Source organism: Chroicocephalus ridibundus, chromosome 4 (assembly GCF_963924245.1).
Source record: "Chroicocephalus ridibundus chromosome 4, bChrRid1.1, whole genome shotgun sequence".
Lineage (NCBI taxonomy): Eukaryota > Metazoa > Chordata > Aves > Charadriiformes > Laridae > Chroicocephalus > Chroicocephalus ridibundus.
In genome coordinates this window covers 61,841,701-61,977,081 of record NC_086287.1, presented here as the reverse complement: position 1 = coordinate 61,977,081, position 135,381 = coordinate 61,841,701, and the positions used below count along the sequence as shown (strand labels likewise).

Below are 135,381 nucleotides of genomic sequence, written 5' to 3'. Positions count from 1 at the left end.
CTCTTCAGGCTTACTTTTAGGTGATGGTCAATCTGGATAGTTTGTTTTATTTTAATTGTTGACTTGTACAGATTTCAATGAACTGGAAAACATCCACAGAAACTTGGTCATCACCATAACCACATCTTGGCTGAAGTCTTGCAGTTCTCAGAATCTCATCCAGACATGGATTTATAGTTTTCCATTTAAGACTCAAAAATGGTCTTCGAGAACTGAATATACAGTCACAAGTTCTCCGTGAATCTGGCCTGAATTTTGAAATTTAAGAAAGATTCCACAAATACTTATATTCCCTGTAACATTAAACAGCATTCAGCAAAGCAATTGCTAAACATACACAAAAGTTTAATAATTGCCCTTTATAAATATATTTCTATATCCTGCTTTGGGTGTCTCGGTTTTCCTGCATGATGGTATTGTTACTATGCAGTCTGCTGCTTCCTAGACTATCGCTTTTATTTTCTGAGAAGGCTGCTGGCCAGCTGAACTTGAGAAGCTGTAGAACAGTGTTGCATGTGGATTCTGTCTCAACCCTTTCTTCTTCCTGCTGTGTTTGCCAAGAATTACACAGGGGAAAATGTTACTCACCTTGTCAACAAGGACAATCCTGTTGCAGTTACAGAGGAGAAGAAAAGCTGCCTGCTTTTCTTTGCATGTCTTTGTCAGAATAGAAATATCAGAGAATGTTTCCGTTGTGGCCCAAGTATTCAGCACTATGATGCTATTGTTCACATCCAAAAAAAGATGCACAGGTTTGGCACAGCCATGTAGCATGCATGACTGAGAGAGGACGTGAGACCTTCCAATGTCCTATTGCCATCAAACCCACCCAAAGTGAGGGCAGTGGATTCAGATCCCAGAAAGGCTGACCTTGGCTTTCGAGAGCTAGGTACAAGGCTAATATCCCAGATACCACCCCAGCATCGTTGGATATTAAGTACATTTAGAGCCGTGATGCCACTGTAATACTAATATATTACTCATCGCCAACATCCAGACCCAGTTTTCAGGGTACAGCTGCAGCCTACTCTGTGCCATGATTCATGCTTCAGACTCAATGCCAGGTTTATCAAAATGCTCAAGTCAAGGATAATGCCATAGCCTCACTTCACAGAGACTCCTACTCCTGAGGAATGCCAGCAGGCCTATGCTGAGGCTTATACAGTCATCGTCCTCCAGCCTGGCAGGACAAATCAGTCACATATACGTGTATTTATGCAACCAAGCATAAGCTGTCTCTCTGGGGAGTCACATCCTGCATTTCAGAATGGAAACCCAAGAGTCCTGACAGCTTAATCTACCAGGTTTTAAAACTCCACTCAATTTAATGCCCGTATTTTGGACTGAAATCCTTTATCCGGGCCTCTTGAAAACTGATGATTGACATCCCCTTCATTACTCAGGATTCAGCTGGAAAAACGGTGCTGTGCATAATCCCGTCATCATGTGGTTCCTTGTTCTACCAGCCTGTGGCCCGTGATTGTCCAAAAGCCCCAGGAGCTTGCATTGACATGGGAATAAATTGCACAGTTCTCTCCCTGTAAACCTGAAATCATGCTTGGATGCCTGGCATCTGTCTGTTCATGACATCTAGAGGGACACAGCCCAGCTGGAGCAGAGCCTGGGCCTGCGGGATCCTGCTGTATGTGCAGCATTTCACATTGCTTCACAGGCCAGTGTTGCTGGCTCTGCAGAAACGTACTTACGGCCATTGAAACAAAACAAAACAAAAATCCAAGAACAGGAGGCAAGTCTAATAATACATCAAACCAAAGAAATATGCTGGGAGCAGCATTGTTTTCCATGGTGACCAGCTTGTCAATGAATCACAAAAAGCTCTCAGTGAGCAGTGCCATACTGAGATGCTCCAAAACTCCTACCCCAGCTGCTGTTCAGCTGGCGGCTCCCGGGGACGAATGGCACACAGTCGTGTGCTTTAATGGCCTGACCCCCGAACACAGGTGCCATTGCTGCTGGTCCTGCTACAAAGCTGAAACAGTGAGACTTGCTTAAAAAATGCATATAAATCAGGCAGAAGTTCTCCGAGCTGCAGACCGCAGCCCATTACAGTCTGGAAGGCAGGAGAAAGACATAAAATATGGCTTTGTTTACCCATATCAATTGCCTTTTTATCTCCTGTCTTCTAGGCACAAAGGCATTTGAAGTGAGGAGATGTCAGTTTTGTTTTGTATGTTCACGGTTTCATTGTAATAAATTATGTCTTTGACACATTTTTTGTAAAGAAGGAAAGAAATGAAAAAAAACCTGCCCAAACCCTTGTAGTCTCAGGTACAGAGAGATCATATGCGTTCTGGCGATGATTTTTGACATCCAGAGAAATAATGTAATTCAGGTGTCTTAAATGAGACATCAGAAGGCAGGCTTCAGACACCCCGTGCTTTGCCATGCTGGTTTGCTAGAAGTTGAAGCCCGCTGCCCAGTTCCGTCCTACCCACAACCCAAGGTCAAAGCCTTGGGAAGGTGGATGGAGAGACTGGAGGAACTTGTGTGTCCAGTTCAACCACACCACGGCTCTTGCCTTGGTCATGGTAGCAAAGAGGCGCTGTGGATCTCACTAAATGGGGAGAGAGAGTTGAAGTGGCCAGTGCCCACACAAGCTTGAAATCATTGTCTTTGCTGCCTGATACAAATTGCAAATGCCTGCGAAAACCCAGCAGAAAAGATGTGGAAGCAAGGGATGGCTGGAGTCCCATGCCCGCCCTACGCTCACCCATCATGCAGTTGAGAGAGACACTCGTACCTGCCGCCTCTCCCCGCTGCTCATGGCTATGCGTGCTGCTCTCTGTGGGGGATTAATTGAAGTTTGTAAAGCACTTTGGATATACTCGGATGAAATATCCAAGAGAAGCACAAGATATTTAATCCTTTCATAATATTTATTTGGCTGATGCATGCGCTAGAAGGGGAAGGAAAACCAGGGCACATGTCTGTTTAAAAACATCCTTTCTCATTAAAAAGGGCCAAGCTAAATTAAAAGGTTTGTGGAGTGTGTTTCCTTTCAAACCTTGGGCCTGGGGGGAAAAGCACTGGAGGAGGATTTGTGGCTGTAGTTTGGTGTTGTGGCTGTCTGAGCACAACTACAGGGCTTCCTATGACTTGTGAGACTGTGGGCTGACTTATTTCATTACCCTGTAATATTGCATGCTGTTAATACCTGCATTACTGTGTCATTCAGTTCAGCTACAGCAGGTATTAATTTCTTATCCAGATAAAACTAGTTTGTGCTTTCTTTGTCTATATTTTTAAAATTTACATAGAAGCTGGTGACTTTACATTCCTCTGCAAGACCCAGATGGAATCTTTCCTGAAGCCCCTGGTAAAAATTGGCATGTATTTTGTTTCACTATCTAAAAATCTTTAATCTTTCAAAACTGACATAAAATACATAGTTGCTCCTCTCACTTTATTGATTTTAATTTGTTGTGATCCTGTATTTGCTGTTTTAAGAATCCTCCCAATCTAACTTCAAGATTCAAAGCCAGACAAACAGCCTGTGGTGTAAACTTCACATCTGTATCGCGTTACACTTGGCAGGACAGATAGGTGCGCTCATTTACTGGAGCTCAGCGTGGGGTGAGAGTTCAGAGGTTATCATTCCTGATGGCTTAAATCTTTACAGATGTTTTCCCTTTATGAACAACAGAACCGCTTATCAGTCACAGCTCAAACCTAAAAAACAGACGCCTATACCTTCTTTTCATAATTATTTCCAGGTTTTGCAGAGTCCCTTTTTTTAGGGTTTGGTAGTGGGGAAATGATTAAAGATTAACAGTTGCAAGAGATTAGTTAACATTTTAAATGTGTGTGGAATATGACAAACTAAAATAATAGTGAAAAATATAACCATAGTCAAAACATATGTGAAACCTAATCTGCAACAATCTTGACTTAATATTAAAGCCTGTATCACATTTTTCCAGTCTTGCCACTGCGGGAATACTGAATGCACACATGTAATATACATTGCTATAGAATTGATAATCGAGGTGATGCATTGCAGTAAAACCTAAATTTGACTGGATCGGATTTAGGTACATGACTCATTAGAGTAGTGACCTTTAGTTTAGCCTTGGTTTGGTTTATCTACCCATTTACAAAAAAACTGAAGAACAGCACCTGGGTAAGAACAAATGACATTTGACAGGGGGAAACTCATAACCAGAGGTTAGGTGATTTACCCAAATCTCATGGGGACCCTATCAGACAATTAAGAAATGAATCTGTTTTTTTTTCTCTTGAGCAGTCCAGGTTAGCCCAATAATTTTTTCCCTTGCTTGCAGTGAAAAATATTTAAGTTTTGTGTTACAAATTCAGCCTCAATCTAAAAGGGGGTCCAATGATCACTTTTTCTGCAGTAACTTGCGTCCAACTTTGATAAGTTTGCCTTAAGCTTTTTGAACTTTTAAATATGTGAACTATGGTCACCGGGAAATTTGTAGCTGTTTCATTGTTTCAGATGACAATGAGCAGGTCACAAAAAAGCAAGGAATTTGAAGAGTTGCCCCTCTTTGACTAATCTTCAGTAACCAACTTTGTATGAACTCCTTGTCATCTGGAGCACAAGCCGTATCAGTGGTGTGAATTTTACACAAAGTGGATATTACTTTGCAGAGCAACAGACGTGGGAGTCACACAAGACAAGTTACCACACCTTAGCTAAGGAGAAATGTTAAATTGCTTCCATTAAATCACAAGCGCTTATCTGACCATTCCTTATTTAGAAATTTAATTTAGCTCTCCCATCCTTACAGTTTTATAGTCATCCTTTTTTTGGTAATATTAGAAAGAAATGTACTTTTTGTCTGCATATGGTTTTCAAATTCTAGCTGTGATTATATATGCATAGGTTCTTTATAATAAAGAGTACCTACAGTGACACAGACTTGAAATCTGCATTATGCGTCTGGAAAGACTGAGTGGGGATGGGTGACTTGTCACAGGCAATAAAAAATGTCAGTGGCGCATGTTTGTGTGTAGTCTGTGAATGCTGTTTGATGTACTTATCAGTTCCTTCCTACAATATGTTGTAGTTACCGAACAGCACAGCTTGGCTATTGATGGGTAAAAGAAGTAGAAGATAAGAGAATAGGCAGACAGTGATTTGGATTCTGCAGATGATATTTCGCAGGTTGGAAAGGACAAAGAAAATCTGCAAGCACCAGCAGCTGATACAGCCTCAATAGAAGATAATTCTGGGCTTGGAGACAGAGAAAAAAACATATGCACAGTAAATCATGTAAATGGCGGGGCATTTGACAATAAGGCAGAAAATGATGGAATTGGAGGTTGTTTCATTTTTTTTTAACATCAATTTTGTAATTATCTTATTGTTGGCCTGATAAGCTATCAACCTCTTGGGGCACAAAGGCCATGGTGGTAGAGCATACTGGGATAACAGCAAACTTGTATTGGTAAGAGGAAGGACTGAATAATGATCCTTCTAGATCTTCTTTACCGACTTCCTTAAGTCCTCTGAGAAAGTTACAAGTGGATAAGAAGCAGCCAGTTGGTGGGAGGCAGCGGGGGCAGTTTCCAGTATTTAAGGGTGACAGGTTCTTTTTTCCACTTTATTATTTCCAGTTAACTGCTCCTTCTGTGAATATTTAAATCTTAAAAAACACGAACAAATAAACAAACAAACAAACAAACAAAAAACCCGACACAAAAGCAGTGAGACTGTTTTATGCCTGCATCCCTCTGTAAAATCCCTGGAGCCCTTCCTCTTGGAGTAGATGCTGACCAGATGAAGAAAGCCAAATGGAACTACCAGCGATTTCTTTGTCACTGCAACATCTTGCAGGAGAGTGCGACACTTGGGGATAGAGATAACGACCAACTGTGGCACCATGCCATGGAACTGTCAAATTATCTTGAGAGAGGATGGTAATGAATGTGTATCGCTGCTACATATGATTTGCTTTTAAGCAGGTAGGTAGGGCTCTGACTGAACACAAGCCATTATATTATGAACAGAAGGAGAGCTATCCAATTTTCTGCCTTGCTAAGGAAATGAATAGTTTTAATGAAAGCTGAAGACTTTGAGTTTGCCCTTCCTTTTGTAATCTTCTTCAATTGTTTCCTTTAAGTACAGCAAATCTAATTCTCTAGTCCATACCATCAATGTTGTGCTGGTATAATTCCATAAATGTTTTTTGGAGAAGCTGGGTTTTGTTTTAGTGCAGTGGAAGGAAAAATGAAGCTCATTGTTCAAAAGCTCCTCTGGCAATGAGATGAGTGGAATACTTCGTATTACATCCCTTCCACTCCCTTACTGGAATGTCTTCTGCAAGAAGAACTTAGGTTAGAGGCCCCTTTCATAATCTGTGCTGCATCCAGACTTTCTTTCACACTTCCATGTAGAGGTTTCACTCAGGACTAATTTCATCAGTGCTTAGAGAAGCATATGAAAATGGTGCAAATAAAAGGACTGTAGGACAGGTTGCCATAAGAGCAAAACCCACACTCATCATCAGGATGTCCTGTCACTCACCAGCTGTGGGCATGTAGAACTGCAAAAACTTTTATTCGAATCCTATTGACAACACTGTTACTGACACGGATTGTGGTCACTATAAGATCACATCCTAGAAATGAATGTGCTGTGCTCGAATCCATACTCACTAAAGAGGCCTACAGTATAAATTTTAGAGTAGGGTCAACTTGTGCAGCTCAAATAGGAAGAAAAACTCTCTATAGTGAGTTCTATCTGCCTTGTATTTACAGTTTCTGCACTTCTGAGTCCTTTCTCTGTTTTGTTGAGATATAATTGAAATATTTACAGATATGAATTTCTTATAAAGATGGCATTCTGCTCTTGCAAACTGACCTCAAGCTCTGTACATTAAAGAGTAGAGTTGAAAAATGTGTGCATTAAGGATACTTTCAATACATAGTGCATGTCTTCTGAATACCTTTTATCTAGTTCTGATGAAAAGCATTTCACCACCAAGACAACTTGATGGGTTTATGACTTATTGACTGTCCCATTTCTATGTAAGATAGTTAATTGGCTCTCTCCTTGCTTTAATCTCTAATGTTTGATTCTGCTAAATCTTTAAAATATGTTTTTGACTACATCATCCTGTAAGTCTTTAAAATAAATGCTCCTCAAATGCTTTTTTTTTTCCAGTTTTAATAAGTTCTGTTTAACAAATAACTGCAAGAAGGAGTGGGAAGAAGGGAGAATGCATGAAATATTCATAAAGACCAATATGATACAGTCAATAGACAGGGCTTGTTAAGCTAAAAGCTTGTTTTACAAGGCATTCAAGTCTGGGTTCTCAGCTGGGACAGTCTGAAATAGCTCTGTGTAGATCACGCTCTCCTCTTCCTCTTTCCCTATACTGACAGGGCAGAGCCATCAAAAGGAGGGAAAATTTCTCCCCTTTTCATCTATTGGTTTTCTGCAATGGTCAGGAGAAGCAAGCCCCTTCTGGAGCTCCCGCATTCTGACCTTGGAGGCTAACACACCATTTGGAAGAGGCTCACAAAAAAATGTGGATAGAGCCAATGTAATTCCAAGTTAAGTGTTTGTTTCTGTGCATCTGTGCACATCTGTGCATGTCATCCATGATGCTCTGATGGGAGCTGGCTGTGGGAATGCCCATTGTGGAGGCCTGTAACTCTCTCGGGGGCAGCGCCATGTCCTCGGTGTCAAGTGGCAAAGACAATGGATTTGGATCCGGCCATGGATACAACAGAGATCATGGATATATAGAGAGGTGTGTGGCATGCGACAGCTACAAATAAGCCTCTTAAGTAAAAGGTTAACAGGATTGTGCGTGTTTAAGTTTGAAAAGGTAGTGAGAGCTGAGCAAGGACCTGGGCGTCCCTCTGACTGCTGCTCCAATGAGCATCTGGTTTAAGTAGGATGCAGGAAGATGGGCTCATGGGGTACCCTGCTTTGGTCAGGAGAGTTTGTGTAGCACATCTCGCTCCCTCTGAGACTGTCAAGGACAGCATGAACCTCGGCTCTTCACTGGGACAAAGGCATCTCCCTCTCCAGCCAGGGGCCAGGTGATTTAGCTTGTTTGCACAATGTCAGAAAACAGATGTCTTGAGTCCAGCTCCTCCATCAGCCCATACCCCTTAAAAACCCAACCTAAACAATTAGCCACGTACTTCTGGGGGTATCTGTTTCACAGACAGATCCTCCTCCGTAGCCCTGAGAGGCAGGGAATAATTTGGGCAGCCTGTAAGTGGTTTCTGCATTCAGGAGCTGGTGGTGGTGGGACTGAGTCCTACACATGGTCCAGAGCTGGGACTGGGCAGTGGTCGGCCTCACTGCTCCTGGCGGATGCTTCATACTAACCTTGCATAGAAAAAGCGACACGGGAGCTATGTCTTATTTTATCGGCTGGAGGCAGGGCTGAAATCCTGATGAGTGTAAAGGTGTGCTCTGAAGGCAATGGGAAATGATGAAGGATGTTAGAGGGATTTCCCTTTAGCTGTTTGTTTTTACACATTTGAGTTAAAAGGACATTATCTTGGGAGACTTTCCCTGTTCAACCAAGTAAGGGATTTATTGTCACCAATATATTTGTGGTGAGTTCTGGGAATTCCTTACAAAAAAAGGAACTCTTGGAGAAAATATTCTGTGGGGTTTGGTGTCTGCATGGTTTTGTGCTTTTTGAAGGCCTGCTTTTTCTGTAGGACAAAATGTCAGTTAAAGCCATTCCTGTAACATGTCGCTAGAGGGACATGAAAACGTGGAATAGATTAGCTCCTGGTGTTCTTAGTTATTGCTCTTTAATGTGGAAAAACACAACAGGGATGATTTAGAGCTTTCCCTTCTCTGACTGAATGAAAGAGCTTTAAAACATGATCTTTGAACTACTTGGTGCTTGTAAAAAAAAGAAAACACGTACTAGTGCTGAAGATATTGTAACAGTATAGTGGTACACCAGCAAGTCTTCAAACATAAGATACAAAGAAATAGCATCTTTTACAGTTCTTTGGAAATTAACTTCCTAATATCAGGTATTTATATTAAGCTTACCCCCACACATGCACATATTCCTTTTTATACTGTAGATACACAGCATTAGACCCACTTTCGGTCCAGAGTGTGGGCTCTAGCGGTTTCAGTGTCACCTCCGGGCTGTTTGGCAGCCCTGAGGGAAAAGGCGGCTTTCTCATGGGCTGCCACAGAGATGCTACGGAGCACAGCGGGCAGGCAGCAATGAAACTGCTTCTTAGCAGAGACTGCTGCTCTGCAAGCAGCTCTCCTCCACCCTTGTCCGGCATCAAACCAACGAGTCTGGCTTCAGTCCTCGCAGTGGATCAGAAAAGGGCCATCCTGGCGCTGGTCTGAGCCGGGATGTGGCAGCTGCAGTGGTTGTCCCCATGTGTTTGAAACCTGCTGCCTCCCAGCTGAGACCTGTGATGACTGCCTGCAGGATGCCTGGTGGGATGCCACCGGCGCCCTGGGCTGCCATCTGAGCTTCAGGTTTGCAAACGCACAACAAGAACATAGCCCCATGAATCCTGCTGGTTTAAGCTTAACGATACTGTTCTTCACATTTATCCTGAAATAAACCTGTGGGCACTCAAGGCCAGTGCAATCAAAAATTGGTAGTAACCAGGTTTTGGTTAAAAGTAATTTGCAGGGATGCAGATGTGCCACAACTCCCTAAAACCTCTTTTTGTGAAAGCCATTAAGAGAGTACAGCTGAGATATACCCTGTCTTGGCCATCCTGGCTTCCAAGCAGCTCCAAGCACATTTTGGCCCTATCTGGCTCAGTGACACGGGGCTTGCAGCCATTTTGCATCACGCCCTCTGCCTCTCCTCCAAGTCTCCACCGTGGCCTTTGCTGCCCAAAGCTGCTTCCAGCTCTCCCCTACACCAAAATAGCTGTCCATAAAGTGAAGAATTTTAGTGCCCAAATGGGATAAAAGCATTTCTGTTTCTGCATGGGGGACGGGAGGAGGGTGCTGGTGACACCCGTGTCCCCTGGCTCCGTGCCAGGTGGGGAATTTTACTTACACGTCGTTTGTCCACAGCAACTGCAAGGGTGCTCGGTATTGTTTTCTCTTCCAAACAACCCGTTGGGTGGCTTTTGTTTTGCATGAAGTAATTAAGCAGAGGAAGCTGAGCCCTTTCCCTTCATGCTTTTGTTTCGCCTGTGTATCGCATTACAGGTGCGGGGGTCACAGTGTGAATGTGTCAAAGATTGGTGGCAATAAATAGCTCCAGAAGAGGATTTCTGTTACTGATGCTTCAGTGGAAAAGCAGACAGATGCTGGCTTTTTCTTTTCTTCCCTTCCCTTCCCTTCCCTTCCCTTCCCTTCCCTTCCCTTCCCTTCCCTTCCCTTCCCTTCCCTTCCCTTCCCTTCCCTTCCCTTCCCTTCCCTTCCCTTCCCTTCCCTTCCCTGACTTGTTTTTATTTTATTTTTTAAAGAGCGTAAACACTCAGGAGAGCGTTTATGTTTAGTTTGTCCCTCATTAACTCTTGAATGGTTACGCATGCAGCATGATTAGTCACACGTTGTACCTGTGACTGCCTCTGCCCTTTGTTCAGAGTAGCTAAAATGTAGTAGTACCTCATTTCAGTAATAGAACTGACCTAGAGTAAAATGTGCAAATTCTTAAAGAAAGTGCAATAATTGCAATTGATTTACTCTTCTATGGGGAAATAATGTCTGTCTCAAACAATAACATCAGCTTTTTCTTAATTGCATTACATTAATATCATATTAATCTGCATTCGTATCCACATACAAAGCTGTGAAGCACGTTTGGGCTGTAGGCGTTTTTTCCCCTACCCTAATGACACATGGAACTCTCAAAATACATTACCAAGTCTGGGAAACCCCTTTTTGCCCATTCCATAGAGGAAAGACAACAGGGAATAAAAAAAATAAAATAAAACATGGGCCCATAATCAAGAAAGCTGTATCTCACCCACCGCAGCCCAAAGCTCCCATGTTTAGTTTTGTTGTTAATCCAGTGGCAGGGTCAATGCCATATTTATGATGTGTGGGAGCTACGGACTGTTTCTTATCCCAGCTCAGAGCATCTGCTTTCAACAAATGTCTTTTACGCACATATGTGACCTTTTGGCTACCTACACTTAAGTCCACCTGTCAAGATGGCATTGTGCCTGCTCCTGAACATTGTCCAACAGCTAGGGCACAGAGAAGACCAGCCTGTGTATCCCTGTAAATGCCATTTCTTTCAGAACACCTCCCTCTTCTCCCAGCCACGCGGTGGGAGAAGCCCACCGCGGCCACAAGTGGCTCACAGCTTTGGGGAGCAACCAGCCACCTGATTTCCAGATGATGCCAGTCCTGGACAGCTGGCTGGGAAGTCTGAGGGAACGTGGTGACAGATACAAGTTGGCACTGAGCGAGGGAGATGCCCTGGCATGGCAGCCGGCCGGGCCGCAGGGTCTCTGCAAATGCCAACTGCAGCAAGAGCTGGCTCCTTTGCAGCTGGAGGTTTGGTTAAAGCTGAGACTCAGCCTGTAAAACCAACACTTTCCAACAGGGCAGAGTCACAGATAAAATCCTGGTCACTATTCTCCTTCCCAAGATCAACCTATGCAACATGGAGCACCTTGTAGGAAAGCTTTTATCAGCATGGTTTCCTTCAAAATGGATATATTTTGAGCAAGTTGCTTGGTTTTTATTTGGAGTGGATGAAAGTTCAGTTCAGAGGCAAAAATCACAAAGTGTTTGATGTTGTCAAAACACCAAATTTCACAGTACAGTATTTGGCATAAAGGCTTTTCATTTCTTTTTTTTCTTCCTTTTTTTTTGTTTTTCACTGTCAGACGGCAGTTCGAAAGGCAGGTTTTGTTTTTCAACTTTTAGGCAATTGGACACATTTGCTTACTTGGAACGCAATGCGCTGAGCTCTCCCAAGTGACTGTGTTTATTTTTTTGCAAAAATGATACTTTTTCTGCTTCAAATTGGAAAAGACGTCAAAATGGCAGAATTTCCTATGAAGTGGTAAGTCTCATGCCTCTTCTGCTTTGGCTGGGTTCAAAACATCACAGGAGGAATTTTCCAATAAGGTTATAAATAACCTTTTGAATATGGCAATGTTTCAATGTTTTCAACCTACGGTGTGTGGAAACAAATAGAGAAACAAAACATTTCCATGGTTTTTGACAACTGAAACAACAAGTGCTAGACCCATGAATTATGGAAGAGGAACAGGGAACTAAACTACTTTTCATCATATAACACTCAAGGAGGCAGTCAGCGGAATGCCCAAAGAGCAGAGTGAGCACAAACATGAAGAACTTTTCACATCCTGCACTAATTTCATTGGGGAACTTTTTAATACAGGATGTTGTGAGGCTAAAAGTACAAATGAGTTCAAGTTTGGATCAACAAATTTGATGGAGGAGGTCTATCAGGGGCAACGATGATATTCCAGATGTTACCTCCAGCTCAGGAAGTCCCTGAGCTACAGGCTGCTGGAAAAATTCCTATAATTCCTCTGCTTCCTATAGTTTTTCCTTAGTTTTCTGCTGCTGATGGAGAAAGGATAACGGGTTAAAGGATCCGTCATCTAACTTTGTTCTTACGTCATTGGCTGGTCAGACAACATGGGCAGCAACCATGGCATGCCAATGCAGATGGAGAGTGTAACAAGAGACTCCAAATGAAGTGAGACAAAACAAAACAAAACAAATTTATTTGGTTTCCATTTCTTTGAAAAGTACTGTATTGTATACTGTTGAAAAGTGTATGTATTCCAGCCAGCCCTGTTTTCCAGCCTCGGTGGCATCTCAATAGTTGCAGGACACTGAGCAGGGACTCTTTACAGAGACCTTGTTAGGAAAGAGAAAACTGCACATCAGTAGCAGACAGAGAAGATGAGAAGAAAGAGTAAAAGAAAGATGAAGATTTTAAGATGGTGAGAACAGAGAGGGCCTCATTTGGCAGCTATTTAATGCTTATCTTAATATTGTATTTGGCACCCAGTTACCATAGTGATTGGCAGCTGATTGACAGGATTACGTAGTGAAGCTGTCTCTGTGGAGCATATTTCCAGGGGGAAAACATCACTTTCTTACTGGAGATGGGACCAATGCGCAGTATGCTTCGATCAAGGGAGGGGTTTGAAGAGAGTCTTCTGTTTAAGCAACCAAATATTAACAACTCCTTCCCAGTGAAATGTGAGTGAAAGACAAATAGCCATCAGGACTTCAAGGCTGTCTAGACATCTCATCATCCTCATGACCATCTGACAGACTCCGCGGCAGCTGCCAGGCTGGCAGCACAGAGCGCCTGTTGAACTAGTGAGGTGGCACCCCAGCCTCAGGGATCTGCCGTTTAAACGCAGGCCTAAAAATGTTGGTTTCAGAAATGTCTCAGAAGAAAAAGTTGTAAATAAGGGTAGCGGTAATAAGACATGATACAAGAAACCAGTGGATATCACAATAATTTTCTTCTTGGATATTTAAAATAGTCTGGTTTTATTAACTGGGTCACAGCGTGACCAGATAGGAAGATTTTTAGATAGGAAGCAAGGGGATGAGCTCCTTCAGGGGCTGAGCCCACAGATAACGTGGCTGGAGTGCTCCTAATCACCCTCTGTCCTGCAGGAGATGCTCCCTAACCCTCTTTCCTTACAGGGAGATATGATCCTGACCTGACTTTTGTCCCGTGTAATCAGGCCATAACGGGTGGCCACAGAGCAATGTGAGACTTCCCAGCCCTCCTGATTAAGAGTAGGACATCCAGGAGCTCACTCTTATGTGGAAAAGCTCAGAGCAACGCAATAATAGCCTTTATGTCTGCAGATGTAGGACCCTGGCTGGCTACACTGAGAGGAGAAGGTGTTAGAGAGTGGTCATGCCACCCAATTGCTGTTACCCCAGGGACCTTTTCAGCTGCCATCAGACAGCAGCAAAATTCACCTCCTACTCACAGCTGCTCTCCACAAAAGCCGTTTTCCACTGTGGCCCCAGGGACAGCCTCAATACTGGATTTCCTTGTGGCAGACCCAGCCTCCAGTGGGGCAGATGTCCTCTACCCCAGCTGCTGAACAAGCATGTGTTTTCCCTTTGCCAGACTGTATTTAACACACTCCTAATTATACACTAGATTAATGTTCAAGGTATTGCAAAGCTAGGGAAGGCTCCATTGCAGAGTACGGGGCAGTATAGAGAGCACATACGTGAATGCACATATGGATGCGTGTCCCTTGTGAAATGCAACACAGATGTGGTCCACATGTTGGTCAGAGGCGCTGTGAGTGATGGACGGGGCTTGGGTCCGCCCTGGCCACATGTGCAAGACTGAGCGCTAGCGCTGCAAAAGGCCTTCTTTCCCTGTAACAGCAACTTAAAAACGAGTTGCAAACTGCACGGTTGGTCTCTTGGAGGGTAAAAGAGCTGCTTTTGGCTACCCTCGGCACAGACACTGAGTAATTTGTGTGGCCAGCGGGGTCTTTCGCTGTGATGCACAGCATGGAGCTCTCGGGTCTGCGCATGGGGAGATGGCGTTTCCTGGGTTTCTGTCGACGCATCCCCCTGGATCAGGCAGGGTGGTGGGAGGGCTGGGGGAAGCTCACGCCTTTGCCAAACAGGCTGGAGGAGAGAGGCAGCTTGTGGGGCTGGAACATGGTTGCCCCAAAAAACCACTGAACATGGTGGGGCGGTGATGAGGATTTTATTTCCCTAGCTAGGACATTAAGTTTCTGTAACCTCTGACTGAGTTTTATACTATCAGCTGGAGATGATAAATCTAACTAGCTTCATATGACTTTAAAGCATCCCAGAAACAAACTGCAGTATTTACATCTGCCTTTATTCAGCACTGTTTCGCTCTTTTTCAGCGGGACCTGGAAAAAAGCCCGCTGAAGCCAAGGCAAAGACTTCCATTGACTTCAATGAGAGCTGGATCTGGCTCTTAACAGAACAGCTTTATAGGTCTCTGCTCAGAAAGCTGTTGTTAGAGAGCAGCAGTTCTCCAGGACTACATGCCAGAGAGCGTTTCTTTATAAAGATGCTTTCCTTTGGACTTCCAGCAACGACAACACCTATGCGCACACACACGGGCACGCACAAAAGCCACAGAGAAGTCATCCATCTTAGAAAACGTGTTATGCCTTCTAAGCGTTTCTAAATCAAAGACTGATAAATAAAACATGGGTTCAGTGTTAAAAGGAAAAAAAGAGCCCTTTTAACAGATTAAAGTGCTCACAGTGCCTGACACTGTGAAATAAGAGTGTTAGGCAGCAGGGCAGTTAAGAAAAAGGACTGGTTTTGCTGACAGGTACAAGCTGTTGTGTGTCTTGTAGCAGCCATGGGCAGAAAAAAAGCCCAAAAGCTACTTTCCCAGCAAAGCCTTCCCAGAAGGTAACAAACTGTAACCATCTATAACTAAAGTTGTGCATGTTCTCCAGCTGAGTGCTGTGAAACAAAGCTTATGTCTCTGAAGGAAGAGAAAGAAAAAAGGTTTTAAGCCCACCAAAATAAATAAGCAAACAAAGCCAGCATCCTTTCTATTGCTATAATGGTTTATTACAGCAGACTGGAAGCCCTGCTGTTTTTTGCAGCATTCTTTTGTCCTCAGTGTCCTGATTCTTCTTAAAGCCCAGTGCACCAGGATGGGTCCTTAACTATATTTCGAATTGCTCCTCAGCAGTTGCAAAAGAAGGGGTGGTGAAGCCCTGTGCACTTTCTCATTCCTCCAGGACTGTCAATAGAGAGGCCAGGACATCTAAAGGCTGTATTTGTACAGATGGGAACATTTCTCCATATGAAGTGGCATTAACTAATTATGTTTATTTGACTGATCAGAAAAAACAATCGTTAAGACTGATTTTTCTTTCATTCTTCCCTTCTGAGCCTGGGGTACCTTGATGGAGGGGAGTCTTACAGCAGAGGTCACTGAAAATCCTCCTGAATATTTTATCAGTTCTGCTTCTTACGGCTTAGCCTACAAAGACAAACCCTTATGTGTGAAGGGCATGGAGCTGAGAGCAGGGGGAGGAGGGATAAACCTGTGTCTGCCCTTGCTTTGCTATCTGACCAGAACACAGAGCACGTTAGCTGTGGAAGTGGAAAACAGAAAGAATTTGTGCTCCATTAGGATCACGCTTGATATGGAGTCTGTTCTCACCAGCAAAAATGTGCCCCGATCAATGTGAATGAGAGCCAGGTGATTTTGCTGTCAGGCTGGTAAGGAGCAGTTTTACGACACCAGCTGGCATCCCATAACGTTTTAGGACTAACTTGCCTACTGCTTACATGGATTTGAAATGTTGCAGCAAACAGCAAGCCGAGGTTAGACCACAGACAGGCAAATCTGCGACGCTCTTTCCCTAACCCAGCCGTACAATGCGGCCATGTAGTGCCCACTGTGGAAAAGCCATGTTGCAGCTTCTGGCATTTGAGAACCATTTCCACACCATCGTATAAGCCATCTCCAAAATGCCTCGGACAGCAAGACACACAGCCAAAGGCGGGTGGGGGGAACCTATAAAATTAAATTGCATTATTTATTGGCAACAGCTAAGTTCTATCTTGCCCTAGGATGTCATTATGCACCTCTATTGTATGCTGATAATAGTCATCTGCAATCTGATAGCGACATTAATATCTTTCTAAAATGATGAGAATTTAATACCTTTATGAAAGAAATCCCTTTATGACATACTGACACCCCTGACAGACCATGGTGTTTATGCAGGGACTGAATGGGACCGGAGCCTGGCAAACCACACTCCGTCAGCAAAGGGAATCACTGCGTTCCCTGGGATGCTGCTTATGTTGGGTTTAGGGCCATACTGGCACAGCAGCTGAAGCTTGATCAGGGGCAAAAGGGAGGCGAACACTCCACACCATAACCATATGGACTGTCGCAGATATTGTCCCCTTTCTCTGTTCAGCAGGAGAGAAGGAGGGAGTCTTGTGTCTGGCAGGCTAGCTCACCCCGTGTTCAGTGGTCCTTGCTTAATGGTATGCCCCAAGTGAGTTTTCTATTTGTCTTCCATTTATTTCATGTCACTCATCATAAGCACCCTTCCAGCCTTAGCGGGTCAGAGTTTCTTGTAGCATTTCCTTATATTTCAAAACTGATGGGAAGAAGAAATGGGAAAAAATACTTCTGCTCACAGGAAGCCATTCTGAGCTTGTTTTTTAAATAAGTTTCTTTAACAAAACCCTGGAAGAAGCTTCCACCTTGGTCAGAAAGACTTGAATTTTCCGTGGTACTGTTTCACTCACCAGCATCTCCAGCGCACTCATAAGGCAACAGCTTTGGTGAAACACTTCGGCCATTACAGGCCCATCTACAGCTCACACTTTCACTTTTAGTTTTTATCTTATTTATTTACTTATTTATTGTAGAATTGGCAGCTCGTGGACTGGTAGCTCAGGTTTGTCCACTCGGTGTCTGCTGCAAGGTGCAGACCATTTGCTGTTTATTTGCCCGTGTGCTTGAGCCCTGACACACAGTGAGCACCTCACAGCCTCTGCTGACACGGACAATTAACACCAATTACACCAGCAGTTTTGTAGGGTGAACATTTACCCACTGGGAGGCTGAAAGAGACCAACTCACTTCATATAGGCTACCGGATAGTCGTTAGATAATAATGATTTACTGACTGCAGCTGGGCTCTGGCAGATGACCTAGATTTCATCAGTCTCCACTGACACCTTCAGCCTACCAAACATGGGACCATTGAAGGAGTAAATGCCACCCACCATTGAGATTATTCCCTCCTTGATTTAAAAAAATGCTAGGATTTTTGGTTTTTAATCCCCCCTTTGCCCTACCATGGAAGATGAGCAGAATTGGGATGTCAGATCCATATGCCGTGGAAATGACTCTTCCTCCACTGCAGCTCCTAATCCTCTCCAGTTCCCTATAGCCAGGCCAGTGGCAGCAGGAGCTGTATGGCATGAAATAAAAGCACCAGCCGGAGAAATGAGTTCCCATGCACTGGGGGCAACTGTAGCACAGGCACAAGTTTTGCCAGTGAAAACCAGGCTCAGCAGAGTCCAAGTCCCTCGACGACAAGAGCCCTGACTATAGGCACACGCACAGCACCGGTGCAGGGGGGTACTCTCAGTGCTAGGGATGGTAGACACTAGTACCAATACATAAAAATAAAAGTGGTGTTCCTAAATTGTGGTGGAAACCTTACGAGGGTTTGCCTGACCGCTAAGGCAGTAGCACCTTACAGTGTGTGTCTGCCTTCTGGTACATCTCAGCTCTCCAGGAAGAAAGGAGAATCTTTTTGCAGGAGGTTGGTGGTGGGCTACAGAAATACCACCCCATGCAGACAATTCCTTCTGGGAAGAAGAAAGCACCAAAATGCCTCCTCCTTCTAGTTCTGGAAAAAGGGAGTCTTCTTTTTACTAATTAACTAATTTATTAAACTTCTCTCTGTGCACAGATAGTGTGAAAACACTAAGCCATTCCTAACCGTGCTGACAAGTCTCCTTTCCCTAACACACCGCTGTTTCTTTACATTTGCCGTACTCTTTCCCCAAGGTAACTTCTGCCAGGCTCGTGTGCCCATCAGAGGTACAGAAAGCTATTGTGGGGTGCCAGACATGCGTCCACCACATGGAGCTGGATGGGTCCTTACACACACAGTGTTTTCACTTACCAGGCAGTGGTGCTTTTACGACTTCTTTCCCCGAAGCAGTCACTGTTGGTTTTGGAGTTGATGTCTGAACAGATGGAGTTTTTGAGAGGGTAATAAAGAGGAGGGGACCCTGTGGGGAGTGAGTGGGGAAGCTGCTCCAGCAGAAATGAGGGAGAGTTGAAGGGCTGGTGTGAGCAGAAAGAGAAAGGGCCGTGGGAGGGAAAGCAGAGCCACTTCAAAGGGCTCAGACCTTGAAAGCCCGGGGGCTAACATCAGTGAAGACAGGTTTGGGCTTTGACGCCATCCTGGCTGGCTCTGTGTCACAAGAGATCCTGGGGATCTCCTCCAGTTGAGGAGAGTGATTTCTCCTTCAGATGGGTTCCTCCTACTCAGAAAATACTGAGACTTCATAAAGGAACAAACTGAAACAGATCTCCTACCCTCCAACAAGCTTGAGTCTAACAGAGTGGATGGAGAAAAATCTTAAGAGAGATCCTTTTGATTTCTCAAAATCAATTTGTTTTATGCTGCCATTGAAGTAATTTGTTGGAAGTTTTAAACCTAAGAGAGGAATGTTTGCCCTGCTGTTGAGCACTACACAGCCCAGCAAAGTAGACAATCTCCATTCTCTCATCTTGGATCTATTCCTGAAGTCCGCAGATTTCTTTTTGAAGTCCGCCTTGTAGCTGCCATCACAGTCCAGGCAGAAGAGGTAGATGAGGTAGAAAAAAAGGGTGAGAACTAGGAAGTCAATGAGAAAGAAACTCTCCTAATGAGAAACAATGCTAAAGCCAGCTAAAACAGCATATTCATTCCTCTCTGAATTTCTGTGTCTCACATAGCCATTTTCTCTGCACGTCTGCCATTCCTTTCCTCTTTTCACCCATAAATGCTGTTGTCTGTGCCATGCTATTAACTTTTTAAATATCCCATTCTAAAAATTAATGTATTTTTAATAAAATCTCCCAATCACTCATGCAGAGAAAATTACCGATTAAGGTGTACAGCATATACTGATACAAAAAATAACTTCCAACATTATCCAGCTTCCGCTACTGGGTAACAATTTGTATTTTAAAAATAGTGTTTCCTTTGTCAGCTGCATTCTCACTTACTGATGTTGAAATGATTTATAGCAGAAATACTTACAATGGTGACATTGTTATGTTTAACTGCCTATTTTAGGTCAAAGTCAGAAAGCTTTATATATTCTTATAGTAACAATATTGTTTGTCTTGCTTTTCCTTGGGTTGGCTCTTGTTTTGGGATGACTTCCTTTACCTCCCCTCGCTCTGTAATAAACATGTTTATTTTTACAGCTAACCACTTAAGTCACTGTATAATTTCTGCTGAATAGGAATACTGGAAGTTCCACAATTCCTACAGTTTCTCATTTTCATTCTGCAACTTAACAACCCACATTTGATATTCTGGTATTTTCTCTTTTTACTTTCTTTTGCACCTATTTACTAAAAAAAAAGCTCAAAAGGTGTTGATTTTTGTGGCAAGGCTGAGGCCCAGTACCCCAGCCTCCTCAAAAAGAATTGAGGCAAAGAAAACTTTGATCTCAGAGCTGTGATTCAAGCCAGTTTATAAATTTCTCCCCAATAAATGCCTTTCTTCTACCACTGCTATATCAGACAAGTGTCATAAGTTCCCCTCCTACCATAAAATACCCCAGTATCTCCATTGCAAAGGTAAGAAAAAGTGGGCAGATGAAAGAAAGTAGCACTGTGTTATATCAGAGGAGAATTTGTGCCTTGAAAATGAATTGTAGGCAATGACTCAGAAGATCCTCAGGGTCCCTCTGACCCACCTGAGGGGCACAAAGGCATTTCGATACCAGTTTCCTTCTGTGTTTTGTCCTTCTGCTTAAAATCTTACAATATAATTTGCATTATTTTGTAAAGGAGTTTATTTTTGTTCTTACCATTCAGAAAACTAATTTCTACTCCTCATCGATTTTTCCCTAGACTGAGCAAACTGAAATTCACTCCAAGTAACCAATTTCTAAAATTAAAAGAAGCCTCAGTTAAGCATTATTCCCAAATCTTCTTGGAAGAAAAAATTAAAAAAAAAAAAAGATTTTATCTTTGCTCTAAGAAAAATGGGTGATGCATGAAATTGAAACTAGCTTTGCTGGATGAGGTGGTGAGTAAAGACGAAGCATTCCTTTGTCTACTGAGGGGACTAGCAATCAGATCAGTAAGATTGACCCTTTGGCCTCCTGAGACTGCTAATAAGGATACCCTGCCAATATTGTATTTTTCTGCATGGAGCTTTCCATGTCTGAGACTGGATACACAATCCTGACCATGTCACTGGTAGGCAACAAAGTCTGGTTGGATTGACTGTGCAGACTAGGAGTTCTTGAGGCTGGAGTTCAATCAATCCCTGCTCTGGTTATTATCTCACCAGGTCACTTCTGTGCTATGTCAGCTTTTCGGGTTTTTGGAGAAAGCTCTTTGCCCTAGGGAATATCTCACACTATGTGATGATACCATGCTAGGAGGTATTAAACAGACTTCAGATGAGGGGCTCTTGAAAATACCAATAAAAGACTTATATCATCCTCCACCTATATCCCTAAATATTAATATCTTCTGTCTGGATTGGCATCTGTTGCATAATGATGTTGCCCTGCAGAATTAGATGCTGCTCTGGAGAGCCCTACCTAGCCAACCAAGCTAAACCCTTGTAGGGGTCATTCTTGTGTCATTCTTTGGAGCTTGTTTGGTGTTGCCATTGGCAGAATTTCTCAAAACAGCACAAGCAAAATCACAGATCTTGCAATTTCCTGCCAAAGACGCTTTCAGAAGCTCATGAAAAAAGGCTATCAAAAAGCCGGTCTGGAATCTGCTAGCAAAATCTAGAAATGGCCTTTAAATACGGTCCCATGTTACATTGAAGACTAATAAAACCTCACAAACTGATAGGCACTTTCTGAATTCTACAGATTTTTCTTTTGGGCCAAAAATAATTTATTTCAGCAAGAAAGAATGGAAGAAATCAACTGAAACCAACACCACTATTGGTCCCTTCTACTGTTGTGTTCCCAAATATATAACCAATGTTGTTGAAACTCCACCCCTTTCCTTTTCAAATTCATAGTTTCCTCTGAGAAGATTTACACCTAAAATGTTGAAAAATCTCTACTCTAATGTGCCTGTGCTAGCAGCACACCGTCACAGAAGCACCCCCAAACTTTGTGAATGGCACAGAAGGAAGCCACGTCAGGCTCCCTCCTTGCGGAGCCACACAGGCAATGTGCCCAGCTGTGGAGGGTGACAAATTATTCCCATTGCCCCAACGCGGGAGGGGGAGCCTTAGCTAGGGAATCAGTGCAACCAGAGCCCACCCCACCAGCTCTTCAGCAAATGCTCCCCACCTCTGGGGCAGCTGAGCAGCCAGCACCCTATGCCCGGGTTCTCCAAAAAGCTGATGCAAACTCACTCAGAGATGCAGCTGTTGTTCAAACACACCGTTTATTGACAACTTTGTACAAAATAAAGCTTCCAGAAGGAAGGGATGCTCTCGAAGAGGTGCGGGCAGTCTAGGGGACACAAACAGAGCTCTGTCTGTGAAGACCTTTCAGACGCCAAAGACCTGCAGTCTTGTGAGCCGATCTTGCAGTTCCTCAAACTCACGCCATGCCTTGGCATGGGCAGCTGGGTCCTGCACCAGGCACTGGAAGAGGTTGATCGGCTCAGCTGCTTGGAAGGCTGCGGGCAAGATGATGTCCTCAGGCATGTTCTCATTCCCGAAGAAGAAGTGGTCCAGGCGTTTCTCCTCCAAGCAGCCATGCAGGTAGCACATAATATCCTGCAGCCGCATCATGAAGTCCCACCTGCCCCAGCTTGACGGGGGTATGGTGTTGAGGAGGTGCATGACAACCGTCTTCCAAGTATAGGAGGAAAAGCCTGCGCTCACAAGCATACTGGCACAGAGCTGCAGGCAGTTGAGGTAGAGGGTGTCACGCGGGGCCTGCCTGGCCATGCACCTGAAGAACTTTGCCTCTGCCACAGCGTAGGTCTCTGCCCAAGTTGTGCTTGGGGTGAAGATGGCCTCTGTAGTCTGGCTGCTGAGGAAAATGTCCGAGTTGCCTTGCTGCACCCCAAACACCATCTCAACCAAGAGGGATCTCCCAGAGGCATTTGTCAGCTGCAGCTTGCAGGAGCGGCTGGAAGGCAGCATCTCCATACTGTAGTGACGCGACTGAGTCATCTCCCCCCAGGCTGAGATCACCAAGTTCTGAAACCAGCGGGCAATTTTCTGCGCATCGAGGTAGAAGCCGGTGCAGAAGGTGCTTAGGAGGGTGGAATCCAGATTTCTCTGCAGCGCTTCCTCAGGGTGGTGGAGGAAGCACAGCATGTCCTCCACACATTGGTCCCTCGTGCAGGTGCACTCCAGCTCCACACGGACGCAGTTCTTTGCCGGCATCTGCCCTGCGGTGCCCAGCTCCAAGTGGAAGGCATGGCCATGGGGAGGCTTCAGGGGCACGAGCAGGCGGTAGACAGCATCATGCCCAGCGGGACTCCAACCTGCAAAGGTGCTGCCCACCCCGATGGCTGGCTGCAGCACCGGGAAGAAACTATTTGACAGGCGTTCTTGCAAGACAACCAGGACGTCGCCCACCAGCTCTTCCACCACCTGTCTCCCGTAGGCCATGCTCTCCACTGAACACCAGATGCGCTTTGCAAAAATCCTTGTCATCAGAGGATGCCCCTCATCATCAGAATCTTCTCCACTTCCTTCCTCCTCCAGCTCTGTGCTGCTGCTGCTGGAGCTCTTCTCTTCATCACTGCTGTCTGGCCGTTGGCTCCTTTTCCAGAGCCAGCAGCAGAGCCCGAAGAACAGGTCAGCAATCGCCCAGCACTGCAACTGCTGCAAGGCAGCAAAGGCCAGGGCTCCCCAGTCCAAGCTGCTCCACTCATGCTCCTGCAGCAGCTGAGTCGTCTCCACATGCCGCTGCACGCACTCATGCTTGCTGTCATCCCGCTCATTGCCAAACAGGAAAACTTCCAGCAGGAGCTGGAAGATGCTTTGCACAAGCCAGGCGAGGACCATTTTTGCAGCCATAGCCTGTAGGAGTAGAGAGAGAAGGGGTTCAGTGGGGCTGGGAGGGAGGGAGCTGGCGGCGGGGGAAATGGGGATGGGAGCCGGAGGAAGATGGGGGCAGGCAGGGGAGGGGACGAGGCAGCGGGGAGGCAGCAAGGCCTATGCCCAGCCCAGGGGCCAGTGGCTGGGCCCTCGATGCTGGGTGAGAACCCACCCCGCGGGGGCCGGCGTTTCTGCCCCGGCCCTGGTCCAGCCCAGCCTCCCCCCGCCAGCCCACTCACCGCTAGCCCAGGCCGTACTGGGGCAGCGCTGCTGCTGGCGCCTTTTATAGCTGCCCCCCATTGTGACGCGTCCCCTGTGGTGTCCCATGCCACAGAGCGCATCACAGGCCGGCAGCCAGCCCCGCCCTTGGGCACCCCCCCGGCTCAGTGACAGCTTTTTGTAGTAAATGTGAGTGTGTTTTAAGAGGATTGGATGGTGAGGTGCAATCGGTCATTTACTGCATGGAGGGCAGGGTCAGTCAGAACTGTGAGGGAGAGCCTCCCGTTGAGTCAGGAGGTTCAGAGAGGACCCTCTTGCTTTCCAGACTCCTTCTCAGAGAGGAGTCCAGGGGCAGCTGGATCCAGTGCTAGTCCCAGGCTTGCTCAAGGGTTTATGTCTACAGGATGATACCTGCGCAATCAGTCCTTTCCATGACTTAGCTACGATCTCAAAGTTTAGCATGCTATTAGTCACTTACCCAGGATCTGTTGTGGCAAGGAATCTGCATCTTGAGAAGTAATCTTGAGAGGCGTCCCTACTCAAGGTAGCCTGCTGCCATGCAGGAGAGCTCCAAGGGCTCCTGGGCTGTTGACTAGTTACAGGGGTAAGATGCTTGCGCTCTAGTCCTATTTGCACATTGGCCACAGTACCGGCATTGCTCAAGTTTGCCCTTGGCTATTGTGTTGTTATCGGACTCCCCAAAACCACCTTTGAGCCCTGGATGCCGCCATCACGACCAGGTGCACCCACTGTGACCACCACGGCTGGTTATCTCTTGGGCAGGGACATAGAATCATAGAATCATAGAATTGTTGAGGTTGGAAGGGACCTTTAAGATCATCGAGTCCAACCTTTAGCCTACCCTGACAAGAGCCACTTCTAAACCATGTCCCTCAGTGCCCCATCTACCCTTTTTTTAAACACCTCCAGAGATGGTGAATCCACTACCTCCCTGGGCAGCCTATTCCAATCTTTAATAACCCTTTCAGTGAAAAAATGTCTCCTAATATCCAATCTAAACCTCCCCTGACGTAACTTGAACCCGTTTCCCCTCGTCCTATCACTTGTCACCAGGGAGAAGAGGTCAGCCCCCATCTCTCTACAACCTCCTTTCAGGTAGTTGTAGAGGGTGATAAGGTCTCCCCTCAGCCTCCTCTTCTCCAGGCTAAACAACCCCAGCTCCCTCAGTCGTTCTTCATAAGGTTTGTCCTCCAGACCCCTCACCAGCTTTGTAGCCCTTCTCTGGACACGCTCCAACACCTCAATGTCCCTCTTGTAGCGAGGGGCCCAAAACTGAACGCAGTACTCGAGGTGGGGCCTCACCAGTGCCGAGTACAGGGGGATGATCACTTCCCTAGTCCGGCTCACCACACTATTCCTGATACAGGCTAGGATGCTGTTGGCCTTCTTGGCCACCTGGGCACACTGCTGGCTCATATTCAGCCGGCTGTCAACCAACACTCCCAAGTCCTTTTCTGTCGAGCTGCTTTCAAGCCATTCTGCCCCAATCCTGTAGCACTGCATGGGGTTGTTGTGACCCAAGTGCAGGACCCGGCACTTGGCCTTGTTGAACCTCATACCATTGGTCACAGCCCATTGGTCCAGCCTGTCCAGATCCCTCTGCAGAGCTAACCTACCCTCAAGCAGATCAACACGCCCGCCCAGTTTAGTGTCATCTGCGAACTTACTGAGGGTGCATTCAATCCCTTCATCCAGATCATTGATAAAGATATTAAAGAGAACCGGCCCCAGCACCGAGCCCTGGGGGACACCACTTGTGACCGGACACCAACTGGATTTAACTCCATTTACCACCACTCTCTGGGCACGGCCATCCAGCCAGTTTTTTACCCAGCGAAGAGTACACCTGTCCAGGCCATGAGCAGCCAGTTTCTCCAGGAGAATGCTGTGGGAAACAGTGTCAAAAGCTTTGCAAAAATCCAAGTAGATAACATCCACAGCTTTTCCCTCATCCACTAAGTGGGTCACCTTATCATAGAAGGATATTAGGTTTGATAGGCATGACCTGCCCTTCACAAACCCATGCTGACTGGGCCTGATCACCCTGTTCTCCTGCATGTGCCGTGTAATGGCACTGAGGAGGATCTGTTCCATGACCTTCCCAGGCACCGAGGTCAGACTGACTGGCCTGTAGTTCCCCGGATCCTCCTTCCGGCCCTTCTTGTGGATGGGTGTCACATTTGCTAACCTCCAGTCAGCTGGGACCTCCCTGGTTGTCCAGGACTGCTCATAAATGATACCAAGTGGCCCGGCGAGCACCTCCGCCAGCTCTTTCAATACCCTTGGGTGGATCCCATCCGGCCCCATAGATTTGTTCACCTCCAGGTGCTGAAGCAGGTCCCTCACCATTTCCCTTTGGATTAGAGGGGCTTCATTCTGCTCCCCATCCCTGTCTTCTAGTTCAGGGGTCTGGGTGCTCAGGGAACAACTGGTCCTACTGCTGAAGACTGAGGCAAAGACTTCATTAAGTACCTCAGCCTTTTCCTCATCCTTGGTCACTATGTTGCCGGCCCCATCTACTAGAGGACAGAGATAATCCTTAGTCCTCTTCCTATTGCTGATATATTTATAGAAGCTTTTTTTGTTGTCCTTGACAACAGAAGCCAGGTTTAGCTCCAGCTGGGCTTTAGCCCTCCTGATTTTTTCCCTACATAGCTTAACTACCTCTTTGTAGTCGTCTTGAGTGGCCTGCCCTTCCTTCCAGAGGCCATAGATCCTCTTTTTTTCCCGAAGTTGTAACACTAGCTCCCTGTTTAGCCAGGCCGGCCTTTTTCCCCGACGGCTTGTCTTCTGGCACATGGGGACAGCCTGCTCCTGCGCCTTTAAGACTTCCTTCTTGAAAATCATCCAGGCTTCCTGGGCTCCTTTGCCCTGGAGGACTGCCTCCCAGGGGACTTTGTCAACCAGGCTCCTGAAAAGCCCAAAGTCCGCCCTCCGGAAGTCCAAGGTAGCAGTTCTGCTGACCCCTCTCCTTGCTTCTCGCAGAATTGAAAACTCTATCATTTCATGGTCACTGTTCCCAAGACAGCCTCCAACCTTCACATCGCCCACAAGACCTTCCCTATTTACAAACAACAGATCCAGCAGGGCACCTTCCCTAGTTGGCTCTCTCACTAGCTGTGTCAGGAAGTTATCCCCAGCACATTCCAGGAACCTTCTAGACTGTTCCCTCCCTGCTGTATTGTATTCCCAGCAGATGTCCGGCAAATTGAAGTCCCCCACGAGGACAAGAGCTCGCGATCTTGAGACTTCTCCCAGCCGTTTATAGAATATTTCATCTGCCTCCTCATCCTGATTGGGCGGTCTATAACAGACTCCTACTACAATATCCGCCTTGTTAGCCCTGCCCCTGATTCTTACCCATAAACACTCAACCCCATTATCACCATCATTAAGTTCAAAGCATTCGTAACACTCCTTAACATACAGGGCCACACCCCCGCCTCTCCTTGCTTGCCTATCCTTCCTGAAGAGCCTATAGGCATCCATGGCAGCACTATAGCTATGTGAGTCATCCCACCACGTTTCTGTGATGGCGACTACATCATAGCTTCCCTGCTGCACGATGGCCTCCAGCTCGTCCTGCTTATTCCCCATGCTGCGTGCATTAGTGTAGATGCACTTCAGTTGGGTTAATTGTCCTGCCACTTTCTTGGGGGGACAGGCCCTGATTTGCACCTGGTCATTCTCGGACACTACCGTAGTTACCAAATTATCACTACTCCTTGCGTCTATGCTGCCACACAATTCACTATCCCCCACCATCGCTGAGGCAGGCTGCAAGACCTTGCTGTCACTTATACCCATGAGCACTGCTATGTTGCTCCCAGGCACCACTTTTGTGATCCTGGTTTCGTCCCCATCCCCCATCAAACCTAGTTTAAAGCCTTATGGATAAGCCCTGCTAATTCTTGTCCCAGTCTCTTTCTTCCCCTTCGGGTTAGGCTTCCCCCGCCTGATGCCAGCATGCCTGGTTTCCTGTAGATCAGCCCATGTTCAAAAAAGCCAAAGTCCTGCCGGACGCACCAGTCGCGGAGCCAGGAGTTAATTTGCTGGCTCCTCCTATTTATCCCCTCGTCTACCCCTGCAAATGATGGGATAGAGGAGAACACTATTTGTGCTCCCGATCCCTTAACCAGCCGTCCCAGGGCCCTAAAGTCATTCTTCATTGCCCTCAGACTTCTGGTACCTACTTCGTCACTGCCTACCTGAAATATCAGTAGCGGATAGTAATCTGATGACTGGACCAGGGAAGGGAGTTTCCTCCGTATGTCCTTAATTCTGGCCCCAGGGAGGCAGCTGACTTCCCTGTGGGATGGGTCCGGTCTACAGATAGGACCCTCTGTTCCTCTCAGAAGGGAGTCACCTACTACAATAACCCTTCTTTCTTTCTTTGTTGAGGACGTCCTGAGGCGTGGGGGTGAGTGACGAGCACTGTGCATTTCACTGGATGGATCAGCTCCTCCATCCTCAATCGCCTGGTCCTCAATTTCCAGAGCCTCATACCTATTACGTAAGGGCAGTTGGGATGGTGACGGGGGCCGTGAGAGGTTTCGCTTACCTCTCCGAGGAGGGATCTGACACCACTCCCCCTTATCCCTTGAGTCCTCTCCTTCTGCCTGGTGACAGGAGGGAAGTGGGTCATCCACTTCTGATAGAGCCTCTTCCTGCTGCCTTTGCCTCAGGGTATGGCTCCACCAATCTATTTCGTTTTCATAGTTCCTAATACTTCTTAACCTTTCTACCTCTTCCTTCAGTTCAACCACCTTCTTGAGCAGATCATTTACTTGATCGCACCGTATGCACACAGTGTCCCTGGAACCCTGTGGGAGCAGTGCCAGACTCAGGCATTCATTACAGCCCGAGACCTGCACAGCCACATGCTTGCAGAGGAGCTCAGTCTGAGTTCCCATGTTTTTCCTCGCAGAAGCTTTTGACTGTTTTGCGGCCATGTTCTTTTCTCGTACCGGGAGATGGAGGATCTCTGCTGTTTGCTTCCCTCGCGCCCTGAGCCGGTGCCCTTGCACGCCGATGTTCCTCTGCTTGTGGTTGCCCAGCTTCTGCTTACCTTGTTCGTTCGCTCGCACTGCGGTGCCGCCCTGGGTGACCCACGCAGGCTACCTGCGTGCTGGGTGCGCAGCAGCAGGCCGCTGCGCTCCGGGACCGCCCGTTTAGAGCTGCCACGTGTGACGCTGACTCTGCCCCTGCCGCGTCAGCAGCCCGCCCCCGAGCTGCCGGTTTCGGCACGAGCTAGCCGCCTTTCCTGGCTACAAGAGCCCTCGAAAGAGCCCTCGAAAGAGCCCTCAAAAGAGCCCTTTGCCGGCCTTATCTGCCGCGATCCCCTTCCCCAGTGAGGCCTTACCTGCACTGAAGCTGGTCTCCACGGCGACTGACCGTTGGCGTGTTTACAGCTCGTTTAGAGCTGCCGCGTGTGACGCTGACTCCGCCCCTGCCGCGTCAGCAGCCCGCCCCCGAGCTGCCGGTTTCGGCACGAGCTAGCCGCCTTTCCTGGCTACAAGAGCCCTCGAAAGAGCCCTCAAAAGAGCCCTTTGCCGGCCTTATCCGCCGCGATCCCCTTCCCCAGTGAGGCCTTACCTGCACTGAAGCTGGTCTCCACGGCGACATGGGAGATAAAGGTCCGGTTGGCACCTGGCGGGGAGCACACCATCACAGAAGCACCCCCAAACCCTTAGCAAACATAGAATGGGGCATTGTGGCCCGTGGATGCTTTGCTTGCTCCTTGAGATCCCGTCCCATCCCCTGCCCTGGATTCTCCAGTCCCGGACTTTCATGTCTGCCTCCTAGCCCCTCTACCACCTCTGTGAAACTCTCCCCTTGTCTGGCATCAGAGAGAAGGAGCTGTAGCCAGACCTGCCCCAGGGTGGTTCAGATCAAGACAGAAGGAGATGGATGGTGATGGCCACAGAATTAGAGCTGCTTTGTAAATTGTAGTATGCGTGTGTTGAGCAGGGATTCGTCAAACCATGTTGTAGCTCACCACCAGAGAAAGGCAGAAGAACCTTGTGTATAACCGCATTCAGGGTGCGCCAATTTGAATGGGAGACCTCATACGCATGAATCAAGAATTACTCTTGAAAGTCTATACTTTGCATCCCAGCCTCTCTTCTGGCTTGGCACGGGCCAGTTGTGGAGGTTTCTGAACACTTCCCAGGGTTGCAAGTTGCCACGGGGACAGCCGGCACCAGCCGAGCCGACCTGCCAGTCCCTCCCACGCACAGCCCAAGGGTGTCAGGAGCACAGAAACGCCCTCAAACACGCCAAGGCTATCTCGCAAGCCTGAGATCTCCCGGCAGCGGAGGGAACTGTGTGTGTTGTGCAGAGACCCTTGCGAAGCAGTATCTTCCACGCTGTGGCCGGCTTTCAGTGGCTGAACCCCGTCTGCGGGACGAGTTGCCCCCAACGCGACTGAGTTCCAGCACGGAGCTTCATGGCGACAGCACAGACTGCCGGTTCGGGTGGCTCGTTGATCCAAGCCAGTGGTGAAGGTGGCCGCTGCCCTAGAAGGCACATCAGCAGTGTACCACGGGCAGCGATGGCTTGGGCAGACACTCGGTGACTCGCTGCACCTCTGGCTACACCCTGGGGCGGTGCTTCTGAGAGGAGCTGGCATTTTGCTCTCAGATTGGGCTCGGAGGAGAAGCTCAGAGCCCGGGGCCAGGAGAGACAGACAGCAGAGCTGGCCCCAACTAGGTCTGCTGTGATAAAAGGCAAGAGTTGGTTTTAAAACAGCACGGCCCTCGCAGAGCCCGGAAAAGCCGCGTCCCTTGGGCTCATGGGCACCGGGCATCCGTTGGGCCTCTTTAGCCTTCTTTCAACGTAGGCAGTTCTTTTGATGTGGCAATTACTGAAGGTCTAGCAAATCTTCACCCACAGACCATCCTTGGATTTCCACTAGAGGTGTCCCAAAGGCAGGGATGAGTGCAGCTCTCCTGCCACACAGCTGCCCCCAGGCCACTGCTTCTCAAAACCGTGGCACGGACTTCGCCAGTGCATGCCTGGAATTGGAGGCATCTCAAAAGCTTTCTTTAACCTTGCTGCATGTGTTAAGTCTCCTGTGTTCAAGTGGTGGGAACCTGAGCATGAGGTGACGAGAGGGTGTGGAGCATGAGTCTCATGCTGGTACAGGAGCCAGAGCCGCCAGGGCCCCGCTCTGCCGTCGTGGCACTTGTCCCCCGTGCAAAGGGCTCCCCACTCGGCCCGCGTCATTCCCACCTCGCTGGGGTCACCCGAGGGCAATGCTATGGCGCTCCCAGGGCTTGCTTTGTGTATGGCTCCCAAGGAAGCCACGTCAGGCTCCCTCCTTGCGGAGCCACACAGGCAATGTGCCCAGCTGTGGAGGGTGACAAATTATTCCCATTGCCCCAACGCGGGAGGGGGAGCCTTAGCTAGGGAATCAGTGCAACCAGAGCCCACCCCACCAGCTCTTCAGCAAATGCTCCCCACCTCTGGGGCAGCTGAGCAGCCAGCACCCTATGCCCGGGTTCTCCAAAAAGCTGATGCAAACTCACTCAGAGATGCAGCTGTTGTTCAAACACACCGTTTATTGACAACTTTGTACAAAATAAAGCTTCCAGAAGGAAGGGATGCTCTCGAAGAGGTGCGGGCAGTCTAGGGGACACAAACAGAGCTCTGTCTGTGAAGACCTTTCAGACGCCAAAGACCTGCAGTCTTGTGAGCCGATCTTGCAGTTCCTCAAACTCACGCCATGCCTTGGCATGGGCAGCTGGGTCCTGCACCAGGCACTGGAAGAGGTTGATCGGCTCAGCTGCTTGGAAGGCTGCGGGCAAGATGATGTCCTCAGGCATGTTCTCATTCCCGAAGAAGAAGTGGTCCAGGCGTTTCTCCTCCAAGCAGCCATGCAGGTAGCACATAATATCCTGCAGCCGCATCATGAAGTCCCACCTGCCCCAGCTTGACGGGGGTATGGTGTTGAGGAGGTGCATGACAACCGTCTTCCAAGTATAGGAGGAAAAGCCTGCGCTCACAAGCATACTGGCACAGAGCTGCAGGCAGTTGAGGTGGAGGGTGTCACGCGGGGCCTGCCTGGCCATGCACCTGAAGAACTTTGCCTCTGCCACAGCGTAGGTCTCTGCCCAAGTTGTGCTTGGGGTGAAGATGGCCTCTGTAGTCTGGCTGCTGAGGAAAATGTCCGAGTTGCCTTGCTGCACCCCAAACACCATCTCAACCAAGAGGGATCTCCCAGAGGCATTTGTCAGCTGCAGCTTGCAGGAGCGGCTGGAAGGCAGCATCTCCATACTGTAGTGACGCGACTGAGTCATCTCCCCCCAGGCTGAGATCACCAAGTTCTGAAACCAGCGGGCAATTTTCTGCGCATCGAGGTAGAAGCCGGTGCAGAAGGTGCTTAGGAGGGTGGAATCCAGATTTCTCTGCAGCGCTTCCTCAGGGTGGTGGAGGAAGCACAGCATGTCCTCCACACATTGGTCCCTCGTGCAGGTGCACTCCAGCTCCACACGGACGCAGTTCTTTGCCGGCATCTGCCCTGCGGTGCCCAGCTCCAAGTGGAAGGCATGGCCATGGGGAGGCTTCAGGGGCACGAGCAGGCGGTAGACAGCATCATGCCCAGCAGGACTCCAACCTGCAAAGGTGCTGCCCACCCCGATGGCTGGCTGCAGCACCGGGAAGAAACTATTTGACAGGCGTTCTTGCAAGACAACCAGGACGTCGCCCACCAGCTCTTCCACCACCTGTCTCCCGTAGGCCATGCTCTCCACTGAACACCAGATGCGCTTTGCAAAAATCCTTGTCATCAGAGGATGCCCCTCATCATCAGAATCTTCTCCACTTCCTTCCTCCTCCAGCTCTGTGCTGCTGCTGCTGGAGCTCTTCTCTTCATCACTGCTGTCTGGCCGTTGGCTCCTTTTCCAGAGCCAGCAGCAGAGCCCGAAGAACAGGTCAGCAATCACCCAGCACTGCAACTGCTGCAAGGCAGCAAAGGCCAGGGCTCCCCAGTCCAAGCTGCTCCACTCATGCTCCTGCAGCAGCTGAGTCGTCTCCACATGCCGCTGCACGCACTCATGCTTGCTGTCATCCCGCTCATTGCCAAACAGGAAAACTTCCAGCAGGAGCTGGAAGATGCTTTGCACAAGCCAGGCGAGGACCATTTTTGCAGCCATAGCCTGTAGGAGTAGAGAGAGAAGGGGTTCAGTGGGGCTGGGAGGGAGGGAGCTGGCGGCGGGGGAAATGGGGATGGGAGCCGGAGGAAGATGGGGGCAGGCAGGGGAGGGGACGAGGCAGCGGGGAGGCAGCAAGGCCTGTGCCCAGCCCAGGGGCCAGTGGCTGGGCCCTCGATACTGGGTGAGAACCCACCCCGCGGGGGCCGGCGTTTCTGCCCCGGCCCTGGTCCAGCCCAGCCTCCCCCCGCCAGCCCACTCACCGCTAGCCCAGGCCGTACTGGGGCAGCGCTGCTGCTGGCGCCTTTTATAGCTGCCCCCCATTGTGACGCATCCCCTGTGGTGTCCCATGCCACAGAGCGCATCACAGGCCGGCAGCCAGCCCCGCCCTTGGGCACCCCCCACCCCGGCTCAGTGACAGCTTTTTGTAGTAAATGTGAGTGTGTTTTAAGAGGATTGGATGGTGAGGTGCAATCGGTCATTTACTGCATGGAGGGCAGGGTCAGTCAGAACTGTGAGGGAGAGCCTCCCGTTGAGTCAGGAGGTTCAGAGAGGACCCTCTTGCTTTCCAGACTCCTTCTCAGAGAGGAGTCCAGGGGCAGCTGGATCCAGTGCTAGTCCCAGGCTTGCTCAAGGGTTTATGTCTACAGGATGATACCTGCGCAATCAGTCCTTTCCGTGACTTAGCTACGATCTCAAAGTTTAGCATGCTATTAGTCACTTACCCAGGATCTGTTGTGGCAAGGAATCTGCATCTTGAGAAGTAATCTTGAGAGGCGTCCCTACTCAAGGTAGCCTGCTGCCATGCAGGAGAGCTCCAAGGGCTCCTGGGCTGTTGACTAGTTACAGGGGTAAGATGCTTGCGCTCTAGTCCTATTTGCACATTGGCCACAGTACCGGCATTGCTCAAGTTTGCCCTTGGCTATTGTGTTGTTATCGGACTCCCCAAAACCACCTTTGAGCCCTGGATGCCGCCATCACGACCAGGTGCACCCACTGTGACCACCACAGCTGGTTATCTCTTGGGCAGGGACATGGGAGATAAAGGTCCGGTTGGCACCTGGCGGGGAGCACACCATCACAGAAGCACCCCCAAACCCTTAGGAAACATAAAATGGGGCATTGTGGCCCGTGGATGCTTTGCTTGCTCCTTGAGATCCCGTCCCATCCCCTGCCCTGGATTCTCCAGTCCCGGACTTTCATGTCTGCCTCCTAGCCCCTCTACCACCTCTGTGAAACTCTCCCCTTGTCTGGCATCAGAGAGAAGGAGCTGTAGCCAGACCTGCCCCAGGGTGGTTCAGATCAAGACAGAAGGAGATGGATGGTGATGGCCACAGAATTAGAGCTGCTTTGTAAATTGTAGTATGCGTGTGTTGAGCAGGGATTCGTCAAACCATGTTGTAGCTCACCACCAGAGAAAGGCAGAAGAACCTTGTGTATAACCGCATTCAGGGTGCGCCAATTTGAATGGGAGACCTCATACGCATGAATCAAGAATTACTCTTGAAAGTCTATACTTTGCATCCCAGCCTCTCTTCTGGCTTGGCACGGGCCAGTTGTGGAGGTTTCTGAACACTTCCCAGGGTTGCAAGTTGCCACGGGGACAGCCGGCACCAGCCGAGCCGACCTGCCAGTCCCTCCCACGCACAGCCCAAGGGTGTCAGGAGCACAGAAACGCCCTCAAACACGCCAAGGCTATCTCGCAAGCCTGAGATCTCCCGGCAGCGGAGGGAACTGTGTGTGTTGTGCAGAGACCCTTGCGAAGCAGTATCTCCCACGCTGTGGCCGGCTTTCAGTGGCTGAACCCCGTCTGCGGGACGAGTTGCCCCCAACGCGACTGAGTTCCAGCACGGAGCTTCATGGCGACAGCACAGACTGCCGGTTCGGGTGGCTCGTTGATCCAAGCCAGTGGTGAAGGTGGCCGCTGCCCTAGAAGGCACATCAGCAGTGTACCACGGGCAGCGATGGCTTGGGCAGACACTCAGTGACTCGCTGCACCTCTGGCTACACCCTGGGGCGGTGCTTCTGAGAGGAGCTGGCATTTTGCTCTCAGATTGGGCTCGGAGGAGAAGCTCAGAGCCCGGGGCCAGGAGAGACAGACAGCAGAGCTGGCCCCAACTAGGTCTGCTGTGATAAAAGGCAAGAGTTGGTTTTAAAACAGCACGGCCCTCGCAGAGCCCGGAAAAGCCGCGTCCCTTGGGCTCATGGGCACCGGGCATCCGTTGGGCCTCTTTAGCCTTCTTTCAACGTAGGCAGTTCTTTTGATGTGGCAATTACTGAAGGTCTAGCAAATCTTCACCCACAGACCATCCTTGGATTTCCACTAGAGGTGTCCCAAAGGCAGGGATGAGTGCAGCTCTCCTGCCACACAGCTGCCCCCAGGCCACTGCTTCTCAAAACCGTGGCACGGACTTCGCCAGTGCATGCCTGGAATTGGAGGCATCTCAAAAGCTTTCTTTAACCTTGCTGCATGTGTTAAGTCTCCTGTGTTCAAGTGGTGGGAACCTGAGCATGAGGTGACGAGAGGGTGTGGAGCATGAGTCTCATGCTGGTACAGGAGCCAGAGCCGCCAGGGCCCCGCTCTGCCGTCGTGGCACTTGTCCCCCGTGCAAAGGGCTCCCCACTCGGCCCGCGTCATTCCCACCTCGCTGGGGTCACCCGAGGGCAATGCTATGGCGCTCCCAGGGCTTGCTTTGTGTATGGCTCCCAAGGAAGCCACGTCAGGCTCCCTCCTTGCGGAGCCACACAGGCAATGTGCCCAGCTGTGGAGGGTGACAAATTATTCCCATTGCCCCAACGCGGGAGGGGGAGCCTTAGCTAGGGAATCAGTGCAACCAGAGCCCACCCCACCAGCTCTTCAGCAAATGCTCCCCACCTCTGGGGCAGCTGAGCAGCCAGCACCCTATGCCCGGGTTCTCCAAAAAGCTGATGCAAACTCACTCAGAGATGCAGCTGTTGTTCAAACACACCGTTTATTGACAACTTTGTACAAAATAAAGCTTCCAGAAGGAAGGGATGCTCTCGAAGAGGTGCGGGCAGTCTAGGGGACACAAACAGAGCTCTGTCTGTGAAGACCTTTCAGACGCCAAAGACCTGCAGTCTTGTGAGCCGATCTTGCAGTTCCTCAAACTCACGCCATGCCTTGGCATGGGCAGCTGGGTCCTGCACCAGGCACTGGAAGAGGTTGATCGGCTCAGCTGCTTGGAAGGCTGCGGGCAAGATGATGTCCTCAGGCATGTTCTCATTCCCGAAGAAGAAGTGGTCCAGGCGTTTCTCCTCCAAGCAGCCATGCAGGTAGCACATAATATCCTGCAGCCGCATCATGAAGTCCCACCTGCCCCAGCTTGACGGGGGTATGGTGTTGAGGAGGTGCATGACAACCGTCTTCCAAGTATAGGAGGAAAAGCCTGCGCTCACAAGCATACTGGCACAGAGCTGCAGGCAGTTGAGGTAGAGGGTGTCACGCGGGGCCTGCCTGGCCATGCACCTGAAGAACTTTGCCTCTGCCACAGCGTAGGTCTCTGCCCAAGTTGTGCTTGGGGTGAAGATGGCCTCTGTAGTCTGGCTGCTGAGGAAAATGTCCGAGTTGCCTTGCTGCACCCCAAACACCATCTCAACCAAGAGGGATCTCCCAGAGGCATTTGTCAGCTGCAGCTTGCAGGAGCGGCTGGAAGGCAGCATCTCCATACTGTAGTGACGCGACTGAGTCATCTCCCCCCAGGCTGAGATCACCAAGTTCTGAAACCAGCGGGCAATTTTCTGCGCATCGAGGTAGAAGCCGGTGCAGAAGGTGCTTAGGAGGGTGGAATCCAGATTTCTCTGCAGCGCTTCCTCAGGGTGGTGGAGGAAGCACAGCATGTCCTCCACACATTGGTCCCTCGTGCAGGTGCACTCCAGCTCCACACGGACGCAGTTCTTTGCCGGCATCTGCCCTGCGGTGCCCAGCTCCAAGTGGAAGGCATGGCCATGGGGAGGCTTCAGGGGCACGAGCAGGCGGTAGACAGCATCATGCCCAGCAGGACTCCAACCTGCAAAGGTGCTGCCCACCCCGATGGCTGGCTGCAGCACCGGGAAGAAACTATTTGACAGGCGTTCTTGCAAGACAACCAGGACGTCGCCCACCAGCTCTTCCACCACCTGTCTCCCGTAGGCCATGCTCTCCACTGAACACCAGATGCGCTTTGCAAAAATCCTTGTCATCAGAGGATGCCCCTCATCATCAGAATCTTCTCCACTTCCTTCCTCCTCCAGCTCTGTGCTGCTGCTGCTGGAGCTCTTCTCTTCATCACTGCTGTCTGGCCGTTGGCTCCTTTTCCAGAGCCAGCAGCAGAGCCCGAAGAACAGGTCAGCAATCACCCAGCACTGCAACTGCTGCAAGGCAGCAAAGGCCAGGGCTCCCCAGTCCAAGCTGCTCCACTCATGCTCCTGCAGCAGCTGAGTCGTCTCCACATGCCGCTGCACGCACTCATGCTTGCTGTCATCCCGCTCATTGCCAAACAGGAAAACTTCCAGCAGGAGCTGGAAGATGCTTTGCACAAGCCAGGCGAGGACCATTTTTGCAGCCATAGCCTGTAGGAGTAGAGAGAGAAGGGGTTCAGTGGGGCTGGGAGGGAGGGAGCTGGCGGCGGGGGAAATGGGGATGGGAGCCGGAGGAAGATGGGGGCAGGCAGGGGAGGGGACGAGGCAGCGGGGAGGCAGCAAGGCCTATGCCCAGCCCAGGGGCCAGTGGCTGGGCCCTCGATGCTGGGTGAGAACCCACCCCGCGGGGGCCGGCGTTTCTGCCCCGGCCCTGGTCCAGCCCAGCCTCCCCCCGCCAGCCCACTCACCGCTAGCCCAGGCCGTACTGGGGCAGCGCTGCTGCTGGCGCCTTTTATAGCTGCCCCCCATTGTGACGCGTCCCCTGTGGTGTCCCATGCCACAGAGCGCATCACAGGCCGGCAGCCAGCCTCGCCCTTGGGCACCCCCCACCCCGGCTCAGTGACAGCTTTTTGTAGTAAATGTGAGTGTGTTTTAAGAGGATTGGATGGTGAGGTGCAATCGGTCATTTACTGCATGGAGGGCAGGGTCAGTCAGAACTGTGAGGGAGAGCCTCCCGTTGAGTCAGGAGGTTCAGAGAGGACCCTCTTGCTTTCCAGACTCCTTCTCAGAGAGGAGTCCAGGGGCAGCTGGATCCAGTGCTAGTCCCAGGCTTGCTCAAGGGTTTATGTCTACAGGATGATACCTGCGCAATCAGTCCTTTCCGTGACTTAGCTACGATCTCAAAGTTTAGCATGCTATTAGTCACTTACCCAGGATCTGTTGTGGCAAGGAATCTGCATCTTGAGAAGTAATCTTGAGAGGCGTCCCTACTCAAGGTAGCCTGCTGCCATGCAGGAGAGCTCCAAGGGCTCCTGGGCTGTTGACTAGTTACAGGGGTAAGATGCTTGCGCTCTAGTCCTATTTGCACATTGGCCACAGTACCGGCATTGCTCAAGTTTGCCCTTGGCTATTGTGTTGTTATCGGACTCCCCAAAACCACCTTTGAGCCCTGGATGCCGCCATCACGACCAGGTGCACCCACTGTGACCACCACAGCTGGTTATCTCTTGGGCAGGGACATGGGAGATAAAGGTCCGGTTGGCACCTGGCGGGGAGCACACCATCACAGAAGCACCCCCAAACCCTTAGCAAACATAGAATGGGGCATTGTGGCCCGTGGATGCTTTGCTTGCTCCTTGAGATCCCGTCCCATCCCCTGCCCTGGATTCTCCAGTCCCGGACTTTCATGTCTGCCTCCTAGCCCCTCTACCACCTCTGTGAAACTCTCCCCTTGTCTGGCATCAGAGAGAAGGAGCTGTAGCCAGACCTGCCCCAGGGTGGTTCAGATCAAGACAGAAGGAGATGGATGGTGATGGCCACAGAATTAGAGCTGCTTTGTAAATTGTAGTATGCGTGTGTTGAGCAGGGATTCGTCAAACCATGTTGTAGCTCACCACCAGAGAAAGGCAGAAGAACCTTGTGTATAACCGCATTCAGGGTGCGCCAATTTGAATGGGAGACCTCATACGCATGAATCAAGAATTACTCTTGAAAGTCTATACTTTGCATCCCAGCCTCTCTTCTGGCTTGGCACGGGCCAGTTGTGGAGGTTTCTGAACACTTCCCAGGGTTGCAAGTTGCCACGGGGACAGCCGGCACCAGCCGAGCCGACCTGCCAGTCCCTCCCACGCACAGCCCAAGGGTGTCAGGAGCACAGAAACGCCCTCAAACACGCCAAGGCTATCTCGCAAGCCTGAGATCTCCCGGCAGCGGAGGGAACTGTGTGTGTTGTGCAGAGACCCTTGCGAAGCAGTATCTTCCACGCTGTGGCCGGCTTTCAGTGGCTGAACCCCGTCTGCGGGACGAGTTGCCCCCAACGCGACTGAGTTCCAGCACGGAGCTTCATGGCGACAGCACAGACTGCCGGTTCGGGTGGCTCGTTGATCCAAGCCAGTGGTGAAGGTGGCCGCTGCCCTAGAAGGCACATCAGCAGTGTACCACGGGCAGCGATGGCTTGGGCAGACACTCGGTGACTCGCTGCACCTCTGGCTACACCCTGGGGCGGTGCTTCTGAGAGGAGCTGGCATTTTGCTCTCAGATTGGGCTCGGAGGAGAAGCTCAGAGCCCGGGGCCAGGAGAGACAGACAGCAGAGCTGGCCCCAACTAGGTCTGCTGTGATAAAAGGCAAGAGTTGGTTTTAAAACAGCACGGCCCTCGCAGAGCCCGGAAAAGCCGCGTCCCTTGGGCTCATGGGCACCGGGCATCCGTTGGGCCTCTTTAGCCTTCTTTCAACGTAGGCAGTTCTTTTGATGTGGCAATTACTGAAGGTCTAGCAAATCTTCACCCACAGACCATCCTTGGATTTCCACTAGAGGTGTCCCAAAGGCAGGGATGAGTGCAGCTCTCCTGCCACACAGCTGCCCCCAGGCCACTGCTTCTCAAAACCGTGGCACGGACTTCGCCAGTGCATGCCTGGAATTGGAGGCATCTCAAAAGCTTTCTTTAACCTTGCTGCATGTGTTAAGTCTCCTGTGTTCAAGTGGTGGGAACCTGAGCATGAGGTGACGAGAGGGTGTGGAGCATGAGTCTCATGCTGGTACAGGAGCCAGAGCCGCCAGGGCCCCGCTCTGCCGTCGTGGCACTTGTCCCCCGTGCAAAGGGCTCCCCACTCGGCCCGCGTCATTCCCACCTCGCTGGGGTCACCCGAGGGCAATGCTATGGCGCTCCCAGGGCTTGCTTTGTGTATGGCTCCCAAGGAAGCCACGTCAGGCTCCCTCCTTGCGGAGCCACACAGGCAATGTGCCCAGCTGTGGAGGGTGACAAATTATTCCCATTGCCCCAACGCGGGAGGGGGAGCCTTAGCTAGGGAATCAGTGCAACCAGAGCCCACCCCACCAGCTCTTCAGCAAATGCTCCCCACCTCTGGGGCAGCTGAGCAGCCAGCACCCTATGCCCGGGTTCTCCAAAAAGCTGATGCAAACTCACTCAGAGATGCAGCTGTTGTTCAAACACACCATTTATTGACAACTTTGTACAAAATAAAGCTTCCAGAAGGAAGGGATGCTCTCGAAGAGGTGCGGGCAGTCTAGGGGACACAAACAGAGCTCTGTCTGTGAAGACCTTTCAGACGCCAAAGACCTGCAGTCTTGTGAGCCGATCTTGCAGTTCCTCAAACTCACGCCATGCCTTGGCATGGGCAGCTGGGTCCTGCACCAGGCACTGGAAGAGGTTGATCGGCTCAGCTGCTTGGAAGGCTGCGGGCAAGATGATGTCCTCAGGCATGTTCTCATTCCCGAAGAAGAAGTGGTCCAGGCGTTTCTCCTCCAAGCAGCCATGCAGGTAGCACATAATATCCTGCAGCCGCATCATGAAGTCCCACCTGCCCCAGCTTGACGGGGGTATGGTGTTGAGGAGGTGCATGACAACCGTCTTCCAAGTATAGGAGGAAAAGCCTGCGCTCACAAGCATACTGGCACAGAGCTGCAGGCAGTTGAGGTAGAGGGTGTCACGCGGGGCCTGCCTGGCCATGCACCTGAAGAACTTTGCCTCTGCCACAGCGTAGGTCTCTGCCCAAGTTGTGCTTGGGGTGAAGATGGCCTCTGTAGTCTGGCTGCTGAGGAAAATGTCCGAGTTGCCTTGCTGCACCCCAAACACCATCTCAACCAAGAGGGATCTCCCAGAGGCATTTGTCAGCTGCAGCTTGCAGGAGCGGCTGGAAGGCAGCATCTCCATACTGTAGTGACGCGACTGAGTCATCTCCCCCCAGGCTGAGATCACCAAGTTCTGAAACCAGCGGGCAATTTTCTGCGCATCGAGGTAGAAGCCGGTGCAGAAGGTGCTTAGGAGGGTGGAATCCAGATTTCTCTGCAGCGCTTCCTCAGGGTGGTGGAGGAAGCACAGCATGTCCTCCACACATTGGTCCCTCGTGCAGGTGCACTCCAGCTCCACACGGACGCAGTTCTTTGCCGGCATCTGCCCTGCGGTGCCCAGCTCCAAGTGGAAGGCATGGCCATGGGGAGGCTTCAGGGGCACGAGCAGGCGGTAGACAGCATCATGCCCAGCAGGACTCCAACCTGCAAAGGTGCTGCCCACCCCGATGGCTGGCTGCAGCACCGGGAAGAAACTATTTGACAGGCGTTCTTGCAAGACAACCAGGACGTCGCCCACCAGCTCTTCCACCACCTGTCTCCCGTAGGCCATGCTCTCCACTGAACACCAGATGCGCTTTGCAAAAATCCTTGTCATCAGAGGATGCCCCTCATCATCAGAATCTTCTCCACTTCCTTCCTCCTCCAGCTCTGTGCTGCTGCTGCTGGAGCTCTTCTCTTCATCACTGCTGTCTGGCCGTTGGCTCCTTTTCCAGAGCCAGCAGCAGAGCCCGAAGAACAGGTCAGCAATCGCCCAGCACTGCAACTGCTGCAAGGCAGCAAAGGCCAGGGCTCCCCAGTCCAAGCTGCTCCACTCATGCTCCTGCAGCAGCTGAGTCGTCTCCACATGCCGCTGCACGCACTCATGCTTGCTGTCATCCCGCTCATTGCCAAACAGGAAAACTTCCAGCAGGAGCTGGAAGATGCTTTGCACAAGCCAGGCGAGGACCATTTTTGCAGCCATAGCCTGTAGGAGTAGAGAGAGAAGGGGTTCAGTGGGGCTGGGAGGGAGGGAGCTGGCGGCGGGGGAAATGGGGATGGGAGCCGGAGGGAGCTGGGGGCAGGCAGGGGAGGGGACGAGGCAGCGGGGAGGCAGCAAGGCCTGTGCCCAGCCCAGGGGCCAGTGGCTGGGCCCTCGATGCTGGGTGAGAACCCACCCCGCGGGGGCCGGCGTTTCTGCCCCAGCCCTGGTCCAGCCCAGCCTCCCCCCGCCAGCCCACTCACCGCTAGCCCAGGCCGTACTGGGGCAGCGCTGCTGCTGGCGCCTTTTATAGCTGCCCCCCATTGTGACGCGTCCCCTGTGGTGTCCCATGCCACAGAGCGCATCACAGGCCGGCAGCCAGCCCCGCCCTTGGCACCCCCCACCCCGGCTCAGTGACAGCTTTTTGTAGTAAATGTGAGTGTGTTTTAAGAGGATTGGATGGTGAGGTGCAATCGGTCATTTACTGCATGGAGGGCAGGGTCAGTCAGAACTGTGAGGGAGAGCCTCCCGTTGAGTCAGGAGGTTCAGAGAGGACCCTCTTGCTTTCCAGACTCCTTCTCAGAGAGGAGTCCAGGGGCAGCTGGATCCAGTGCTAGTCCCAGGCTTGCTCAAGGGTTTATGTCTACAGGATGATACCTGCGCAATCAGTCCTTTCCGTGACTTAGCTACGATCTCAAAGTTTAGCATGCTATTAGTCACTTACCCAGGATCTGTTGTGGCAAGGAATCTGCATCTTGAGAAGTAATCTTGAGAGGCGTCCCTACTCAAGGTAGCCTGCTGCCATGCAGGAGAGCTCCAAGGGCTCCTGGGCTGTTGACTAGTTACAGGGGTAAGATGCTTGCGCTCTAGTCCTATTTGCACATTGGCCACAGTACCGGCATTGCTCAAGTTTGCCCTTGGCTATTGTGTTGTTATCGGACTCCCCAAAACCACCTTTGAGCCCTGGATGCCGCCATCACGACCAGGTGCACCCACTGTGACCACCACAGCTGGTTATCTCTTGGGCAGGGACATGGGAGATAAAGGTCCGGTTGGCACCTGGCGGGGAGCACACCATCACAGAAGCACCCCCAAACCCTTAGCAAACATAAAATGGGGCATTGTGGCCCGTGGATGCTTTGCTTGCTCCTTGAGATCCCGTCCCATCCCCTGCCCTGGATTCTCCAGTCCCGGACTTTCATGTCTGCCTCCTAGCCCCTCTACCACCTCTGTGAAACTCTCCCCTTGTCTGGCATCAGAGAGAAGGAGCTGTAGCCAGACCTGCCCCAGGGTGGTTCAGATCAAGACAGAAGGAGATGGATGGTGATGGCCACAGAATTAGAGCTGCTTTGTAAATTGTAGTATGCGTGTGTTGAGCAGGGATTCGTCAAACCATGTTGTAGCTCACCACCAGAGAAAGGCAGAAGAACCTTGTGTATAACCGCATTCAGGGTGCGCCAATTTGAATGGGAGACCTCATACGCATGAATCAAGAATTACTCTTGAAAGTCTATACTTTGCATCCCAGCCTCTCTTCTGGCTTGGCACGGGCCAGTTGTGGAGGTTTCTGAACACTTCCCAGGGTTGCAAGTTGCCACGGGGACAGCCGGCACCAGCCGAGCCGACCTGCCAGTCCCTCCCACGCACAGCCCAAGGGTGTCAGGAGCACAGAAACGCCCTCAAACACGCCAAGGCTATCTCGCAAGCCTGAGATCTCCCGGCAGCGGAGGGAACTGTGTGTGTTGTGCAGAGACCCTTGCGAAGCAGTATCTTCCACGCTGTGGCCGGCTTTCAGTGGCTGAACCCCGTCTGCGGGACGAGTTGCCCCCAACGCGACTGAGTTCCAGCACGGAGCTTCATGGCGACAGCACAGACTGCCGGTTCGGGTGGCTCGTTGATCCAAGCCAGTGGTGAAGGTGGCCGCTGCCCTAGAAGGCACATCAGCAGTGTACCACGGGCAGCGATGGCTTGGGCAGACACTCAGTGACTCGCTGCACCTCTGGCTACACCCTGGGGCGGTGCTTCTGAGAGGAGCTGGCATTTTGCTCTCAGATTGGGCTCGGAGGAGAAGCTCAGAGCCCGGGGCCAGGAGAGACAGACAGCAGAGCTGGCCCCAACTAGGTCTGCTGTGATAAAAGGCAAGAGTTGGTTTTAAAACAGCACGGCCCTCGCAGAGCCCGGAAAAGCCGCGTCCCTTGGGCTCATGGGCACCGGGCATCCGTTGGGCCTCTTTAGCCTTCTTTCAACGTAGGCAGTTCTTTTGATGTGGCAATTACTGAAGGTCTAGCAAATCTTCACCCACAGACCATCCTTGGATTTCCACTAGAGGTGTCCCAAAGGCAGGGATGAGTGCAGCTCTCCTGCCACACAGCTGCCCCCAGGCCACTGCTTCTCAAAACCGTGGCACGGACTTCGCCAGTGCATGCCTGGAATTGGAGGCATCTCAAAAGCTTTCTTTAACCTTGCTGCATGTGTTAAGTCTCCTGTGTTCAAGTGGTGGGAACCTGAGCATGAGGTGACGAGAGGGTGTAGAGCATGAGTCTCATGCTGGTACAGGAGCCAGAGCCGCCAGGGCCCCGCTCTGCCGTCGTGGCACTTGTCCCCCGTGCAAAGGGCTCCCCACTCGGCCCGCGTCATTCCCACCTCGCTGGGGTCACCCGAGGGCAATGCTATGGCGCTCCCAGGGCTTGCTTTGTGTATGGCTCCCAAGGAAGCCACGTCAGGCTCCCTCCTTGCGGAGCCACACAGGCAATGTGCCCAGCTGTGGAGGGTGACAAATTATTCCCATTGCCCCAACGCGGGAGGGGGAGCCTTAGCTAGGGAATCAGTGCAACCAGAGCCCACCCCACCAGCTCTTCAGCAAATGCTCCCCACCTCTGGGGCAGCTGAGCAGCCAGCACCCTATGCCCGGGTTCTCCAAAAAGCTGATGCAAACTCACTCAGAGATGCAGCTGTTGTTCAAACACACCGTTTATTGACAACTTTGTACAAAATAAAGCTTCCAGAAGGAAGGGATGCTCTCGAAGAGGTGCGGGCAGTCTAGGGGACACAAACAGAGCTCTGTCTGTGAAGACCTTTCAGACGCCAAAGACCTGCAGTCTTGTGAGCCGATCTTGCAGTTCCTCAAACTCACGCCATGCCTTGGCATGGGCAGCTGGGTCCTGCACCAGGCACTGGAAGAGGTTGATCGGCTCAGCTGCTTGGAAGGCTGCGGGCAAGATGATGTCCTCAGGCATGTTCTCATTCCCGAAGAAGAAGTGGTCCAGGCGTTTCTCCTCCAAGCAGCCATGCAGGTAGCACATAATATCCTGCAGCCGCATCATGAAGTCCCACCTGCCCCAGCTTGACGGGGGTATGGTGTTGAGGAGGTGCATGACAACCGTCTTCCAAGTATAGGAGGAAAAGCCTGCGCTCACAAGCATACTGGCACAGAGCTGCAGGCAGTTGAGGTAGAGGGTGTCACGCGGGGCCTGCCTGGCCATGCACCTGAAGAACTTTGCCTCTGCCACAGCGTAGGTCTCTGCCCAAGTTGTGCTTGGGGTGAAGATGGCCTCTGTAGTCTGGCTGCTGAGGAAAATGTCCGAGTTGCCTTGCTGCACCCCAAACACCATCTCAACCAAGAGGGATCTCCCAGAGGCATTTGTCAGCTGCAGCTTGCAGGAGCGGCTGGAAGGCAGCATCTCCATACTGTAGTGACGCGACTGAGTCATCTCCCCCCAGGCTGAGATCACCAAGTTCTGAAACCAGCGGGCAATTTTCTGCGCATCGAGGTAGAAGCCGGTGCAGAAGGTGCTTAGGAGGGTGGAATCCAGATTTCTCTGCAGCGCTTCCTCAGGGTGGTGGAGGAAGCACAGCATGTCCTCCACACATTGGTCCCTCGTGCAGGTGCACTCCAGCTCCACACGGACGCAGTTCTTTGCCGGCATCTGCCCTGCGGTGCCCAGCTCCAAGTGGAAGGCATGGCCATGGGGAGGCTTCAGGGGCACGAGCAGGCGGTAGACAGCATCATGCCCAGCGGGACTCCAACCTGCAAAGGTGCTGCCCACCCCGATGGCTGGCTGCAGCACCGGGAAGAAACTATTTGACAGGCGTTCTTGCAAGACAACCAGGACGTCGCCCACCAGCTCTTCCACCACCTGTCTCCCGTAGGCCATGCTCTCCACTGAACACCAGATGCGCTTTGCAAAAATCCTTGTCATCAGAGGATGCCCCTCATCATCAGAATCTTCTCCACTTCCTTCCTCCTCCAGCTCTGTGCTGCTGCTGCTGGAGCTCTTCTCTTCATCACTGCTGTCTGGCCGTTGGCTCCTTTTCCAGAGCCAGCAGCAGAGCCCGAAGAACAGGTCAGCAATCACCCAGCACTGCAACTGCTGCAAGGCAGCAAAGGCCAGGGCTCCCCAGTCCAAGCTGCTCCACTCATGCTCCTGCAGCAGCTGAGTCGTCTCCACATGCCGCTGCACGCACTCATGCTTGCTGTCATCCCGCTCATTGCCAAACAGGAAAACTTCCAGCAGGAGCTGGAAGATGCTTTGCACAAGCCAGGCGAGGACCATTTTTGCAGCCATAGCCTGTAGGAGTAGAGAGAGAAGGGGTTCAGTGGGGCTGGGAGGGAGGGAGCTGGCGGCGGGGGAAATGGGGATGGGAGCCGGAGGAAGATGGGGGCAGGCAGGGGAGGGGACGAGGCAGCGGGGAGGCAGCAAGGCCTATGCCCAGCCCAGGGGCCAGTGGCTGGGCCCTCGATGCTGGGTGAGAACCCACCCCGCGGGGGCCGGCGTTTCTGCCCCGGCCCTGGTCCAGCCCAGCCTCCCCCCGCCAGCCCACTCACCGCTAGCCCAGGCCGTACTGGGGCAGCGCTGCTGCTGGCGCCTTTTATAGCTGCCCCCCATTGTGACGCGTCCCCTGTGGTGTCCCATGCCACAGAGCGCATCACAGGCCGGCAGCCAGCCCCGCCCTTGGGCACCCCCCCGGCTCAGTGACAGCTTTTTGTAGTAAATGTGAGTGTGTTTTAAGAGGATTGGATGGTGAGGTGCAATCGGTCATTTACTGCATGGAGGGCAGGGTCAGTCAGAACTGTGAGGGAGAGCCTCCCGTTGAGTCAGGAGGTTCAGAGAGGACCCTCTTGCTTTCCAGACTCCTTCTCAGAGAGGAGTCCAGGGGCAGCTGGATCCAGTGCTAGTCCCAGGCTTGCTCAAGGGTTTATGTCTACAGGATGATACCTGCGCAATCAGTCCTTTCCATGACTTAGCTACGATCTCAAAGTTTAGCATGCTATTAGTCACTTACCCAGGATCTGTTGTGGCAAGGAATCTGCATCTTGAGAAGTAATCTTGAGAGGCGTCCCTACTCAAGGTAGCCTGCTGCCATGCAGGAGAGCTCCAAGGGCTCCTGGGCTGTTGACTAGTTACAGGGGTAAGATGCTTGCGCTCTAGTCCTATTTGCACATTGGCCACAGTACCGGCATTGCTCAAGTTTGCCCTTGGCTATTGTGTTGTTATCGGACTCCCCAAAACCACCTTTGAGCCCTGGATGCCGCCATCACGACCAGGTGCACCCACTGTGACCACCACAGCTGGTTATCTCTTGGGCAGGGACATGGGAGATAAAGGTCCGGTTGGCACCTGGCGGGGAGCACACCATCACAGAAGCACCCCCAAACCCTTAGCAAACATAGAATGGGGCATTGTGGCCCGTGGATGCTTTGCTTGCTCCTTGAGATCCCGTCCCATCCCCTGCCCTGGATTCTCCAGTCCCGGACTTTCATGTCTGCCTCCTAGCCCCTCTACCACCTCTGTGAAACTCTCCCCTTGTCTGGCATCAGAGAGAAGGAGCTGTAGCCAGACCTGCCCCAGGGTGGTTCAGATCAAGACAGAAGGAGATGGATGGTGATGGCCACAGAATTAGAGCTGCTTTGTAAATTGTAGTATGCGTGTGTTGAGCAGGGATTCGTCAAACCATGTTGTAGCTCACCACCAGAGAAAGGCAGAAGAACCTTGTGTATAACCGCATTCAGGGTGCGCCAATTTGAATGGGAGACCTCATACGCATGAATCAAGAATTACTCTTGAAAGTCTATACTTTGCATCCCAGCCTCTCTCCTGGCTTGGCACGGGCCAGTTGTGGAGGTTTCTGAACACTTCCCAGGGTTGCAAGTTGCCACGGGGACAGCCGGCACCAGCCAAGCCGACCTGCCAGTCCCTCCCACGCACAGCCCAAGGGTGTCAGGAGCACAGAAACGCCCTCAAACACGCCAAGGCTATCTCGCAAGCCTGAGATCTCCCGGCAGCGGAGGGAACTGTGTGTGTTGTGCAGAGACCCTTGCGAAGCAGTATCTCCCACGCTGTGGCCGGCTTTCAGTGGCTGAACCCCGTCTGCGGGACGAGTTGCCCTCAACGCGACTGAGTTCCAGCACGGAGCTTCATGGCGACAGCACAGACTGCCGGTTCGGGTGGCTCGTTGATCCAAGCCAGTGGTGAAGGTGGCCGCTGCCCTAGAAGGCACATCAGCAGTGTACCACGGGCAGCGATGGCTTGGGCAGACACTCAGTGACTCGCTGCACCTCTGGCTACACCCTGGGGCGGTGCTTCTGAGAGGAGCTGGCATTTTGCTCTCAGATTGGGCTCGGAGGAGAAGCTCAGAGCCCGGGGCCAGGAGAGACAGACAGCAGAGCTGGCCCCAACTAGGTCTGCTGTGATAAAAGGCAAGAGTTGGTTTTAAAACAGCACGGCCCTCGCAGAGCCCGGAAAAGCCGCGTCCCTTGGGCTCATGGGCACCGGGCATCCGTTGGGCCTCTTTAGCCTTCTTTCAACGTAGGCAGTTCTTTTGATGTGGCAATTACTGAAGGTCTAGCAAATCTTCACCCACAGACCATCCTTGGATTTCCACTAGAGGTGTCCCAAAGGCAGGGATGAGTGCAGCTCTCCTGCCACACAGCTGCCCCCAGGCCACTGCTTCTCAAAACCGTGGCACGGACTTCGCCAGTGCATGCCTGGAATTGGAGGCATCTCAAAAGCTTTCTTTAACCTTGCTGCATGTGTTAAGTCTCCTGTGTTCAAGTGGTGGGAACCTGAGCATGAGGTGACGAGAGGGTGTGGAGCATGAGTCTCATGCTGGTACAGGAGCCAGAGCCGCCAGGGCCCCGCTCTGCCGTCGTGGCACTTGTCCCCCGTGCAAAGGGCTCCCCACTCGGCCCGCGTCATTCCCACCTCGCTGGGGTCACCCGAGGGCAATGCTATGGCGCTCCCAGGGCTTGCTTTGTGTATGGCTCCCAAGGAAGCCACGTCAGGCTCCCTCCTTGCGGAGCCACACAGGCAATGTGCCCAGCTGTGGAGGGTGACAAATTATTCCCATTGCCCCAACGCGGGAGGGGGAGCCTTAGCTAGGGAATCAGTGCAACCAGAGCCCACCCCACCAGCTCTTCAGCAAATGCTCCCCACCTCTGGGGCAGCTGAGCAGCCAGCACCCTATGCCCGGGTTCTCCAAAAAGCTGATGCAAACTCACTCAGAGATGCAGCTGTTGTTCAAACACACCATTTATTGACAACTTTGTACAAAATAAAGCTTCCAGAAGGAAGGGATGCTCTCGAAGAGGTGCGGGCAGTCTAGGGGACACAAACAGAGCTCTGTCTGTGAAGACCTTTCAGACGCCAAAGACCTGCAGTCTTGTGAGCCGATCTTGCAGTTCCTCAAACTCACGCCATGCCTTGGCATGGGCAGCTGGGTCCTGCACCAGGCACTGGAAGAGGTTGATCGGCTCAGCTGCTTGGAAGGCTGCGGGCAAGATGATGTCCTCAGGCATGTTCTCATTCCCGAAGAAGAAGTGGTCCAGGCGTTTCTCCTCCAAGCAGCCATGCAGGTAGCACATAATATCCTGCAGCCGCATCATGAAGTCCCACCTGCCCCAGCTTGACGGGGGTATGGTGTTGAGGAGGTGCATGACAACCGTCTTCCAAGTATAGGAGGAAAAGCCTGCGCTCACAAGCATACTGGCACAGAGCTGCAGGCAGTTGAGGTAGAGGGTGTCACGCGGGGCCTGCCTGGCCATGCACCTGAAGAACTTTGCCTCTGCCACAGCGTAGGTCTCTGCCCAAGTTGTGCTTGGGGTGAAGATGGCCTCTGTAGTCTGGCTGCTGAGGAAAATGTCCGAGTTGCCTTGCTGCACCCCAAACACCATCTCAACCAAGAGGGATCTCCCAGAGGCATTTGTCAGCTGCAGCTTGCAGGAGCGGCTGGAAGGCAGCATCTCCATACTGTAGTGACGCGACTGAGTCATCTCCCCCCAGGCTGAGATCACCAAGTTCTGAAACCAGCGGGCAATTTTCTGCGCATCGAGGTAGAAGCCGGTGCAGAAGGTGCTTAGGAGGGTGGAATCCAGATTTCTCTGCAGCGCTTCCTCAGGGTGGTGGAGGAAGCACAGCATGTCCTCCACACATTGGTCCCTCGTGCAGGTGCACTCCAGCTCCACACGGACGCAGTTCTTTGCCGGCATCTGCCCTGCGGTGCCCAGCTCCAAGTGGAAGGCATGGCCATGGGGAGGCTTCAGGGGCACGAGCAGGCGGTAGACAGCATCATGCCCAGCAGGACTCCAACCTGCAAAGGTGCTGCCCACCCCGATGGCTGGCTGCAGCACCGGGAAGAAACTATTTGACAGGCGTTCTTGCAAGACAACCAGGACGTCGCCCACCAGCTCTTCCACCACCTGTCTCCCGTAGGCCATGCTCTCCACTGAACACCAGATGCGCTTTGCAAAAATCCTTGTCATCAGAGGATGCCCCTCATCATCAGAATCTTCTCCACTTCCTTCCTCCTCCAGCTCTGTGCTGCTGCTGCTGGAGCTCTTCTCTTCATCACTGCTGTCTGGCCGTTGGCTCCTTTTCCAGAGCCAGCAGCAGAGCCCGAAGAACAGGTCAGCAATCACCCAGCACTGCAACTGCTGCAAGGCAGCAAAGGCCAGGGCTCCCCAGTCCAAGCTGCTCCACTCATGCTCCTGCAGCAGCTGAGTCGTCTCCACATGCCGCTGCACGCACTCATGCTTGCTGTCATCCCGCTCATTGCCAAACAGGAAAACTTCCAGCAGGAGCTGGAAGATGCTTTGCACAAGCCAGGCGAGGACCATTTTTGCAGCCATAGCCTGTAGGAGTAGAGAGAGAAGGGGTTCAGTGGGGCTGGGAGGGAGGGAGCTGGCGGCGGGGGAAATGGGGATGGGAGCCGGAGGAAGATGGGGGCAGGCAGGGGAGGGGACGAGGCAGCGGGGAGGCAGCAAGGCCTATGCCCAGCCCAGGGGCCAGTGGCTGGGCCCTCGATGCTGGGTGAGAACCCACCCCGCGGGGGCCGGCGTTTCTGCCCCGGCCCTGGTCCAGCCCAGCCTCCCCCCGCCAGCCCACTCACCGCTAGCCCAGGCCGTACTGGGGCAGCGCTGCTGCTGGCGCCTTTTATAGCTGCCCCCCATTGTGACGCGTCCCCTGTGGTGTCCCATGCCACAGAGCGCATCACAGGCCGGCAGCCAGCCCCGCCCTTGGGCACCCCCCCGGCTCAGTGACAGCTTTTTGTAGTAAATGTGAGTGTGTTTTAAGAGGATTGGATGGTGAGGTGCAATCGGTCATTTACTGCATGGAGGGCAGGGTCAGTCAGAACTGTGAGGGAGAGCCTCCCGTTGAGTCAGGAGGTTCAGAGAGGACCCTCTTGCTTTCCAGACTCCTTCTCAGAGAGGAGTCCAGGGGCAGCTGGATCCAGTGCTAGTCCCAGGCTTGCTCAAGGGTTTATGTCTACAGGATGATACCTGCGCAATCAGTCCTTTCCATGACTTAGCTACGATCTCAAAGTTTAGCATGCTATTAGTCACTTACCCAGGATCTGTTGTGGCAAGGAATCTGCATCTTGAGAAGTAATCTTGAGAGGCGTCCCTACTCAAGGTAGCCTGCTGCCATGCAGGAGAGCTCCAAGGGCTCCTGGGCTGTTGACTAGTTACAGGGGTAAGATGCTTGCGCTCTAGTCCTATTTGCACATTGGCCACAGTACCGGCATTGCTCAAGTTTGCCCTTGGCTATTGTGTTGTTATCGGACTCCCCAAAACCACCTTTGAGCCCTGGATGCCGCCATCACGACCAGGTGCACCCACTGTGACCACCACAGCTGGTTATCTCTTGGGCAGGGACATGGGAGATAAAGGTCCGGTTGGCACCTGGCGGGGAGCACACCATCACAGAAGCACCCCCAAACCCTTAGCAAACATAAAATGGGGCATTTTGGCCCGTGGATGCTTTGCTTGCTCCTTGAGATCCCGTCCCATCCCCTGCCCTGGATTCTCCAGTCCCGGACTTTCATGTCTGCCTCCTAGCCCCTCTACCACCTCTGTGAAACTCTCCCCTTGTCTGGCATCAGAGAGAAGGAGCTGTAGCCAGACCTGCCCCAGGGTGGTTCAGATCAAGACAGAAGGAGATGGATGGTGATGGCCACAGAATTAGAGCTGCTTTGTAAATTGTAGTATGCGTGTGTTGAGCAGGGATTCGTCAAACCATGTTGTAGCTCACCACCAGAGAAAGGCAGAAGAACCTTGTGTATAACCGCATTCAGGGTGCGCCAATTTGAATGGGAGACCTCATACGCATGAATCAAGAATTACTCTTGAAAGTCTATACTTTGCATCCCAGCCTCTCTTCTGGCTTGGCACGGGCCAGTTGTGGAGGTTTCTGAACACTTCCCAGGGTTGCAAGTTGCCACGGGGACAGCCGGCACCAGCCGAGCCGACCTGCCAGTCCCTCCCACGCACAGCCCAAGGGTGTCAGGAGCACAGAAACGCCCTCAAACACGCCAAGGCTATCTCGCAAGCCTGAGATCTCCCGGCAGCGGAGGGAACTGTGTGTGTTGTGCAGAGACCCTTGCGAAGCAGTATCTTCCACGCTGTGGCCGGCTTTCAGTGGCTGAACCCCGTCTGCGGGACGAGTTGCCCCCAACGCGACTGAGTTCCAGCACGGAGCTTCATGGCGACAGCACAGACTGCCGGTTCGGGTGGCTCGTTGATCCAAGCCAGTGGTGAAGGTGGCCGCTGCCCTAGAAGGCACATCAGCAGTGTACCACGGGCAGCGATGGCTTGGGCAGACACTCAGTGACTCGCTGCACCTCTGGCTACACCCTGGGGCGGTGCTTCTGAGAGGAGCTGGCATTTTGCTCTCAGATTGGGCTCGGAGGAGAAGCTCAGAGCCCGGGGCCAGGAGAGACAGACAGCAGAGCTGGCCCCAACTAGGTCTGCTGTGATAAAAGGCAAGAGTTGGTTTTAAAACAGCACGGCCCTCGCAGAGCCCGGAAAAGCCGCGTCCCTTGGGCTCATGGGCACCGGGCATCCGTTGGGCCTCTTTAGCCTTCTTTCAACGTAGGCAGTTCTTTTGATGTGGCAATTACTGAAGGTCTAGCAAATCTTCACCCACAGACCATCCTTGGATTTCCACTAGAGGTGTCCCAAAGGCAGGGATGAGTGCAGCTCTCCTGCCACACAGCTGCCCCCAGGCCACTGCTTCTCAAAACCGTGGCACGGACTTCGCCAGTGCATGCCTGGAATTGGAGGCATCTCAAAAGCTTTCTTTAACCTTGCTGCATGTGTTAAGTCTCCTGTGTTCAAGTGGTGGGAACCTGAGCATGAGGTGACGAGAGGGTGTGGAGCATGAGTCTCATGCTGGTACAGGAGCCAGAGCCGCCAGGGCCCCGCTCTGCCGTCGTGGCACTTGTCCCCCGTGCAAAGGGCTCCCCACTCGGCCCGCGTCATTCCCACCTCGCTGGGGTCACCCGAGGGCAATGCTATGGCGCTCCCAGGGCTTGCTTTGTGTATGGCTCCCAAGGAAGCCACGTCAGGCTCCCTCCTTGCGGAGCCACACAGGCAATGTGCCCAGCTGTGGAGGGTGACAAATTATTCCCATTGCCCCAACGCGGGAGGGGGAGCCTTAGCTAGGGAATCAGTGCAACCAGAGCCCACCCCACCAGCTCTTCAGCAAATGCTCCCCACCTCTGGGGCAGCTGAGCAGCCAGCACCCTATGCCCGGGTTCTCCAAAAAGCTGATGCAAACTCACTCAGAGATGCAGCTGTTGTTCAAACACACCGTTTATTGACAACTTTGTACAAAATAAAGCTTCCAGAAGGAAGGGATGCTCTCGAAGAGGTGCGGGCAGTCTAGGGGACACAAACAGAGCTCTGTCTGTGAAGACCTTTCAGACGCCAAAGACCTGCAGTCTTGTGAGCCGATCTTGCAGTTCCTCAAACTCACGCCATGCCTTGGCATGGGCAGCTGGGTCCTGCACCAGGCACTGGAAGAGGTTGATCGGCTCAGCTGCTTGGAAGGCTGCGGGCAAGATGATGTCCTCAGGCATGTTCTCATTCCCGAAGAAGAAGTGGTCCAGGCGTTTCTCCTCCAAGCAGCCATGCAGGTAGCACATAATATCCTGCAGCCGCATCATGAAGTCCCACCTGCCCCAGCTTGACGGGGGTATGGTGTTGAGGAGGTGCATGACAACCGTCTTCCAAGTATAGGAGGAAAAGCCTGCGCTCACAAGCATACTGGCACAGAGCTGCAGGCAGTTGAGGTAGAGGGTGTCACGCGGGGCCTGCCTGGCCATGCACCTGAAGAACTTTGCCTCTGCCACAGCGTAGGTCTCTGCCCAAGTTGTGCTTGGGGTGAAGATGGCCTCTGTAGTCTGGCTGCTGAGGAAAATGTCCGAGTTGCCTTGCTGCACCCCAAACACCATCTCAACCAAGAGGGATCTCCCAGAGGCATTTGTCAGCTGCAGCTTGCAGGAGCGGCTGGAAGGCAGCATCTCCATACTGTAGTGACGCGACTGAGTCATCTCCCCCCAGGCTGAGATCACCAAGTTCTGAAACCAGCGGGCAATTTTCTGCGCATCGAGGTAGAAGCCGGTGCAGAAGGTGCTTAGGAGGGTGGAATCCAGATTTCTCTGCAGCGCTTCCTCAGGGTGGTGGAGGAAGCACAGCATGTCCTCCACACATTGGTCCCTCGTGCAGGTGCACTCCAGCTCCACACGGACGCAGTTCTTTGCCGGCATCTGCCCTGCGGTGCCCAGCTCCAAGTGGAAGGCATGGCCATGGGGAGGCTTCAGGGGCACGAGCAGGCGGTAGACAGCATCATGCCCAGCAGGACTCCAACCTGCAAAGGTGCTGCCCACCCCGATGGCTGGCTGCAGCACCGGGAAGAAACTATTTGACAGGCGTTCTTGCAAGACAACCAGGACGTCGCCCACCAGCTCTTCCACCACCTGTCTCCCGTAGGCCATGCTCTCCACTGAACACCAGATGCGCTTTGCAAAAATCCTTGTCATCAGAGGATGCCCCTCATCATCAGAATCTTCTCCACTTCCTTCCTCCTCCAGCTCTGTGCTGCTGCTGCTGGAGCTCTTCTCTTCATCACTGCTGTCTGGCCGTTGGCTCCTTTTCCAGAGCCAGCAGCAGAGCCCGAAGAACAGGTCAGCAATCACCCAGCACTGCAACTGCTGCAAGGCAGCAAAGGCCAGGGCTCCCCAGTCCAAGCTGCTCCACTCATGCTCCTGCAGCAGCTGAGTCGTCTCCACATGCCGCTGCACGCACTCATGCTTGCTGTCATCCCGCTCATTGCCAAACAGGAAAACTTCCAGCAGGAGCTGGAAGATGCTTTGCACAAGCCAGGCGAGGACCATTTTTGCAGCCATAGCCTGTAGGAGTAGAGAGAGAAGGGGTTCAGTGGGGCTGGGAGGGAGGGAGCTGGCGGCGGGGGAAATGGGGATGGGAGCCGGAGGGAGCTGGGGGCAGGCAGGGGAGGGGACGAGGCAGCGGGGAGGCAGCAAGGCCTGTGCCCAGCCCAGGGGCCAGTGGCTGGGCCCTCGATGCTGGGTGAGAACCCACCCCGCGGGGGCCGGCGTTTCTGCCCCAGCCCTGGTCCAGCCCAGCCTCCCCCCGCCAGCCCACTCACCGCTAGCCCAGGCCGTACTGGGGCAGCGCTGCTGCTGGCGCCTTTTATAGCTGCCCCCCATTGTGACGCGTCCCCTGTGGTGTCCCATGCCACAGAGCGCATCACAGGCCGGCAGCCAGCCCCGCCCTTGGCACCCCCCACCCCGGCTCAGTGACAGCTTTTTGTAGTAAATGTGAGTGTGTTTTAAGAGGATTGGATGGTGAGGTGCAATCGGTCATTTACTGCATGGAGGGCAGGGTCAGTCAGAACTGTGAGGGAGAGCCTCCCGTTGAGTCAGGAGGTTCAGAGAGGACCCTCTTGCTTTCCAGACTCCTTCTCAGAGAGGAGTCCAGGGGCAGCTGGATCCAGTGCTAGTCCCAGGCTTGCTCAAGGGTTTATGTCTACAGGATGATACCTGCGCAATCAGTCCTTTCCGTGACTTAGCTACGATCTCAAAGTTTAGCATGCTATTAGTCACTTACCCAGGATCTGTTGTGGCAAGGAATCTGCATCTTGAGAAGTAATCTTGAGAGGCGTCCCTACTCAAGGTAGCCTGCTGCCATGCAGGAGAGCTCCAAGGGCTCCTGGGCTGTTGACTAGTTACAGGGGTAAGATGCTTGCGCTCTAGTCCTATTTGCACATTGGCCACAGTACCGGCATTGCTCAAGTTTGCCCTTGGCTATTGTGTTGTTATCGGACTCCCCAAAACCACCTTTGAGCCCTGGATGCCGCCATCACGACCAGGTGCACCCACTGTGACCACCACAGCTGGTTATCTCTTGGGCAGGGACATGGGAGATAAAGGTCCGGTTGGCACCTGGCGGGGAGCACACCATCACAGAAGCACCCCCAAACCCTTAGCAAACATAAAATGGGGCATTGTGGCCCGTGGATGCTTTGCTTGCTCCTTGAGATCCCGTCCCATCCCCTGCCCTGGATTCTCCAGTCCCGGACTTTCATGTCTGCCTCCTAGCCCCTCTACCACCTCTGTGAAACTCTCCCCTTGTCTGGCATCAGAGAGAAGGAGCTGTAGCCAGACCTGCCCCAGGGTGGTTCAGATCAAGACAGAAGGAGATGGATGGTGATGGCCACAGAATTAGAGCTGCTTTGTAAATTGTAGTATGCGTGTGTTGAGCAGGGATTCGTCAAACCATGTTGTAGCTCACCACCAGAGAAAGGCAGAAGAACCTTGTGTATAACCGCATTCAGGGTGCGCCAATTTGAATGGGAGACCTCATACGCATGAATCAAGAATTACTCTTGAAAGTCTATACTTTGCATCCCAGCCTCTCTTCTGGCTTGGCACGGGCCAGTTGTGGAGGTTTCTGAACACTTCCCAGGGTTGCAAGTTGCCACGGGGACAGCCGGCACCAGCCGAGCCGACCTGCCAGTCCCTCCCACGCACAGCCCAAGGGTGTCAGGAGCACAGAAACGCCCTCAAACACGCCAAGGCTATCTCGCAAGCCTGAGATCTCCCGGCAGCGGAGGGAACTGTGTGTGTTGTGCAGAGACCCTTGCGAAGCAGTATCTTCCACGCTGTGGCCGGCTTTCAGTGGCTGAACCCCGTCTGCGGGACGAGTTGCCCCCAACGCGACTGAGTTCCAGCACGGAGCTTCATGGCGACAGCACAGACTGCCGGTTCGGGTGGCTCGTTGATCCAAGCCAGTGGTGAAGGTGGCCGCTGCCCTAGAAGGCACATCAGCAGTGTACCACGGGCAGCGATGGCTTGGGCAGACACTCAGTGACTCGCTGCACCTCTGGCTACACCCTGGGGCGGTGCTTCTGAGAGGAGCTGGCATTTTGCTCTCAGATTGGGCTCGGAGGAGAAGCTCAGAGCCCGGGGCCAGGAGAGACAGACAGCAGAGCTGGCCCCAACTAGGTCTGCTGTGATAAAAGGCAAGAGTTGGTTTTAAAACAGCACGGCCCTCGCAGAGCCCGGAAAAGCCGCGTCCCTTGGGCTCATGGGCACCGGGCATCCGTTGGGCCTCTTTAGCCTTCTTTCAACGTAGGCAGTTCTTTTGATGTGGCAATTACTGAAGGTCTAGCAAATCTTCACCCACAGACCATCCTTGGATTTCCACTAGAGGTGTCCCAAAGGCAGGGATGAGTGCAGCTCTCCTGCCACACAGCTGCCCCCAGGCCACTGCTTCTCAAAACCGTGGCACGGACTTCGCCAGTGCATGCCTGGAATTGGAGGCATCTCAAAAGCTTTCTTTAACCTTGCTGCATGTGTTAAGTCTCCTGTGTTCAAGTGGTGGGAACCTGAGCATGAGGTGACGAGAGGGTGTGGAGCATGAGTCTCATGCTGGTACAGGAGCCAGAGCCGCCAGGGCCCCGCTCTGCCGTCGTGGCACTTGTCCCCCGTGCAAAGGGCTCCCCACTCGGCCCGCGTCATTCCCACCTCGCTGGGGTCACCCGAGGGCAATGCTATGGCGCTCCCAGGGCTTGCTTTGTGTATGGCTCCCAAGGAAGCCACGTCAGGCTCCCTCCTTGCGGAGCCACACAGGCAATGTGCCCAGCTGTGGAGGGTGACAAATTATTCCCATTGCCCCAACGCGGGAGGGGGAGCCTTAGCTAGGGAATCAGTGCAACCAGAGCCCACCCCACCAGCTCTTCAGCAAATGCTCCCCACCTCTGGGGCAGCTGAGCAGCCAGCACCCTATGCCCGGGTTCTCCAAAAAGCTGATGCAAACTCACTCAGAGATGCAGCTGTTGTTCAAACACACCGTTTATTGACAACTTTGTACAAAATAAAGCTTCCAGAAGGAAGGGATGCTCTCGAAGAGGTGCGGGCAGTCTAGGGGACACAAACAGAGCTCTGTCTGTGAAGACCTTTCAGACGCCAAAGACCTGCAGTCTTGTGAGCCGATCTTGCAGTTCCTCAAACTCACGCCATGCCTTGGCATGGGCAGCTGGGTCCTGCACCAGGCACTGGAAGAGGTTGATCGGCTCAGCTGCTTGGAAGGCTGCGGGCAAGATGATGTCCTCAGGCATGTTCTCATTCCCGAAGAAGAAGTGGTCCAGGCGTTTCTCCTCCAAGCAGCCATGCAGGTAGCACATAATATCCTGCAGCCGCATCATGAAGTCCCACCTGCCCCAGCTTGACGGGGGTATGGTGTTGAGGAGGTGCATGACAACCGTCTTCCAAGTATAGGAGGAAAAGCCTGCGCTCACAAGCATACTGGCACAGAGCTGCAGGCAGTTGAGGTAGAGGGTGTCACGCGGGGCCTGCCTGGCCATGCACCTGAAGAACTTTGCCTCTGCCACAGCGTAGGTCTCTGCCCAAGTTGTGCTTGGGGTGAAGATGGCCTCTGTAGTCTGGCTGCTGAGGAAAATGTCCGAGTTGCCTTGCTGCACCCCAAACACCATCTCAACCAAGAGGGATCTCCCAGAGGCATTTGTCAGCTGCAGCTTGCAGGAGCGGCTGGAAGGCAGCATCTCCATACTGTAGTGACGCGACTGAGTCATCTCCCCCCAGGCTGAGATCACCAAGTTCTGAAACCAGCGGGCAATTTTCTGCGCATCGAGGTAGAAGCCGGTGCAGAAGGTGCTTAGGAGGGTGGAATCCAGATTTCTCTGCAGCGCTTCCTCAGGGTGGTGGAGGAAGCACAGCATGTCCTCCACACATTGGTCCCTCGTGCAGGTGCACTCCAGCTCCACACGGACGCAGTTCTTTGCCGGCATCTGCCCTGCGGTGCCCAGCTCCAAGTGGAAGGCATGGCCATGGGGAGGCTTCAGGGGCACGAGCAGGCGGTAGACAGCATCATGCCCAGCAGGACTCCAACCTGCAAAGGTGCTGCCCACCCCGATGGCTGGCTGCAGCACCGGGAAGAAACTATTTGACAGGCGTTCTTGCAAGACAACCAGGACGTCGCCCACCAGCTCTTCCACCACCTGTCTCCCGTAGGCCATGCTCTCCACTGAACACCAGATGCGCTTTGCAAAAATCCTTGTCATCAGAGGATGCCCCTCATCATCAGAATCTTCTCCACTTCCTTCCTCCTCCAGCTCTGTGCTGCTGCTGCTGGAGCTCTTCTCTTCATCACTGCTGTCTGGCCGTTGGCTCCTTTTCCAGAGCCAGCAGCAGAGCCCGAAGAACAGGTCAGCAATCACCCAGCACTGCAACTGCTGCAAGGCAGCAAAGGCCAGGGCTCCCCAGTCCAAGCTGCTCCACTCATGCTCCTGCAGCAGCTGAGTCGTCTCCACATGCCGCTGCACGCACTCATGCTTGCTGTCATCCCGCTCATTGCCAAACAGGAAAACTTCCAGCAGGAGCTGGAAGATGCTTTGCACAAGCCAGGCGAGGACCATTTTTGCAGCCATAGCCTGTAGGAGTAGAGAGAGAAGGGGTTCAGTGGGGCTGGGAGGGAGGGAGCTGGCGGCGGGGGAAATGGGGATGGGAGCCGGAGGGAGCTGGGGGCAGGCAGGGGAGGGGACGAGGCAGCGGGGAGGCAGCAAGGCCTGTGCCCAGCCCAGGGGCCAGTGGCTGGGCCCTCGATGCTGGGTGAGAACCCACCCCGCGGGGGCCGGCGTTTCTGCCCCAGCCCTGGTCCAGCCCAGCCTCCCCCCGCCAGCCCACTCACCGCTAGCCCAGGCCGTACTGGGGCAGCGCTGCTGCTGGCGCCTTTTATAGCTGCCCCCCATTGTGACGCGTCCCCTGTGGTGTCCCATGCCACAGAGCGCATCACAGGCCGGCAGCCAGCCCCGCCCTTGGCACCCCCCACCCCGGCTCAGTGACAGCTTTTTGTAGTAAATGTGAGTGTGTTTTAAGAGGATTGGATGGTGAGGTGCAATCGGTCATTTACTGCATGGAGGGCAGGGTCAGTCAGAACTGTGAGGGAGAGCCTCCCGTTGAGTCAGGAGGTTCAGAGAGGACCCTCTTGCTTTCCAGACTCCTTCTCAGAGAGGAGTCCAGGGGCAGCTGGATCCAGTGCTAGTCCCAGGCTTGCTCAAGGGTTTATGTCTACAGGATGATACCTGCGCAATCAGTCCTTTCCGTGACTTAGCTACGATCTCAAAGTTTAGCATGCTATTAGTCACTTACCCAGGATCTGTTGTGGCAAGGAATCTGCATCTTGAGAAGTAATCTTGAGAGGCGTCCCTACTCAAGGTAGCCTGCTGCCATGCAGGAGAGCTCCAAGGGCTCCTGGGCTGTTGACTAGTTACAGGGGTAAGATGCTTGCGCTCTAGTCCTATTTGCACATTGGCCACAGTACCGGCATTGCTCAAGTTTGCCCTTGGCTATTGTGTTGTTATCGGACTCCCCAAAACCACCTTTGAGCCCTGGATGCCGCCATCACGACCAGGTGCACCCACTGTGACCACCACAGCTGGTTATCTCTTGGGCAGGGACATGGGAGATAAAGGTCCGGTTGGCACCTGGCGGGGAGCACACCATCACAGAAGCACCCCCAAACCCTTAGCAAACATAAAATGGGGCATTGTGGCCCGTGGATGCTTTGCTTGCTCCTTGAGATCCCGTCCCATCCCCTGCCCTGGATTCTCCAGTCCCGGACTTTCATGTCTGCCTCCTAGCCCCTCTACCACCTCTGTGAAACTCTCCCCTTGTCTGGCATCAGAGAGAAGGAGCTGTAGCCAGACCTGCCCCAGGGTGGTTCAGATCAAGACAGAAGGAGATGGATGGTGATGGCCACAGAATTAGAGCTGCTTTGTAAATTGTAGTATGCGTGTGTTGAGCAGGGATTCGTCAAACCATGTTGTAGCTCACCACCAGAGAAAGGCAGAAGAACCTTGTGTATAACCGCATTCAGGGTGCGCCAATTTGAATGGGAGACCTCATACGCATGAATCAAGAATTACTCTTGAAAGTCTATACTTTGCATCCCAGCCTCTCTTCTGGCTTGGCACGGGCCAGTTGTGGAGGTTTCTGAACACTTCCCAGGGTTGCAAGTTGCCACGGGGACAGCCGGCACCAGCCGAGCCGACCTGCCAGTCCCTCCCACGCACAGCCCAAGGGTGTCAGGAGCACAGAAACGCCCTCAAACACGCCAAGGCTATCTCGCAAGCCTGAGATCTCCCGGCAGCGGAGGGAACTGTGTGTGTTGTGCAGAGACCCTTGCGAAGCAGTATCTTCCACGCTGTGGCCGGCTTTCAGTGGCTGAACCCCGTCTGCGGGACGAGTTGCCCCCAACGCGACTGAGTTCCAGCACGGAGCTTCATGGCGACAGCACAGACTGCCGGTTCGGGTGGCTCGTTGATCCAAGCCAGTGGTGAAGGTGGCCGCTGCCCTAGAAGGCACATCAGCAGTGTACCACGGGCAGCGATGGCTTGGGCAGACACTCAGTGACTCGCTGCACCTCTGGCTACACCCTGGGGCGGTGCTTCTGAGAGGAGCTGGCATTTTGCTCTCAGATTGGGCTCGGAGGAGAAGCTCAGAGCCCGGGGCCAGGAGAGACAGACAGCAGAGCTGGCCCCAACTAGGTCTGCTGTGATAAAAGGCAAGAGTTGGTTTTAAAACAGCACGGCCCTCGCAGAGCCCGGAAAAGCCGCGTCCCTTGGGCTCATGGGCACCGGGCATCCGTTGGGCCTCTTTAGCCTTCTTTCAACGTAGGCAGTTCTTTTGATGTGGCAATTACTGAAGGTCTAGCAAATCTTCACCCACAGACCATCCTTGGATTTCCACTAGAGGTGTCCCAAAGGCAGGGATGAGTGCAGCTCTCCTGCCACACAGCTGCCCCCAGGCCACTGCTTCTCAAAACCGTGGCACGGACTTCGCCAGTGCATGCCTGGAATTGGAGGCATCTCAAAAGCTTTCTTTAACCTTGCTGCATGTGTTAAGTCTCCTGTGTTCAAGTGGTGGGAACCTGAGCATGAGGTGACGAGAGGGTGTGGAGCATGAGTCTCATGCTGGTACAGGAGCCAGAGCCGCCAGGGCCCCGCTCTGCCGTCGTGGCACTTGTCCCCCGTGCAAAGGGCTCCCCACTCGGCCCGCGTCATTCCCACCTCGCTGGGGTCACCCGAGGGCAATGCTATGGCGCTCCCAGGGCTTGCTTTGTGTATGGCTCCCAAGGAAGCCACGTCAGGCTCCCTCCTTGCGGAGCCACACAGGCAATGTGCCCAGCTGTGGAGGGTGACAAATTATTCCCATTGCCCCAACGCGGGAGGGGGAGCCTTAGCTAGGGAATCAGTGCAACCAGAGCCCACCCCACCAGCTCTTCAGCAAATGCTCCCCACCTCTGGGGCAGCTGAGCAGCCAGCACCCTATGCCCGGGTTCTCCAAAAAGCTGATGCAAACTCACTCAGAGATGCAGCTGTTGTTCAAACACACCGTTTATTGACAACTTTGTACAAAATAAAGCTTCCAGAAGGAAGGGATGCTCTCGAAGAGGTGCGGGCAGTCTAGGGGACACAAACAGAGCTCTGTCTGTGAAGACCTTTCAGACGCCAAAGACCTGCAGTCTTGTGAGCCGATCTTGCAGTTCCTCAAACTCACGCCATGCCTTGGCATGGGCAGCTGGGTCCTGCACCAGGCACTGGAAGAGGTTGATCGGCTCAGCTGCTTGGAAGGCTGCGGGCAAGATGATGTCCTCAGGCATGTTCTCATTCCCGAAGAAGAAGTGGTCCAGGCGTTTCTCCTCCAAGCAGCCATGCAGGTAGCACATAATATCCTGCAGCCGCATCATGAAGTCCCACCTGCCCCAGCTTGACGGGGGTATGGTGTTGAGGAGGTGCATGACAACCGTCTTCCAAGTATAGGAGGAAAAGCCTGCGCTCACAAGCATACTGGCACAGAGCTGCAGGCAGTTGAGGTAGAGGGTGTCACGCGGGGCCTGCCTGGCCATGCACCTGAAGAACTTTGCCTCTGCCACAGCGTAGGTCTCTGCCCAAGTTGTGCTTGGGGTGAAGATGGCCTCTGTAGTCTGGCTGCTGAGGAAAATGTCCGAGTTGCCTTGCTGCACCCCAAACACCATCTCAACCAAGAGGGATCTCCCAGAGGCATTTGTCAGCTGCAGCTTGCAGGAGCGGCTGGAAGGCAGCATCTCCATACTGTAGTGACGCGACTGAGTCATCTCCCCCCAGGCTGAGATCACCAAGTTCTGAAACCAGCGGGCAATTTTCTGCGCATCGAGGTAGAAGCCGGTGCAGAAGGTGCTTAGGAGGGTGGAATCCAGATTTCTCTGCAGCGCTTCCTCAGGGTGGTGGAGGAAGCACAGCATGTCCTCCACACATTGGTCCCTCGTGCAGGTGCACTCCAGCTCCACACGGACGCAGTTCTTTGCCGGCATCTGCCCTGTGGTGCCCAGCTCCAAGTGGAAGGCATGGCCATGGGGAGGCTTCAGGGGCACGAGCAGGCGGTAGACAGCATCATGCCCAGCAGGACTCCAACCTGCAAAGGTGCTGCCCACCCCGATGGCTGGCTGCAGCACCGGGAAGAAACTATTTGACAGGCGTTCTTGCAAGACAACCAGGACGTCGCCCACCAGCTCTTCCACCACCTGTCTCCCGTAGGCCATGCTCTCCACTGAACACCAGATGCGCTTTGCAAAAATCCTTGTCATCAGAGGATGCCCCTCATCATCAGAATCTTCTCCACTTCCTTCCTCCTCCAGCTCTGTGCTGCTGCTGCTGGAGCTCTTCTCTTCATCACTGCTGTCTGGCCGTTGGCTCCTTTTCCAGAGCCAGCAGCAGAGCCCGAAGAACAGGTCAGCAATCACCCAGCACTGCAACTGCTGCAAGGCAGCAAAGGCCAGGGCTCCCCAGTCCAAGCTGCTCCACTCATGCTCCTGCAGCAGCTGAGTCGTCTCCACATGCCGCTGCACGCACTCATGCTTGCTGTCATCCCGCTCATTGCCAAACAGGAAAACTTCCAGCAGGAGCTGGAAGATGCTTTGCACAAGCCAGGCGAGGACCATTTTTGCAGCCATAGCCTGTAGGAGTAGAGAGAGAAGGGGTTCAGTGGGGCTGGGAGGGAGGGAGCTGGCGGCGGGGGAAATGGGGATGGGAGCCGGAGGGAGCTGGGGGCAGGCAGGGGAGGGGACGAGGCAGCGGGGAGGCAGCAAGGCCTGTGCCCAGCCCAGGGGCCAGTGGCTGGGCCCTCGATGCTGGGTGAGAACCCACCCCGCGGGGGCCGGCGTTTCTGCCCCAGCCCTGGTCCAGCCCAGCCTCCCCCCGCCAGCCCACTCACCGCTAGCCCAGGCCGTACTGGGGCAGCGCTGCTGCTGGCGCCTTTTATAGCTGCCCCCCATTGTGACGCGTCCCCTGTGGTGTCCCATGCCACAGAGCGCATCACAGGCCGGCAGCCAGCCCCGCCCTTGGCACCCCCCACCCCGGCTCAGTGACAGCTTTTTGTAGTAAATGTGAGTGTGTTTTAAGAGGATTGGATGGTGAGGTGCAATCGGTCATTTACTGCATGGAGGGCAGGGTCAGTCAGAACTGTGAGGGAGAGCCTCCCGTTGAGTCAGGAGGTTCAGAGAGGACCCTCTTGCTTTCCAGACTCCTTCTCAGAGAGGAGTCCAGGGGCAGCTGGATCCAGTGCTAGTCCCAGGCTTGCTCAAGGGTTTATGTCTACAGGATGATACCTGCGCAATCAGTCCTTTCCGTGACTTAGCTACGATCTCAAAGTTTAGCATGCTATTAGTCACTTACCCAGGATCTGTTGTGGCAAGGAATCTGCATCTTGAGAAGTAATCTTGAGAGGCGTCCCTACTCAAGGTAGCCTGCTGCCATGCAGGAGAGCTCCAAGGGCTCCTGGGCTGTTGACTAGTTACAGGGGTAAGATGCTTGCGCTCTAGTCCTATTTGCACATTGGCCACAGTACCGGCATTGCTCAAGTTTGCCCTTGGCTATTGTGTTGTTATCGGACTCCCCAAAACCACCTTTGAGCCCTGGATGCCGCCATCACGACCAGGTGCACCCACTGTGACCACCACAGCTGGTTATCTCTTGGGCAGGGACATGGGAGATAAAGGTCCGGTTGGCACCTGGCGGGGAGCACACCATCACAGAAGCACCCCCAAACCCTTAGCAAACATAAAATGGGGCATTGTGGCCCGTGGATGCTTTGCTTGCTCCTTGAGATCCCGTCCCATCCCCTGCCCTGGATTCTCCAGTCCCGGACTTTCATGTCTGCCTCCTAGCCCCTCTACCACCTCTGTGAAACTCTCCCCTTGTCTGGCATCAGAGAGAAGGAGCTGTAGCCAGACCTGCCCCAGGGTGGTTCAGATCAAGACAGAAGGAGATGGATGGTGATGGCCACAGAATTAGAGCTGCTTTGTAAATTGTAGTATGCGTGTGTTGAGCAGGGATTCGTCAAACCATGTTGTAGCTCACCACCAGAGAAAGGCAGAAGAACCTTGTGTATAACCGCATTCAGGGTGCGCCAATTTGAATGGGAGACCTCATACGCATGAATCAAGAATTACTCTTGAAAGTCTATACTTTGCATCCCAGCCTCTCTTCTGGCTTGGCACGGGCCAGTTGTGGAGGTTTCTGAACACTTCCCAGGGTTGCAAGTTGCCACGGGGACAGCCGGCACCAGCCGAGCCGACCTGCCAGTCCCTCCCACGCACAGCCCAAGGGTGTCAGGAGCACAGAAACGCCCTCAAACACGCCAAGGCTATCTCGCAAGCCTGAGATCTCCCGGCAGCGGAGGGAACTGTGTGTGTTGTGCAGAGACCCTTGCGAAGCAGTATCTTCCACGCTGTGGCCGGCTTTCAGTGGCTGAACCCCGTCTGCGGGACGAGTTGCCCCCAACGCGACTGAGTTCCAGCACGGAGCTTCATGGCGACAGCACAGACTGCCGGTTCGGGTGGCTCGTTGATCCAAGCCAGTGGTGAAGGTGGCCGCTGCCCTAGAAGGCACATCAGCAGTGTACCACGGGCAGCGATGGCTTGGGCAGACACTCAGTGACTCGCTGCACCTCTGGCTACACCCTGGGGCGGTGCTTCTGAGAGGAGCTGGCATTTTGCTCTCAGATTGGGCTCGGAGGAGAAGCTCAGAGCCCGGGGCCAGGAGAGACAGACAGCAGAGCTGGCCCCAACTAGGTCTGCTGTGATAAAAGGCAAGAGTTGGTTTTAAAACAGCACGGCCCTCGCAGAGCCCGGAAAAGCCGCGTCCCTTGGGCTCATGGGCACCGGGCATCCGTTGGGCCTCTTTAGCCTTCTTTCAACGTAGGCAGTTCTTTTGATGTGGCAATTACTGAAGGTCTAGCAAATCTTCACCCACAGACCATCCTTGGATTTCCACTAGAGGTGTCCCAAAGGCAGGGATGAGTGCAGCTCTCCTGCCACACAGCTGCCCCCAGGCCACTGCTTCTCAAAACCGTGGCACGGACTTCGCCAGTGCATGCCTGGAATTGGAGGCATCTCAAAAGCTTTCTTTAACCTTGCTGCATGTGTTAAGTCTCCTGTGTTCAAGTGGTGGGAACCTGAGCATGAGGTGACGAGAGGGTGTGGAGCATGAGTCTCATGCTGGTACAGGAGCCAGAGCCGCCAGGGCCCCGCTCTGCCGTCGTGGCACTTGTCCCCCGTGCAAAGGGCTCCCCACTCGGCCCGCGTCATTCCCACCTCGCTGGGGTCACCCGAGGGCAATGCTATGGCGCTCCCAGGGCTTGCTTTGTGTATGGCTCCCAAGGAAGCCACGTCAGGCTCCCTCCTTGCGGAGCCACACAGGCAATGTGCCCAGCTGTGGAGGGTGACAAATTATTCCCATTGCCCCAACGCGGGAGGGGGAGCCTTAGCTAGGGAATCAGTGCAACCAGAGCCCACCCCACCAGCTCTTCAGCAAATGCTCCCCACCTCTGGGGCAGCTGAGCAGCCAGCACCCTATGCCCGGGTTCTCCAAAAAGCTGATGCAAACTCACTCAGAGATGCAGCTGTTGTTCAAACACACCATTTATTGACAACTTTGTACAAAATAAAGCTTCCAGAAGGAAGGGATGCTCTCGAAGAGGTGCGGGCAGTCTAGGGGACACAAACAGAGCTCTGTCTGTGAAGACCTTTCAGACGCCAAAGACCTGCAGTCTTGTGAGCCGATCTTGCAGTTCCTCAAACTCACGCCATGCCTTGGCATGGGCAGCTGGGTCCTGCACCAGGCACTGGAAGAGGTTGATCGGCTCAGCTGCTTGGAAGGCTGCGGGCAAGATGATGTCCTCAGGCATGTTCTCATTCCCGAAGAAGAAGTGGTCCAGGCGTTTCTCCTCCAAGCAGCCATGCAGGTAGCACATAATATCCTGCAGCCGCATCATGAAGTCCCACCTGCCCCAGCTTGACGGGGGTATGGTGTTGAGGAGGTGCATGACAACCGTCTTCCAAGTATAGGAGGAAAAGCCTGCGCTCACAAGCATACTGGCACAGAGCTGCAGGCAGTTGAGGTGGAGGGTGTCACGCGGGGCCTGCCTGGCCATGCACCTGAAGAACTTTGCCTCTGCCACAGCGTAGGTCTCTGCCCAAGTTGTGCTTGGGGTGAAGATGGCCTCTGTAGTCTGGCTGCTGAGGAAAATGTCCGAGTTGCCTTGCTGCACCCCAAACACCATCTCAACCAAGAGGGATCTCCCAGAGGCATTTGTCAGCTGCAGCTTGCAGGAGCGGCTGGAAGGCAGCATCTCCATACTGTAGTGACGCGACTGAGTCATCTCCCCCCAGGCTGAGATCACCAAGTTCTGAAACCAGCGGGCAATTTTCTGCGCATCGAGGTAGAAGCCGGTGCAGAAGGTGCTTAGGAGGGTGGAATCCAGATTTCTCTGCAGCGCTTCCTCAGGGTGGTGGAGGAAGCACAGCATGTCCTCCACACATTGGTCCCTCGTGCAGGTGCACTCCAGCTCCACACGGACGCAGTTCTTTGCCGGCATCTGCCCTGCGGTGCCCAGCTCCAAGTGGAAGGCATGGCCATGGGGAGGCTTCAGGGGCACGAGCAGGCGGTAGACAGCATCATGCCCAGCGGGACTCCAACCTGCAAAGGTGCTGCCCACCCCGATGGCTGGCTGCAGCACCGGGAAGAAACTATTTGACAGGCGTTCTTGCAAGACAACCAGGACGTCGCCCACCAGCTCTTCCACCACCTGTCTCCCGTAGGCCATGCTCTCCACTGAACACCAGATGCGCTTTGCAAAAATCCTTGTCATCAGAGGATGCCCCTCATCATCAGAATCTTCTCCACTTCCTTCCTCCTCCAGCTCTGTGCTGCTGCTGCTGGAGCTCTTCTCTTCATCACTGCTGTCTGGCCGTTGGCTCCTTTTCCAGAGCCAGCAGCAGAGCCCGAAGAACAGGTCAGCAATCACCCAGCACTGCAACTGCTGCAAGGCAGCAAAGGCCAGGGCTCCCCAGTCCAAGCTGCTCCACTCATGCTCCTGCAGCAGCTGAGTCGTCTCCACATGCCGCTGCACGCACTCATGCTTGCTGTCATCCCGCTCATTGCCAAACAGGAAAACTTCCAGCAGGAGCTGGAAGATGCTTTGCACAAGCCAGGCGAGGACCATTTTTGCAGCCATAGCCTGTAGGAGTAGAGAGAGAAGGGGTTCAGTGGGGCTGGGAGGGAGGGAGCTGGCGGCGGGGGAAATGGGGATGGGAGCCGGAGGGAGCTGGGGGCAGGCAGGGGAGGGGACGAGGCAGCGGGGAGGCAGCAAGGCCTGTGCCCAGCCCAGGGGCCAGTGGCTGGGCCCTCGATGCTGGGTGAGAACCCACCCCGCGGGGGCCGGCGTTTCTGCCCCAGCCCTGGTCCAGCCCAGCCTCCCCCCGCCAGCCCACTCACCGCTAGCCCAGGCCGTACTGGGGCAGCGCTGCTGCTGGCGCCTTTTATAGCTGCCCCCCATTGTGACGCGTCCCCTGTGGTGTCCCATGCCACAGAGCGCATCACAGGCCGGCAGCCAGCCCCGCCCTTGGGCACCCCCGACCCCGGCTCAGTGACAGCTTTTTGTAGTAAATGTGAGTGTGTTTTAAGAGGATTGGATGGTGAGGTGCAATCGGTCATTTACTGCATGGAGGGCAGGGTCAGTCAGAACTGTGAGGGAGAGCCTCCCGTTGAGTCAGGAGGTTCAGAGAGGACCCTCTTGCTTTCCAGACTCCTTCTCAGAGAGGAGTCCAGGGGCAGCTGGATCCAGTGCTAGTCCCAGGCTTGCTCAAGGGTTTATGTCTACAGGATGATACCTGCGCAATCAGTCCTTTCCGTGACTTAGCTACGATCTCAAAGTTTAGCATGCTATTAGTCACTTACCCAGGATCTGTTGTGGCAAGGAATCTGCATCTTGAGAAGTAATCTTGAGAGGCGTCCCTACTCAAGGTAGCCTGCTGCCATGCAGGAGAGCTCCAAGGGCTCCTGGGCTGTTGACTAGTTACAGGGGTAAGATGCTTGCGCTCTAGTCCTATTTGCACATTGGCCACAGTACCGGCATTGCTCAAGTTTGCCCTTGGCTATTGTGTTGTTATCGGACTCCCCAAAACCACCTTTGAGCCCTGGATGCCGCCATCACGACCAGGTGCACCCACTGTGACCACCACAGCTGCTTATCTCTTGGGCAGGGACATGGGAGATAAAGGTCCGGTTGGCACCTGGCGGGGAGCACACCATCACAGAAGCACCCCCAAACCCTTAGCAAACATAAAATGGGGCATTGTGGCCCGTGGATGCTTTGCTTGCTCCTTGAGATCCCGTCCCATCCCCTGCCCTGGATTCTCCAGTCCCGGACTTTCATGTCTGCCTCCTAGCCCCTCTACCACCTCTGTGAAACTCTCCCCTTGTCTGGCATCAGAGAGAAGGAGCTGTAGCCAGACCTGCCCCAGGGTGGTTCAGATCAAGACAGAAGGAGATGGATGGTGATGGCCACAGAATTAGAGCTGCTTTGTAAATTGTAGTATGCGTGTGTTGAGCAGGGATTCGTCAAACCATGTTGTAGCTCACCACCAGAGAAAGGCAGAAGAACCTTGTGTATAACCGCATTCAGGGTGCGCCAATTTGAATGGGAGACCTCATACGCATGAATCAAGAATTACTCTTGAAAGTCTATACTTTGCATCCCAGCCTCTCTTCTGGCTTGGCACGGGCCAGTTGTGGAGGTTTCTGAACACTTCCCAGGGTTGCAAGTTGCCACGGGGACAGCCGGCACCAGCCGAGCCGACCTGCCAGTCCCTCCCACGCACAGCCCAAGGGTGTCAGGAGCACAGAAACGCCCTCAAACACGCCAAGGCTATCTCGCAAGCCTGAGATCTCCCGGCAGCGGAGGGAACTGTGTGTGTTGTGCAGAGACCCTTGCGAAGCAGTATCTCCCACGCTGTGGCCGGCTTTCAGTGGCTGAACCCCGTCTGCGGGACGAGTTGCCCCCAACGCGACTGAGTTCCAGCACGGAGCTTCATGGCGACAGCACAGACTGCCGGTTCGGGTGGCTCGTTGATCCAAGCCAGTGGTGAAGGTGGCCGCTGCCCTAGAAGGCACATCAGCAGTGTACCACAGGCAGCGATGGCTTGGGCAGACACTCAGTGACTCGCTGCACCTCTGGCTACACCCTGGGGCGGTGCTTCTGAGAGGAGCTGGCATTTTGCTCTCAGATTGGGCTCGGAGGAGAAGCTCAGAGCCCGGGGCCAGGAGAGACAGACAGCAGAGCTGGCCCCAACTAGGTCTGCTGTGATAAAAGGCAAGAGTTGGTTTTAAAACAGCACGGCCCTCGCAGAGCCCGGAAAAGCCGCGTCCCTTGGGCTCATGGGCACCGGGCATCCGTTGGGCCTCTTTAGCCTTCTTTCAACGTAGGCAGTTCTTTTGATGTGGCAATTACTGAAGGTCTAGCAAATCTTCACCCACAGACCATCCTTGGATTTCCACTAGAGGTGTCCCAAAGGCAGGGATGAGTGCAGCTCTCCTGCCACACAGCTGCCCCCAGGCCACTGCTTCTCAAAACCGTGGCACGGACTTCGCCAGTGCATGCCTGGAATTGGAGGCATCTCAAAAGCTTTCTTTAACCTTGCTGCATGTGTTAAGTCTCCTGTGTTCAAGTGGTGGGAACCTGAGCATGAGGTGACGAGAGGGTGTGGAGCATGAGTCTCATGCTGGTACAGGAGCCAGAGCCGCCAGGGCCCCGCTCTGCCGTCGTGGCACTTGTCCCCTGTGCAAAGGGCTCCCCACTCGGCCCGCGTCATTCCCACCTCGCTGGGGTCACCCGAGGGCAATGCTATGGCGCTCCCAGGGCTTGCTTTGTGTATGGCTCCCAAGGAAGCCACGTCAGGCTCCCTCCTTGCGGAGCCACACAGGCAATGTGCCCAGCTGTGGAGGGTGACAAATTATTCCCATTGCCCCAACGCGGGAGGGGGAGCCTTAGCTAGGGAATCAGTGCAACCAGAGCCCACCCCACCAGCTCTTCAGCAAATGCTCCCCACCTCTGGGGCAGCTGAGCAGCCAGCACCCTATGCCCGGGTTCTCCAAAAAGCTGATGCAAACTCACTCAGAGATGCAGCTGTTGTTCAAACACACCATTTATTGACAACTTTGTACAAAATAAAGCTTCCAGAAGGAAGGGATGCTCTCGAAGAGGTGCGGGCAGTCTAGGGGACACAAACAGAGCTCTGTCTGTGAAGACCTTTCAGACGCCAAAGACCTGCAGTCTTGTGAGCCGATCTTGCAGTTCCTCAAACTCACGCCATGCCTTGGCATGGGCAGCTGGGTCCTGCACCAGGCACTGGAAGAGGTTGATCGGCTCAGCTGCTTGGAAGGCTGCGGGCAAGATGATGTCCTCAGGCATGTTCTCATTCCCGAAGAAGAAGTGGTCCAGGCGTTTCTCCTCCAAGCAGCCATGCAGGTAGCACATAATATCCTGCAGCCGCATCATGAAGTCCCACCTGCCCCAGCTTGACGGGGGTATGGTGTTGAGGAGGTGCATGACAACCGTCTTCCAAGTATAGGAGGAAAAGCCTGCGCTCACAAGCATACTGGCACAGAGCTGCAGGCAGTTGAGGTAGAGGGTGTCACGCGGGGCCTGCCTGGCCATGCACCTGAAGAACTTTGCCTCTGCCACAGCGTAGGTCTCTGCCCAAGTTGTGCTTGGGGTGAAGATGGCCTCTGTAGTCTGGCTGCTGAGGAAAATGTCCGAGTTGCCTTGCTGCACCCCAAACACCATCTCAACCAAGAGGGATCTCCCAGAGGCATTTGTCAGCTGCAGCTTGCAGGAGCGGCTGGAAGGCAGCATCTCCATACTGTAGTGACGCGACTGAGTCATCTCCCCCCAGGCTGAGATCACCAAGTTCTGAAACCAGCGGGCAATTTTCTGCGCATCGAGGTAGAAGCCGGTGCAGAAGGTGCTTAGGAGGGTGGAATCCAGATTTCTCTGCAGCGCTTCCTCAGGGTGGTGGAGGAAGCACAGCATGTCCTCCACACATTGGTCCCTCGTGCAGGTGCACTCCAGCTCCACACGGACGCAGTTCTTTGCCGGCATCTGCCCTGCGGTGCCCAGCTCCAAGTGGAAGGCATGGCCATGGGGAGGCTTCAGGGGCACGAGCAGGCGGTAGACAGCATCATGCCCAGCAGGACTCCAACCTGCAAAGGTGCTGCCCACCCCGATGGCTGGCTGCAGCACCGGGAAGAAACTATTTGACAGGCGTTCTTGCAAGACAACCAGGACGTCGCCCACCAGCTCTTCCACCACCTGTCTCCCGTAGGCCATGCTCTCCACTGAACACCAGATGCGCTTTGCAAAAATCCTTGTCATCAGAGGATGCCCCTCATCATCAGAATCTTCTCCACTTCCTTCCTCCTCCAGCTCTGTGCTGCTGCTGCTGGAGCTCTTCTCTTCATCACTGCTGTCTGGCCGTTGGCTCCTTTTCCAGAGCCAGCAGCAGAGCCCGAAGAACAGGTCAGCAATCGCCCAGCACTGCAACTGCTGCAAGGCAGCAAAGGCCAGGGCTCCCCAGTCCAAGCTGCTCCACTCATGCTCCTGCAGCAGCTGAGTCGTCTCCACATGCCGCTGCACGCACTCATGCTTGCTGTCATCCCGCTCATTGCCAAACAGGAAAACTTCCAGCAGGAGCTGGAAGATGCTTTGCACAAGCCAGGCGAGGACCATTTTTGCAGCCATAGCCTGTAGGAGTAGAGAGAGAAGGGGTTCAGTGGGGCTGGGAGGGAGGGAGCTGGCGGCGGGGGAAATGGGGATGGGAGCCGGAGGGAGCTGGGGGCAGGCAGGGGAGGGGACGAGGCAGCGGGGAGGCAGCAAGGCCTGTGCCCAGCCCAGGGGCCAGTGGCTGGGCCCTCGATGCTGGGTGAGAACCCACCCCGCGGGGGCCGGCGTTTCTGCCCCAGCCCTGGTCCAGCCCAGCCTCCCCCCGCCAGCCCACTCACCGCTAGCCCAGGCCGTACTGGGGCAGCGCTGCTGCTGGCGCCTTTTATAGCTGCCCCCCATTGTGACGCGTCCCCTGTGGTGTCCCATGCCACAGAGCGCATCACAGGCCGGCAGCCAGCCCCGCCCTTGGCACCCCCCACCCCGGCTCAGTGACAGCTTTTTGTAGTAAATGTGAGTGTGTTTTAAGAGGATTGGATGGTGAGGTGCAATCGGTCATTTACTGCATGGAGGGCAGGGTCAGTCAGAACTGTGAGGGAGAGCCTCCCGTTGAGTCAGGAGGTTCAGAGAGGACCCTCTTGCTTTCCAGACTCCTTCTCAGAGAGGAGTCCAGGGGCAGCTGGATCCAGTGCTAGTCCCAGGCTTGCTCAAGGGTTTATGTCTACAGGATGATACCTGCGCAATCAGTCCTTTCCGTGACTTAGCTACGATCTCAAAGTTTAGCATGCTATTAGTCACTTACCCAGGATCTGTTGTGGCAAGGAATCTGCATCTTGAGAAGTAATCTTGAGAGGCGTCCCTACTCAAGGTAGCCTGCTGCCATGCAGGAGAGCTCCAAGGGCTCCTGGGCTGTTGACTAGTTACAGGGGTAAGATGCTTGCGCTCTAGTCCTATTTGCACATTGGCCACAGTACCGGCATTGCTCAAGTTTGCCCTTGGCTATTGTGTTGTTATCGGACTCCCCAAAACCACCTTTGAGCCCTGGATGCCGCCATCACGACCAGGTGCACCCACTGTGACCACCACAGCTGGTTATCTCTTGGGCAGGGACATGGGAGATAAAGGTCCGGTTGGCACCTGGCGGGGAGCACACCATCACAGAAGCACCCCCAAACCCTTAGCAAACATAAAATGGGGCATTGTGGCCCGTGGATGCTTTGCTTGCTCCTTGAGATCCCGTCCCATCCCCTGCCCTGGATTCTCCAGTCCCGGACTTTCATGTCTGCCTCCTAGCCCCTCTACCACCTCTGTGAAACTCTCCCCTTGTCTGGCATCAGAGAGAAGGAGCTGTAGCCAGACCTGCCCCAGGGTGGTTCAGATCAAGACAGAAGGAGATGGATGGTGATGGCCACAGAATTAGAGCTGCTTTGTAAATTGTAGTATGCGTGTGTTGAGCAGGGATTCGTCAAACCATGTTGTAGCTCACCACCAGAGAAAGGCAGAAGAACCTTGTGTATAACCGCATTCAGGGTGCGCCAATTTGAATGGGAGACCTCATACGCATGAATCAAGAATTACTCTTGAAAGTCTATACTTTGCATCCCAGCCTCTCTTCTGGCTTGGCACGGGCCAGTTGTGGAGGTTTCTGAACACTTCCCAGGGTTGCAAGTTGCCACGGGGACAGCCGGCACCAGCCGAGCCGACCTGCCAGTCCCTCCCACGCACAGCCCAAGGGTGTCAGGAGCACAGAAACGCCCTCAAACACGCCAAGGCTATCTCGCAAGCCTGAGATCTCCCGGCAGCGGAGGGAACTGTGTGTGTTGTGCAGAGACCCTTGCGAAGCAGTATCTTCCACGCTGTGGCCGGCTTTCAGTGGCTGAACCCCGTCTGCGGGACGAGTTGCCCCCAACGCGACTGAGTTCCAGCACGGAGCTTCATGGCGACAGCACAGACTGCCGGTTCGGGTGGCTCGTTGATCCAAGCCAGTGGTGAAGGTGGCCGCTGCCCTAGAAGGCACATCAGCAGTGTACCACGGGCAGCGATGGCTTGGGCAGACACTCAGTGACTCGCTGCACCTCTGGCTACACCCTGGGGCGGTGCTTCTGAGAGGAGCTGGCATTTTGCTCTCAGATTGGGCTCGGAGGAGAAGCTCAGAGCCCGGGGCCAGGAGAGACAGACAGCAGAGCTGGCCCCAACTAGGTCTGCTGTGATAAAAGGCAAGAGTTGGTTTTAAAACAGCACGGCCCTCGCAGAGCCCGGAAAAGCCGCGTCCCTTGGGCTCATGGGCACCGGGCATCCGTTGGGCCTCTTTAGCCTTCTTTCAACGTAGGCAGTTCTTTTGATGTGGCAATTACTGAAGGTCTAGCAAATCTTCACCCACAGACCATCCTTGGATTTCCACTAGAGGTGTCCCAAAGGCAGGGATGAGTGCAGCTCTCCTGCCACACAGCTGCCCCCAGGCCACTGCTTCTCAAAACCGTGGCACGGACTTCGCCAGTGCATGCCTGGAATTGGAGGCATCTCAAAAGCTTTCTTTAACCTTGCTGCATGTGTTAAGTCTCCTGTGTTCAAGTGGTGGGAACCTGAGCATGAGGTGACGAGAGGGTGTGGAGCATGAGTCTCATGCTGGTACAGGAGCCAGAGCCGCCAGGGCCCCGCTCTGCCGTCGTGGCACTTGTCCCCCGTGCAAAGGGCTCCCCACTCGGCCCGCGTCATTCCCACCTCGCTGGGGTCACCCGAGGGCAATGCTATGGCGCTCCCAGGGCTTGCTTTGTGTATGGCTCCCAAGGAAGCCACGTCAGGCTCCCTCCTTGCGGAGCCACACAGGCAATGTGCCCAGCTGTGGAGGGTGACAAATTATTCCCATTGCCCCAACGCGGGAGGGGGAGCCTTAGCTAGGGAATCAGTGCAACCAGAGCCCACCCCACCAGCTCTTCAGCAAATGCTCCCCACCTCTGGGGCAGCTGAGCAGCCAGCACCCTATGCCCGGGTTCTCCAAAAAGCTGATGCAAACTCACTCAGAGATGCAGCTGTTGTTCAAACACACCATTTATTGACAACTTTGTACAAAATAAAGCTTCCAGAAGGAAGGGATGCTCTCGAAGAGGTGCGGGCAGTCTAGGGGACACAAACAGAGCTCTGTCTGTGAAGACCTTTCAGACGCCAAAGACCTGCAGTCTTGTGAGCCGATCTTGCAGTTCCTCAAACTCACGCCATGCCTTGGCATGGGCAGCTGGGTCCTGCACCAGGCACTGGAAGAGGTTGATCGGCTCAGCTGCTTGGAAGGCTGCGGGCAAGATGATGTCCTCAGGCATGTTCTCATTCCCGAAGAAGAAGTGGTCCAGGCGTTTCTCCTCCAAGCAGCCATGCAGGTAGCACATAATATCCTGCAGCCGCATCATGAAGTCCCACCTGCCCCAGCTTGACGGGGGTATGGTGTTGAGGAGGTGCATGACAACCGTCTTCCAAGTATAGGAGGAAAAGCCTGCGCTCACAAGCATACTGGCACAGAGCTGCAGGCAGTTGAGGTGGAGGGTGTCACGCGGGGCCTGCCTGGCCATGCACCTGAAGAACTTTGCCTCTGCCACAGCGTAGGTCTCTGCCCAAGTTGTGCTTGGGGTGAAGATGGCCTCTGTAGTCTGGCTGCTGAGGAAAATGTCCGAGTTGCCTTGCTGCACCCCAAACACCATCTCAACCAAGAGGGATCTCCCAGAGGCATTTGTCAGCTGCAGCTTGCAGGAGCGGCTGGAAGGCAGCATCTCCATACTGTAGTGACGCGACTGAGTCATCTCCCCCCAGGCTGAGATCACCAAGTTCTGAAACCAGCGGGCAATTTTCTGCGCATCGAGGTAGAAGCCGGTGCAGAAGGTGCTTAGGAGGGTGGAATCCAGATTTCTCTGCAGCGCTTCCTCAGGGTGGTGGAGGAAGCACAGCATGTCCTCCACACATTGGTCCCTCGTGCAGGTGCACTCCAGCTCCACACGGACGCAGTTCTTTGCCGGCATCTGCCCTGCGGTGCCCAGCTCCAAGTGGAAGGCATGGCCATGGGGAGGCTTCAGGGGCACGAGCAGGCGGTAGACAGCATCATGCCCAGCGGGACTCCAACCTGCAAAGGTGCTGCCCACCCCGATGGCTGGCTGCAGCACCGGGAAGAAACTATTTGACAGGCGTTCTTGCAAGACAACCAGGACGTCGCCCACCAGCTCTTCCACCACCTGTCTCCCGTAGGCCATGCTCTCCACTGAACACCAGATGCGCTTTGCAAAAATCCTTGTCATCAGAGGATGCCCCTCATCATCAGAATCTTCTCCACTTCCTTCCTCCTCCAGCTCTGTGCTGCTGCTGCTGGAGCTCTTCTCTTCATCACTGCTGTCTGGCCGTTGGCTCCTTTTCCAGAGCCAGCAGCAGAGCCCGAAGAACAGGTCAGCAATCACCCAGCACTGCAACTGCTGCAAGGCAGCAAAGGCCAGGGCTCCCCAGTCCAAGCTGCTCCACTCATGCTCCTGCAGCAGCTGAGTCGTCTCCACATGCCGCTGCACGCACTCATGCTTGCTGTCATCCCGCTCATTGCCAAACAGGAAAACTTCCAGCAGGAGCTGGAAGATGCTTTGCACAAGCCAGGCGAGGACCATTTTTGCAGCCATAGCCTGTAGGAGTAGAGAGAGAAGGGGTTCAGTGGGGCTGGGAGGGAGGGAGCTGGCGGCGGGGGAAATGGGGATGGGAGCCGGAGGGAGCTGGGGGCAGGCAGGGGAGGGGACGAGGCAGCGGGGAGGCAGCAAGGCCTGTGCCCAGCCCAGGGGCCAGTGGCTGGGCCCTCGATGCTGGGTGAGAACCCACCCCGCGGGGGCCGGCGTTTCTGCCCCAGCCCTGGTCCAGCCCAGCCTCCCCCCGCCAGCCCACTCACCGCTAGCCCAGGCCGTACTGGGGCAGCGCTGCTGCTGGCGCCTTTTATAGCTGCCCCCCATTGTGACGCGTCCCCTGTGGTGTCCCATGCCACAGAGCGCATCACAGGCCGGCAGCCAGCCCCGCCCTTGGGCACCCCCGACCCCGGCTCAGTGACAGCTTTTTGTAGTAAATGTGAGTGTGTTTTAAGAGGATTGGATGGTGAGGTGCAATCGGTCATTTACTGCATGGAGGGCAGGGTCAGTCAGAACTGTGAGGGAGAGCCTCCCGTTGAGTCAGGAGGTTCAGAGAGGACCCTCTTGCTTTCCAGACTCCTTCTCAGAGAGGAGTCCAGGGGCAGCTGGATCCAGTGCTAGTCCCAGGCTTGCTCAAGGGTTTATGTCTACAGGATGATACCTGCGCAATCAGTCCTTTCCGTGACTTAGCTACGATCTCAAAGTTTAGCATGCTATTAGTCACTTACCCAGGATCTGTTGTGGCAAGGAATCTGCATCTTGAGAAGTAATCTTGAGAGGCGTCCCTACTCAAGGTAGCCTGCTGCCATGCAGGAGAGCTCCAAGGGCTCCTGGGCTGTTGACTAGTTACAGGGGTAAGATGCTTGCGCTCTAGTCCTATTTGCACATTGGCCACAGTACCGGCATTGCTCAAGTTTGCCCTTGGCTATTGTGTTGTTATCGGACTCCCCAAAACCACCTTTGAGCCCTGGATGCCGCCATCACGACCAGGTGCACCCACTGTGACCACCACAGCTGGTTATCTCTTGGGCAGGGACATGGGAGATAAAGGTCCGGTTGGCACCTGGCGGGGAGCACACCATCACAGAAGCACCCCCAAACCCTTAGCAAACATAAAATGGGGCATTGTGGCCCGTGGATGCTTTGCTTGCTCCTTGAGATCCCGTCCCATCCCCTGCCCTGGATTCTCCAGTCCCGGACTTTCATGTCTGCCTCCTAGCCCCTCTACCACCTCTGTGAAACTCTCCCCTTGTCTGGCATCAGAGAGAAGGAGCTGTAGCCAGACCTGCCCCAGGGTGGTTCAGATCAAGACAGAAGGAGATGGATGGTGATGGCCACAGAATTAGAGCTGCTTTGTAAATTGTAGTATGCGTGTGTTGAGCAGGGATTCGTCAAACCATGTTGTAGCTCACCACCAGAGAAAGGCAGAAGAACCTTGTGTATAACCGCATTCAGGGTGCGCCAATTTGAATGGGAGACCTCATACGCATGAATCAAGAATTACTCTTGAAAGTCTATACTTTGCATCCCAGCCTCTCTTCTGGCTTGGCACGGGCCAGTTGTGGAGGTTTCTGAACACTTCCCAGGGTTGCAAGTTGCCACGGGGACAGCCGGCACCAGCCGAGCCGACCTGCCAGTCCCTCCCACGCACAGCCCAAGGGTGTCAGGAGCACAGAAACGCCCTCAAACACGCCAAGGCTATCTCGCAAGCCTGAGATCTCCCGGCAGCGGAGGGAACTGTGTGTGTTGTGCAGAGACCCTTGCGAAGCAGTATCTCCCACGCTGTGGCCGGCTTTCAGTGGCTGAACCCCGTCTGCGGGACGAGTTGCCCCCAACGCGACTGAGTTCCAGCACGGAGCTTCATGGCGACAGCACAGACTGCCGGTTCGGGTGGCTCGTTGATCCAAGCCAGTGGTGAAGGTGGCCGCTGCCCTAGAAGGCACATCAGCAGTGTACCACAGGCAGCGATGGCTTGGGCAGACACTCAGTGACTCGCTGCACCTCTGGCTACACCCTGGGGCGGTGCTTCTGAGAGGAGCTGGCATTTTGCTCTCAGATTGGGCTCGGAGGAGAAGCTCAGAGCCCGGGGCCAGGAGAGACAGACAGCAGAGCTGGCCCCAACTAGGTCTGCTGTGATAAAAGGCAAGAGTTGGTTTTAAAACAGCACGGCCCTCGCAGAGCCCGGAAAAGCCGCGTCCCTTGGGCTCATGGGCACCGGGCATCCGTTGGGCCTCTTTAGCCTTCTTTCAACGTAGGCAGTTCTTTTGATGTGGCAATTACTGAAGGTCTAGCAAATCTTCACCCACAGACCATCCTTGGATTTCCACTAGAGGTGTCCCAAAGGCAGGGATGAGTGCAGCTCTCCTGCCACACAGCTGCCCCCAGGCCACTGCTTCTCAAAACCGTGGCACGGACTTCGCCAGTGCATGCCTGGAATTGGAGGCATCTCAAAAGCTTTCTTTAACCTTGCTGCATGTGTTAAGTCTCCTGTGTTCAAGTGGTGGGAACCTGAGCATGAGGTGACGAGAGGGTGTGGAGCATGAGTCTCATGCTGGTACAGGAGCCAGAGCCGCCAGGGCCCCGCTCTGCCGTCGTGGCACTTGTCCCCTGTGCAAAGGGCTCCCCACTCGGCCCGCGTCATTCCCACCTCGCTGGGGTCACCCGAGGGCAATGCTATGGCGCTCCCAGGGCTTGCTTTGTGTATGGCTCCCAAGGAAGCCACGTCAGGCTCCCTCCTTGCGGAGCCACACAGGCAATGTGCCCAGCTGTGGAGGGTGACAAATTATTCCCATTGCCCCAACGCGGGAGGGGGAGCCTTAGCTAGGGAATCAGTGCAACCAGAGCCCACCCCACCAGCTCTTCAGCAAATGCTCCCCACCTCTGGGGCAGCTGAGCAGCCAGCACCCTATGCCCGGGTTCTCCAAAAAGCTGATGCAAACTCACTCAGAGATGCAGCTGTTGTTCAAACACACCATTTATTGACAACTTTGTACAAAATAAAGCTTCCAGAAGGAAGGGATGCTCTCGAAGAGGTGCGGGCAGTCTAGGGGACACAAACAGAGCTCTGTCTGTGAAGACCTTTCAGACGCCAAAGACCTGCAGTCTTGTGAGCCGATCTTGCAGTTCCTCAAACTCACGCCATGCCTTGGCATGGGCAGCTGGGTCCTGCACCAGGCACTGGAAGAGGTTGATCGGCTCAGCTGCTTGGAAGGCTGCGGGCAAGATGATGTCCTCAGGCATGTTCTCATTCCCGAAGAAGAAGTGGTCCAGGCGTTTCTCCTCCAAGCAGCCATGCAGGTAGCACATAATATCCTGCAGCCGCATCATGAAGTCCCACCTGCCCCAGCTTGACGGGGGTATGGTGTTGAGGAGGTGCATGACAACCGTCTTCCAAGTATAGGAGGAAAAGCCTGCGCTCACAAGCATACTGGCACAGAGCTGCAGGCAGTTGAGGTAGAGGGTGTCACGCGGGGCCTGCCTGGCCATGCACCTGAAGAACTTTGCCTCTGCCACAGCGTAGGTCTCTGCCCAAGTTGTGCTTGGGGTGAAGATGGCCTCTGTAGTCTGGCTGCTGAGGAAAATGTCCGAGTTGCCTTGCTGCACCCCAAACACCATCTCAACCAAGAGGGATCTCCCAGAGGCATTTGTCAGCTGCAGCTTGCAGGAGCGGCTGGAAGGCAGCATCTCCATACTGTAGTGACGCGACTGAGTCATCTCCCCCCAGGCTGAGATCACCAAGTTCTGAAACCAGCGGGCAATTTTCTGCGCATCGAGGTAGAAGCCGGTGCAGAAGGTGCTTAGGAGGGTGGAATCCAGATTTCTCTGCAGCGCTTCCTCAGGGTGGTGGAGGAAGCACAGCATGTCCTCCACACATTGGTCCCTCGTGCAGGTGCACTCCAGCTCCACACGGACGCAGTTCTTTGCCGGCATCTGCCCTGCGGTGCCCAGCTCCAAGTGGAAGGCATGGCCATGGGGAGGCTTCAGGGGCACGAGCAGGCGGTAGACAGCATCATGCCCAGCAGGACTCCAACCTGCAAAGGTGCTGCCCACCCCGATGGCTGGCTGCAGCACCGGGAAGAAACTATTTGACAGGCGTTCTTGCAAGACAACCAGGACGTCGCCCACCAGCTCTTCCACCACCTGTCTCCCGTAGGCCATGCTCTCCACTGAACACCAGATGCGCTTTGCAAAAATCCTTGTCATCAGAGGATGCCCCTCATCATCAGAATCTTCTCCACTTCCTTCCTCCTCCAGCTCTGTGCTGCTGCTGCTGGAGCTCTTCTCTTCATCACTGCTGTCTGGCCGTTGGCTCCTTTTCCAGAGCCAGCAGCAGAGCCCGAAGAACAGGTCAGCAATCACCCAGCACTGCAACTGCTGCAAGGCAGCAAAGGCCAGGGCTCCCCAGTCCAAGCTGCTCCACTCATGCTCCTGCAGCAGCTGAGTCGTCTCCACATGCCGCTGCACGCACTCATGCTTGCTGTCATCCCGCTCATTGCCAAACAGGAAAACTTCCAGCAGGAGCTGGAAGATGCTTTGCACAAGCCAGGCGAGGACCATTTTTGCAGCCATAGCCTGTAGGAGTAGAGAGAGAAGGGGTTCAGTGGGGCTGGGAGGGAGGGAGCTGGCGGCGGGGGAAATGGGGATGGGAGCCGGAGGAAGATGGGGGCAGGCAGGGGAGGGGACGAGGCAGCGGGGAGGCAGCAAGGCCTATGCCCAGCCCAGGGGCCAGTGGCTGGGCCCTCGATGCTGGGTGAGAACCCACCCCGCGGGGGCCGGCGTTTCTGCCCCGGCCCTGGTCCAGCCCAGCCTCCCCCCGCCAGCCCACTCACCGCTAGCCCAGGCCGTACTGGGGCAGCGCTGCTGCTGGCGCCTTTTATAGCTGCCCCCCATTGTGACGCGTCCCCTGTGGTGTCCCATGCCACAGAGCGCATCACAGGCCGGCAGCCAGCCTCGCCCTTGGGCACCCCCCACCCCGGCTCAGTGACAGCTTTTTGTAGTAAATGTGAGTGTGTTTTAAGAGGATTGGATGGTGAGGTGCAATCGGTCATTTACTGCATGGAGGGCAGGGTCAGTCAGAACTGTGAGGGAGAGCCTCCCGTTGAGTCAGGAGGTTCAGAGAGGACCCTCTTGCTTTCCAGACTCCTTCTCAGAGAGGAGTCCAGGGGCAGCTGGATCCAGTGCTAGTCCCAGGCTTGCTCAAGGGTTTATGTCTACAGGATGATACCTGCGCAATCAGTCCTTTCCGTGACTTAGCTACGATCTCAAAGTTTAGCATGCTATTAGTCACTTACCCAGGATCTGTTGTGGCAAGGAATCTGCATCTTGAGAAGTAATCTTGAGAGGCGTCCCTACTCAAGGTAGCCTGCTGCCATGCAGGAGAGCTCCAAGGGCTCCTGGGCTGTTGACTAGTTACAGGGGTAAGATGCTTGCGCTCTAGTCCTATTTGCACATTGGCCACAGTACCGGCATTGCTCAAGTTTGCCCTTGGCTATTGTGTTGTTATCGGACTCCCCAAAACCACCTTTGAGCCCTGGATGCCGCCATCACGACCAGGTGCACCCACTGTGACCACCACAGCTGGTTATCTCTTGGGCAGGGACATGGGAGATAAAGGTCCGGTTGGCACCTGGCGGGGAGCACACCATCACAGAAGCACCCCCAAACCCTTAGGAAACATAAAATGGGGCATTGTGGCCCGTGGATGCTTTGCTTGCTCCTTGAGATCCCGTCCCATCCCCTGCCCTGGATTCTCCAGTCCCGGACTTTCATGTCTGCCTCCTAGCCCCTCTACCACCTCTGTGAAACTCTCCCCTTGTCTGGCATCAGAGAGAAGGAGCTGTAGCCAGACCTGCCCCAGGGTGGTTCAGATCAAGACAGAAGGAGATGGATGGTGATGGCCACAGAATTAGAGCTGCTTTGTAAATTGTAGTATGCGTGTGTTGAGCAGGGATTCGTCAAACCATGTTGTAGCTCACCACCAGAGAAAGGCAGAAGAACCTTGTGTATAACCGCATTCAGGGTGCGCCAATTTGAATGGGAGACCTCATACGCATGAATCAAGAATTACTCTTGAAAGTCTATACTTTGCATCCCAGCCTCTCTCCTGGCTTGGCACGGGCCAGTTGTGGAGGTTTCTGAACACTTCCCAGGGTTGCAAGTTGCCACGGGGACAGCCGGCACCAGCCGAGCCGACCTGCCAGTCCCTCCCACGCACAGCCCAAGGGTGTCAGGAGCACAGAAACGCCCTCAAACACGCCAAGGCTATCTCGCAAGCCTGAGATCTCCCGGCAGCGGAGGGAACTGTGTGTGTTGTGCAGAGACCCTTGCGAAGCAGTATCTCCCACGCTGTGGCCGGCTTTCAGTGGCTGAACCCCGTCTGCGGGACGAGTTGCCCCCAACGCGACTGAGTTCCAGCACGGAGCTTCATGGCGACAGCACAGACTGCCGGTTCGGGTGGCTCGTTGATCCAAGCCAGTGGTGAAGGTGGCCGCTGCCCTAGAAGGCACATCAGCAGTGTACCACGGGCAGCGATGGCTTGGGCAGACACTCAGTGACTCGCTGCACCTCTCGCTACACCCTGGGGCGGTGCTTCTGAGAGGAGCTGGCATTTTGCTCTCAGATTGGGCTCGGAGGAGAAGCTCAGAGCCCGGGGCCAGGAGAGACAGACAGCAGAGCTGGCCCCAACTAGGTCTGCTGTGATAAAAGGCAAGAGTTGGTTTTAAAACAGCACGGCCCTCGCAGAGCCCGGAAAAGCCGCGTCCCTTGGGCTCATGGGCACCGGGCATCCGTTGGGCCTCTTTAGCCTTCTTTCAACGTAGGCAGTTCTTTTGATGTGGCAATTACTGAAGGTCTAGCAAATCTTCACCCACAGACCATCCTTGGATTTCCACTAGAGGTGTCCCAAAGGCAGGGATGAGTGCAGCTCTCCTGCCACACAGCTGCCCCCAGGCCACTGCTTCTCAAAACCGTGGCACGGACTTCGCCAGTGCATGCCTGGAATTGGAGGCATCTCAAAAGCTTTCTTTAACCTTGCTGCATGTGTTAAGTCTCCTGTGTTCAAGTGGTGGGAACCTGAGCATGAGGTGACGAGAGGGTGTGGAGCATGAGTCTCATGCTGGTACAGGAGCCAGAGCCGCCAGGGCCCCGCTCTGCCGTCGTGGCACTTGTCCCCCGTGCAAAGGGCTCCCCACTCGGCCCGCGTCATTCCCACCTCGCTGGGGTCACCCGAGGGCAATGCTATGGCGCTCCCAGGGCTTGCTTTGTGTATGGCTCCCAAGGAAGCCACGTCAGGCTCCCTCCTTGCGGAGCCACACAGGCAATGTGCCCAGCTGTGGAGGGTGACAAATTATTCCCATTGCCCCAACGCGGGAGGGGGAGCCTTAGCTAGGGAATCAGTGCAACCAGAGCCCACCCCACCAGCTCTTCAGCAAATGCTCCCCACCTCTGGGGCAGCTGAGCAGCCAGCACCCTATGCCCGGGTTCTCCAAAAAGCTGATGCAAACTCACTCAGAGATGCAGCTGTTGTTCAAACACACCGTTTATTGACAACTTTGTACAAAATAAAGCTTCCAGAAGGAAGGGATGCTCTCGAAGAGGTGCGGGCAGTCTAGGGGACACAAACAGAGCTCTGTCTGTGAAGACCTTTCAGACGCCAAAGACCTGCAGTCTTGTGAGCCGATCTTGCAGTTCCTCAAACTCACGCCATGCCTTGGCATGGGCAGCTGGGTCCTGCACCAGGCACTGGAAGAGGTTGATCGGCTCAGCTGCTTGGAAGGCTGCGGGCAAGATGATGTCCTCAGGCATGTTCTCATTCCCGAAGAAGAAGTGGTCCAGGCGTTTCTCCTCCAAGCAGCCATGCAGGTAGCACATAATATCCTGCAGCCGCATCATGAAGTCCCACCTGCCCCAGCTTGACGGGGGTATGGTGTTGAGGAGGTGCATGACAACCGTCTTCCAAGTATAGGAGGAAAAGCCTGCGCTCACAAGCATACTGGCACAGAGCTGCAGGCAGTTGAGGTAGAGGGTGTCACGCGGGGCCTGCCTGGCCATGCACCTGAAGAACTTTGCCTCTGCCACAGCGTAGGTCTCTGCCCAAGTTGTGCTTGGGGTGAAGATGGCCTCTGTAGTCTGGCTGCTGAGGAAAATGTCCGAGTTGCCTTGCTGCACCCCAAACACCATCTCAACCAAGAGGGATCTCCCAGAGGCATTTGTCAGCTGCAGCTTGCAGGAGCGGCTGGAAGGCAGCATCTCCATACTGTAGTGACGCGACTGAGTCATCTCCCCCCAGGCTGAGATCACCAAGTTCTGAAACCAGCGGGCAATTTTCTGCGCATCGAGGTAGAAGCCGGTGCAGAAGGTGCTTAGGAGGGTGGAATCCAGATTTCTCTGCAGCGCTTCCTCAGGGTGGTGGAGGAAGCACAGCATGTCCTCCACACATTGGTCCCTCGTGCAGGTGCACTCCAGCTCCACACGGACGCAGTTCTTTGCCGGCATCTGCCCTGCGGTGCCCAGCTCCAAGTGGAAGGCATGGCCATGGGGAGGCTTCAGGGGCACGAGCAGGCGGTAGACAGCATCATGCCCAGCAGGACTCCAACCTGCAAAGGTGCTGCCCACCCCGATGGCTGGCTGCAGCACCGGGAAGAAACTATTTGACAGGCGTTCTTGCAAGACAACCAGGACGTCGCCCACCAGCTCTTCCACCACCTGTCTCCCGTAGGCCATGCTCTCCACTGAACACCAGATGCGCTTTGCAAAAATCCTTGTCATCAGAGGATGCCCCTCATCATCAGAATCTTCTCCACTTCCTTCCTCCTCCAGCTCTGTGCTGCTGCTGCTGGAGCTCTTCTCTTCATCACTGCTGTCTGGCCGTTGGCTCCTTTTCCAGAGCCAGCAGCAGAGCCCGAAGAACAGGTCAGCAATCGCCCAGCACTGCAACTGCTGCAAGGCAGCAAAGGCCAGGGCTCCCCAGTCCAAGCTGCTCCACTCATGCTCCTGCAGCAGCTGAGTCGTCTCCACATGCCGCTGCACGCACTCATGCTTGCTGTCATCCCGCTCATTGCCAAACAGGAAAACTTCCAGCAGGAGCTGGAAGATGCTTTGCACAAGCCAGGCGAGGACCATTTTTGCAGCCATAGCCTGTAGGAGTAGAGAGAGAAGGGGTTCAGTGGGGCTGGGAGGGAGGGAGCTGGCGGCGGGGGAAATGGGGATGGGAGCCGGAGGAAGATGGGGGCAGGCAGGGGAGGGGACGAGGCAGCGGGGAGGCAGCAAGGCCTATGCCCAGCCCAGGGGCCAGTGGCTGGGCCCTCGATGCTGGGTGAGAACCCACCCCGCGGGGGCCGGCGTTTCTGCCCCGGCCCTGGTCCAGCCCAGCCTCCCCCCGCCAGCCCACTCACCGCTAGCCCAGGCCGTACTGGGGCAGCGCTGCTGCTGGCGCCTTTTATAGCTGCCCCCCATTGTGACGCGTCCCCTGTGGTGTCCCATGCCACAGAGCGCATCACAGGCCGGCAGCCAGCCCCGCCCTTGGGCACCCCCCCGGCTCAGTGACAGCTTTTTGTAGTAAATGTGAGTGTGTTTTAAGAGGATTGGATGGTGAGGTGCAATCGGTCATTTACTGCATGGAGGGCAGGGTCAGTCAGAACTGTGAGGGAGAGCCTCCCGTTGAGTCAGGAGGTTCAGAGAGGACCCTCTTGCTTTCCAGACTCCTTCTCAGAGAGGAGTCCAGGGGCAGCTGGATCCAGTGCTAGTCCCAGGCTTGCTCAAGGGTTTATGTCTACAGGATGATACCTGCGCAATCAGTCCTTTCCATGACTTAGCTACGATCTCAAAGTTTAGCATGCTATTAGTCACTTACCCAGGATCTGTTGTGGCAAGGAATCTGCATCTTGAGAAGTAATCTTGAGAGGCGTCCCTACTCAAGGTAGCCTGCTGCCATGCAGGAGAGCTCCAAGGGCTCCTGGGCTGTTGACTAGTTACAGGGGTAAGATGCTTGCGCTCTAGTCCTATTTGCACATTGGCCACAGTACCGGCATTGCTCAAGTTTGCCCTTGGCTATTGTGTTGTTATCGGACTCCCCAAAACCACCTTTGAGCCCTGGATGCCGCCATCACGACCAGGTGCACCCACTGTGACCACCACGGCTGGTTATCTCTTGGGCAGGGACATAGAATCATAGAATCATAGAATTGTTGAGGTTGGAAGGGACCTTTAAGATCATCGAGTCCAACCTTTAGCCTACCCTGACAAGAGCCACTTCTAAACCATGTCCCTCAGTGCCCCATCTACCCTTTTTTTAAACACCTCCAGAGATGGTGAATCCACTACCTCCCTGGGCAGCCTATTCCAATCTTTAATAACCCTTTCAGTGAAAAAATGTCTCCTAATATCCAATCTAAACCTCCCCTGACGTAACTTGAACCCGTTTCCCCTCGTCCTATCACTTGTCACCAGGGAGAAGAGGTCAGCCCCCATCTCTCTACAACCTCCTTTCAGGTAGTTGTAGAGGGTGATAAGGTCTCCCCTCAGCCTCCTCTTCTCCAGGCTAAACAACCCCAGCTCCCTCAGTCGTTCTTCATAAGGTTTGTCCTCCAGACCCCTCACCAGCTTTGTAGCCCTTCTCTGGACACGCTCCAACACCTCAATGTCCCTCTTGTAGCGAGGGGCCCAAAACTGAACGCAGTACTCGAGGTGGGGCCTCACCAGTGCCGAGTACAGGGGGATGATCACTTCCCTAGTCCGGCTCACCACACTATTCCTGATACAGGCTAGGATGCTGTTGGCCTTCTTGGCCACCTGGGCACACTGCTGGCTCATATTCAGCCGGCTGTCAACCAACACTCCCAAGTCCTTTTCTGTCGAGCTGCTTTCAAGCCATTCTGCCCCAATCCTGTAGCACTGCATGGGGTTGTTGTGACCCAAGTGCAGGACCCGGCACTTGGCCTTGTTGAACCTCATACCATTGGTCACAGCCCATTGGTCCAGCCTGTCCAGATCCCTCTGCAGAGCTAACCTACCCTCAAGCAGATCAACACGCCCGCCCAGTTTAGTGTCATCTGCGAACTTACTGAGGGTGCATTCAATCCCTTCATCCAGATCATTGATAAAGATATTAAAGAGAACCGGCCCCAGCACCGAGCCCTGGGGGACACCACTTGTGACCGGACACCAACTGGATTTAACTCCATTTACCACCACTCTCTGGGCACGGCCATCCAGCCAGTTTTTTACCCAGCGAAGAGTACACCTGTCCAGGCCATGAGCAGCCAGTTTCTCCAGGAGAATGCTGTGGGAAACAGTGTCAAAAGCTTTGCAAAAATCCAAGTAGATAACATCCACAGCTTTTCCCTCATCCACTAAGTGGGTCACCTTATCATAGAAGGATATTAGGTTTGATAGGCATGACCTGCCCTTCACAAACCCATGCTGACTGGGCCTGATCACCCTGTTCTCCTGCATGTGCCGTGTAATGGCACTGAGGAGGATCTGTTCCATGACCTTCCCAGGCACCGAGGTCAGACTGACTGGCCTGTAGTTCCCCGGATCCTCCTTCCGGCCCTTCTTGTGGATGGGTGTCACATTTGCTAACCTCCAGTCAGCTGGGACCTCCCCGGTTGTCCAGGACTGCTCATAAATGATACCAAGTGGCCCGGCGAGCACCTCCGCCAGCTCTTTCAATACCCTTGGGTGGATCCCATCCGGCCCCATAGATTTGTTCACCTCCAGGTGCTGAAGCAGGTCCCTCACCATTTTCCTTTGGATTAGAGGGGCTTCATTCTGCTCCCCATCCCTGTCTTCTAGTTCAGGGGTCTGGGTGCTCAGGGAACAACTGGTCCTACTGCTGAAGACTGAGGCAAAGACTTCATTAAGTACCTCAGCCTTTTCCTCATCCTTGGTCACTATGTTGCCGGCCCCATCTACTAGAGGACAGAGATAATCCTTAGTCCTCTTCCTATTGCTGATATATTTATAGAAGCTTTTTTTGTTGTCCTTGACAACAGAAGCCAGGTTTAGCTCCAGCTGGGCTTTAGCCCTCCTGATTTTTTCCCTACATAGCTTAACTACCTCTTTGTAGTCGTCTTGAGTGGCCTGCCCTTCCTTCCAGAGGCCATAGATCCTCTTTTTTTCCCGAAGTTGTAACACTAGCTCCCTGTTTAGCCAGGCCGGCCTTTTTCCCCGACGGCTTGTCTTCTGGCACATGGGGACAGCCTGCTCCTGCGCCTTTAAGACTTCCTTCTTGAAAATCATCCAGGCTTCCTGGGCTCCTTTGCCCTGGAGGACTGCCTCCCAGGGGACTTTGTCAACCAGGCTCCTGAAAAGCCCAAAGTCCGCCCTCCGGAAGTCCAAGGTAGCAGTTCTGCTGACCCCTCTCCTTGCTTCTCGCAGAATTGAAAACTCTATCATTTCATGGTCACTGTTCCCAAGACAGCCTCCAACCTTCACATCGCCCACAAGACCTTCCCTATTTACAAACAACAGATCCAGCAGGGCACCTTCCCTAGTTGGCTCTCTCACTAGCTGTGTCAGGAAGTTATCCCCAGCACATTCCAGGAACCTTCTAGACTGTTCCCTCCCTGCTGTATTGTATTCCCAGCAGATGTCCGGCAAATTGAAGTCCCCCACGAGGACAAGAGCTCGCGATCTTGAGACTTCTCCCAGCCGTTTATAGAATATTTCATCTGCCTCCTCATCCTGATTGGGCGGTCTATAACAGACTCCTACTACAATATCCGCCTTGTTAGCCCTGCCCCTGATTCTTACCCATAAACACTCAACCCCATTATCACCATCATTAAGTTCAAAGCATTCGTAACACTCCTTAACATACAGGGCCACACCCCCGCCTCTCCTTGCTTGCCTATCCTTCCTGAAGAGCCTATAGGCATCCATGGCAGCACTATAGCTATGTGAGTCATCCCACCACGTTTCTGTGATGGCGACTACATCATAGCTTCCCTGCTGCACGATGGCCTCCAGCTCGTCCTGCTTATTCCCCATGCTGCGTGCATTAGTGTAGATGCACTTCAGTTGGGTTAATTGTCCTGCCACTTTCTTGGGGGGACAGGCCCTGATTTGCACCTGGTCATTCTCGGACACTACCGTAGTTACCAAATTATCACTACTCCTTGCGTCTATGCTGCCACACAATTCACTATCCCCCACCATCGCTGAGGCAGGCTGCAAGACCTTGCTGTCACTTATACCCATGAGCACTGCTATGTTGCTCCCAGGCACCACTTTTGTGATCCTGGTTTCGTCCCCATCCCCCATCAAACCTAGTTTAAAGCCTTATGGATAAGCCCTGCTAATTCTTGTCCCAGTCTCTTTCTTCCCCTTCGGGTTAGGCTTCCCCCGCCTGATGCCAGCATGCCTGGTTTCCTGTAGATCAGCCCATGTTCAAAAAAGCCAAAGTCCTGCCGGACGCACCAGTCGCGGAGCCAGGAGTTAATTTGCTGGCTCCTCCTATTTATCCCCTCGTCTACCCCTGCAAATGATGGGATAGAGGAGAACACTATTTGTGCTCCCGATCCCTTAACCAGCCGTCCCAGGGCCCTAAAGTCATTCTTCATTGCCCTCAGACTTCTGGTACCTACTTCGTCACTGCCTACCTGAAATATCAGTAGCGGATAGTAATCTGATGACTGGACCAGGGAAGGGAGTTTCCTCCGTATGTCCTTAATTCTGGCCCCAGGGAGGCAGCTGACTTCCCTGTGGGATGGGTCCGGTCTACAGATAGGACCCTCTGTTCCTCTCAGAAGGGAGTCACCTACTACAATAACCCTTCTTTCTTTCTTTGTTGAGGACGTCCTGAGGCGTGGGGGTGAGTGACGAGCACTGTGCATTTCACTGGATGGATCAGCTCCTCCATCCTCAATCGCCTGGTCCTCAATTTCCAGAGCCTCATACCTATTACGTAAGGGCAGTTGGGATGGTGACGGAGGCCGTGAGAGGTTTCGCTTACCTCTCCGAGGAGGGATCTGACACCACTCCCCCTTATCCCTTGAGTCCTCTCCTTCTGCCTGGTGACAGGAGGGAAGTGGGTCATCCACTTCTGATAGAGCCTCTTCCTGCTGCCTTTGCCTCAGGGTATGGCTCCACCAATCTATTTCGTTTTCATAGTTCCTAATACTTCTTAACCTTTCTACCTCTTCCTTCAGTTCAACCACCTTCTTGAGCAGATCATTTACTTGATCGCACCGTATGCACACAGTGTCCCTGGAACCCTGTGGGAGCAGTGCCAGACTCAGGCATTCATTACAGCCCGAGACCTGCACAGCCACATGCTTGCAGAGGAGCTCAGTCTGAGTTCCCATGTTTTTCCTCGCAGAAGCTTTTGACTGTTTTGCGGCCATGTTCTTTTCTCGTACCGGGAGATGGAGGATCTCTGCTGTTTGCTTCCCTCGCGCCCTGAGCCGGTGCCCTTGCACGCCGATGTTCCTCTGCTTGTGGTTGCCCAGCTTCTGCTTACCTTGTTCGTTCGCTCGCACTGCGGTGCCGCCCTGGGTGACCCACGTAGGCTACCCGCGTGCTGGGTGCGCAGCAGCAGGCCGCTGCGCTCCGGGACCGCCCGTTTAGAGCTGCCGCGTGTGACGCTGACTCTGCCCCTGCCCCGTCAGCAGCCCGCCCCCGAGCTGCCGGTTTCGGCACGAGCTAGCCGCCTTTCCTGGCTACAAGAGCCCTCGAAAGAGCCCTCGAAAGAGCCCTCAAAAGAGCCCTTTGCCGGCCTTATCCGCCGCGATCCCCTTCCCCAGTGAGGCCTTACCTGCACTGAAGCTGGTCTCCACGGCGACATGGGAGATAAAGGTCCGGTTGGCACCTGGCGGGGAGCACACCATCACAGAAGCACCCCCAAACCCTTAGCAAACATAGAATGGGGCATTGTGGCCCGTGGATGCTTTGCTTGCTCCTTGAGATCCCGTCCCATCCCCTGCCCTGGATTCTCCAGTCCCGGACTTTCATGTCTGCCTCCTAGCCCCTCTACCACCTCTGTGAAACTCTCCCCTTGTCTGGCATCAGAGAGAAGGAGCTGTAGCCAGACCTGCCCCAGGGTGGTTCAGATCAAGACAGAAGGAGATGGATGGTGATGGCCACAGAATTAGAGCTGCTTTGTAAATTGTAGTATGCGTGTGTTGAGCAGGGATTCGTCAAACCATGTTGTAGCTCACCACCAGAGAAAGGCAGAAGAACCTTGTGTATAACCGCATTCAGGGTGCGCCAATTTGAATGGGAGACCTCATACGCATGAATCAAGAATTACTCTTGAAAGTCTATACTTTGCATCCCAGCCTCTCTTCTGGCTTGGCACGGGCCAGTTGTGGAGGTTTCTGAACACTTCCCAGGGTTGCAAGTTGCCACGGGGACAGCCGGCACCAGCCGAGCCGACCTGCCAGTCCCTCCCACGCACAGCCCAAGGGTGTCAGGAGCACAGAAACGCCCTCAAACACGCCAAGGCTATCTCGCAAGCCTGAGATCTCCCGGCAGCGGAGGGAACTGTGTGTGTTGTGCAGAGACCCTTGCGAAGCAGTATCTTCCACGCTGTGGCCGGCTTTCAGTGGCTGAACCCCGTCTGCGGGACGAGTTGCCCCCAACGCGACTGAGTTCCAGCACGGAGCTTCATGGCGACAGCACAGACTGCCGGTTCGGGTGGCTCGTTGATCCAAGCCAGTGGTGAAGGTGGCCGCTGCCCTAGAAGGCACATCAGCAGTGTACCACGGGCAGCGATGGCTTGGGCAGACACTCAGTGACTCGCTGCACCTCTGGCTACACCCTGGGGCGGTGCTTCTGAGAGGAGCTGGCATTTTGCTCTCAGATTGGGCTCGGAGGAGAAGCTCAGAGCCCGGGGCCAGGAGAGACAGACAGCAGAGCTGGCCCCAACTAGGTCTGCTGTGATAAAAGGCAAGAGTTGGTTTTAAAACAGCACGGCCCTCGCAGAGCCCGGAAAAGCCGCGTCCCTTGGGCTCATGGGCACCGGGCATCCGTTGGGCCTCTTTAGCCTTCTTTCAACGTAGGCAGTTCTTTTGATGTGGCAATTACTGAAGGTCTAGCAAATCTTCACCCACAGACCATCCTTGGATTTCCACTAGAGGTGTCCCAAAGGCAGGGATGAGTGCAGCTCTCCTGCCACACAGCTGCCCCCAGGCCACTGCTTCTCAAAACCGTGGCACGGACTTCGCCAGTGCATGCCTGGAATTGGAGGCATCTCAAAAGCTTTCTTTAACCTTGCTGCATGTGTTAAGTCTCCTGTGTTCAAGTGGTGGGAACCTGAGCATGAGGTGACGAGAGGGTGTGGAGCATGAGTCTCATGCTGGTACAGGAGCCAGAGCCGCCAGGGCCCCGCTCTGCCGTCGTGGCACTTGTCCCCCGTGCAAAGGGCTCCCCACTCGGCCCGCGTCATTCCCACCTCGCTGGGGTCACCCGAGGGCAATGCTATGGCGCTCCCAGGGCTTGCTTTGTGTATGGCTCCCAAGGAAGCCACGTCAGGCTCCCTCCTTGCGGAGCCACACAGGCAATGTGCCCAGCTGTGGAGGGTGACAAATTATTCCCATTGCCCCAACGCGGGAGGGGGAGCCTTAGCTAGGGAATCAGTGCAACCAGAGCCCACCCCACCAGCTCTTCAGCAAATGCTCCCCACCTCTGGGGCAGCTGAGCAGCCAGCACCCTATGCCCGGGTTCTCCAAAAAGCTGATGCAAACTCACTCAGAGATGCAGCTGTTGTTCAAACACACCGTTTATTGACAACTTTGTACAAAATAAAGCTTCCAGAAGGAAGGGATGCTCTCGAAGAGGTGCGGGCAGTCTAGGGGACACAAACAGAGCTCTGTCTGTGAAGACCTTTCAGACGCCAAAGACCTGCAGTCTTGTGAGCCGATCTTGCAGTTCCTCAAACTCACGCCATGCCTTGGCATGGGCAGCTGGGTCCTGCACCAGGCACTGGAAGAGGTTGATCGGCTCAGCTGCTTGGAAGGCTGCGGGCAAGATGATGTCCTCAGGCATGTTCTCATTCCCGAAGAAGAAGTGGTCCAGGCGTTTCTCCTCCAAGCAGCCATGCAGGTAGCACATAATATCCTGCAGCCGCATCATGAAGTCCCACCTGCCCCAGCTTGACGGGGGTATGGTGTTGAGGAGGTGCATGACAACCGTCTTCCAAGTATAGGAGGAAAAGCCTGCGCTCACAAGCATACTGGCACAGAGCTGCAGGCAGTTGAGGTAGAGGGTGTCACGCGGGGCCTGCCTGGCCATGCACCTGAAGAACTTTGCCTCTGCCACAGCGTAGGTCTCTGCCCAAGTTGTGCTTGGGGTGAAGATGGCCTCTGTAGTCTGGCTGCTGAGGAAAATGTCCGAGTTGCCTTGCTGCACCCCAAACACCATCTCAACCAAGAGGGATCTCCCAGAGGCATTTGTCAGCTGCAGCTTGCAGGAGCGGCTGGAAGGCAGCATCTCCATACTGTAGTGACGCGACTGAGTCATCTCCCCCCAGGCTGAGATCACCAAGTTCTGAAACCAGCGGGCAATTTTCTGCGCATCGAGGTAGAAGCCGGTGCAGAAGGTGCTTAGGAGGGTGGAATCCAGATTTCTCTGCAGCGCTTCCTCAGGGTGGTGGAGGAAGCACAGCATGTCCTCCACACATTGGTCCCTCGTGCAGGTGCACTCCAGCTCCACACGGACGCAGTTCTTTGCCGGCATCTGCCCTGCGGTGCCCAGCTCCAAGTGGAAGGCATGGCCATGGGGAGGCTTCAGGGGCACGAGCAGGCGGTAGACAGCATCATGCCCAGCGGGACTCCAACCTGCAAAGGTGCTGCCCACCCCGATGGCTGGCTGCAGCACCGGGAAGAAACTATTTGACAGGCGTTCTTGCAAGACAACCAGGACGTCGCCCACCAGCTCTTCCACCACCTGTCTCCCGTAGGCCATGCTCTCCACTGAACACCAGATGCGCTTTGCAAAAATCCTTGTCATCAGAGGATGCCCCTCATCATCAGAATCTTCTCCACTTCCTTCCTCCTCCAGCTCTGTGCTGCTGCTGCTGGAGCTCTTCTCTTCATCACTGCTGTCTGGCCGTTGGCTCCTTTTCCAGAGCCAGCAGCAGAGCCCGAAGAACAGGTCAGCAATCACCCAGCACTGCAACTGCTGCAAGGCAGCAAAGGCCAGGGCTCCCCAGTCCAAGCTGCTCCACTCATGCTCCTGCAGCAGCTGAGTCGTCTCCACATGCCGCTGCACGCACTCATGCTTGCTGTCATCCCGCTCATTGCCAAACAGGAAAACTTCCAGCAGGAGCTGGAAGATGCTTTGCACAAGCCAGGCGAGGACCATTTTTGCAGCCATAGCCTGTAGGAGTAGAGAGAGAAGGGGTTCAGTGGGGCTGGGAGGGAGGGAGCTGGCGGCGGGGGAAATGGGGATGGGAGCCGGAGGGAGCTGGGGGCAGGCAGGGGAGGGGACGAGGCAGCGGGGAGGCAGCAAGGCCTGTGCCCAGCCCAGGGGCCAGTGGCTGGGCCCTCGATGCTGGGTGAGAACCCACCCCGCGGGGGCCGGCGTTTCTGCCCCGGCCCTGGTCCAGCCCAGCCTCCCCCCGCCAGCCCACTCACCGCTAGCCCAGGCCGTACTGGGGCAGCGCTGCTGCTGGCGCCTTTTATAGCTGCCCCCCATTGTGACGCGTCCCCTGTGGTGTCCCATGCCACAGAGCGCATCACAGGCCGGCAGCCAGCCCCGCCCTTGGGCACCCCCCCGGCTCAGTGACAGCTTTTTGTAGTAAATGTGAGTGTGTTTTAAGAGGATTGGATGGTGAGGTGCAATCGGTCATTTACTGCATGGAGGGCAGGGTCAGTCAGAACTGTGAGGGAGAGCCTCCCGTTGAGTCAGGAGGTTCAGAGAGGACCCTCTTGCTTTCCAGACTCCTTCTCAGAGAGGAGTCCAGGGGCAGCTGGATCCAGTGCTAGTCCCAGGCTTGCTCAAGGGTTTATGTCTACAGGATGATACCTGCGCAATCAGTCCTTTCCGTGACTTAGCTACGATCTCAAAGTTTAGCATGCTATTAGTCACTTACCCAGGATCTGTTGTGGCAAGGAATCTGCATCTTGAGAAGTAATCTTGAGAGGCGTCCCTACTCAAGGTAGCCTGCTGCCATGCAGGAGAGCTCCAAGGGCTCCTGGGCTGTTGACTAGTTACAGGGGTAAGATGCTTGCGCTCTAGTCCTATTTGCACATTGGCCACAGTACCGGCATTGCTCAAGTTTGCCCTTGGCTATTGTGTTGTTATCGGACTCCCCAAAACCACCTTTGAGCCCTGGATGCCGCCATCACGACCAGGTGCACCCACTGTGACCACCACAGCTGGTTATCTCTTGGGCAGGGACATGGGAGATAAAGGTCCGGTTGGCACCTGGCGGGGAGCACACCATCACAGAAGCACCCCCAAACCCTTAGCAAACATAAAATGGGGCATTGTGGCCCGTGGATGCTTTGCTTGCTCCTTGAGATCCCGTCCCATCCCCTGCCCTGGATTCTCCAGTCCCGGACTTTCATGTCTGCCTCCTAGCCCCTCTACCACCTCTGTGAAACTCTCCCCTTGTCTGGCATCAGAGAGAAGGAGCTGTAGCCAGACCTGCCCCAGGGTGGTTCAGATCAAGACAGAAGGAGATGGATGGTGATGGCCACAGAATTAGAGCTGCTTTGTAAATTGTAGTATGCGTGTGTTGAGCAGGGATTCGTCAAACCATGTTGTAGCTCACCACCAGAGAAAGGCAGAAGAACCTTGTGTATAACCGCATTCAGGGTGCGCCAATTTGAATGGGAGACCTCATACGCATGAATCAAGAATTACTCTTGAAAGTCTATACTTTGCATCCCAGCCTCTCTTCTGGCTTGGCACGGGCCAGTTGTGGAGGTTTCTGAACACTTCCCAGGGTTGCAAGTTGCCACGGGGACAGCCGGCACCAGCCGAGCCGACCTGCCAGTCCCTCCCACGCACAGCCCAAGGGTGTCAGGAGCACAGAAACGCCCTCAAACACGCCAAGGCTATCTCGCAAGCCTGAGATCTCCCGGCAGCGGAGGGAACTGTGTGTGTTGTGCAGAGACCCTTGCGAAGCAGTATCTTCCACGCTGTGGCCGGCTTTCAGTGGCTGAACCCCGTCTGCGGGACGAGTTGCCCCCAACGCGACTGAGTTCCAGCACGGAGCTTCATGGCGACAGCACAGACTGCCGGTTCGGGTGGCTCGTTGATCCAAGCCAGTGGTGAAGGTGGCCGCTGCCCTAGAAGGCACATCAGCAGTGTACCACGGGCAGCGATGGCTTGGGCAGACACTCAGTGACTCGCTGCACCTCTGGCTACACCCTGGGGCGGTGCTTCTGAGAGGAGCTGGCATTTTGCTCTCAGATTGGGCTCGGAGGAGAAGCTCAGAGCCCGGGGCCAGGAGAGACAGACAGCAGAGCTGGCCCCAACTAGGTCTGCTGTGATAAAAGGCAAGAGTTGGTTTTAAAACAGCACGGCCCTCGCAGAGCCCGGAAAAGCCGCGTCCCTTGGGCTCATGGGCACCGGGCATCCGTTGGGCCTCTTTAGCCTTCTTTCAACGTAGGCAGTTCTTTTGATGTGGCAATTACTGAAGGTCTAGCAAATCTTCACCCACAGACCATCCTTGGATTTCCACTAGAGGTGTCCCAAAGGCAGGGATGAGTGCAGCTCTCCTGCCACACAGCTGCCCCCAGGCCACTGCTTCTCAAAACCGTGGCACGGACTTCGCCAGTGCATGCCTGGAATTGGAGGCATCTCAAAAGCTTTCTTTAACCTTGCTGCATGTGTTAAGTCTCCTGTGTTCAAGTGGTGGGAACCTGAGCATGAGGTGACGAGAGGGTGTGGAGCATGAGTCTCATGCTGGTACAGGAGCCAGAGCCGCCAGGGCCCCGCTCTGCCGTCGTGGCACTTGTCCCCCGTGCAAAGGGCTCCCCACTCGGCCCGCGTCATTCCCACCTCGCTGGGGTCACCCGAGGGCAATGCTATGGCGCTCCCAGGGCTTGCTTTGTGTATGGCTCCCAAGGAAGCCACGTCAGGCTCCCTCCTTGCGGAGCCACACAGGCAATGTGCCCAGCTGTGGAGGGTGACAAATTATTCCCATTGCCCCAACGCGGGAGGGGGAGCCTTAGCTAGGGAATCAGTGCAACCAGAGCCCACCCCACCAGCTCTTCAGCAAATGCTCCCCACCTCTGGGGCAGCTGAGCAGCCAGCACCCTATGCCCGGGTTCTCCAAAAAGCTGATGCAAACTCACTCAGAGATGCAGCTGTTGTTCAAACACACCGTTTATTGACAACTTTGTACAAAATAAAGCTTCCAGAAGGAAGGGATGCTCTCGAAGAGGTGCGGGCAGTCTAGGGGACACAAACAGAGCTCTGTCTGTGAAGACCTTTCAGACGCCAAAGACCTGCAGTCTTGTGAGCCGATCTTGCAGTTCCTCAAACTCACGCCATGCCTTGGCATGGGCAGCTGGGTCCTGCACCAGGCACTGGAAGAGGTTGATCGGCTCAGCTGCTTGGAAGGCTGCGGGCAAGATGATGTCCTCAGGCATGTTCTCATTCCCGAAGAAGAAGTGGTCCAGGCGTTTCTCCTCCAAGCAGCCATGCAGGTAGCACATAATATCCTGCAGCCGCATCATGAAGTCCCACCTGCCCCAGCTTGACGGGGGTATGGTGTTGAGGAGGTGCATGACAACCGTCTTCCAAGTATAGGAGGAAAAGCCTGCGCTCACAAGCATACTGGCACAGAGCTGCAGGCAGTTGAGGTAGAGGGTGTCACGCGGGGCCTGCCTGGCCATGCACCTGAAGAACTTTGCCTCTGCCACAGCGTAGGTCTCTGCCCAAGTTGTGCTTGGGGTGAAGATGGCCTCTGTAGTCTGGCTGCTGAGGAAAATGTCCGAGTTGCCTTGCTGCACCCCAAACACCATCTCAACCAAGAGGGATCTCCCAGAGGCATTTGTCAGCTGCAGCTTGCAGGAGCGGCTGGAAGGCAGCATCTCCATACTGTAGTGACGCGACTGAGTCATCTCCCCCCAGGCTGAGATCACCAAGTTCTGAAACCAGCGGGCAATTTTCTGCGCATCGAGGTAGAAGCCGGTGCAGAAGGTGCTTAGGAGGGTGGAATCCAGATTTCTCTGCAGCGCTTCCTCAGGGTGGTGGAGGAAGCACAGCATGTCCTCCACACATTGGTCCCTCGTGCAGGTGCACTCCAGCTCCACACGGACGCAGTTCTTTGCCGGCATCTGCCCTGCGGTGCCCAGCTCCAAGTGGAAGGCATGGCCATGGGGAGGCTTCAGGGGCACGAGCAGGCGGTAGACAGCATCATGCCCAGCGGGACTCCAACCTGCAAAGGTGCTGCCCACCCCGATGGCTGGCTGCAGCACCGGGAAGAAACTATTTGACAGGCGTTCTTGCAAGACAACCAGGACGTCGCCCACCAGCTCTTCCACCACCTGTCTCCCGTAGGCCATGCTCTCCACTGAACACCAGATGCGCTTTGCAAAAATCCTTGTCATCAGAGGATGCCCCTCATCATCAGAATCTTCTCCACTTCCTTCCTCCTCCAGCTCTGTGCTGCTGCTGCTGGAGCTCTTCTCTTCATCACTGCTGTCTGGCCGTTGGCTCCTTTTCCAGAGCCAGCAGCAGAGCCCGAAGAACAGGTCAGCAATCACCCAGCACTGCAACTGCTGCAAGGCAGCAAAGGCCAGGGCTCCCCAGTCCAAGCTGCTCCACTCATGCTCCTGCAGCAGCTGAGTCGTCTCCACATGCCGCTGCACGCACTCATGCTTGCTGTCATCCCGCTCATTGCCAAACAGGAAAACTTCCAGCAGGAGCTGGAAGATGCTTTGCACAAGCCAGGCGAGGACCATTTTTGCAGCCATAGCCTGTAGGAGTAGAGAGAGAAGGGGTTCAGTGGGGCTTGGAGGGAGGGAGCTGGCGGCGGGGGAAATGGGGATGGGAGCCGGAGGGAGCTGGGGGCAGGCAGGGGAGGGGACGAGGCAGCGGGGAGGCAGCAAGGCCTGTGCCCAGCCCAGGGGCCAGTGGCTGGGCCCTCGATGCTGGGTGAGAACCCACCCCGCGGGGGCCGGCGTTTCTGCCCCGGCCCTGGTCCAGCCCAGCCTCCCCCCGCCAGCCCACTCACCGCTAGCCCAGGCCGTACTGGGGCAGCGCTGCTGCTGGCGCCTTTTATAGCTGCCCCCCATTGTGACGCGTCCCCTGTGGTGTCCCATGCCACAGAGCGCATCACAGGCCGGCAGCCAGCCCCGCCCTTGGGCACCCCCCCGGCTCAGTGACAGCTTTTTGTAGTAAATGTGAGTGTGTTTTAAGAGGATTGGATGGTGAGGTGCAATCGGTCATTTACTGCATGGAGGGCAGGGTCAGTCAGAACTGTGAGGGAGAGCCTCCCGTTGAGTCAGGAGGTTCAGAGAGGACCCTCTTGCTTTCCAGACTCCTTCTCAGAGAGGAGTCCAGGGGCAGCTGGATCCAGTGCTAGTCCTAGGCTTGCTCAAGGGTTTATGTCTACAGGATGATACCTGCGCAATCAGTCCTTTCCGTGACTTAGCTACGATCTCAAAGTTTAGCATGCTATTAGTCACTTACCCAGGATCTGTTGTGGCAAGGAATCTGCATCTTGAGAAGTAATCTTGAGAGGCGTCCCTACTCAAGGTAGCCTGCTGCCATGCAGGAGAGCTCCAAGGGCTCCTGGGCTGTTGACTAGTTACAGGGGTAAGATGCTTGCGCTCTAGTCCTATTTGCACATTGGCCACAGTACCGGCATTGCTCAAGTTTGCCCTTGGCTATTGTGTTGTTATCGGACTCCCCAAAACCACCTTTGAGCCCTGGATGCCGCCATCACGACCAGGTGCACCCACTGTGACCACCACAGCTGGTTATCTCTTGGGCAGGGACATGGGAGATAAAGGTCCGGTTGGCACCTGGCGGGGAGCACACCATCACAGAAGCACCCCCAAACCCTTAGCAAACATAGAATGGGGCATTGTGGCCCGTGGATGCTTTGCTTGCTCCTTGAGATCCCGTCCCATCCCCTGCCCTGGATTCTCCAGTCCCGGACTTTCATGTCTGCCTCCTAGCCCCTCTACCACCTCTGTGAAACTCTCCCCTTGTCTGGCATCAGAGAGAAGGAGCTGTAGCCAGACCTGCCCCAGGGTGGTTCAGATCAAGACAGAAGGAGATGGATGGTGATGGCCACAGAATTAGAGCTGCTTTGTAAATTGTAGTATGCGTGTGTTGAGCAGGGATTCGTCAAACCATGTTGTAGCTCACCACCAGAGAAAGGCAGAAGAACCTTGTGTATAACCGCATTCAGGGTGCGCCAATTTGAATGGGAGACCTCATACGCATGAATCAAGAATTACTCTTGAAAGTCTATACTTTGCATCCCAGCCTCTCTCCTGGCTTGGCACGGGCCAGTTGTGGAGGTTTCTGAACACTTCCCAGGGTTGCAAGTTGCCACGGGGACAGCCGGCACCAGCCGAGCCGACCTGCCAGTCCCTCCCACGCACAGCCCAAGGGTGTCAGGAGCACAGAAACGCCCTCAAACACGCCAAGGCTATCTCGCAAGCCTGAGATCTCCCGGCAGCGGAGGGAACTGTGTGTGTTGTGCAGAGACCCTTGCGAAGCAGTATCTTCCACGCTGTGGCCGGCTTTCAGTGGCTGAACCCCGTCTGCGGGACGAGTTGCCCCCAACGCGACTGAGTTCCAGCACGGAGCTTCATGGCGACAGCACAGACTGCCGGTTCGGGTGGCTCGTTGATCCAAGCCAGTGGTGAAGGTGGCCGCTGCCCTAGAAGGCACATCAGCAGTGTACCACGGGCAGCGATGGCTTGGGCAGACACTCAGTGACTCGCTGCACCTCTGGCTACACCCTGGGGCGGTGCTTCTGAGAGGAGCTGGCATTTTGCTCTCAGATTGGGCTCGGAGGAGAAGCTCAGAGCCCGGGGCCAGGAGAGACAGACAGCAGAGCTGGCCCCAACTAGGTCTGCTGTGATAAAAGGCAAGAGTTGGTTTTAAAACAGCACGGCCCTCGCAGAGCCCGGAAAAGCCGCGTCCCTTGGGCTCATGGGCACCGGGCATCCGTTGGGCCTCTTTAGCCTTCTTTCAACGTAGGCAGTTCTTTTGATGTGGCAATTACTGAAGGTCTAGCAAATCTTCACCCACAGACCATCCTTGGATTTCCACTAGAGGTGTCCCAAAGGCAGGGATGAGTGCAGCTCTCCTGCCACACAGCTGCCCCCAGGCCACTGCTTCTCAAAACCGTGGCACGGACTTCGCCAGTGCATGCCTGGAATTGGAGGCATCTCAAAAGCTTTCTTTAACCTTGCTGCATGTGTTAAGTCTCCTGTGTTCAAGTGGTGGGAACCTGAGCATGAGGTGACGAGAGGGTGTGGAGCATGAGTCTCATGCTGGTACAGGAGCCAGAGCCGCCAGGGCCCCGCTCTGCCGTCGTGGCACTTGTCCCCCGTGCAAAGGGCTCCCCACTCGGCCCGCGTCATTCCCACCTCGCTGGGGTCACCCGAGGGCAATGCTATGGCGCTCCCAGGGCTTGCTTTGTGTATGGCTCCCAAGGAAGCCACGTCAGGCTCCCTCCTTGCGGAGCCACACAGGCAATGTGCCCAGCTGTGGAGGGTGACAAATTATTCCCATTGCCCCAACGCGGGAGGGGGAGCCTTAGCTAGGGAATCAGTGCAACCAGAGCCCACCCCACCAGCTCTTCAGCAAATGCTCCCCACCTCTGGGGCAGCTGAGCAGCCAGCACCCTATGCCCGGGTTCTCCAAAAAGCTGATGCAAACTCACTCAGAGATGCAGCTGTTGTTCAAACACACCGTTTATTGACAACTTTGTACAAAATAAAGCTTCCAGAAGGAAGGGATGCTCTCGAAGAGGTGCGGGCAGTCTAGGGGACACAAACAGAGCTCTGTCTGTGAAGACCTTTCAGACGCCAAAGACCTGCAGTCTTGTGAGCCGATCTTGCAGTTCCTCAAACTCACGCCATGCCTTGGCATGGGCAGCTGGGTCCTGCACCAGGCACTGGAAGAGGTTGATCGGCTCAGCTGCTTGGAAGGCTGCGGGCAAGATGATGTCCTCAGGCATGTTCTCATTCCCGAAGAAGAAGTGGTCCAGGCGTTTCTCCTCCAAGCAGCCATGCAGGTAGCACATAATATCCTGCAGCCGCATCATGAAGTCCCACCTGCCCCAGCTTGACGGGGGTATGGTGTTGAGGAGGTGCATGACAACCGTCTTCCAAGTATAGGAGGAAAAGCCTGCGCTCACAAGCATACTGGCACAGAGCTGCAGGCAGTTGAGGTAGAGGGTGTCACGCGGGGCCTGCCTGGCCATGCACCTGAAGAACTTTGCCTCTGCCACAGCGTAGGTCTCTGCCCAAGTTGTGCTTGGGGTGAAGATGGCCTCTGTAGTCTGGCTGCTGAGGAAAATGTCCGAGTTGCCTTGCTGCACCCCAAACACCATCTCAACCAAGAGGGATCTCCCAGAGGCATTTGTCAGCTGCAGCTTGCAGGAGCGGCTGGAAGGCAGCATCTCCATACTGTAGTGACGTGACTGAGTCATCTCCCCCCAGGCTGAGATCACCAAGTTCTGAAACCAGCGGGCAATTTTCTGCGCATCGAGGTAGAAGCCGGTGCAGAAGGTGCTTAGGAGGGTGGAATCCAGATTTCTCTGCAGCGCTTCCTCAGGGTGGTGGAGGAAGCACAGCATGTCCTCCACACATTGGTCCCTCGTGCAGGTGCACTCCAGCTCCACACGGACGCAGTTCTTTGCCGGCATCTGCCCTGCGGTGCCCAGCTCCAAGTGGAAGGCATGGCCATGGGGAGGCTTCAGGGGCACGAGCAGGCGGTAGACAGCATCATGCCCAGCGGGACTCCAACCTGCAAAGGTGCTGCCCACCCCGATGGCTGGCTGCAGCACCGGGAAGAAACTATTTGACAGGCGTTCTTGCAAGACAACCAGGACGTCGCCCACCAGCTCTTCCACCACCTGTCTCCCGTAGGCCATGCTCTCCACTGAACACCAGATGCGCTTTGCAAAAATCCTTGTCATCAGAGGATGCCCCTCATCATCAGAATCTTCTCCACTTCCTTCCTCCTCCAGCTCTGTGCTGCTGCTGCTGGAGCTCTTCTCTTCATCACTGCTGTCTGGCCGTTGGCTCCTTTTCCAGAGCCAGCAGCAGAGCCCGAAGAACAGGTCAGCAATCACCCAGCACTGCAACTGCTGCAAGGCAGCAAAGGCCAGGGCTCCCCAGTCCAAGCTGCTCCACTCATGCTCCTGCAGCAGCTGAGTCGTCTCCACATGCCGCTGCACGCACTCATGCTTGCTGTCATCCCGCTCATTGCCAAACAGGAAAACTTCCAGCAGGAGCTGGAAGATGCTTTGCACAAGCCAGGCGAGGACCATTTTTGCAGCCATAGCCTGTAGGAGTAGAGAGAGAAGGGGTTCAGTGGGGCTGGGAGGGAGGGAGCTGGCGGCGGGGGAAATGGGGATGGGAGCCGGAGGGAGCTGGGGGCAGGCAGGGGAGGGGACGAGGCAGCGGGGAGGCAGCAAGGCCTATGCCCAGCCCAGGGGCCAGTGGCTGGGCCCTCGATGCTGGGTGAGAACCCACCCCGCGGGGGCCGGCGTTTCTGCCCCGGCCCTGGTCCAGCCCAGCCTCCCCCCGCCAGCCCACTCACCGCTAGCCCAGGCCGTACTGGGGCAGCGCTGCTGCTGGCGCCTTTTATAGCTGCCCCCCATTGTGACGCGTCCCCTGTGGTGTCCCATGCCACAGAGCGCATCACAGGCCGGCAGCCAGCCCCACCCTTGGGCACCCCCCCGGCTCAGTGACAGCTTTTTGTAGTAAATGTGAGTGTGTTTTAAGAGGATTGGATGGTGAGGTGCAATCGGTCATTTACTGCATGGAGGGCAGGGTCAGTCAGAACTGTGAGGGAGAGCCTCCCGTTGAGTCAGGAGGTTCAGAGAGGACCCTCTTGCTTTCCAGACTCCTTCTCAGAGAGGAGTCCAGGGGCAGCTGGATCCAGTGCTAGTCCCAGGCTTGCTCAAGGGTTTATGTCTACAGGATGATACCTGCGCAATCAGTCCTTTCCGTGACTTAGCTACGATCTCAAAGTTTAGCATGCTATTAGTCACTTACCCAGGATCTGTTGTGGCAAGGAATCTGCATCTTGAGAAGTAATCTTGAGAGGCGTCCCTACTCAAGGTAGCCTGCTGCCATGCAGGAGAGCTCCAAGGGCTCCTGGGCTGTTGACTAGTTACAGGGGTAAGATGCTTGCGCTCTAGTCCTATTTGCACATTGGCCACAGTACCGGCATTGCTCAAGTTTGCCCTTGGCTATTGTGTTGTTATCGGACTCCCCAAAACCACCTTTGAGCCCTGGATGCCGCCATCACGACCAGGTGCACCCACTGTGACCACGACAGCTGGTTATCTCTTGGGCAGGGACATGGGAGATAAAGGTCCGGTTGGCACCTGGCGGGGAGCACACCATCACAGAAGCACCCCCAAACCCTTAGCAAACATAGAATGGGGCATTGTGGCCCGTGGATGCTTTGCTTGCTCCTTGAGATCCCGTCCCATCCCCTGCCCTGGATTCTCCAGTCCCGGACTTTCATGTCTGCCTCCTAGCCCCTCTACCACCTCTGTGAAACTCTCCCCTTGTCTGGCATCAGAGAGAAGGAGCTGTAGCCAGACCTGCCCCAGGGTGGTTCAGATCAAGACAGAAGGAGATGGATGGTGATGGCCACAGAATTAGAGCTGCTTTGTAAATTGTAGTATGCGTGTGTTGAGCAGGGATTCGTCAAACCATGTTGTAGCTCACCACCAGAGAAAGGCAGAAGAACCTTGTGTATAACCGCATTCAGGGTGCGCCAATTTGAATGGGAGACCTCATACGCATGAATCAAGAATTACTCTTGAAAGTCTATACTTTGCATCCCAGCCTCTCTCCTGGCTTGGCACGGGCCAGTTGTGGAGGTTTCTGAACACTTCCCAGGGTTGCAAGTTGCCACGGGGACAGCCGGCACCAGCCGAGCCGACCTGCCAGTCCCTCCCACGCACAGCCCAAGGGTGTCAGGAGCACAGAAACGCCCTCAAACACGCCAAGGCTATCTCGCAAGCCTGAGATCTCCCGGCAGCGGAGGGAACTGTGTGTGTTGTGCAGAGACCCTTGCGAAGCAGTATCTTCCACGCTGTGGCCGGCTTTCAGTGGCTGAACCCCGTCTGCGGGACGAGTTGCCCCCAACGCGACTGAGTTCCAGCACGGAGCTTCATGGCGACAGCACAGACTGCCGGTTCGGGTGGCTCGTTGATCCAAGCCAGTGGTGAAGGTGGCCGCTCCCCTAGAAGGCACATCAGCAGTGTACCACGGGCAGCGATGGCTTGGGCAGACACTCAGTGACTCGCTGCACCTCTGGCTACACCCTGGGGCGGTGCTTCTGAGAGGAGCTGGCATTTTGCTCTCAGATTGGGCTCGGAGGAGAAGCTCAGAGCCCGGGGCCAGGAGAGACAGACAGCAGAGCTGGCCCCAACTAGGTCTGCTGTGATAAAAGGCAAGAGTTGGTTTTAAAACAGCACGGCCCTCGCAGAGCCCGGAAAAGCCGCGTCCCTTGGGCTCATGGGCACCGGGCATCCGTTGGGCCTCTTTAGCCTTCTTTCAACGTAGGCAGTTCTTTTGATGTGGCAATTACTGAAGGTCTAGCAAATCTTCACCCACAGACCATCCTTGGATTTCCACTAGAGGTGTCCCAAAGGCAGGGATGAGTGCAGCTCTCCTGCCACACAGCTGCCCCCAGGCCACTGCTTCTCAAAACCGTGGCACGGACTTCGCCAGTGCATGCCTGGAATTGGAGGCATCTCAAAAGCTTTCTTTAACCTTGCTGCATGTGTTAAGTCTCCTGTGTTCAAGTGGTGGGAACCTGAGCATGAGGTGACGAGAGGGTGTAGAGCATGAGTCTCATGCTGGTACAGGAGCCAGAGCCGCCAGGGCCCCGCTCTGCCGTCGTGGCACTTGTCCCCCGTGCAAAGGGCTCCCCACTCGGCCCGCGTCATTCCCACCTCGCTGGGGTCACCCGAGGGCAATGCTATGGCGCTCCCAGGGCTTGCTTTGTGTATGGCTCCCAAGGAAGCCACGTCAGGCTCCCTCCTTGCGGAGCCACACAGGCAATGTGCCCAGCTGTGAGGGTGACAAATTATTCCCATTGCCCCAACGCGGGAGGGGGAGCCTTAGCTAGGGAATCAGTGCAACCAGAGCCGGAACATCAGCTCCGAAGAGGAATGGCAAGCTGCCGTGGGCCAGGGGTTGCCTCAGCTTAAACCGAGAGGAGGAGAGGGAGTTCACCAGTCGCTGGTGTGCTTCATACACGGGAACCAGCTTTTCTGCAAAATGCTCCCTGGCTCTGTGGCAGCTGAGCCGTCAGCACCCTGTGCCTGTGTTCCCCAACAAAGTGATGCCCAGACACTCACGGAGGCAGCGTCTGTGTGTTAAACAAGTGATTTATTGACATAAATAAGCACAGGGTGAAGCTCCCCAGGGGAACGGATTTGGGAAGAGGGGGGGCGGTCGCTGTGCAGGGGGTAACGGGAGAGAGTCTCTATCGGAAGGCTCCTGGCAATGGCCGCGTCCTGCTGCTGGTAACAGTGGCCTCTGCCTACTCACAGCTGAGGAAGGCGTACGAGTCGCCCTGCTTCACTCCAAACATGAGCTCAATCAGGATGGTTCTGTTGGAAGTGTGCGTCATCTGGAGCTTGCAGGAGTGCTTGGAGGGCAGCACCGTTAGACAGCAGTGTCTCGACTGGGGCATAACCGCCCAGGCGTCTTTTAGCAGCATCTGGAGCCAGCGTGCGGTTGTGTCTATGTCCAGGTAGGGGCCAGTGCAGAAGGTGTGTAGGAGGCTGGGCCCCTGTTTTTCCCTCAGCTCCTCCTCAGGGTGGTGGAGGAAGCACAGCATGTCCTCCGCCAGCGGCTCCTTCATGCAGGTACACCGCAGGTCTACGCGGAGGCTGGCCTTCCTCGCCAGCGTGTCCTCGGTGGCGCTGCCCATCTCCAGGTGGAAGGCATGGCCCCGGGGGGGCTTCAGGGGCACGAGCAGGCGGTAGACGGCCTCCTCCTCACAGGGAATCCAACCTTGTAAGGTGCTGCTCACCCCGATGACTGGCCCCAGTCGTGGCACGAAACTGTCCCAAGAGAGTTTTTGGCAGATACGGAGAAGTTCGTCCACCAGCTCCTCCACCATTGTGAAGGACTCTGACAGGTCCAGAAGGCGTGTGGCCGAAATCCAGCGCAGATCCAGGGCAACACTGGGTATTTCTTCTGGCTCCTCCTTATCAGCCTCATCTCTCAAAGTGTCCTTCTTTGGTTGTTGGCTCCTTTTCCTGAGCCAGCAGCAGAGCCTGAAGAGCAGGACCATCACTCCTGCAATGGCCCAGAACTGCCATTGCTGTAAGGCAGCGAAGAGCAGGGCTCCCCAGGCAAAGGCGCCCCGCTCCAGCTCCTGCAGCAGCCGAGTCGTCTCCAGGCTCAGCTGCTCCATAAGCTGCTGCACGTGCTCGTGCTTGCTGTCGTCCAGCTCACTGCCAACCCTCTGCGGGAGCTGGATGATGCTTTGCGCAAGCAAGGCGAGGACTCTTGTTGCAGCCATAGCCTGTAGGAATAGGGAGAGAAGGGGTTCAGTGGGGCTGGGAGGGAGGGAGGGAGCTGGCGGCGGGGGAAATGGGGATGGGAGCCGGAGGGAGCTGGGGGCAGGCAGGGGAGGGGACGAGGCAGCGGGGAGGCAGCAAGGCCTGTGCCCAGCCCAGGGGCCAGTGGCTGGGCCCTCGATGCTGGGTGAGAACCCACCCCGCGGGGGCCGGCGTTTCTGCCCCGGCCCTGGTCCAGCCCAGCCTCCCCCCGCCAGCCCACTCACCGCTAGCCCAGGCCGTACTGGGGCAGCGCTGCTGCTGGCGCCTTTTATAGCTGCCCCCCATTGTGACGCGTCCCCTGTGGTGTCCCATGCCACAGAGCGCATCACAGGCCGGCAGCCAGCCCCGCCCTTGGGCACCCCCCACCCCGGCTCAGTGACAGCTTTTTGTAGTAAATGTGAGTGTGTTTTAAGAGGATTGGATGGTGAGGTGCAATCGGTCATTTACTGCATGGAGGGCAGGGTCAGTCAGAACTGTGAGGGAGAGCCTCCCGTTGAGTCAGGAGGTTCAGAGAGGACCCTCTTGCTTTCCAAACTCCTTCTCAGAGAGGAGTCCAGGGGCGGCTGCATCCAATCCTAGTCTCAGAGTTGCTCAAGCGTTTATGTCTACAGGATGATACCTGCGCAATCAGTCCTTTCCATCACTTAGCTAAGATTTCAAAGTTTAGCATGCTATCAGTCACTTGCTGAGGATCTGTTGTGCCGAGGAATCTCTGGATCTCGAGAAGTAATCTTGAGAGGCGTCCCTACTCAAGGTAGCCTGCTGCCATGCAGGAGAGCTCCAAGGGCTCCTGGGCTGTTGACTATTTACGGGGGTAAGATGGTTGCCCTCTAGTCCTATTTGCACATTGACCACAGCACCAGCATTGCTCAAGTTTGCCCTTGGCTATTGTGTTGTTATCAGACTCCCCAAAACCACCTTTTAGCCCTGGATGCCGCCATCACGACCAGGTGCACCCGTTGTGACCACCATGGCTGGTTATCTCTTGGGCAGGGACATGGGAGATGAAGGTCCGGTTGGCACCTGGCGGGGAGCACACCATCACAGAAGCACCCCCAAACCCTTAGCAAACATAGAATGGGGCACTGTGGCCCGTGGATGCTTTGCTTGCTCCTTGAGATCCCGTCCCATCCCCTGCCCTGGATTCTCCAGTCCCGGACTTTCATGTCTGCCTCCTAGCCCCTCTACCACCTCTGTGAAACTCTCCCCTTGTCTGGCATCAGAGAGAAGGAGCTGTAGCCAGACCTGCCCCAGGGTGGTTCAGATCAAGACAGAAGGAGATGGATGGTGATGGCCACAGAATTAGAGCTGCTTTGTAAATTGTAGTATGCGTGTGTTGAGCAGGGATTCGTCAAACCATGTTGTAGCTCACCACCAGAGAAAGGCAGAAGAACCTTGTGTATAACCGCATTCAGGGTGCGCCAATTTGAATGGGAGACCTCATACGCATGAATCAAGAATTACTCTTGAAAGTCTATACTTTGCATCCCAGCCTCTCTCCTGGCTTGGCACGGGCCAGTTGTGAAGGTTTCTGAACACTTCCCAGGGTTGCAAGTTGCCACGGGGACAGCCGGCACCAGCCGAGCCGACCTGCCAGTCCCTCCCACGCACAGCCCAAGGGTGTCAGGAGCACAGAAACGCCCTCAAACACGCCAAGGCTATCTCGCAAGCCTGAGATCTCCCGGCAGCGGAGGGAACTGTGTGTGTTGTGCAGAGACCCTTGCGAAGCAGTATCTCCCACGCTGTGGCCGGCTTTCAGTGGCTGAACCCCGTCTGCGGGACGAGTTGCCCCCAACGCGACTGAGTTCCAGCACGGAGCTTCATGGCGACAGCACAGACTGCCGGTTCGGGTGGCTCGTTGATCCAAGCCAGTGGTGAAGGTGGCCGCTCCCCTAGAAGGCACATCAGCAGTGTACCACGGGCAGCGATGGCTTGGGCAGACACTCAGTGACTCGCTGCACCTCTCGCTACACCCTGGGGCGGTGCTTCTGAGAGGAGCTGGCATTTTGCTCTCAGATTGGGCTCGGAGGAGAAGCTCAGAGCCCGGGGCCAGGAGAGACAGACAGCAGAGCTGGCCCCAACTAGGTCTGCTGTGATAAAAGGCAAGAGTTGGTTTTAAAACAGCACGGCCCTCGCAGAGCCCGGAAAAGCCGCGTCCCTTGGGCTCATGGGCACCGGGCATCCGTTGGGCCTCTTTAGCCTTCTTTCAACGTAGGCAGTTCTTTTGATGTGGCAATTACTGAAGGTCTAGCAAATCTTCACCCACAGACCATCCTTGGATTTCCACTAGAGGTGTCCCAAAGGCAGGGATGAGTGCAGCTCTCCTGCCACACAGCTGCCCCCAGGCCACTGCTTCTCAAAACCGTGGCACGGACTTCGCCAGTGCATGCCTGGAATTGGAGGCATCTCAAAAGCTTTCTTTAACCTTGCTGCATGTGTTAAGTCTCCTGTGTTCAAGTGGTGGGAACCTGAGCATGAGGTGACGAGAGGGTGTAGAGCATGAGTCTCATGCTGGTACAGGAGCCAGAGCCGCCAGGGCCCCGCTCTGCCGTCGTGGCACTTGTCCCCCGTGCAAAGGGCCCCCCACTCGGCCCGCGTCATTCCCACCTCGCTGGGGTCACCCGAGGGCAATGCTATGGCGCTCCCAGGGCTTGCTTTGTGTATGGCTCCCAAGGAAGCCACGTCAGGCTCCCTCCTTGCGGAGCCACACAGGCAATGTGCCCAGCTGTGGAGGGTGACAAATTATTCCCATTGCCCCAACGCGGGAGGGGGAGCCTTAGCTAGGGAATCAGTGCAACCAGAGCCGGAACATCAGCTCCGAAGAGGAATGGCAAGCTGCCGTGGGCCAGGGGTTGCCTCAGCTTAAACCGAGAGGAGGAGAGGGAGTTCACCAGTCGCTGGTGTGCTTCATACACGGGAACCAGCTTTTCTGCAAAATGCTCCCTGGCTCTGTGGCAGCTGAGCCGTCAGCACCCTGTGCCTGTGTTCCCCAACAAAGTGATGCCCAGACACTCACGGAGGCAGCGTCTGTGTGTTAAACAAGTGATTTATTGACATAAATAAGCACAGGGTGAAGCTCCCCAGGGGAACGGATTTGGGAAGAGGGGGGGCGGTCGCTGTGCAGGGGGTAACGGGAGAGAGTCTCTATCGGAAGGCTCCTGGCAATGGCCGCGTCCTGCTGCTGGTAACAGTGGCCTCTGCCTACTCACAGCTGAGGAAGGCGTACGAGTCGCCCTGCTTCACTCCAAACATGAGCTCAATCAGGATGGTTCTGTTGGAAGTGTGCGTCATCTGGAGCTTGCAGGAGTGCTTGGAGGGCAGCACCGTTAGACAGCAGTGTCTCGACTGGGGCATAACCGCCCAGGCGTCTTTTAGCAGCATCTGGAGCCAGCGTGCGGTTGTGTCTATGTCCAGGTAGGGGCCAGTGCAGAAGGTGTGTAGGAGGCTGGGCCCCTGTTTTTCCCTCAGCTCCTCCTCAGGGTGGTGGAGGAAGCACAGCATGTCCTCCGCCAGCGGCTCCTTCATGCAGGTACACCGCAGGTCTACGCGGAGGCTGGCCTTCCTCGCCAGCGTGTCCTCGGTGGCGCTGCCCATCTCCAGGTGGAAGGCATGGCCCCGGGGGGGCTTCAGGGGCACGAGCAGGCGGTAGACGGCCTCCTCCTCACAGGGAATCCAACCTTGTAAGGTGCTGCTCACCCCGATGACTGGCCCCAGTCGTGGCACGAAACTGTCCCAAGAGAGTTTTTGGCAGATACGGAGAAGTTCGTCCACCAGCTCCTCCACCATTGTGAAGGACTCTGACAGGTCCAGAAGGCGTGTGGCCGAAATCCAGCGCAGATCCAGGGCAACACTGGGTATTTCTTCTGGCTCCTCCTTATCAGCCTCATCTCTCAAAGTGTCCTTCTTTGGTTGTTGGCTCCTTTTCCTGAGCCAGCAGCAGAGCCTGAAGAGCAGGACCATCACTCCTGCAATGGCCCAGAACTGCCATTGCTGTAAGGCAGCGAAGAGCAGGGCTCCCCAGGCAAAGGCGCCCCGCTCCAGCTCCTGCAGCAGCCGAGTCGTCTCCAGGCTCAGCTGCTCCATAAGCTGCTGCACGTGCTCGTGCTTGCTGTCGTCCAGCTCACTGCCAACCCTCTGCGGGAGCTGGATGATGCTTTGCGCAAGCAAGGCGAGGACTCTTGTTGCAGCCATAGCCTGTAGGAATAGGGAGAGAAGGGGTTCAGTGGGGCTGGGAGGGAGGGAGGGAGCTGGCGGCGGGGGAAATGGGGATGGGAGCCGGAGGGAGCTGGGGGCAGGCAGGGGAGGGGACGAGGCAGCGGGGAGGCAGCAAGGCCTGTGCCCAGCCCAGGGGCCAGTGGCTGGGCCCTCGATGCTGGGTGAGAACCCACCCCGCGGGGGCCGGCGTTTCTGCCCCAGCCCTGGTCCAGCCCAGCCTCCCCCCGCCAGCCCACTCACCGCTAGCCCAGGCCGTACTGGGGCAGCGCTGCTGCTGGCGCCTTTTATAGCTGCCCCCCATTGTGACGCATCCCCTGTGGTGTCCCATGCCACAGAGCGCATCACAGGCCGGCAGCCAGCCCCACCCTTGGGCACCCCCCCGGCTCAGTGACAGCTTTTTGTAGTAAATGTGAGTGTGTTTTAAGAGGATTGGATGGTGAGGTGCAATCGGTCATTTACTGCATGGAGGGCAGGGTCAGTCAGAACTGTGAGGGAGAGCCTCCCGTTGAGTCAGGAGGTTCAGAGAGGACCCTCTTGCTTTCCAAACTCCTTCTCAGAGAGGAGTCCAGGGGCGGCTGCATCCAATCCTAGTCTCAGAGTTGCTCAAGCGTTTATGTCTACAGGATGATACCTGCGCAATCAGTCCTTTCCATCACTTAGCTAAGATTTCAAAGTTTAGCATGCTATCAGTCACTTGCTGAGGATCTGTTGTGCCGAGGAATCTCTGGATCTCGAGAAGTAATCTTGAGAGGCGTCCCTACTCAAGGTAGCCTGCTGCCATGCAGGAGAGCTCCAAGGGCTCCTGGGCTGTTGACTATTTACGGGGGTAAGATGGTTGCCCTCTAGTCCTATTTGCACATTGACCACAGCACCAGCATTGCTCAAGTTTGCCCTTGGCTATTGTGTTGTTATCAGACTCCCCAAAACCACCTTTTAGCCCTGGATGCCGCCATCACGACCAGGTGCACCCGTTGTGACCACCATGGCTGGTTATCTCTTGGGCAGGGACATGGGAGATGAAGGTCCGGTTGGCACCTGGCGGGGAGCACACCATCACAGAAGCACCCCCAAACCCTTAGCAAACATAGAATGGGGCATTGTGGCCCGTGGATGCTTTGCTTGCTCCTTGAGATCCCGTCCCATCCCCTGCCCTGGATTCTCCAGTCCCGGACTTTCATGTCTGCCTCCTAGCCCCTCTACCACCTCTGTGAAACTCTCCCCTTGTCTGGCATCAGAGAGAAGGAGCTGTAGCCAGACCTGCCCCAGGGTGGTTCAGATCAAGACAGAAGGAGATGGATGGTGATGGCCACAGAATTAGAGCTGCTTTGTAAATTGTAGTATGCGTGTGTTGAGCAGGGATTCGTCAAACCATGTTGTAGCTCACCACCAGAGAAAGGCAGAAGAACCTTGTGTATAACCGCATTCAGGGTGCGCCAATTTGAATGGGAGACCTCATACGCATGAATCAAGAATTACTCTTGAAAGTCTATACTTTGCATCCCAGCCTCTCTCCTGGCTTGGCACGGGCCAGTTGTGAAGGTTTCTGAACACTTCCCAGGGTTGCAAGTTGCCACGGGGACAGCCGGCACCAGCCGAGCCGACCTGCCAGTCCCTCCCACGCACAGCCCAAGGGTGTCAGGAGCACAGAAACGCCCTCAAACACGCCAAGGCTATCTCGCAAGCCTGAGATCTCCCGGCAGCGGAGGGAACTGTGTGTGTTGTGCAGAGACCCTTGCGAAGCAGTATCTCCCACGCTGTGGCCGGCTTTCAGTGGCTGAACCCCGTCTGCGGGACGAGTTGCCCCCAACGCGACTGAGTTCCAGCACGGAGCTTCATGGCGACAGCACAGACTGCCGGTTCGGGTGGCTCGTTGATCCAAGCCAGTGGTGAAGGTGGCCGCTCCCCTAGAAGGCACATCAGCAGTGTACCACGGGCAGCGATGGCTTGGGCAGACACTCAGTGACTCGCTGCACCTCTGGCTACACCCTGGGGCGGTGCTTCTGAGAGGAGCTGGCATTTTGCTCTCAGATTGGGCTCGGAGGAGAAGCTCAGAGCCCGGGGCCAGGAGAGACAGACAGCAGAGCTGGCCCCAACTAGGTCTGCTGTGATAAAAGGCAAGAGTTGGTTTTAAAACAGCACGTCCCTCGCAGAGCCCGGAAAAGCCGCGTCCCTTGGGCTCATGGGCACCGGGCATCCGTTGGGCCTCTTTAGCCTTCTTTCAACGTAGGCAGTTCTTTTGATGTGGCAATTACTGAAGGTCTAGCAAATCTTCACCCACAGACCATCCTTGGATTTCCACTAGAGGTGTCCCAAAGGCAGGGATGAGTGCAGCTCTCCTGCCACACAGCTGCCCCCAGGCCACTGCTTCTCAAAACCGTGGCACGGACTTCGCCAGTGCATGCCTGGAATTGGAGGCATCTCAAAAGCTTTCTTTAACCTTGCTGCATGTGTTAAGTCTCCTGTGTTCAAGTGGTGGGAACCTGAGCATGAGGTGACGAGAGGGTGTAGAGCATGAGTCTCATGCTGGTACAGGAGCCAGAGCCGCCAGGGCCCCGCTCTGCCGTCGTGGCACTTGTCCCCCGTGCAAAGGGCCCCCCACTCGGCCCGCGTCATTCCCACCTCGCTGGGGTCACCCGAGGGCAATGCTATGGCGCTCCCAGGGCTTGCTTTGTGTATGGCTCCCAAGGAAGCCACGTCAGGCTCCCTCCTTGCGGAGCCACACAGGCAATGTGCCCAGCTGTGGAGGGTGACAAATTATTCCCATTGCCCCAACGCGGGAGGGGGAGCCTTAGCTAGGGAATCAGTGCAACCAGAGCCGGAACATCAGCTCCGAAGAGGAATGGCAAGCTGCCGTGGGCCAGGGGTTGCCTCAGCTTAAACCGAGAGGAGGAGAGGGAGTTCACCAGTCGCTGGTGTGCTTCATACACGGGAACCAGCTTTTCTGCAAAATGCTCCCTGGCTCTGTGGCAGCTGAGCCGTCAGCACCCTGTGCCTGTGTTCCCCAACAAAGTGATGCCCAGACACTCACGGAGGCAGCGTCTGTGTGTTAAACAAGTGATTTATTGACATAAATAAGCACAGGGTGAAGCTCCCCAGGGGAACGGATTTGGGAAGAGGGGGGGCGGTGGCTGTGCAGGGGGTAACGGGAGAGAGTCTCTATCGGAAGGCTCCTGGCAATGGCCGCGTCCTGCTGCTGGTAACAGTGGCCTCTGCCTACTCACAGCTGAGGAAGGCGTACGAGTCGCCCTGCTTCACTCCAAACATGAGCTCAATCAGGATGGTTCTGTTGGAAGTGTGCGTCATCTGGAGCTTGCAGGAGTGCTTGGAGGGCAGCACCGTTAGACAGCAGTGTCTCGACTGGGGCATAACCGCCCAGGCGTCTTTTAGCAGCATCTGGAGCCAGCGTGCGGTTGTGTCTGTGTCCAGGTAGGGGCCAGTGCAGAAGGTGTGTAGGAGGCTGGGCCCCTGTTTTTCCCTCAGCTCCTCCTCAGGGTGGTGGAGGAAGCACAGCATGTCCTCCGCCAGCGGCTCCTTCATGCAGGTACACCGCAGGTCTACGCGGAGGCTGGCCTTCCTCGCCAGCGTGTCCTCGGTGGCGCTGCCCATCTCCAGGTGGAAGGCATGGCCCCGGGGGGGCTTCAGGGGCACGAGTAGGCGGTAGACGGCCTCCTCCTCACAGGGAATCCAACCTTGTAAGGTGCTGCTCACCCCGATGACTGGCCCCAGTCGTGGCACGAAACTGTCCCAAGAGAGTTTTTGGCAGATACGGAGAAGTTCGTCCACCAGCTCCTCCACCATTGTGAAGGACTCTGACAGGTCCAGAAGGCGTGTGGCCGAAATCCAGCGCAGATCCAGGGCAACACTGGGTATTTCTTCTGGCTCCTCCTTATCAGCCTCATCTCTCAAAGTGTCCTTCTTTGGTTGTTGGCTCCTTTTCCTGAGCCAGCAGCAGAGCCTGAAGAGCAGGACCATCACTCCTGCAATGGCCCAGAACTGCCATTGCTGTAAGGCAGCGAAGAGCAGGGCTCCCCAGGCAAAGGCGCCCCGCTCCAGCTCCTGCAGCAGCCGAGTCGTCTCCAGGCTCAGCTGCTCCATAAGCTGCTGCACGTGCTCGTGCTTGCTGTCGTCCAGCTCACTGCCAACCCTCTGCGGGAGCTGGATGATGCTTTGCGCAAGCAAGGCGAGGACTCTTGTTGCAGCCATAGCCTGTAGGAATAGGGAGAGAAGGGGTTCAGTGGGGCTGGGAGGGAGGGAGGGAGCTGGCGGCGGGGGAAATGGGGATGGGAGCCGGAGGGAGCTGGGGGCAGGCAGGGGAGGGGACGAGGCAGCGGGGAGGCAGCAAGGCCTGTGCCCAGCCCAGGGGCCAGTGGCTGGGCCCTCGATGCTGGGTGAGAACCCACCCCGCGGGGGCCGGCGTTTCTGCCCCGGCCCTGGTCCAGCCCAGCCTCCCCCCGCCAGCCCACTCACCGCTAGCCCAGGCCGTACTGGGGCAGCGCTGCTGCTGGCGCCTTTTATAGCTGCCCCCCATTGTGACGCATCCCCTGTGGTGTCCCATGCCACAGAGCGCATCACAGGCCGGCAGCCAGCCCCGCCCTTGGGCACCCCCCACCCCGGCTCAGTGACAGCTTTTTGTAGTAAATGTGAGTGTGTTTTAAGAGGATTGGATGGTGAGGTGCAATCGGTCATTTACTGCATGGAGGGCAGGGTCAGTCAGAACTGTGAGGGAGAGCCTCCCGTTGAGTCAGGAGGTTCAGAGAGGACCCTCTTGCTTTCCAAACTCCTTCTCAGAGAGGAGTCCAGGGGCGGCTGTATCCAATCCTAGTCTCAGAGTTGCTCAAGCGTTTATGTCTACAGGATGATACCTGCGCAATCAGTCCTTTCCATCACTTAGCTAAGATTTCAAAGTTTAGCATGCTATCAGTCACTTGCTGAGGATCTGTTGTGCCGAGGAATCTCTGGATCTCGAGAAGTAATCTTGAGAGGCGTCCCTACTCAAGGTAGCCTGCTGCCATGCAGGAGAGCTCCAAGGGCTCCTGGGCTGTTGACTATTTACGGGGGTAAGATGGTTGCCCTCTAGTCCTATTTGCACATTGACCACAGCACCAGCATTGCTCAAGTTTGCCCTTGGCTATTGTGTTGTTATCAGACTCCCCAAAACCACCTTTTAGCCCTGGATGCCGCCATCACGACCAGGTGCACCCGTTGTGACCACCATGGCTGGTTATCTCTTGGGCAGGGACATGGGAGATGAAGGTCCGGTTGGCACCTGGCGGGGAGCACACCATCACAGAAGCACCCCCAAACCCTTAGCAAACATAGAATGGGGCACTGTGGCCCGTGGATGCTTTGCTTGCTCCTTGAGATCCCGTCCCATCCCCTGCCCTGGATTCTCCAGTCCCGGACTTTCATGTCTGCCTCCTAGCCCCTCTACCACCTCTGTGAAACTCTCCCCTTGTCTGGCATCAGAGAGAAGGAGCTGTAGCCAGACCTGCCCCAGGGTGGTTCAGATCAAGACAGAAGGAGATGGATGGTGATGGCCACAGAATTAGAGCTGCTTTGTAAATTGTAGTATGCGTGTGTTGAGCAGGGATTCGTCAAACCATGTTGTAGCTCACCACCAGAGAAAGGCAGAAGAACCTTGTGTATAACCGCATTCAGGGTGCGCCAATTTGAATGGGAGACCTCATACGCATGAATCAAGAATTACTCTTGAAAGTCTATACTTTGCATCCCAGCCTCTCTCCTGGCTTGGCACGGGCCAGTTGTGAAGGTTTCTGAACACTTCCCAGGGTTGCAAGTTGCCACGGGGACAGCCGGCACCAGCCGAGCCGACCTGCCAGTCCCTCCCACGCACAGCCCAAGGGTGTCAGGAGCACAGAAACGCCCTCAAACACGCCAAGGCTATCTCGCAAGCCTGAGATCTCCCGGCAGCGGAGGGAACTGTGTGTGTTGTGCAGAGACCCTTGCGAAGCAGTATCTCCCACGCTGTGGCCGGCTTTCAGTGGCTGAACCCCGTCTGCGGGACGAGTTGCCCCCAACGCGACTGAGTTCCAGCACGGAGCTTCATGGCGACAGCACAGACTGCCGGTTCGGGTGGCTCGTTGATCCAAGCCAGTGGTGAAGGTGGCCGCTCCCCTAGAAGGCACATCAGCAGTGTACCACGGGCAGCGATGGCTTGGGCAGACACTCAGTGACTCGCTGCACCTCTGGCTACACCCTGGGGCGGTGCTTCTGAGAGGAGCTGGCATTTTGCTCTCAGATTGGGCTCGGAGGAGAAGCTCAGAGCCCGGGGCCAGGAGAGACAGACAGCAGAGCTGGCCCCAACTAGGTCTGCTGTGATAAAAGGCAAGAGTTGGTTTTAAAACAGCACGTCCCTCGCAGAGCCCGGAAAAGCCGCGTCCCTTGGGCTCATGGGCACCGGGCATCCGTTGGGCCTCTTTAGCCTTCTTTCAACGTAGGCAGTTCTTTTGATGTGGCAATTACTGAAGGTCTAGCAAATCTTCACCCACAGACCATCCTTGGATTTCCACTAGAGGTGTCCCAAAGGCAGGGATGAGTGCAGCTCTCCTGCCACACAGCTGCCCCCAGGCCACTGCTTCTCAAAACCGTGGCACGGACTTCGCCAGTGCATGCCTGGAATTGGAGGCATCTCAAAAGCTTTCTTTAACCTTGCTGCATGTGTTAAGTCTCCTGTGTTCAAGTGGTGGGAACCTGAGCATGAGGTGACGAGAGGGTGTAGAGCATGAGTCTCATGCTGGTACAGGAGCCAGAGCCGCCAGGGCCCCGCTCTGCCGTCGTGGCACTTGTCCCCCGTGCAAAGGGCCCCCCACTCGGCCCGCGTCATTCCCACCTCGCTGGGGTCACCCGAGGGCAATGCTATGGCGCTCCCAGGGCTTGCTTTGTGTATGGCTCCCAAGGAAGCCACGTCAGGCTCCCTCCTTGCGGAGCCACACAGGCAATGTGCCCAGCTGTGGAGGGTGGCAAATTATTCCCATTGCCCCAACGCGGGAGGGGGAGCCTTAGCTAGGGAATCAGTGCAACCAGAGCCGGAACATCAGCTCCGAAGAGGAATGGCAAGCTGCCGTGGGCCAGGGGTTGCCTCAGCTTAAACCGAGAGGAGGAGAGGGAGTTCACCAGTCGCTGGTGTGCTTCATACACGGGAACCAGCTTTTCTGCAAAATGCTCCCTGGCTCTGTGGCAGCTGAGCCGTCAGCACCCTGTGCCTGTGTTCCCCAACAAAGTGATGCCCAGACACTCACGGAGGCAGCGTCTGTGTGTTAAACAAGTGATTTATTGACATAAATAAGCACAGGGTGAAGCTCCCCAGGGGAACGGATTTGGGAAGAGGGGGGGCGGTGGCTGTGCAGGGGGTAACGGGAGAGAGTCTCTATCGGAAGGCTCCTGGCAATGGCCGCGTCCTGCTGCTGGTAACAGTGGCCTCTGCCTACTCACAGCTGAGGAAGGCGTACGAGTCGCCCTGCTTCACTCCAAACATGAGCTCAATCAGGATGGTTCTGTTGGAAGTGTGCGTCATCTGGAGCTTGCAGGAGTGCTTGGAGGGCAGCACCGTTAGACAGCAGTGTCTCGACTGGGGCATAACCGCCCAGGCGTCTTTTAGCAGCATCTGGAGCCAGCGTGCGGTTGTGTCTGTGTCCAGGTAGGGGCCAGTGCAGAAGGTGTGTAGGAGGCTGGGCCCCTGTTTTTCCCTCAGCTCCTCCTCAGGGTGGTGGAGGAAGCACAGCATGTCCTCCGCCAGCGGCTCCTTCATGCAGGTACACCGCAGGTCTACGCGGAGGCTGGCCTTCCTCGCCAGCGTGTCCTCGGTGGCGCTGCCCATCTCCAGGTGGAAGGCATGGCCCCGGGGGGGCTTCAGGGGCACGAGTAGGCGGTAGACGGCCTCCTCCTCACAGGGAATCCAACCTTGTAAGGTGCTGCTCACCCCGATGACTGGCCCCAGTCGTGGCACGAAACTGTCCCAAGAGAGTTTTTGGCAGATACGGAGAAGTTCGTCCACCAGCTCCTCCACCATTGTGAAGGACTCTGACAGGTCCAGAAGGCGTGTGGCCGAAATCCAGCGCAGATCCAGGGCAACACTGGGTATTTCTTCTGGCTCCTCCTTATCAGCCTCATCTCTCAAAGTGTCCTTCTTTGGTTGTTGGCTCCTTTTCCTGAGCCAGCAGCAGAGCCTGAAGAGCAGGACCATCACTCCTGCAATGGCCCAGAACTGCCATTGCTGTAAGGCAGCGAAGAGCAGGGCTCCCCAGGCAAAGGCGCCCCGCTCCAGCTCCTGCAGCAGCCGAGTCGTCTCCAGGCTCAGCTGCTCCATAAGCTGCTGCACGTGCTCGTGCTTGCTGTCGTCCAGCTCACTGCCAACCCTCTGCGGGAGCTGGATGGTGCTTTGCGCAAGCAAGGCGAGGACTCTTGTTGCAGCCATAGCCTGTAGGAATAGGGAGAGAAGGGGTTCAGTGGGGCTGGGAGGGAGGGAGGGAGCTGGCGGCGGGGGAAATGGGGATGGGAGCCGGAGGGAGCTGGGGGCAGGCAGGGGAGGGGACGAGGCAGCGGGGAGGCAGCAAGGCCTGTGCCCAGCCCAGGGGCCAGTGGCTGGGCCCTCGATGCTGGGTGAGAACCCACCCCGCGGGGGCCGGCGTTTCTGCCCCGGCCCTGGTCCAGCCCAGCCTCCCCCCGCCAGCCCACTCACCGCTAGCCCAGGCCGTACTGGGGCAGCGCTGCTGCTGGCGCCTTTTATAGCTGCCCCCCATTGTGACGCATCCCCTGTGGTGTCCCATGCCACAGAGCGCATCACAGGCCGGCAGCCAGCCCCGCCCTTGGGCACCCCCCACCCCGGCTCAGTGACAGCTTTTTGTAGTAAATGTGAGTGTGTTTTAAGAGGATTGGATGGTGAGGTGCAATCGGTCATTTACTGCATGGAGGGCAGGGTCAGTCAGAACTGTGAGGGAGAGCCTCCCGTTGAGTCAGGAGGTTCAGAGAGGACCCTCTTGCTTTCCAAACTCCTTCTCAGAGAGGAGTCCAGGGGCGGCTGTATCCAATCCTAGTCTCAGAGTTGCTCAAGCGTTTATGTCTACAGGATGATACCTGCGCAATCAGTCCTTTCCATCACTTAGCTAAGATTTCAAAGTTTAGCATGCTATCAGTCACTTGCTGAGGATCTGTTGTGCCGAGGAATCTCTGGATCTCGAGAAGTAATCTTGAGAGGCGTCCCTACTCAAGGTAGCCTGCTGCCATGCAGGAGAGCTCCAAGGGCTCCTGGGCTGTTGACTATTTACGGGGGTAAGATGGTTGCCCTCTAGTCCTATTTGCACATTGACCACAGCACCAGCATTGCTCAAGTTTGCCCTTGGCTATTGTGTTGTTATCAGACTCCCCAAAACCACCTTTTAGCCCTGGATGCCGCCATCACGACCAGGTGCACCCGTTGTGACCACCATGGCTGGTTATCTCTTGGGCAGGGACATGGGAGATGAAGGTCCGGTTGGCACCTGGCGGGGAGCACACCATCACAGAAGCACCCCCAAACCCTTAGCAAACATAGAATGGGGCACTGTGGCCCGTGGATGCTTTGCTTGCTCCTTGAGATCCCGTCCCATCCCCTGCCCTGGATTCTCCAGTCCCGGACTTTCATGTCTGCCTCCTAGCCCCTCTACCACCTCTGTGAAACTCTCCCCTTGTCTGGCATCAGAGAGAAGGAGCTGTAGCCAGACCTGCCCCAGGGTGGTTCAGATCAAGACAGAAGGAGATGGATGGTGATGGCCACAGAATTAGAGCTGCTTTGTAAATTGTAGTATGCGTGTGTTGAGCAGGGATTCGTCAAACCATGTTGTAGCTCACCACCAGAGAAAGGCAGAAGAACCTTGTGTATAACCGCATTCAGGGTGCGCCAATTTGAATGGGAGACCTCATACGCATGAATCAAGAATTACTCTTGAAAGTCTATACTTTGCATCCCAGCCTCTCTTCTGGCTTGGCACGGGCCAGTTGTGGAGGTTTCTGAACACTTCCCAGGGTTGCAAGTTGCCACGGGGACAGCCGGCACCAGCCGAGCCGACCTGCCAGTCCCTCCCACGCACAGCCCAAGGGTGTCAGGAGCACAGAAACGCCCTCAAACACGCCAAGGCTATCTCGCAAGCCTGAGATCTCCCGGCAGCGGAGGGAACTGTGTGTGTTGTGCAGAGACCCTTGCGAAGCAGTATCTCCCACGCTGTGGCCGGCTTTCAGTGGCTGAACCCCGTCTGCGGGACGAGTTGCCCCCAACGCGACTGAGTTCCAGCACGGAGCTTCATGGCGACAGCACAGACTGCCGGTTCGGGTGGCTCGTTGATCCAAGCCAGTGGTGAAGGTGGCCGCTCCCCTAGAAGGCACATCAGCAGTGTACCACGGGCAGCGATGGCTTGGGCAGACACTCAGTGACTCGCTGCACCTCTGGCTACACCCTGGGGCGGTGCTTCTGAGAGGAGCTGGCATTTTGCTCTCAGATTGGGCTCGGAGGAGAAGCTCAGAGCCCGGGGCCAGGAGAGACAGACAGCAGAGCTGGCCCCAACTAGGTCTGCTGTGATAAAAGGCAAGAGTTGGTTTTAAAACAGCACGTCCCTCGCAGAGCCCGGAAAAGCCGCGTCCCTTGGGCTCATGGGCACCGGGCATCCGTTGGGCCTCTTTAGCCTTCTTTCAACGTAGGCAGTTCTTTTGATGTGGCAATTACTGAAGGTCTAGCAAATCTTCACCCACAGACCATCCTTGGATTTCCACTAGAGGTGTCCCAAAGGCAGGGATGAGTGCAGCTCTCCTGCCACACAGCTGCCCCCAGGCCACTGCTTCTCAAAACCGTGGCACGGACTTCGCCAGTGCATGCCTGGAATTGGAGGCATCTCAAAAGCTTTCTTTAACCTTGCTGCATGTGTTAAGTCTCCTGTGTTCAAGTGGTGGGAACCTGAGCATGAGGTGACGAGAGGGTGTAGAGCATGAGTCTCATGCTGGTACAGGAGCCAGAGCCGCCAGGGCCCCGCTCTGCCGTCGTGGCACTTGTCCCCCGTGCAAAGGGCCCCCCACTCGGCCCGCATCATTCCCACCTCGCTGGGGTCACCCGAGGGCAATGCTATGGCGCTCCCAGGGCTTGCTTTGTGTATGGCTCCCAAGGAAGCCACGTCAGGCTCCCTCCTTGCGGAGCCACACAGGCAATGTGCCCAGCTGTGGAGGGTGACAAATTATTCCCATTGCCCCAACGCGGGAGGGGGAGCCTTAGCTAGGGAATCAGTGCAACCAGAGCCGGAACATCAGCTCCGAAGAGGAATGGCAAGCTGCCGTGGGCCAGGGGTTGCCTCAGCTTAAACCGAGAGGAGGAGAGGGAGTTCACCAGTCGCTGGTGTGCTTCATACACGGGAACCAGCTTTTCTGCAAAATGCTCCCTGGCTCTGTGGCAGCTGAGCCGTCAGCACCCTGTGCCTGTGTTCCCCAACAAAGTGATGCCCAGACACTCACGGAGGCAGCGTCTGTGTGTTAAACAAGTGATTTATTGACATAAATAAGCACAGGGTGAAGCTCCCCAGGGGAACGGATTTGGGAAGAGGGGGGGCGGTGGCTGTGCAGGGGGTAACGGGAGAGAGTCTCTATCGGAAGGCTCCTGGCAATGGCCGCGTCCTGCTGCTGGTAACAGTGGCCTCTGCCTACTCACAGCTGAGGAAGGCGTACGAGTCGCCCTGCTTCACTCCAAACATGAGCTCAATCAGGATGGTTCTGTTGGAAGTGTGCGTCATCTGGAGCTTGCAGGAGTGCTTGGAGGGCAGCACCGTTAGACAGCAGTGTCTCGACTGGGGCATAACCGCCCAGGCGTCTTTTAGCAGCATCTGGAGCCAGCGTGCGGTTGTGTCTATGTCCAGGTAGGGGCCAGTGCAGAAGGTGTGTAGGAGGCTGGGCCCCTGTTTTTCCCTCAGCTCCTCCTCAGGGTGGTGGAGGAAGCACAGCATGTCCTCCGCCAGCGGCTCCTTCATGCAGGTACACCGCAGGTCTACGCGGAGGCTGGCCTTCCTCGCCAGCGTGTCCTCGGTGGCGCTGCCCATCTCCAGGTGGAAGGCATGGCCCCGGGGGGGCTTCAGGGGCACGAGCAGGCGGTAGACGGCCTCCTCCTCACAGGGAATCCAACCTTGTAAGGTGCTGCTCACCCCGATGACTGGCCCCAGTCGTGGCACGAAACTGTCCCAAGAGAGTTTTTGGCAGATACGGAGAAGTTCGTCCACCAGCTCCTCCACCATTGTGAAGGACTCTGACAGGTCCAGAAGGCGTGTGGCCGAAATCCAGCGCAGATCCAGGGCAACACTGGGTATTTCTTCTGGCTCCTCCTTATCAGCCTCATCTCTCAAAGTGTCCTTCTTTGGTTGTTGGCTCCTTTTCCTGAGCCAGCAGCAGAGCCTGAAGAGCAGGACCATCACTCCTGCAATGGCCCAGAACTGCCATTGCTGTAAGGCAGCGAAGAGCAGGGCTCCCCAGGCAAAGGCGCCCCGCTCCAGCTCCTGCAGCAGCCGAGTCGTCTCCAGGCTCAGCTGCTCCATAAGCTGCTGCACGTGCTCGTGCTTGCTGTCGTCCAGCTCACTGCCAACCCTCTGCGGGAGCTGGATGATGCTTTGCGCAAGCAAGGCGAGGACTCTTGTTGCAGCCATAGCCTGTAGGAATAGGGAGAGAAGGGGTTCAGTGGGGCTGGGAGGGAGGGAGGGAGCTGGCGGCGGGGGAAATGGGGATGGGAGCCGGAGGGAGCTGGGGGCAGGCAGGGGAGGGGACGAGGCAGCGGGGAGGCAGCAAGGCCTGTGCCCAGCCCAGGGGCCAGTGGCTGGGCCCTCGATGCTGGGTGAGAACCCACCCCGCGGGGGCCGGCGTTTCTGCCCCGGCCCTGGTCCAGCCCAGCCTCCCCCCGCCAGCCCACTCACCGCTAGCCCAGGCCGTACTGGGGCAGCGCTGCTGCTGGCGCCTTTTATAGCTGCCCCCCATTGTGACGCATCCCCTGTGGTGTCCCATGCCACAGAGCGCATCACAGGCCGGCAGCCAGCCCCGCCCTTGGGCACCCCCCACCCCGGCTCAGTGACAGCTTTTTGTAGTAAATGTGAGTGTGTTTTAAGAGGATTGGATGGTGAGGTGCAATCGGTCATTTACTGCATGGAGGGCAGGGTCAGTCAGAACTGTGAGGGAGAGCCTCCCGTTGAGTCAGGAGGTTCAGAGAGGACCCTCTTGCTTTCCAAACTCCTTCTCAGAGAGGAGTCCAGGGGCGGCTGCATCCAATCCTAGTCTCAGAGTTGCTCAAGCGTTTATGTCTACAGGATGATACCTGCGCAATCAGTCCTTTCCATCACTTAGCTAAGATTTCAAAGTTTAGCATGCTATCAGTCACTTGCTGAGGATCTGTTGTGCCGAGGAATCTCTGGATCTCGAGAAGTAATCTTGAGAGGCGTCCCTACTCAAGGTAGCCTGCTGCCATGCAGGAGAGCTCCAAGGGCTCCTGGGCTGTTGACTAGTTACAGGGGTAAGATGCTTGCGCTCTAGTCCTATTTGCACATTGACCACAGCACCAGCATTGCTCAAGTTTGCCCTTGGCTATTGTGTTGTTATCAGACTCCCCAAAACCACCTTTTAGCCCTGGATGCCGCCATCACGACCAGGTGCACCCGTTGTGACCACCATGGCTGGTTATCTCTTGGGCAGGGACATGGGAGATGAAGGTCCGGTTGGCACCTGGCGGGGAGCACACCATCACAGAAGCACCCCCAAACCCTTAGCAAACATAGAATGGGGCATTGTGGCCCGTGGATGCTTTGCTTGCTCCTTGAGATCCCGTCCCATCCCCTGCCCTGGATTCTCCAGTCCCGGACTTTCATGTCTGCCTCCTAGCCCCTCTACCACCTCTGTGAAACTCTCCCCTTGTCTGGCATCAGAGAGAAGGAGCTGTAGCCAGACCTGCCCCAGGGTGGTTCAGATCAAGACAGAAGGAGATGGATGGTGATGGCCACAGAATTAGAGCTGCTTTGTAAATTGTAGTATGCGTGTGTTGAGCAGGGATTCGTCAAACCATGTTGTAGCTCACCACCAGAGAAAGGCAGAAGAACCTTGTGTATAACCGCATTCAGGGTGCGCCAATTTGAATGGGAGACCTCATACGCATGAATCAAGAATTACTCTTGAAAGTCTATACTTTGCATCCCAGCCTCTCTCCTGGCTTGGCACGGGCCAGTTGTGGAGGTTTCTGAACACTTCCCAGGGTTGCAAGTTGCCACGGGGACAGCCGGCACCAGCCGAGCCGACCTGCCAGTCCCTCCCACGCACAGCCCAAGGGTGTCAGGAGCACAGAAACGCCCTCAAACACGCCAAGGCTATCTCGCAAGCCTGAGATCTCCCGGCAGCGGAGGGAACTGTGTGTGTTGTGCAGAGACCCTTGCGAAGCAGTATCTTCCACGCTGTGGCCGGCTTTCAGTGGCTGAACCCCGTCTGCGGGACGAGTTGCCCCCAACGCGACTGAGTTCCAGCACGGAGCTTCATGGCGACAGCACAGACTGCCGGTTCGGGTGGCTCGTTGATCCAAGCCAGTGGTGAAGGTGGCCGCTCCCCTAGAAGGCACATCAGCAGTGTACCACGGGCAGCGATGGCTTGGGCAGACACTCGGTGACTCGCTGCACCTCTCGCTACACCCTGGGGCGGTGCTTCTGAGAGGAGCTGGCATTTTGCTCTCAGATTGGGCTCGGAGGAGAAGCTCAGAGCCCGGGGCCAGGAGAGACAGACAGCAGAGCTGGCCCCAACTAGGTCTGCTGTGATAAAAGGCAAGAGTTGGTTTTAAAACAGCACGGCCCTCGCAGAGCCCGGAAAAGCCGCGTCCCTTGGGCTCATGGGCACCGGGCATCCGTTGGGCCTCTTTAGCCTTCTTTCAACGTAGGCAGTTCTTTTGATGTGGCAATTACTGAAGGTCTAGCAAATCTTCACCCACAGACCATCCTTGGATTTCCACTAGAGGTGTCCCAAAGGCAGGGATGAGTGCAGCTCTCCTGCCACACAGCTGCCCCCAGGCCACTGCTTCTCAAAACCGTGGCACGGACTTCGCCAGTGCATGCCTGGAATTGGAGGCATCTCAAAAGCTTTCTTTAACCTTGCTGCATGTGTTAAGTCTCCTGTGTTCAAGTGGTGGGAACCTGAGCATGAGGTGACGAGAGGGTGTAGAGCATGAGTCTCATGCTGGTACAGGAGCCAGAGCCGCCAGGGCCCCGCTCTGCCGTCGTGGCACTTGTCCCCCGTGCAAAGGGCCCCCCACTCGGCCCGCGTCATTCCCACCTCGCTGGGGTCACCCGAGGGCAATGCTATGGCGCTCCCAGGGCTTGCTTTGTGTATGGCTCCCAAGGAAGCCACGTCAGGCTCCCTCCTTGCGGAGCCACACAGGCAATGTGCCCAGCTGTGGAGGGTGACAAATTATTCCCATTGCCCCAACGCGGGAGGGGGAGCCTTAGCTAGGGAATCAGTGCAACCAGAGCCGGAACATCAGCTCCGAAGAGGAATGGCAAGCTGCCGTGGGCCAGGGGTTGCCTCAGCTTAAACCGAGAGGAGGAGAGGGAGTTCACCAGTCGCTGGTGTGCTTCATACACGGGAACCAGCTTTTCTGCAAAATGCTCCCTGGCTCTGTGGCAGCTGAGCCGTCAGCACCCTGTGCCTGTGTTCCCCAACAAAGTGATGCCCAGACACTCACGGAGGCAGCGTCTGTGTGTTAAACAAGTGATTTATTGACATAAATAAGCACAGGGTGAAGCTCCCCAGGGGAACGGATTTGGGAAGAGGGGGGGCGGTGGCTGTGCAGGGGGTAACGGGAGAGAGTCTCTATCGGAAGGCTCCTGGCAATGGCCGCGTCCTGCTGCTGGTAACAGTGGCCTCTGCCTACTCACAGCTGAGGAAGGCGTACGAGTCGCCCTGCTTCACTCCAAACATGAGCTCAATCAGGATGGTTCTGTTGGAAGTGTGCGTCATCTGGAGCTTGCAGGAGTGCTTGGAGGGCAGCACCGTTAGACAGCAGTGTCTCGACTGGGGCATAACCGCCCAGGCGTCTTTTAGCAGCATCTGGAGCCAGCGTGCGGTTGTGTCTATGTCCAGGTAGGGGCCAGTGCAGAAGGTGTGTAGGAGGCTGGGCCCCTGTTTTTCCCTCAGCTCCTCCTCAGGGTGGTGGAGGAAGCACAGCATGTCCTCCGCCAGCGGCTCCTTCATGCAGGTACACCGCAGGTCTACGCGGAGGCTGGCCTTCCTCGCCAGCGTGTCCTCGGTGGCGCTGCCCATCTCCAGGTGGAAGGCATGGCCCCGGGGGGGCTTCAGGGGCACGAGCAGGCGGTAGACGGCCTCCTCCTCACAGGGAATCCAACCTTGTAAGGTGCTGCTCACCCCGATGACTGGCCCCAGTCGTGGCACGAAACTGTCCCAAGAGAGTTTTTGGCAGATACGGAGAAGTTCGTCCACCAGCTCCTCCACCATTGTGAAGGACTCTGACAGGTCCAGAAGGCGTGTGGCCGAAATCCAGCGCAGATCCAGGGCAACACTGGGTATTTCTTCTGGCTCCTCCTTATCAGCCTCATCTCTCAAAGTGTCCTTCTTTGGTTGTTGGCTCCTTTTCCTGAGCCAGCAGCAGAGCCTGAAGAGCAGGACCATCACTCCTGCAATGGCCCAGAACTGCCATTGCTGTAAGGCAGCGAAGAGCAGGGCTCCCCAGGCAAAGGCGCCCCGCTCCAGCTCCTGCAGCAGCCGAGTCGTCTCCAGGCTCAGCTGCTCCATAAGCTGCTGCACGTGCTCGTGCTTGCTGTCGTCCAGCTCACTGCCAACCCTCTGCGGGAGCTGGATGATGCTTTGCGCAAGCAAGGCGAGGACTCTTGTTGCAGCCATAGCCTGTAGGAATAGGGAGAGAAGGGGTTCAGTGGGGCTGGGAGGGAGGGAGGGAGCTGGCGGCGGGGGAAATGGGGATGGGAGCCGGAGGGAGCTGGGGGCAGGCAGGGGAGGGGACGAGGCAGCGGGGAGGCAGCAAGGCCTGTGCCCAGCCCAGGGGCCAGTGGCTGGGCCCTCGATGCTGGGTGAGAACCCACCCCGCGGGGGCCGGCGTTTCTGCCCCGGCCCTGGTCCAGCCCAGCCTCCCCCCGCCAGCCCACTCACCGCTAGCCCAGGCCGTACTGGGGCAGCGCTGCTGCTGGCGCCTTTTATAGCTGCCCCCCATTGTGACGCATCCCCTGTGGTGTCCCATGCCACAGAGCGCATCACAGGCCGGCAGCCAGCCCCGCCCTTGGGCACCCCCCACCCCGGCTCAGTGACAGCTTTTTGTAGTAAATGTGAGTGTGTTTTAAGAGGATTGGATGGTGAGGTGCAATCGGTCATTTACTGCATGGAGGGCAGGGTCAGTCAGAACTGTGAGGGAGAGCCTCCCGTTGAGTCAGGAGGTTCAGAGAGGACCCTCTTGCTTTCCAAACTCCTTCTCAGAGAGGAGTCCAGGGGCGGCTGCATCCAATCCTAGTCTCAGAGTTGCTCAAGCGTTTATGTCTACAGGATGATACCTGCGCAATCAGTCCTTTCCATCACTTAGCTAAGATTTCAAAGTTTAGCATGCTATCAGTCACTTGCTGAGGATCTGTTGTGCCGAGGAATCTCTGGATCTCGAGAAGTAATCTTGAGAGGCGTCCCTACTCAAGGTAGCCTGCTGCCATGCAGGAGAGCTCCAAGGGCTCCTGGGCTGTTGACTAGTTACAGGGGTAAGATGCTTGCGCTCTAGTCCTATTTGCACATTGACCACAGCACCAGCATTGCTCAAGTTTGCCCTTGGCTATTGTGTTGTTATCAGACTCCCCAAAACCACCTTTTAGCCCTGGATGCCGCCATCACGACCAGGTGCACCCGTTGTGACCACCATGGCTGGTTATCTCTTGGGCAGGGACATGGGAGATGAAGGTCCGGTTGGCACCTGGCGGGGAGCACACCATCACAGAAGCACCCCCAAACCCTTAGCAAACATAGAATGGGGCATTGTGGCCCGTGGATGCTTTGCTTGCTCCTTGAGATCCCGTCCCATCCCCTGCCCTGGATTCTCCAGTCCCGGACTTTCATGTCTGCCTCCTAGCCCCTCTACCACCTCTGTGAAACTCTCCCCTTGTCTGGCATCAGAGAGAAGGAGCTGTAGCCAGACCTGCCCCAGGGTGGTTCAGATCAAGACAGAAGGAGATGGATGGTGATGGCCACAGAATTAGAGCTGCTTTGTAAATTGTAGTATGCGTGTGTTGAGCAGGGATTCGTCAAACCATGTTGTAGCTCACCACCAGAGAAAGGCAGAAGAACCTTGTGTATAACCGCATTCAGGGTGCGCCAATTTGAATGGGAGACCTCATACGCATGAATCAAGAATTACTCTTGAAAGTCTATACTTTGCATCCCAGCCTCTCTCCTGGCTTGGCACGGGCCAGTTGTGGAGGTTTCTGAACACTTCCCAGGGTTGCAAGTTGCCACGGGGACAGCCGGCACCAGCCGAGCCGACCTGCCAGTCCCTCCCACGCACAGCCCAAGGGTGTCAGGAGCACAGAAACGCCCTCAAACACGCCAAGGCTATCTCGCAAGCCTGAGATCTCCCGGCAGCGGAGGGAACTGTGTGTGTTGTGCAGAGACCCTTGCGAAGCAGTATCTTCCACGCTGTGGCCGGCTTTCAGTGGCTGAACCCCGTCTGCGGGACGAGTTGCCCCCAACGCGACTGAGTTCCAGCACGGAGCTTCATGGCGACAGCACAGACTGCCGGTTCGGGTGGCTCGTTGATCCAAGCCAGTGGTGAAGGTGGCCGCTCCCCTAGAAGGCACATCAGCAGTGTACCACGGGCAGCGATGGCTTGGGCAGACACTCAGTGACTCGCTGCACCTCTCGCTACACCCTGGGGCGGTGCTTCTGAGAGGAGCTGGCATTTTGCTCTCAGATTGGGCTCGGAGGAGAAGCTCAGAGCCCGGGGCCAGGAGAGACAGACAGCAGAGCTGGCCCCAACTAGGTCTGCTGTGATAAAAGGCAAGAGTTGGTTTTAAAACAGCACGGCCCTCGCAGAGCCCGGAAAAGCCGCGTCCCTTGGGCTCATGGGCACCGGGCATCCGTTGGGCCTCTTTAGCCTTCTTTCAACGTAGGCAGTTCTTTTGATGTGGCAATTACTGAAGGTCTAGCAAATCTTCACCCACAGACCATCCTTGGATTTCCACTAGAGGTGTCCCAAAGGCAGGGATGAGTGCAGCTCTCCTGCCACACAGCTGCCCCCAGGCCACTGCTTCTCAAAACCGTGGCACGGACTTCGCCAGTGCATGCCTGGAATTGGAGGCATCTCAAAAGCTTTCTTTAACCTTGCTGCATGTGTTAAGTCTCCTGTGTTCAAGTGGTGGGAACCTGAGCATGAGGTGACGAGAGGGTGTAGAGCATGAGTCTCATGCTGGTACAGGAGCCAGAGCCGCCAGGGCCCCGCTCTGCCGTCGTGGCACTTGTCCCCCGTGCAAAGGGCCCCCCACTCGGCCCGCGTCATTCCCACCTCGCTGGGGTCACCCGAGGGCAATGCTATGGCGCTCCCAGGGCTTGCTTTGTGTATGGCTCCCAAGGAAGCCACGTCAGGCTCCCTCCTTGCGGAGCCACACAGGCAATGTGCCCAGCTGTGGAGGGTGACAAATTATTCCCATTGCCCCAACGCGGGAGGGGGAGCCTTAGCTAGGGAATCAGTGCAACCAGAGCCGGAACATCAGCTCCGAAGAGGAATGGCAAGCTGCCGTGGGCCAGGGGTTGCCTCAGCTTAAACCGAGAGGAGGAGAGGGAGTTCACCAGTCGCTGGTGTGCTTCATACACGGGAACCAGCTTTTCTGCAAAATGCTCCCTGGCTCTGTGGCAGCTGAGCCGTCAGCACCCTGTGCCTGTGTTCCCCAACAAAGTGATGCCCAGACACTCACGGAGGCAGCGTCTGTGTGTTAAACAAGTGATTTATTGACATAAATAAGCACAGGGTGAAGCTCCCCAGGGGAACGGATTTGGGAAGAGGGGGGGCGGTCGCTGTGCAGGGGGTAACGGGAGAGAGTCTCTATCGGAAGGCTCCTGGCAATGGCCGCGTCCTGCTGCTGGTAACAGTGGCCTCTGCCTACTCACAGCTGAGGAAGGCGTACGAGTCGCCCTGCTTCACTCCAAACATGAGCTCAATCAGGATGGTTCTGTTGGAAGTGTGCGTCATCTGGAGCTTGCAGGAGTGCTTGGAGGGCAGCACCGTTAGACAGCAGTGTCTCGACTGGGGCATAACCGCCCAGGCGTCTTTTAGCAGCATCTGGAGCCAGCGTGCGGTTGTGTCTGTGTCCAGGTAGGGGCCAGTGCAGAAGGTGTGTAGGAGGCTGGGCCCCTGTTTTTCCCTCAGCTCCTCCTCAGGGTGGTGGAGGAAGCACAGCATGTCCTCCGCCAGCGGCTCCTTCATGCAGGTACACCGCAGGTCTACGCGGAGGCTGGCCTTCCTCGCCAGCGTGTCCTCGGTGGCGCTGCCCATCTCCAGGTGGAAGGCATGGCCCCGGGGGGGCTTCAGGGGCACGAGCAGGCGGTAGACGGCCTCCTCCTCACAGGGAATCCAACCTTGTAAGGTGCTGCTCACCCCGATGACTGGCCCCAGTCGTGGCACGAAACTGTCCCAAGAGAGTTTTTGGCAGATACGGAGAAGTTCGTCCACCAGCTCCTCCACCATTGTGAAGGACTCTGACAGGTCCAGAAGGCGTGTGGCCGAAATCCAGCGCAGATCCAGGGC

General features: G+C 55.2%; 17 protein-coding genes across 17 annotated transcripts; all 17 read right to left on the bottom strand.

The window, feature by feature from the left end:
* Window positions 1–22,176: 22,176 nt before the first annotated feature.
* Window positions 22,177–24,337, bottom strand: LOC134514851 (inositol 1,4,5-trisphosphate receptor-interacting protein-like 1). The gene is made up of 2 exons (XM_063333167.1): window positions 24,316–24,337; window positions 22,177–23,603 (listed from the first exon to the last, which is right to left on the bottom strand). Exons 1-2 carry the CDS (start codon window positions 24,335–24,337, stop codon window positions 22,177–22,179), a joined length of 1,449 nt encoding a protein of 482 aa, XP_063189237.1.
* A 7,255-nt stretch (window positions 24,338–31,592) lies between these two features.
* Window positions 31,593–33,080, bottom strand: LOC134514850 (inositol 1,4,5-trisphosphate receptor-interacting protein-like 1). Its single transcript, XM_063333166.1, has one exon. The coding sequence runs from the start codon at window positions 33,078–33,080 to the stop codon at window positions 31,593–31,595; it is 1,488 nt and encodes a 495-aa protein (XP_063189236.1).
* A 3,075-nt stretch (window positions 33,081–36,155) lies between these two features.
* On the bottom strand, window positions 36,156–37,643 carry LOC134514849 (inositol 1,4,5-trisphosphate receptor-interacting protein-like 1). Its single transcript, XM_063333165.1, has one exon. It carries the CDS (start codon window positions 37,641–37,643, stop codon window positions 36,156–36,158), a length of 1,488 nt encoding a protein of 495 aa, XP_063189235.1.
* Window positions 37,644–40,718: 3,075 nt separating this feature from the next.
* Window positions 40,719–42,911, bottom strand: LOC134514848 (inositol 1,4,5-trisphosphate receptor-interacting protein-like 1). The gene is made up of 2 exons (XM_063333164.1): window positions 42,851–42,911; window positions 40,719–42,145 (listed from the first exon to the last, which is right to left on the bottom strand). The coding sequence occupies exons 1-2, from the start codon at window positions 42,909–42,911 to the stop codon at window positions 40,719–40,721; spliced, it is 1,488 nt and encodes a 495-aa protein (XP_063189234.1).
* A 2,369-nt stretch (window positions 42,912–45,280) lies between these two features.
* Window positions 45,281–46,768, bottom strand: LOC134514847 (inositol 1,4,5-trisphosphate receptor-interacting protein-like 1). The gene has a single exon (XM_063333163.1). It carries the CDS (start codon window positions 46,766–46,768, stop codon window positions 45,281–45,283), a length of 1,488 nt encoding a protein of 495 aa, XP_063189233.1.
* Window positions 46,769–49,839: 3,071 nt separating this feature from the next.
* On the bottom strand, window positions 49,840–51,327 carry LOC134514846 (inositol 1,4,5-trisphosphate receptor-interacting protein-like 1). Its single transcript, XM_063333162.1, has one exon. It carries the CDS (start codon window positions 51,325–51,327, stop codon window positions 49,840–49,842), a length of 1,488 nt encoding a protein of 495 aa, XP_063189232.1.
* Window positions 51,328–54,398: 3,071 nt separating this feature from the next.
* On the bottom strand, window positions 54,399–55,886 carry LOC134514845 (inositol 1,4,5-trisphosphate receptor-interacting protein-like 1). Its single transcript, XM_063333160.1, has one exon. The coding sequence runs from the start codon at window positions 55,884–55,886 to the stop codon at window positions 54,399–54,401; it is 1,488 nt and encodes a 495-aa protein (XP_063189230.1).
* Window positions 55,887–58,960: 3,074 nt separating this feature from the next.
* On the bottom strand, window positions 58,961–60,448 carry LOC134514844 (inositol 1,4,5-trisphosphate receptor-interacting protein-like 1). Its single transcript, XM_063333159.1, has one exon. The coding sequence runs from the start codon at window positions 60,446–60,448 to the stop codon at window positions 58,961–58,963; it is 1,488 nt and encodes a 495-aa protein (XP_063189229.1).
* A 3,074-nt stretch (window positions 60,449–63,522) lies between these two features.
* On the bottom strand, window positions 63,523–65,715 carry LOC134514843 (inositol 1,4,5-trisphosphate receptor-interacting protein-like 1). Its single transcript, XM_063333158.1, has 2 exons — window positions 65,655–65,715; window positions 63,523–64,949 (listed from the first exon to the last, which is right to left on the bottom strand). Exons 1-2 carry the CDS (start codon window positions 65,713–65,715, stop codon window positions 63,523–63,525), a joined length of 1,488 nt encoding a protein of 495 aa, XP_063189228.1.
* Window positions 65,716–68,084: 2,369 nt separating this feature from the next.
* LOC134514840 (inositol 1,4,5-trisphosphate receptor-interacting protein-like 1) lies at window positions 68,085–69,572 on the bottom strand. The gene has a single exon (XM_063333157.1). It carries the CDS (start codon window positions 69,570–69,572, stop codon window positions 68,085–68,087), a length of 1,488 nt encoding a protein of 495 aa, XP_063189227.1.
* Window positions 69,573–72,647: 3,075 nt separating this feature from the next.
* Window positions 72,648–74,840, bottom strand: LOC134514839 (inositol 1,4,5-trisphosphate receptor-interacting protein-like 1). Its single transcript, XM_063333156.1, has 2 exons — window positions 74,780–74,840; window positions 72,648–74,074 (listed from the first exon to the last, which is right to left on the bottom strand). Exons 1-2 carry the CDS (start codon window positions 74,838–74,840, stop codon window positions 72,648–72,650), a joined length of 1,488 nt encoding a protein of 495 aa, XP_063189226.1.
* A 2,369-nt stretch (window positions 74,841–77,209) lies between these two features.
* On the bottom strand, window positions 77,210–78,697 carry LOC134514838 (inositol 1,4,5-trisphosphate receptor-interacting protein-like 1). Its single transcript, XM_063333155.1, has one exon. The coding sequence runs from the start codon at window positions 78,695–78,697 to the stop codon at window positions 77,210–77,212; it is 1,488 nt and encodes a 495-aa protein (XP_063189225.1).
* A 3,075-nt stretch (window positions 78,698–81,772) lies between these two features.
* LOC134514837 (inositol 1,4,5-trisphosphate receptor-interacting protein-like 1) lies at window positions 81,773–83,260 on the bottom strand. Its single transcript, XM_063333154.1, has one exon. It carries the CDS (start codon window positions 83,258–83,260, stop codon window positions 81,773–81,775), a length of 1,488 nt encoding a protein of 495 aa, XP_063189224.1.
* Window positions 83,261–86,335: 3,075 nt separating this feature from the next.
* On the bottom strand, window positions 86,336–88,496 carry LOC134514836 (inositol 1,4,5-trisphosphate receptor-interacting protein-like 1). The gene is made up of 2 exons (XM_063333152.1): window positions 88,475–88,496; window positions 86,336–87,762 (listed from the first exon to the last, which is right to left on the bottom strand). Exons 1-2 carry the CDS (start codon window positions 88,494–88,496, stop codon window positions 86,336–86,338), a joined length of 1,449 nt encoding a protein of 482 aa, XP_063189222.1.
* A 7,022-nt stretch (window positions 88,497–95,518) lies between these two features.
* On the bottom strand, window positions 95,519–97,006 carry LOC134514835 (inositol 1,4,5-trisphosphate receptor-interacting protein-like 1). Its single transcript, XM_063333151.1, has one exon. The coding sequence runs from the start codon at window positions 97,004–97,006 to the stop codon at window positions 95,519–95,521; it is 1,488 nt and encodes a 495-aa protein (XP_063189221.1).
* Window positions 97,007–100,077: 3,071 nt separating this feature from the next.
* On the bottom strand, window positions 100,078–101,565 carry LOC134514834 (inositol 1,4,5-trisphosphate receptor-interacting protein-like 1). Its single transcript, XM_063333150.1, has one exon. It carries the CDS (start codon window positions 101,563–101,565, stop codon window positions 100,078–100,080), a length of 1,488 nt encoding a protein of 495 aa, XP_063189220.1.
* Window positions 101,566–104,636: 3,071 nt separating this feature from the next.
* LOC134514833 (inositol 1,4,5-trisphosphate receptor-interacting protein-like 1) lies at window positions 104,637–110,344 on the bottom strand. The gene is made up of 2 exons (XM_063333149.1): window positions 110,073–110,344; window positions 104,637–105,870 (listed from the first exon to the last, which is right to left on the bottom strand). Exons 1-2 carry the CDS (start codon window positions 110,342–110,344, stop codon window positions 104,637–104,639), a joined length of 1,506 nt encoding a protein of 501 aa, XP_063189219.1.
* Between the last annotated feature and the right edge of the window lie 25,037 nt (window positions 110,345–135,381).

What these genes read in the sequence shown, in the direction of transcription:
- LOC134514851 (XM_063333167.1), bottom strand. Translation starts at nt 24,337, where the DNA reads ATGGAAAGGACTGATTGCGCAG. An exon ending in GGAAAGGACTGATTGCGCAG is followed by an intron (nt 23,604 to 24,315) that starts GTATCATCCTGT and finishes TCCTGCTGGAAG; the next exon opens with TTTTCCTGTTTGGCAATGAG.
- LOC134514850 (XM_063333166.1), bottom strand. Translation starts at nt 33,080, where the DNA reads ATGGCTGCAAAAATGGTCCTCGCCTGGCTTGTGCAAAGCATCTTCCAG.
- LOC134514849 (XM_063333165.1), bottom strand. Translation starts at nt 37,643, where the DNA reads ATGGCTGCAAAAATGGTCCTCGCCTGGCTTGTGCAAAGCATCTTCCAG.
- LOC134514848 (XM_063333164.1), bottom strand. Translation starts at nt 42,911, where the DNA reads ATGCTAAACTTTGAGATCGTAGCTAAGTCACGGAAAGGACTGATTGCG. An exon ending in GATTGCGCAGGTATCATCCT is followed by an intron (nt 42,146 to 42,850) that starts GTAGACATAAAC and finishes TCCTGCTGGAAG; the next exon opens with TTTTCCTGTTTGGCAATGAG.
- LOC134514847 (XM_063333163.1), bottom strand. Translation starts at nt 46,768, where the DNA reads ATGGCTGCAAAAATGGTCCTCGCCTGGCTTGTGCAAAGCATCTTCCAG.
- LOC134514846 (XM_063333162.1), bottom strand. Translation starts at nt 51,327, where the DNA reads ATGGCTGCAAAAATGGTCCTCGCCTGGCTTGTGCAAAGCATCTTCCAG.
- LOC134514845 (XM_063333160.1), bottom strand. Translation starts at nt 55,886, where the DNA reads ATGGCTGCAAAAATGGTCCTCGCCTGGCTTGTGCAAAGCATCTTCCAG.
- LOC134514844 (XM_063333159.1), bottom strand. Translation starts at nt 60,448, where the DNA reads ATGGCTGCAAAAATGGTCCTCGCCTGGCTTGTGCAAAGCATCTTCCAG.
- LOC134514843 (XM_063333158.1), bottom strand. Translation starts at nt 65,715, where the DNA reads ATGCTAAACTTTGAGATCGTAGCTAAGTCACGGAAAGGACTGATTGCG. An exon ending in GATTGCGCAGGTATCATCCT is followed by an intron (nt 64,950 to 65,654) that starts GTAGACATAAAC and finishes TCCTGCTGGAAG; the next exon opens with TTTTCCTGTTTGGCAATGAG.
- LOC134514840 (XM_063333157.1), bottom strand. Translation starts at nt 69,572, where the DNA reads ATGGCTGCAAAAATGGTCCTCGCCTGGCTTGTGCAAAGCATCTTCCAG.
- LOC134514839 (XM_063333156.1), bottom strand. Translation starts at nt 74,840, where the DNA reads ATGCTAAACTTTGAGATCGTAGCTAAGTCACGGAAAGGACTGATTGCG. An exon ending in GATTGCGCAGGTATCATCCT is followed by an intron (nt 74,075 to 74,779) that starts GTAGACATAAAC and finishes TCCTGCTGGAAG; the next exon opens with TTTTCCTGTTTGGCAATGAG.
- LOC134514838 (XM_063333155.1), bottom strand. Translation starts at nt 78,697, where the DNA reads ATGGCTGCAAAAATGGTCCTCGCCTGGCTTGTGCAAAGCATCTTCCAG.
- LOC134514837 (XM_063333154.1), bottom strand. Translation starts at nt 83,260, where the DNA reads ATGGCTGCAAAAATGGTCCTCGCCTGGCTTGTGCAAAGCATCTTCCAG.
- LOC134514836 (XM_063333152.1), bottom strand. Translation starts at nt 88,496, where the DNA reads ATGGAAAGGACTGATTGCGCAG. An exon ending in GGAAAGGACTGATTGCGCAG is followed by an intron (nt 87,763 to 88,474) that starts GTATCATCCTGT and finishes TCCTGCTGGAAG; the next exon opens with TTTTCCTGTTTGGCAATGAG.
- LOC134514835 (XM_063333151.1), bottom strand. Translation starts at nt 97,006, where the DNA reads ATGGCTGCAAAAATGGTCCTCGCCTGGCTTGTGCAAAGCATCTTCCAG.
- LOC134514834 (XM_063333150.1), bottom strand. Translation starts at nt 101,565, where the DNA reads ATGGCTGCAAAAATGGTCCTCGCCTGGCTTGTGCAAAGCATCTTCCAG.
- LOC134514833 (XM_063333149.1), bottom strand. Translation starts at nt 110,344, where the DNA reads ATGGCTGCAACAAGAGTCCTCGCCTTGCTTGCGCAAAGCATCATCCAG. An exon ending in TGCTGCTGGCTCAGGAAAAG is followed by an intron (nt 105,871 to 110,072) that starts GAGCCAACAACC and finishes CTGGCTCTGGAA; the next exon opens with AAGGAGCCAACGGCCAGACA.